A 131,776-nucleotide genomic window follows, 5' to 3' on the forward strand; every position below is an offset into this window, starting at 1 on the left:
CAGCTGTTGGCTTGTCATATCGCAGTACAAAAGAGAGTGTATGCTCTATTTAAATTGATTCTTTTAGGTGAATAATAGAAACAATTAATACAAGCACGCGGACAAACAAAGCAAACAGCTGGGGTTTGAGTAGAACCTGCGCACTCACACCTTTAGATATCAATATTAAATCTTACATCCATCGAGTGAAGAGAGGCTTTTGCTAATGCTGCTCTCCAGATGATATTAATGGCTGTTTATTCATTGCAGTTACCTGTTACTACTCGCTGCAACCTGTCGTAATTACATGTAATATTTGTTGCTGGATGACTCACCTACATCATTTCTCATAATCTACTGCACAGTTTTAGGCTGTACTAGTCTGTTTGGCAAGCAAAACAAAGATGGTTTTAATTAAATGATTGCATTGATGCAAGTTTTCTATGCCAGCTTAACTGTTTCATTATTATTTTATTGCAAAATCTGCGCTTATTAGCACCTCTAATGTAATGGTGTTATAAAATTAGTTTTTATACAGTTCATACTTGCATCTAATTTTAGTTTTTATTGTAAATTTATAATAACCAGTACATGATTGAGTAACTTGAAAAAATTATAACTGGAGGGTCTAGATTTAATGAATTGCTTGAGGTGATCCACAAGATCGTAAAAGCGATGACAGATGGTGTGACCATCAAAAAGATCTTTCCTTTATGATAACTTAGGTTGCAATGATAATTAAATATGGCAGCACTCATTTCGCCAAAAAATTGTTTGGTTTTTTTAAAGTAGCTACAAAGGGTTAGTGTTACTTTTTGCATAGTTGATTGGTGTTATGTCGTGGGGCACCTACCACTTAGCCTAGTTGCTGCTAGATGAAAAAATTCTGTTTGCAGGAAATTTGGCAACTTTCCAGATAAATGTGGTCAGTACCAACACACTGGGTTCTCTGACATTACCCGCTGTCCTGTCTTCCATCATACTGCAACTAAATGGATGTGACGTCCCTGCAACTGTCACATCGATCAAGTCAAAACTCAGTCTATATTGTCAATTCCATCAGGCACCAGTTCCTCCTGACCATGTGGTGTTTGAAGCCCTTAATGATATGCTGACGGAAAAAAAACTGTCTCTCACAGGTAAGTAGGAGTCTGATAAGTATAAGCCTGATGATCGCTCACTGACCCACTTTGCAGCATCCTTCATTACATTGAAATATGTGAAGCTACAAAAAATTGATCCTGCTAAAGGCAGTTATTTTACAATGTTTTTTCTATAATAGATATTTTGACAAATCAACACGACAGCACTCAACGATCTCAACTGCCCTGGGAATAGTCAGTTTGTATTCAAGAGCAGATGTAACTTCTATCATAGCCAATCACATCTGTTTTACATAGTAAAGTTGGTTTGTATGTATATGACTAAATTAAAATTTAGATGGAAAAACACTTAGCTCAATAACTTCAAGCATAAATAACCTCAAAAAAATGTAAATCAATGGCGATGAACAGCAGTTGATTTGTTTGGAAATGTACTTTTGACACTACATTGCAATCCACTGTAATTTACCAGATTTAGCAATTTACCAGATTTAGCAATCTTCTTTCACTATATGAGAGCCGTCTGCAACTACTTGTAAAGAATAGCAGCTGCACCATTTCCTACTATGTTGAAAGCGTGGAACCGCTGTGATTGGATCAGCGTAATAATTATGTAATTCTATGCAGCTCTCGGCAAAATATCCCATTCTACAACTTCAACTCAGTTGCAGCAAACCTGGTTACAAAGGATTCGTCTTCGCCATAAACATGTAGAGTTTTCACAAGCTGATGTGAGACAGTCTTTATAAGACAGAGTCTCAGCTGACAGATCTTCGGTCTGGCCACTTTTAGATTTAAACCAAGCACACAAATGACATTTGCATGACTCGCTTTAATTATATTTGTCTCATATTATAAAGGTTAGGTATTGCTGGGTGGATAGCCTTTGTCTTAACATGTTTCTTATTACAACAAAAAGTGGCTCTTCGGTGGTTTGACCATTCCAATGAGCGCAGACAACCAGAGGACTTCAAAATTTTGTTTTCCATTCTACACACCAAATCTGGCTTGCCTACTCTTTCAAAGTTTATATACTAGTGGTGAGCATGGAAGAAAAAAACACTGAACAGAAGAATTCTTACAATAATAAACCATGAAGAAATATAGTTTACTTTGGGTTGTTTAACAGGAGGATTATTAAAAGTTATATAAAAAGAATGTGTTTGGTGATAACACTGTTTTAATGCTCTCAATTAAAAAACCAATCGTCATGAACTAACACCATCTTTATGAGTCAAAGGTTTTAGTTTACATATGAGATAAAATTTTGTAAAAAAATATAATGAAGTTTAAATTTTGTTTGAACTTTGCAGTTTAAATGTAGATATCTGTTTTTCAGCGGTGTTCAAAACTGTTTTTTTGAAAAATTCAGTTATTAAAACTGGAAATTTTAACTGACACCAAATGTGGAAGTCAAAGAGCTGCTTGTATATTTGAAGGACGCCATTTTATGATACATTCCCACAAAACAATATGATACAACTTACGTTTTCAAAATTCAGTTTTGTTTTGACTGAGGGAATATTTAGATGCAAAAACTTATATAAACACATATATATTAGATGGTTTGATAATTAACATAATAATAATCTGATAATAATCGCATTCACCTACTGTTATATTCTCTCATAGTTTCAAATATTTTTTCGATAACCTTCAATATTTTATATGGGATAGAAAAACAATTAAAGCAATCATAGGCTTTATACCTGCTGTTGCAAGGGCTTCATTCGCCGACAGAGTTTTGCTATCCTCATCATCAGAACTTTCATTATTAGCTTCTTCACAGCTGTTTATCTCTAACTCCGGAAACAAGTATTGCATGTGGCGAGTAAATTAACAGCTCTGTCATGTATTTTATGTTCAGGAAGAACTTATGCTTTATATGATTTCTTACTTATTTGATACTTTATATGAGGGCCAAAGATTAGGATAAATAGGAACGTGTGACCTAGATTTCTTGTCAGTTTTAAGTTCATGGATTCAAGATTAATCGATTCAATTTATCAATTGGTGAAAATTCAGTCTTTTAAACCATTTCCTCTCCGATTAGCCATGCAATTTCAGGAAATCCTAGCGTGTGACTTTTTGGCATTGCCTTGATGTTAAAAATGAAAACTGAAAAATTGTTAAACACTCCGTGGTATCACGTAGAGTTATAACATTTCCGGCTCAAACCATGGTTTCCTAGAGGTGATATATCTACAGAAAAGTCAATACAGTCTGTTTGCTATAATTTAACCAGACATCAGTGTAAAGTTTTTTAGATACAAATATGTTCCAAGCCAACCGATATTTTCTGAACCAATACAACATCTCATCAACTATCCACAGCAGCCATCTTTCATAAAGATGACTGCTGTGAAAAAGAAGATGGTACAAGCGCGTGTCACTATCTCCTGATTCTATTATGCGCTCTTTCAAACGCGTTGAATAGTGACTAGGTAAACAACGCTGTAACCCGGTGTCACGGACAAAGGGAGCGAATGATGAAGTTTGTTAAATTCAAATGAATGAATACTGACATTTGCTTAAACTTCAATTGCGTTAGATTACTTTTCTAGCATCCTTTTGTCACCTCGTAACACTGTCAACTCTCTTATTTAACATCTGTTGCATCTGTTTGTTTTTTGTCTAGTTTTCATAATATTGAATAACAAGTCAAAAAAATGGATCTCTATAGTTTCAAAACAACAATGAAGATTATTGATCTTTAGGCGCTGCTGAAAAATTTTTAAAAGCTTTTAACTCCCAGCTGACAAAATTTAAAATTTTCTCAGCAAGTTTTAGCGCTGAACTATTTCGGTCACCTAGTCTATTGACTTCTTGAAACCATTCACTAGCCGGACAAGCGTGATTGATTGGTTTGCTCTCTGTACACACAAAGATGTCGCATCTGCTATCTTAGCGAAGTTGAACAATAGTTTCTGACGTTTCTAGATGTTTGTATCATACCGATGATTATCGAATTATTGTTGACTGTTACATTGCTATCACTTGCGACTATTTGTGTTGACAGACAGCGGTTACCTGCTGACAAGAGATGGACACCTCCAAAGGATGACCAACAAATTTAATGAATATGAAAAAGGAGATAACCCTGTAGCTCTTAGTTTGAAGCAACCCAAGCGACGCAATGTAAAAACCAAGCAATCTCCACGAAAGTAGGTTTTGTGCACTTAATATACATGCAGTAAGCTATTAATGAGGTAGATAACTCCAATGATTTAAAATATAATATTCATGCATTAGCTAAGTTAGAGTACTCTAAGATACTGTTTTTTTAAACGCTTTGAAATTTTTAGTAAACTTTTGATATCGAAGATGCTGTACTGCGCGCTTTTACACAAAAGATAGTTTTTTGTGTATCTCACGCTCTACGTCTCAGCTCTAGAATAGGTACACATAGAGAGTCTGAAGAACTTGGTATGATTTGCATCACAATAGTTGTTTGTAAATTAGCACTATAACTAGTACTATTAATAGCATTTATTTGTATACGTAATTTTTAAGGTAGTAGCCAGACATATCACATGATGTCATGTACAGGTACTTGGATGTTATTTCTTCAAATTTAAACCGCACACATTTCTGTGACATTGGTTGTATCACATTCTTCTATTTAATGAATTTTCAGGTTAGATTGTTAATTTTGGCCTTTTTATCCATTTTAGACTGCAACCCCTTATTAGTCAGAAAAAGAGTTCCGTTCAATCTTATAGACAGCCTTTGGAACTCCAGCTAGCAGCAGCAAGTCTGATGGCAGCAAGGAAAGGAAAAGCCAAAAGTATGTTGAATGGCCAGTAGTGTAAAGTTTGAAACGTGTGAAAAAGGCAAAATTAACAACAATCTTAGCATTTTTGAGCTATTTTAAAAAACTATGTTGATAAAGTTTTCCTATAGTAACTAGCTTAAATTTTTTTTTTTGTATTATGTAATATTTTATTCATTGGTTTGCCTAATTTTATAAAATATTGTAAAACTGATGAAAGATTAAATCTAAATATAAGAAAAACTTTGATTTCAAACGATTTGATTCGTTGCAGGTCGAACAAATACTCTAAAGAAGTTGTTTGGGAAACGTCCCAAACCTCTCGCTCCAGCAATTAAAAGATCAACAGGCTATACTGAAAGCAGTTCAGGTTGCAGCTCTATGGGTTCTCCAACACATTCCAATGATGAGGCAACTCCAATGTCCCAGTTAGATAGATCCTCCACCGCTCTCAGTTTAGAACAGACAATCGTACCAGAGTTAGGTAAGTTGCCAAATTATTGTAAAAAAAACATTTTATTAGCCAATTACCTTATTTGTTAAAAGTTGATTTCAAAATATAAGTTGTTCCGATAGCCTTGACTAAGACAAACTTTGCTCTGAGCATGTTTTTGTAGTGTAGATCTAGATTGGTACTACAACTAAAGAATAAAAAACTGATGTACTTTATTTCTGAAGTGTCAAATTTTACAATCGAGCAACTGCAGGACTCTGTCTTTTTATTGTTTTTTTTTTCTTTCCAGATTACACATCTTCAAGTGATGAAGAGAATTACCAAGTTGAACGTGTCATACACAAGTTGCCTCGTCGCTCAATAAAAGCTCAGCGTTATGTAGCAACAACAAATTTGCTACAAAAACCAGAACGAGCGCCAATGGTCAGCTCCTTGGATACGGAGTCGTCTTTCCTACAAGCCTATGCTAATGATGAGCCTGTTCGACCAGAGCATGAGCAAAACCTCCAAAGACACAGCACAGCGCTTCCTCTTGTGCAGCAATATACTTCTGCCTTGCTGCCCAATATTAGTGCTATCACTTTGTCTGAGCAGCCTATAGTCATAGACTCAACACTGACGCTTACTGATAGTTCAGGGAAATCATCTGGGTCCAACTTTCAGAGCCCTGAGGCCATTCGATGTGTGGAAGGACAAAGTCAATCTATTCCTAGCCATAGCACACCAGTAACAAAATCAAATATCGAAGATTGTTCTTTAAAATCAAACATTTTAAAAAAGGAGCTGACAACTCCACTCCAAGCGTCCAGCAACTGTGTGTTAGATACCTATGCTATTTCTGCGTGTAGCAGCGAGAAGTTTTGTGACTGTGAAAGTGTATTGCGATGCGGCCGATCCTCAGTAGTGTCATCAATAGTCAGCAAACACGTGACAGCAGAAAAGAAGAATTTGAAATATTTGGGTAGTTTGTAGCGCTTGTCTAGCAACTTTACTTATTTTTAGTTTATATTATTTATGCATTGCTTTTAAATTTTACAGCAATTATAAGTTCTATTTTTTGTTAAAGTCACAAGCAATGTATGCTATAATTTATTTAGAGTATATGTTTCTAAGGACAGATGTCTGTCAGAATTGTTAAGTCTATGTAACTCACTATTTGCCAAATAATATATATATATTTCCAACTTGCTAGCAAATATGATTATATGGATATTTATTTCAGTGCAACTTTGAATGAGCTTGATATTTCTTGAATTCTGAATGTTAGCCTCGCTACAGAAATAATTTTTTTAGAATGAAACTTGCAAGGTGCTGTGCTAAACATTGGCTGATTAGGCACTATTTAGCAAGAATTCCATAGAGTTGTTGTTCCACAGCGTATGAGAATTACCAGGTACTCTTGTAAAGCAAACAGATTTTGTCTGCTCAAACTTGAAATAGTTTTGAAGTTGCTATTATCACAAAGCAACATTTGAGACGGGGCTCTAAGCAAAAATTATAAAAAACCGGAAAGCTAAAAAAGCTGTACTTGGTAATGACTAATTTGATTTTTTTATCCAACTACTGACAATAAACCATTTAAACCGCAAACTTCTAAAAAAATTTTAGAATTGAGTGCACGTTATCTAAACAAAATAAAAACTATTTTACATGTATAATAAATGTAACTAGCCTACATTTTTAACCAATACTTTGAAAACGTGTCTAGAGGTCGTACAAAAACAAGAGTGAATTCTCTTTGAGAAACTCTGATTATACAATTCGGTATTGTTGCGAAATTATTCCTTTCATCCAATTGAATTAAAAACTTAATTTTAGAAAATTACAACAAATATGTTTTGCTTTGTAAAGTGTAAAAAATATTGTATCAGGGTGAAAGTGATGACAAAAAGAAGCATCGTATTTTTGAATTTCAGAAAGCCTGTTTAATGTGTTACATGTTTGTATTTGGTTACATTAACTTACAAATTTAGATTTATCCTCTATCTGCATTGATTTTGTTTTTAACTCGCAAAACTTTCTGTGATAACTCAGAAACTTCTAGGATTCTATTTTATGTTCCACAATGTTTGCAATTAATTTAATAGACAGCTTTGGAGCGATAAATGTTTGAGCGATATACGTTTGAGCGATACCCGTTTGAGTGATACATGTTTGAACGATACATATTTGAGCGATACATGTTTGAGCGATAAATTTTTGAGCGGTACGTGTTTGAGCGATACATTTTTGAGTGATATATTTTTGAGCGATACATCTTTGAGCGATACATATTTGAGCGATACAAGTTTGAGCGATACATGTTTGAGCAATACATGTTTGAGCGACACATGTTTGAGCGATACATTTTTGAGCGATACATTTTTTAGCAATATATTTTTGAGTGATACATGTTTGAGAGATACGTGTTTTATCGATACAAGTTTGAGCGATACATGTTTGAGCGATACATGTTTGAGCGATACATGTTTGAGCGATACATTTTTGAGTGATATATTTTTGAGTGATACATGTTTGAGAGATACGTGTTTGAGCGATACATGTTTGAGCAATACATGTTTGAGCAATACATGTTTGAGCGATATCTTTTTGAGCGATACATCTTTGAGCGATACATGTTTGAGTGATACATGTTTGAGCGGTACATGTTTGAGCGATACATATTTGAGCGATACAAGTTTGAGCAATACATATTTGAGCGATACGTGTTTGAGCAATACATGTTTGAGCGATACATTTTTGAGTGATATATTTTTGAGCGATACATGTTTGAGCGATACATATTTGAATGGTACAAGTTTGAGCAATACATGTTTGAGCGACACATGTTTGAGCGATACATTTTTGAGCGATAAAATTTTGAATGATACATGTTTGAGTGTAGTATGTATCGCATAGCATAATCATACATTTTGGTTGTCAAGATTTAAAATATTATGCTACTAAAACAAATTAGTAATAAAAACTTTTTATATTGCTGCACCTTTAACAAATTATTTGGGTAGGATCAAAAAACCTAGTATGCTAAGCAAGCATTTAGCAAAATATAAACATAAGCAAAACTTACTGAAAGATCTTGGAAAAACTAAATCTCTATCAGATGTTGATATTGAAACAATTCATCAACAATCTTAGAATTGGAAAAGGGGAGAAATTAAACTAGCCATACTAATGATAATTAAATGTTGTAGATCGGTGCCGTACCTCAATACAAATATTTTATGTACTGTATTTTGTGTGCTTAATAAACCAAATCTTGCAAAAACTTTAGAAATTTTTTTACAGCAAGTTGACACTTTACAACATAGTTTAACCCAAAAGAATGTATCTATGCTTTAGTGAATTATAATGAAATTCTTTATTTCTACCTGTAAATTTACTATTTATATATAAGCAAAATGCTAATGCGTATCCATATAGCGATTTATACTTTTATAGCAATTTTACTGTCATTCGGACTTTATTTACATTATAATCATTTTACTTCCCAGATTATTATGGAAAGGTTCAATTTGTGTTGCAGGAGAAAAGTACAAATTCAAACAAGCCCTGAGGAAGCACCAGTGGGTTGATATAAAACTATCTTTTCTTAAACACTTTGAACTACCTAAAATATAATGTATGACTCAAATAAACACAGCGCTATTACGTCACAGGCCTCATCAACTCTCTATTATACCGTACCATTATTGGCCACTTTTTATTATTGACACAAAAGGGGGCAGGCGATTATATTTGAGCTAGTACCTGTCAAATATAGCAAATAAAAAGCAGATATACACTGTTTGTAAAATGTTTAAATTGTGAAAAAGTTAAATACATCAAAACAGTCTATAAGTTTTTGACTCCACAAGCAATTAATATTTTTTGACATATTAATATCAGATTAGTTTTGTATGCAGCATACTGATAAGAAATTCAACCTCTTGTGGTACTTTATTTGGTGATCCAATGGTTTTGATTTGATTGGTTGATTACTATCATAATGCGTATACAAAGACACTAAGTTTCATGTCCAATGCTCATAAACACAATCATATTATCTACTTATTTGCGTAATGACGCATGCACTACTTAAAAAGAGTTGTCTTCTCACTTTACGTTTCTTTTTAAAGGCTCTCAGGCTTTTCCGACTCAAAAAGGTGGTCACCGTGGACGAACAAACTTGGTTTTAATGATTCCATTGTTCTATTTTTACAGTCTTAAACTACAGATACTACTCAATTCGCCGAGAGACAGTTCAGCGTAATTACTAATAAATGCACAATATTGCCACATTAACCATTTGAAAACAGATTTCACACGACTGCGTGATTTTTATTTTGTGAATAAGCAGGAATGCTAGTAGTGATCAACACTGATGGGATTTCACGACTTTTTTTATAAATAGGATGTCTCGGGTCAAAGTACATTGTTAAGAAGAAACTCAGTATGACTTATGCTAGACAAAGCGTTAAGAGTTATGGCAATTGTTTGTTCTATGCTCACAACTCTGAGTTACAGTGTAGATAGCAGTGGTTGGTTGTTATACGTGAATGCATGTTGTTGCGTTCCGACAGGCTTGTCCGGTAATGGCCCCCTAGAGACTAGCTGAACTCTGGCGTCACCAGTGTGGAGATCTCAGCGATGTCTGAATGTGAAGATGAAACGGCAGTGCTAATAGTTAATTCAGATGGTGAGAAGTTTAACCTTAGCAACATCTTTAAATAAAAATCACAAAATCTTTCACCAGCAAGCGCATATTTGTCTTTTTTTAATTCAGTCATAAAAATGTTCCTAATGTAGGTAATTGACTGGGTTGTCAATTTTTTAGTTTTTAAGATTCTTTAGAATTTTTGGTTTGAATTATTCCAACTCCATGATCACTCCAACTCCATGATACCAACACCATCGTTGCGTAAACTGAATTTAAACTTGCTAAGCATGGGGAAGATACAATAACACTACCGCTATAAGTTTAATTTAAACTAGCTAATATTAAGTTGCTAAAAGGTTAGAATGCAGCTTAGTTTATATATAAATTCACGATTTAAAGACTGACTAGAAATCTAGGCTCTATTTTTTATCTTTTGAAGTCTATGAATTATTCATAAACATAAAATACATGATAGAGCTGTTAGTTTACTTGCCACATGCAATACTTGTTTCAAGGGTTAGAGGTAAACAGCTGTGAAGAAGCTAATAATGAAAGTTCTGATGATGAAGATAGGAAAACTCTGTCAGCGGATGAAGCCCTTGAAACCGCAGGTATGAAGCCTATGACTGCTTTAATTGGTTTTCTATCCAATGCATAATATTAAGGATTATGCGAAAAATTCTTCAAACCAGGAAATAGAATTACAGCAGATGAATATGGTCATATAATTTTTGTTTTTAGTTTATCTGACATATATTGATGAATCCATGCAACCTTAACCTAATAAATCTAACCATATCTTTGGTTTCAGTGCCTAAACGCTTAGCAACAGATAGACTAAATTTTAAAAATAATTTTTATTATATGTTTTTCTCTCAGCTTTGAGACATAGGTGTTTTGACACTCAGTGGAACATTGTGTCTGGAACTATACTGTGAACTGTCCTTGGCCTCATTTAAACTGGTCTTGGACAGTCGGTCTAACAACAATTAGTCCTCTAAGCTAATCCGTCTAAAATCAACTCGTCTAATGCTACAATTGGTCCAATGACACGATCGGTCTAAAACCAAACGTATGATTGGTCTAATTACAGTTAGGCACAGTTTGTGTCAAAATGGAGTATCCTTTGTTCTTAGGACACAGAACAAAGTGGAAGCATGGCATCTATATTTGGAGATACTAATAGGCTCTGCACATGTTGGAATTTTTTAGCCAGTTACCAAACTACAAAAGGAACAACAAAAATTTTGAAGAGCAAATTGAATACATTATCACAGGAGAATCTAACGCTAAGCTCAAGAAAACAATATTGAACGTGAAGAGAGTTTGAATGTTTTTAGCGAGAAGAACAATAACGGTGTTTAGTTTCTATGAGCACACAATCTAAAACTTTGAGCTAGCTGTATGATTATAATGTAGTATATTTTGTTACATTTTTGTCTCCTTTTTGCATGTTCAAAGTTTTTTGTGCAAAAATTCTCCTGAATTTACATTTAATCCAATAAACTTTCCGCCATTTTAACTTATATATATATACTTAAGAAAAGTCTCTGACTTGAGCTTTCATATTTTTATTCTTGTCTATACAGAAATTTTAGACTAATCGTCATTAGATCAAATGGTATGTTGGGCGAAGTGGTTTTAGACTAAATGTCTCTGGATGAATTGGTTTATGAGCCCAATTGGATTTGGACCAATCGGTATTAGACCAGTCGTCATTTGACCAATAGTATCGAGTCTATTTAAACAGCATAGTTTGTCTATTAGATCAGCTGGTTACGTTTAAACGCTTTCATTAAAAAGTTTTTGTTGACTTTTACCGACACCTCCACTTTTACAATAGCTTGGCACTTGTTGCTTTTGTATCACGCGCTGTACTCTGCTTGTTTCACTTTCTATGGCAGTGCTAGCAGTGATTAATACTTGAAGTATTTGGGAGGTTTCACTTTCAGATAAGCCGCACTTATGTTACCTCACTCATCTGTTGAGAACTTCAGGTTGTTGTGTGTTTATAAATATACATGAGTATCTTTGATTTGTGTTAATCATTCTCTGGACACTTGTCCCACACTTTGCGTATAAATATTTGTTTCACCACAGGCTTTGGAAAGTTTCACTTTCTCATGGTGTTTGTTATGGGCTGGGCTAATTCTGCTGATGCCATAGAGATGCTGTCTATATCATTCGTGCTACCTTATGCTTCTTGTGAGCTGAACGCTACAGACTTGGAGCTTGGATTCCTTACTGCGGTTGGATTCGGAGGTTAGTTTTTGTTATATTACTTACCAGCAATTATCTCTTTCAGACTTTGGATTCTGAGGGAATGCATAATTACGACATTTGTTCTGAGATTTGTATGTGTTTGAACAACCGCTTGCGTGAGTATGCAAGGTCATTTTCCTCAAGTAAGTTCATCTTCAGGCGTTATCTACAGTATGTTGACCGACCGCCTATTAGATTGACCGTTTCATCTGATAGCCTGGCTTTAATCTTTCCCAAGATATCAAGAACGACTTCATTCATTTATTGTTTGTCTTTAGGCAGTTGTTATAGGAGTTAATACCACTTGTTACCGGAGTTATATTTTGAGTTATATATAGAGTTATATACATGTATATTGACATCAATGCAAATCCTATATGATTCAATTATAATTATTGGATCATAATTGTTATTTTATATAACTATGTATTATAACTATTATATAACCATATATATAACTATTATTATAAAGTTATCTACTACTGAATGCCAGGCGTTGCGCTGGTACTAAAATAATTACTCAATGAGTCTGAGTAACTTGGCTAGTAAAGCTAGTAACTAACTATAATAAAAACTGCGTTCTACATCTGAAGCTAGTTCGTGACGTTATGTGTAACGATCTATAATGCAATCATGAACTTGAAACGTGCTAGTATTTTTGCAAGCTATACATAAGTATGTGCCATATGATGCCATAGTTTGGCAAGGACAACATAGTGTACTAGATCAGCTCGCTGATCCGCAGACCTGGAGGTTCAGAGTTGAAATCCAACAAAGCGGATTTTTTGTTTCTAAAACTTACCGCTATAGCTGGTCAGACGACTGTGAAACACTGAGATTTATATGTATACTAGCTGGGCTTCTCGGCGTTGCCTGGGTATTAAAAATAACCTTATAAACAATTAGAAGTAATGAAAGTAGCCTACCACTTGCTATTAGCCTGGTACATCGCCAATGGAAAGTTTGAGTAAGCTTACTAATGTGAGCTGTTCATCTTCGCGACGTTAGGCAATCACCCTGCGTAGTACGCAAAGCCGTTGGGTATTCGCTCTCATATAGCGACATATATCGGCTAGCAAACATACCAATCTCTGTGGCCGAATTGGTACAGTGTCGGACTGGTGAATGGGAGGGCCCGAGATGAAATCTTCTGTACGGATTCTTTGTTCCAAGATTTCAATAATAGCTATAGCTGGACATACCGAAAACAGACGACAAACTTTGAGAAATATATATATATAGATTAAAGTCATATATGATTCAATATATTATTGAAATGTCAATTATATATTGTCATCTCAACAAACATTCTTTTTTGAAGTTAAATGTTAGTTTAAAAACAAACTTCTTAGTTCTTTAAAAATTATATTCTATAGATTCTATTATATTCTATAGTGTATTTATAAAAAATATATATATTTATTGTTAAATTTGCCCAGAGTGCCCAGAGCCTATCATCCTATAGTTAATATGACCAGTTTTTAGGTCAAGTATGAGAAATTATATCTTGTTATTCTTCCAGGCTGTAACCGTTTACACATAATATTATATTTCAGAATACTTTATAACGCGCAATGGGAAGTGTTAGACACAAAACCAGATCATGTAATTGCAGTAATATTTAGCCAAGCCATCAACCAGACAGCTTTTTTAACCAGCCGATGTTGAGCCTATAAAGAGGTTTTTTCAGAAGGTCATAGCTTGTTGTACTGTCTAATTATTATTGAGATATCCACTCATCCTTGTTCATTATCAGTCTGTTGGCTGGTCTCATGCCTCTCACTTATCGCTTAAATATTCCTTCATTATTCTTCCTATATTTAATGTTAAAATGATAACAGCGTATTGCTTTAGAAACCGCATCAATGCCCTTTGACACATCCATAAACCTGCTCAAGCGTGCTAAATGTGTTTACTAGTTCATCTTTTCTCACATCTCATTCACTCAGTTCCTGATCGAGGAACTGATCTCATAGGTCATTGCATTTGTGGTTACAGAGTACAGGCACGTGATTTTACTTGATGTATTACTAAAAAGAAAAATTGTACATTCTGGATCTAATATTTGGAATCTTTACTACTTATTCTCTCACACATCAAAATATCTGTCCGCTGCAAACAACAATTTTTTGCTTTTACGGACACAATGATTATTAGTTTGCGGAAGTGCGGGTGAGGGTGTTCATCTGGACACATTCACCATTGTTTAATATGCCTCTTAAGCCATAACCGTCACGTATAACTTTTATCGTATGTTCTAGGTAAATCAGACACGCTGATTCCGATTTTGTACTCAAAATAAAGATTGGTCCACTAACTTTCGGAGTAATGAAGGCTTTTTTATAGCGTTTTAATATCGGTCTCGAAAACAACACGATCGACACAACAAGCTCCGCCCATAAATATGTGATGTAGCCTAGCTTTTTAGGAATGGAAGTTAGGGTTGTTTAGTATGATTTAGAATGATAGAGATGGGTGTCTTCAAACCAATTATTATCTAAATTCAGCCTTCAAAATAATCTCAAGTCTTTTCTGAAAGGTAGATAAGCTATTTAACATCGCATATTTAAAAATGAGCTCAAAAAAGCATGATAGCATTGCTAGCTTGTGATAAAATCACGCTCTTTTGTGGTCATTTTTCTCGGCGTTCAGCCTATTAAAAATCCTGTAACAATCAACGAGCAATTTTAAATAGTTTATCTACCTTTCATAAAAGACTGAGATTATTTTGAAGGCTGAATTATTTCGATAATTTAATGGGTTTTAAGACACCCCTCTCTATCATTCTAAATCAGAGTAAACATCTTTAACTTCCGCTCCCCAAAAGCTAGGCTGTGTCACATATTTATGGGCAGAGCTTGTTGTGCCGATTGTGTTGTTTTCGAGATGGATATTGAAACATTTTAAAAAAGCCTCTATGACTTTGAAGGTTAGTGGACCAATCTTTATTTTGGGTACAAAATCGGAATCCGCGTGTTTGGTTTACCTAAAAAAATGATGAAAGTTGTACGTGGCAGTTTAATATGCCTTTGAATCTACATCACCTAAAAATAGGAGTTGTTCACTTCTATACAGATCAAGCCTTATGCATCTATGAAATTTTTCATATTTCCCTAAATTGTATTATGTGTTATAGTTACAAAAATTGATATTCTTAGTAATATGTTTGGTTAAAGAGAATAGCAATGTCTAGAAGCTAAAGTAGGCCTTTCATGTTCTCACATTGTGAGCGCTAGCACCCTCATAGTGTAGTGTGCTGCAAATGATTGTCAGGTGTACCGATAAGGCACAGAGATTAACGGTGTGCACAATTATTCGTAAGTGTTAGAAGGTGATAGATTTGGACAGGTCTTAGGGTGTTAGTCTACGAAGGTGAATGTCACGAGTTCAAATCCCATAAGGCGCAATATTTTTCTTTATCTCCAACTGTGGCTTTAGACTGACGGACAGACACAGCTCTTATTTTATTCTATATATATAAATTTTATATAATATATATATAAATTATATATATTTATATATAATCAAGTGTTGATCTGTCGTCGTTGGTATGTCTAGTTGATAGCGATTGGTTGAAATATGCACGCTTAGGGTTCAGTGCGCCGTGAGAGATCACGGTGTGTAATAATTGTATGCACAACTATTCCGAAGTGTGGGAAGGTAGCTGCATGGTTTAGTGATAGTGCTCGTGCCTTCATATCCCTGTATCTGAATGTACGAAATCGATTTCTGTGATGTGCAATATTTTTTAATGCCCCTAGCTGGCCCTAAGCAAACACGGCTCTTATTATAGGAAAGTTTAAAATATTAGCCTAAGTTACTAGCTTAAGTTACTCAAATTCATTCGGTAAAGGAACTTAGCCAATGGCAACTACATTACCAGCCAATGTTTATACGCTCTTTGGGATCTTGAATGAGTGTGTAGCATAAGATCTGAGAAATTTTTTTCAACGATCTGTTTTAGCTATGTCTCGAACTTTGAATATTTGAATTGTGCAATGGCCAGATACACACAGAAATAAACAAATACTTTCATTCAAAAATTAGTTTGAAATGTCGATTAAAAAATGTGGATTAACAATAAATTTTATGTGCAAAAACTTTTTTATTGCCCGATGTTGCACGGACATTTCCGCTAGTTGTAGTAAAGATTACTTCGCATAGGCTGTGCCGTTCTAACTGCTTGGCTTATGTAATACCAGTTTATGATTGGCTTACGGTTACCAGAATACACAAGTCATCAGTTCTGGCTCAATGTATTGTTCACTACAGCTTGGTCAGCACATTCAGGTGTGGTGTCCCAGATGTTATCATTCATAGGTGTGGCTGTGGGAACATAGTCACAAGTATAAGAAATAACAGAGATAGATTATTCACCAATAAGAGTAGATTATACACAGATTTTATGTGTGGACGGAGCGCTGTCCTCCAGCAAGCTGTTTTGTTTGCATTTTAGCTCGAGTTCCTTTCAGAGAGCAGGTTGTTATAAGAATGTATCAGCCCTTTCTATTACGAGTCAAAGTTTATTACTTGGATGGTTATTAGCTGAATCTGTTTTATATCACAGGTATGATGATTGGTTCTTATTTTTGGGGAGGAATCTCGGATATAAAAGGGAGAATTAAAACTGCGATGATTTGTCAGGCCACTAATGCATTATTTATAATTGGCAGTGGATTGAGCCAAAGCCTGTGGTTCCTTATACTTATGAGACTCATAAGTGGGTTTGGGTAAGTGTTTACACCCGATATTGGTCAATGGTTGGCAAACTCCACATTTATTTGAATAAGATTTGAAAAGCATTCGTTTTTTGTTATTTATTCAAAGAGAGGTATAAATTCTTGAAAAGTTTCTTGTTCTGTTCATTTTGTCTTGAGGTAGATGTTAAGGTGGTTGTCCTTACTGATATATAACATTCAGGGCTGTATAAATGCAATCTCACTTCCTAAGTTGTTTAGCATCGACTTTTTTTGTCATTTTTAAATTCTAGGATAAAGGATTTAGAGTGATTAGGTAATTGCACTTTGATTGAGTTTGAAATTGCTCTTCGATTAAATGAGAAATTGCATTTTGATTTAATGAGATTATGAGCCTTTTTACCTCTCCTTCAAGTCACATTATGCAAAGATGTCCTTACAAGTTCCATCCTATTTTTATTCTACATGTAGAAGTACACGTAGCTTTATTGTACTTAGCTCAGACTGTTTGCCTGGTTATTGTAAGAGAGACACTTCTCAATACTTATCACCTAAGATTAATTACGTTAAAGACAAACTTTAGTAGAGAGTATGAATGATGCACGATGCCAAAGACAAATTTATGAGTTGTTGTAAGCTGCCTGATATTAGCAGATGTTACTTTTGAACTTGAAGTGATTGTTCTAATGAGCAGTACTACAGGAAGTGAACAACCCTCAACAAGAAATGGTGGTACTGTAAAGGCCCTAGTAGCCCTCAACAAGAAATAGTGGTACTGTAAAAGCCCTACTAGCCCTCAACAAGAAATAGTGGTACTGTAAAGGCCCTAGTAGCCCTCAACAAGAAATAGTGGTACTGTAAAGGCCCTAGTAGCCCTCAACAAGAAATAGTTGTACTGTAAAGGCCCTAGTAGCCCTCAACAAGAAATAATGGTACTGTAAAGGCCCTAGTAGCCCTCAACAAGAAATAACGGTACTGTAAAGGCCCTAGCAGCCCTCAACAAGAAATAGTGGTACTGTAAAGGCCCTAGTAGCCCTCAACAAGAAATAGTGGTACTGTAAAGGCCCTAGTAGCCCTCAACAAGAAATGGTGGTACTGTAAAGGCCCTAGTAGTCCTCAACAAGAAATGGTGACACTGAAAAGGGCTTGAGGAAAACTAGCAGTTAGCTCACCAGTTCCTTTTTATCACTTGTCGAGGCTCGTTTGAAAACTATATGAATGATGGTCAATGAAAGCAAAAGTAACTCGCAAACTGTATCTAGTCGTTGTGTGCCAAAATTATTTTTATCTTACTGAGTTGTCCAGGGCGACAAATTGCAAGCCCAAATTAGAGGTGTTTTTGGGTACATAGCAAATAAGAGGACAATCAAAATGATGATCAAAGTCATGTAGTTTACGATATGGTTTATGGTTTTATCATAAAACTTATGGTTTATAATAAAACATGAAAACAAAAGGCATCACAACTTATCCAGCCCTAACGCAGCCGTGCAGTATTAACAAAGAACGAAGACAGCAAAAAATTAATTTCGCTCATCTTACAAATGGATGTTGGACAAATCATATGCAAAATATTTGCATTCTTATACTTTAGTTAATGCTAAATCCATTATATATTTTTGTTATTGAAATTTATTGCCATATTTACTACTTTTTATATTTTTAAGTTGACTGAGATAAATGAAGTTGTGCGAACCGAGTCGATCAACCGGTTAGCATGGCTCAGGAAAGACTAAATATTGTGGCATGGAAAAACCAATCATCTGTGACCATTCTCGGAAATAACCAATCATCTGTGACCATTCTTGGAAATAACCGATCATCTATGACCAATTTCGGAAATAACCAATCATTTGTGACCAATCTGACTTTCAAATAATGAAAATAATTCCCTAAAAAATACAAGTCACAACTTCCATCTTAGTATTTCCTAAACCATTGACATTACAAGTTCTTTTTACCTTGCTAAGATGCCAGACTAGTTGCAAGTTGACTTAAGGCATGTGCAACTACGGATAGTATGTCTGTGCCAAAGTGCAAATGTAATGCTAGAAGTCCGAATTTCCCTGCTATACAGCGATTAGTAGCAACACAGAGAAACATTCACAAACTTGGAGTGGCTTAAATCCTCGCTGGTTCAAAGTAGTTTACAAACTCAGAATGGAAAAAGACGGACCTAAATTCTGTCACACGTCGTCTCGATGAGACTGGCTACTCATCTGGCTACCTACTGATTCACACCCTTACACACAATTACACACTTTAGTTTAGTGTTGCCTTTGAAGCGATGATAATGAAAATTTTGTTTAGCGAAAGATTAATACATGTACTGTATTTGCATTTTTTTTAGGGTGGGTGGTACAAGTCCCCTTATATTTGTGTATACAATTGAAACTCTACCTGCTAAGAATCGAGGAAGGATGTCGGGACTACTCTCTTGCAGCTTTATGGTTGGACAGGTACTAGTTGCAGGTAATCATGTCAATTGATACTAGATAAACAATTTATCACCTACGATGAGCAACCAAAAGTCATATGAAGAGTTATACTTCTGAGCTTACGGTTGTTGATGCTTTAACGTCTGTTGAATATTAGATGGTTGTACAAAGAGGCAAGTCTAAAATAGGTTTACAAAAGGAGCTAACGGATATCGTCTGCTGGTACTGCTATACTTAAGGAAGTGCTATGCCATTTTTTTATATTTTATTGTGTATATGTTAGTCTTAACACATTGACTTTGGAGCTGAGATAATTCGGGTATTGTTTTTTTACCTGATCCAGTGCCCGAGTAAACTACGGGCACTGTAGTTTCGTTTTGTTTTTCGTACTTTCGGTTTGCATAGTATTGCGAAGTTTTGCTTGCTTTGCGCGTAATATATTTTTGGTATAATTCCAGTTTCAAGTCGATCAGACTATTAATTTTTGAGATATCGCTGAAATACTGTGTGCACTTCTAGCTGATCAAGAAATAAAAAATGGCTGCTGACAGAAAATTAGTTTCAAATGACACACTGATTGAAATATTTTGGTAACGAAGGATAAAAAATAGACAAAGCTACAAAGCTCCTTAGCAACAATAGTTTTACACTAAAACAACATGTTTTTTTTCTTCTATTCATAGTGAATATACACACTCTATTAGACATGGTGTATTGCAACTATTATGCTTCCTCAGTTACCTCTAAAATATCGCTTCTTTTAGAGAGTCGAGCAACCTTTACTCCATTTGATTTCGGTTCTTTTTTTTCATTGAGCTTTACGCACTCAGAGCTTCAAAATACTGTTCAGTTTAAAAAAAATCGTGTTTTTAAGGTCTTTCGGAGTCGATAGAATGTTGTTATTATGGTCTGGGATGAAGGGAGTTGCTTGTGTATACAAGGTTGGCCTTCACAAAATGTTAGATGAATAACCGTCTTTGCATTTGCTACCTCAATGATCTTATGCTCATCGATATCTTCCAGATTGCAAAATTGGTAATTTTCTATAATACTATTTATTATATTTGGTTTTTGCTTCTTTTCGAGTTCTGCAAGCTTGGACCTTCATAATGATATACAGATCAGAAGGTATTGAGCTATTCTAAGTACTTTCACAACCGATAGAAAGTTGTTAATATCAGGGACTAGGAATATGAGGATCAGGAGACCTTTATCGACATACAAGACGAAGATTGAAAGTGCTAAATTAAGAGCTGTAAATATTCTAGTTACACTTTAAAATTGTTGTGTCTATTTGGATGGTCACTTATTCTAATCCATTGATTTTTAACCTGGATTTTTTTTATTTATTTTCATCAACAATAGTAATTAAACAAAAGGAAAAAAAGCTGGAAGAATGATGAAGCCCATAATACCCATTAGCATAGCTATTCGTGGCATCGAGCTTCTTTCTCGTCATCCCGTAATCAAGATCAGTTGTTATGAGTAGGTTTTATTCACTTGTTCAAAGATGTAATTTAAGTTTTTTCTTGAAACTGGCCACCGTCTCGGTTTTTATAGTATTAGGAGTTGGTTCCAAAAAGGGCCTGTTGGTAATCCAACAGTTTTTTGATGTTGGTTCGATCAAACCATAGAGGTTCGATGAGGCAGCCGGGGTTCGACTGGGGTCAAAACTTTTAAGTGGTGTCACCGAGGCAACAGCAGAAGTCACACTGATTTGCAAGGTCATGTCTTTATGAAAATATATGCAATTTGTTGTGAGTTCATGCATTGTATTAGTTTTGTTCTTTGAACACGGTGTTGTCAATGCACAGTTCATTTTGTGCACCAGTAAAACATACGTATACCTGTCTTGACTTTGAAAAAAATCACATTTTATTTTTCAATAAGGAAGTGTTCGGCGAAAGTACATATGAAAATTGTGAGGTTCGGTACGTCCAGCAAAGTTGAGAACCACAGATCTAATCGTAGGCAAACCCTTTTGAAAGATCCACTCGGCCACTCTAAAATTAACCTCTATAGATCTCTTGCCAATAATACACCCAGTAGATTACCGGTTTGTTTCACTTATATTTCTATACACATTTAACATACTTCAACTTTGTCATATCATATAACACCACCTGTTTTAATCGTGGTAAGACATATATATTAATTTTTAACAGGAATGGCTTGGCTAATAATCCCCATGAACTGGAGTTGGACCCCGTCTCCTGGCTTTACTCTCAACAGCTGGAGAATTTTTCTCTTCATTTCGGCATTTCCTGCCTTTACATCGTTTCTTCTCTTTATGATGTTCCCTGAAAGTCCTCGATATCTCATAGGGGTGAGTTCAGCTGCTTTATTCTTGAGTAGAGGAGTCATTTTTTAAGATTAACAACTCTGAAAGTATATAAGGAAACGCCTATCGGCTGTTGGAGGTATTCAGCAAAGTGAAGGGAAGGAGGCTGTTCTGTTGTGTGGCAGCTCACCTATGATTTATGAGAGGCGACACTGGCCAATGCTTTATTGCCACACATTGTTAATTATTGCTATTGAACATTCTACATGTCATATGGTATTTGTTTTATCATGGTCATATATGTACAATATTGTATATTGTATTGGATATCTTAAAGGTTGACTTGCAACAAAATTCACATTACAGTTATTTGGTATCAAAAGATTCACCATGTTTTACTCTGTTGTGTTGTAGGTGCAAAATATGTGGGAATGTGATTACAAGCTCTTAAAAGCTAAAAAACGAACAGTTAATCGCAGCCACACGAGACCGCCGTAATATGGATTGTCTTTCCAAAATGGCTCAAGTGTGGCGTAGTTGTAGATAGCTTCTGTTTACACTTTCTTGCAACCTCATTCTTGGAAAACTTTCACAAATATACTTCACACTTTCAATAAAACCATTTCTATTGTTCTTACGCGTCTGTTTTGTTGTCATTGTAATGCTGTCACTTTTAGCACTGGCATCTTATAACTTACCGTAAAAATTTGTTTAATTTTTTAACCATAGCTCGAAGGAGTACATACCATTGTCTGATAATCATGATGAGCCTATTGGTCACCTGTGATAATCGAAAAGTGCTGCAGAAATTATTTGCGAAGTATTGGGTCACATGATCAGATTATGACTTGACGATTAGATCAAGCCGAAACAAAACTTTAAAGTAGCGAGCATCTATAATTGATACGGGGTCTTCGGTAAAACCCGAAGTGTTTGTCATAAACTAGTGCTACGATAAGTTTTTATTGAGCTTTTTATTGGCTTTTCAATTCACGTAAGAACATCCCGTGACAAGGCAATAATCAAATGTAATGACTACGTCAGAGAAATAAACAGATTCCAATCTACGGCGGCTTTTAGTTTTTGAGCTTTTAAGAGCTTGTAATCACATTTCCACATATTTGGCACCTACAACGCAACAGAGTAAGACATTGTGAATCTTTTGATACCAAATAACTGTAATGTAAATTTTGTTGCAAGTCAACCTTTAAGATGTTGGGTGTGGTCATATTCAGCATTGGATATTGTTATTGAGCATTCATGTTGGAAGTTAGATTTAGCATTGCACTCCTGTGGTACTCCTGTGAATACAGTGATTCTTTGTTGCTTTATTCTGCTGTTTTCAAGCAACCAGCGATACCGGTTCAAACAAATAAAATATGAGTTATTTAGCCTGTGAACCTCAGAGATTTAAAAGTGGACTCAAAAACTTTTGCTTATTATTTTTCAAAGGCTACATGAATGAAGGCCTTTCCCAAGCATTGACCTTGCCACACGGTTATTCTTAAGTATTTTCCTTTAGGTAAAGCAACAAGCTGAAAGAGTCATTTTACCTTTAGGTCACATTTGTCGTACTAAAACTGGCTCCCAACTTATCAATAAACTAGGATGAATACAGGAGTGTAACAGAATTGAAGCTTGACAGCTTGTCCTTCTGTGGTCAGCAGTGGGGCTTATGAACTGTGATAAGTGTGAGATCACTACGTTTATGTAGGATAGGATATGGATAATTACACAATCATTTTATCGAACTGCCGTCTATCTTGTTTATTAGAGGCTTTTTGTCTTAAACAGACTATTGTTTGGTGTTTTTATAACATCAATATTTAACACAAAAACTGCATTTATATTATTTTTTCAATGAGAATGATCCCTTTTCCATTATGGTCTATTTTCCAAAAATGACCCCTTAAACTATAGTCTAAGGAGTTGTTTTGGACTCTGTTTATTATGCTTAACAGAGCTTACATCCTGTAGATTACAGTGATATGCTGCATGGTACTATGTATGCTCACAACAGCGCACACCCTGTAGATTACAGTGGTATGCTGCATGGTACTATGTATGCTCACAACAGCGCACACCCTGTAGATTACAGTGATATGCTGCATGGTACTATGTATGCTCACAACAGCGCACACCCTGTAGATTACAGTGATATGCTGCATGGTACTATGTATGCTCACAACAGCGCACACCCTGTAGATTACAGTGATATGCTGCATAGTACTATGTATGCTCACAACAGCGCACATCCTGTAGATTACAGTGATATGCTGCATAGTGCTATGTATGCTCACAACAGCGCACATCCTGTAGATTACAGTGATATGCTGCATAGTACTATGTATGCTCACAACAGCTCACACCCTGTAGATTACAGTGATATGCTGCATAGTACTATGTATGCTCACAACAGCTCACACCCTGTAGATTATAGTGATATGCTGCATAGTACTATGTATGCTCACAACAGCGCCTTAAAAGCACAGTCAACAACTCTTATCTAAGATTGCTTAGGGCTAGACATGTTAGAGCAAGATGATTGGTCAAATCGCAGTGCTTTTCTTTGTTGTTGTTGTTTAATGAATCAACAATAATTCAGCAGAAAGATGTAAACCTTTTTCATCATCTTTTAATCTTTGTCATCCCTTCAAGGTCCATGTGTGATGCTTTCTTAAGAAAGGAGTACTGATACTAGTCAACCATCTTAGATTAACTCTCATGTAGAGTTAAAACTGCATATAATCTTAATAAATCCCACTTTTTTATTGCGTGAGTTTGTCTGTCTGTCCGCCTAAACGCTATGCTTGTCCTCATATTTGGCCAATTTTATCCAAACTTCATATGCATATGCTCCGTGCCTTCTGCTAGGTCGCGAGAATATTTGGTTTCAAATGTTCAGCTGGTTCCCGAGAATCCACCGCTTAAACACCCATCTGTGGGTGATCTTATTGAAAATGGAAGAAATCATGTGCATTGCTATGCTTACAACTAGATAATTCTGTAATTCAAAGTAATTTGTTAAAGTTATCAATCTAACTTTGACAAGCTTGAGCGAACTCTCACCTACAAAGTAGACAGCCTTGGAAAGATTTTCTTAACACATTAAAGCTCATATCTATTTATAGTTCACTATAAATCTAATTAATGTGTTATTAAGATAGTTCAAAGTTGTGACAGTATAGGTTGTACATAATAGTAGCTCTATCACTGGTGCACTGATGTGAAATCTGTCAAATTCAATCATGCGAACAGCCAATATAAAAGGCATGCTTATTTTTCAAGAGAATACGATACTTCGAAAGTTAATTTTGTTGGTGTGTAAATAAAAAAAAGTGCATCAAAAAATAATCAGTTAGTGCTAGTAGATCATATATATGGTCTTGCAACTGACTTTCCTTAACTAGATTAATTCGTCAAGTTTTACGGTTAATTTTGGTTTAACATCTTCGAATGTTCAATGTAAGTTTACACAAACCAAAAGAAACTTAATGGTACCTTACCCTACTGTGTCACTTGTGCAGCAGTAGCATCCTCCTACTAGGTAATGTGTACACTGAGATTACAAGTTGGCAAGTTTTCTCTATTCCAAACTAAACAAAGTGATATATCCTTCATGAAGATTTATCAAACCATTATTGATTATTGATTATTGACCCCTAACCTGATAGCAAGCCATAGAAGTTAGCATGGCCAGTGATGATACGGTAGCTAACTACTGTATCATGCTTTATGCTGTAAGTAGTAGCTCGACTCACTAGTTAAAATGGTAACAAGGAAAGCCTGCTTTCCACTCTTTTTTATTAAATCAGATTTTATATACAAATCTCGAACAGTTTGTACCTTATAATAGAGGGTGTTGAATATGTTTAGATCGATAACTATGGCTTAACTTAGCTAAAGCATGAATAAGCTATAAACCTGTTAGTTAAGCATGTTAGTTCACGGGATTGGAAGAGACAAGAGGTTCTGATACCGCTGGCTGTCTCTTGTTGCAGAGAAATAGGATGACAGAGGCAAAAAAGGCTATCAGATATATTTACAGATGGAATGGAAATAAAGAAATCTATGATGTAAGTCAATTTATTGTGTAGTTTAATAAGTGTATTTGTCACACCCTGTTGGTAATAGATTGATGGAACCCCTCTGTTCTGTGTTTCAGGATAGCTATACTATAAAACGACCTGCGGAAGTTGCCAAGTCAAAAGGATGTTGTGGTACTCTGAAGCAGGTACTGTTGCATATATACTTGTTAATCTAACATTATTGGTTAACCATTCTCTCTGATTACTCATGACATGATGAAGAATAGATCTATCATATAGATTCTTACAGGAGTGGGCTACATTCTGAGATTATTTTATAAGAAATGTCTCTTGCCATCTAAAAGAATGCTTCAAAGAATCTTGAAGGAATAATAATAATCTTTGTACTGAGATATTGAAAGGAGGCCTTTATGGCATCTTAAAGATATTGGAAATGAATTGTAGAAAGCCTATCTACGAGTCAGCATTACAGTTCTGTTTCAGAACTGTTCCTTAGCTTCTATGGGAAGCTCTATATATTAACCATTAGAGTCATTAAAGTATCTATGAGTTATTAATTTACACTAACTCTATTAATTTGTCAGTATTTAGTTTCATTGACTCAACGAGACTGTTCAATTACTTCTCAGTAACCAAGATGCTTGGTTACTAACCAAGATGCTTGGTTAGACACCACGTAGAAGTTGTGAAGTTGTCTTACTTCGCATTTTTTTAAGAACATTTAGACAACTGTAAATAATGATTGCTGAGTGGAAAATCAATTGTTAATTGCTAGAGTCCAGGGGTCGGCAATCCGTGGCTTCGGAGCCGCATGTGGCTCTTTCATCTCCCGCTTCGGCTCTCTGACTTTTGATTTTTTCCTTTTTCACCATATGCTAAGTAATTCATAAAAATATGAAAGTTTTATATCACTAGATTTTGTAATATAATTTTAAAAATTGTAATTATGGTGATAAATCAAACATTGTCGCTTGTTATGCGTCATTATTTATGTTATATTATTATTTGTACACCTTATCACATGATCGTCACGTGGCTTAAACTTTAACATAAAAGTGCAGAAAATGTTCTACCAGATTTGGGTGGATGACCAGATCGCTACGAAATACCTTCTGATATTATGTCAACGAACTGGGTTAAACAATTATAAATCTAGTAAGGCTGGCCAGCCACTTAGGTCCGCAATATCGTCAACAACACTACTGACAAACAACAACACTAATACATGTAGTACACTTTATAACAATTTATGCGCCAATAAAACCTCCAAAATCATTTTATTGTTTTTTACAAAAGTGTAATTTTGTTTTTTCAGCAGTTAAATCATTATACTTGCCGCACCATTTCGTTTTATGGTGTAAATATGGTATAAAAGCATTAAAAGCTGAACAAAAATGTTACATGTAGTATTTTTTTTAAATTTAAGATATCACAGGGGGTTTGTGGCTCCCACTGCGTTCTTTCCTGCGGAAAATGGGTCCAAATGGCTCTTCGAGTGGAAAAGGTTGCCGACCCTTGTTAACTAGACTGATGTTGTGGTGTGCTATAAGAGTTGTTACTGTGAATAGGTGTTACCATGTAAGAGTAAGCATAAGGTTATTAAGAAGATATGACAAACATTACTGAAATAGTTGTTGTAGCTTAGGTTCAATTCTCACAGTTATTCTTTTTACTTTGTACACATTTTATCTTCATTTCACCTGAGTTCTGAGGAAGTCCATTAAGAGTTACCCTCTCTTGTTCACATATCTATCTGTATTTATAGATCGCCAAAAACTCATGGAAACTAGTGGCTATCGAGGATGTTAGACCGCGATTTATATACAGCAGCGCCATCACGTTCTGTTTATCCTTCAGGTACATACGCCCTTTTATATTGTTTGTCTTCTGCCCTCCATCAAGTTGGTAATAAGTTATTTCTCAGTCTCTGGTCCAACCATTATAGTACCAAACATCTAGGTCAATTGTGCCTGATAGATTTTGTTTAAGCACAGAACACACTCCATTTATAAAGTGTTGACAATTCCAGCTACTATGGGTTGACCATGTGGTTCCCAACCCTGATCACACGCATGCAGGCCAGCAATGCCTCTTCCGTCTGTGATGATATTCTCCCTGCTGTCAACAAGACCAACTGTCCCATCGGAGACCAGCATGTTGTCTACACAGACACTTTTCTCCAGGCTGTTTCCAGTTTTCCTGGCAACTTGTTCTACCTCGTTTTCATTGATGTGATTGGACGGAGGATGATAACAGGTTATATATTAACATTCTGATTTTTAATGTAATTTATATTCATTTTAGTTGGATACAGACTTGATGTTCAACTTACAATGCATAAAATAGATGTTAGGATGACATAGTCACAATGGCTTGATTGCTGAAGAGGCCTAGTTGGTTGATAGCAGGAATCCCAATTTGTAGGTCACTTGTTATACTTTGGTAACAAGTATTTAGTCATTTTTTAATTCACATTTGATGGACTTTTTTGCATTCAAGACACAAATTACAGAATTTTGCTACAAGGCATGTAAAACTTCCCTCTGCTACTATCATAAATAGCAACCAAATTTTCTGTCCATTGAGTTGCACAACTGGTCATGACTGTGCAATAGGTAGAGCCAAACTGTTGTGCTTCCCATTCCTGTAGTTTAGATTGAACACATACAGTGTATGACCTGAACTAACAAGTGAAAATCTATATGGTCATTTCTGTACAAATTGTTATTTTCAACCATTAAAAATGAAATGCTCCGAGTTTAGCTTCCATAATCATTCAAAATCGTAATTTTATAGCTGTTTGGTTTACATATTTGAAATGATGACAAAATGAGGAACTAATTTAATATATAATTTATGACTGTTAATTAAATTCACAATGAGTAACAATGTTGTAAACAAAAATCTTAGTTTTCAAACAAAGGCCGTCCAGTTTATTTCGCTCACCGCTGTTACTTATTGTGATGTACAAAAATATAACATAATTTTTGCTAAACACTTTATCTACTATAATATATAAATTCTAACACAACAAATCAAATGGAATCCATCTTTTAGGCTTATTTTTAAAATGAGGTCCCTTTGCATGAGGCACAGGTACTGACTGTGGTCATCACATGTTCACATTTTTTAAAGCTGTAGGTAACATATATGCTGAGATTAAACTGCTTTGTCATTACCATCTTTACTGATTCCTGTGTACCATAAATCCTACCTTTAATTTTATCTGCACAGTAATTTCATGTTATGTTGTTGTATGAATAATAATACAATATGTGGTTTATTCACTCTCATAGTATGTATTGCACTGTTGCCTTCCAGACCTAGTTTATATAACCATTAGCTATGGCTATTTAATAAATAGCTAAACAAAAGCATAACTTGTATTAAAATATTTAGCTATATTAGAATAGATAGCACAAAGTTAACTTGATTTAAGCTTTATGATGGCAATCTAACATTTCACTTGCTCGCTTATCTTTCTTGACATTCTGGATGTTACTAATCTTGAATTGGTGCATTATAAGTGACAATTTCTGCAAATTAAATTGGTTTCAGTTTATAGCCAATAGAGTCTTTAAATTATCGCAGTCTTGCGCTTTGGATAAACTTCTGACTTTTCTCAGATGCACAACTTTTCTGTGCATCTACATGCCATAGCCAAGCAACAACTGACAATCTATCTCAACAGCTTTGGATGCAGACATGATTTTGCTAGCAGCTCGCGAGTTGTATTGTGATGTTGTTAAACACTGTGATTTTTATTAATAAAATGTATTTGATCTAGCAAGAGCTGACCTGCACAAACGTTGCTTTTTTTCGTCGATTCAGACTTTTGCCGATATTGGTAGAATTATATAGTACAGAGGTGCCCAGAGTTTTTTTTTTGTGATGGCCGAATATAGATCGATAAGCAAAAACCCGGACCACACACAAGTGGTAGCATATTGACACATGATTGCTGTGTGTATTTCTTACTCACCTATAATGTGAGAACATTACTGGTAGTGGGAGCAGTGGAATGTCAGGAGAAAGTTTGGTGATTGAGACACCAAGGAATTCACAGAGATGGCTATCATCAGTCAGCTATCAGTCTTTTTGGATCTCAGTCTGTTTTTGTTCTGATTTAACAGAGTAAGTGATTGTTGACATCTGAGCCGAACAGGCTCATCATTCGTTTTAAGTGGCGTCTCATCAGAGGAAACTTGGCATTATCGAAACTCTGATAGAAGTCAGGTCACATTGTATTTCAATCAGCTTTAACTGCAGAGTGTCCTCCACTACTTCTTCCATCAAGAAGGGGGTCGAGAACAGCTTGATTTGTTTTTCATTTTCAGACTTTTCAATTTCAAACGATTTCAGACAATTTCGATTTCAGACAGCGCAGGGAAGTGCACAGCATTAAAACTTTGTAGATGTTTCTCAGACAGGCGGAGCTTTTCACAGAAGGCTTTTTTTCATGTGCGCATGCAGGTGTGACACTAGATTTTCTTTGCCTTTTAGGTTCTTGTTCAGTGTATTCAGATGATAAGTGAGATCAACTAAAATGTCAAGTCTGCCAGCCAAACAGGGTCACTCGGGTCATGAAGTGGTCGGCCCCTCTCTTTCAGAAACTTGTTGATTTCAGATCTCAGCAAATAAAACCGCTGCAGCAAAGAGCCATGGCTGAGCCAGCGCACATCAGAGTGGTGGAGTACATCCCTGTATTCAGCACCCATGTCAGATTGAATCATGTTGACAGTTTTTATAACAGTGCTCATCACGTCGGCCAGCTAGACAGTTTTGGCACACAGTGCTTTTTTTGGAGTATACAGTGCATCCTAATAGCCTCACCTCTACTCTCTTTTACCTTGGCTCACGCCATGGATGTGCAGTGCATCCTAATAGTCTCACCTCTGCTCTCTTTTACCTTGGCTCACACCATGGATGCCATTAATTTTCACTCACCCATCATGGCTGGAGCTCCATCAGTCGTTACTTCACAGGGCTTGTCCCATTTAAGCTTTATTTTTTCAACTCCCTCTGACACAGCTTCAAAAATATTTCCGCCTGTTGTTGTGCCTTTTAGGCTCACATCAAGCGGCTCCTCCGTACAGCAACATTTATCATTGAATCCTCGCATAGGGAGTATGTCATGGAAAATGGATGGTTTTTGAGTCATAGACAGTATGTCATAGACAGTTAATGGTCTCTTGGTTCATAGAGAGTTTGTCATGGACAGTCGATAGTCTCTTGGGTCATAGAGAGTTTGTCATGGACAGTTAACGGGCTTTTGGGTCAAAGAGAGTATGTCATGGAAGTTGATAGTCTATTGTATCATAGAGAGTATGTCATGAACGGTGTATAGTCTCTTGGGTCATTGAGAGTATGTCATAGACAGTTGATAGTCTATTGGATCATAGAAAGTATGTCATGGACAGTTAATGATCTCTTCGGTCAGAGAGCGTATGTAATGAACAGTTGATGTTTTCTTGGGTCAAAGAGAGTATGAGAGAAGGCAGTCAGTATTGACATGGCACCATTTAGTAGGTATATCACACACAAAAGTATATTTAGTACAGTTTGGTATCTAGTTTATTTGATACATTTAACATAGGTAGCAAGCTTTTTCAAGGTTTTACCTAGGAGCTGAGATAAGATAAGTATTTTACTGTATTGCCTGGTAAATGCTGATCTATGTATTGTATTTACCTCTCTGCATTCTTTTTGTAGGGGTCAGCATGATACTTACTGCTCTCGCTGTCTTCTTTATCTGGTTCATCCACTCCTACACAGGCAGCATTGCCATGTCCTGTGTGTTCTCAGCTATCACAGTTGTATCATGGAATGCCATGTCACTTTTATCAACAGAGATATTCCCAACAGAACTACGGTAACAATAACTTTCAGATGTGATTGGCTGGGTTTGTTTGGCATTTGGCAGATAAAAGCTAAGCAACTGTATTGTTGTGATAGGCCAAAGTAGCAAATTTTGTTGGTTACATACTGGCTACGCCTATTTCCCATTTTCTGACCTTCAGGCAACTTCATGGCTACTCGCAGCGCTGCGTCGCTTGAGCTTTTGTGGGACATTCATTACACATTGACTGGAGATAATCTGCAGCGTACATAAGCAGAGGTGGATGACCCATCACAAGCTAAATGTGTAATGTTATCAAGGAAAAATAGCGAAAACAACTTATTACTGAAACACTGCAAGTTTCCTTCTCAAAATTGATCAAAGTTAGGTTATGTATCTGACAGTTTGTAAAGAAAATGATCGATATTAATTAGCCATGCATTAAGGGAGCTAATTGAAGGTCCTTATATGACGGATGGGTAGCCATAGCGACATTAGTTGAGAGTCTTGCTCAAGTTAGGAGGGGGGAGGCAATAGCATACAATGCAAAATTATAGGTATATATATAAATCTCAGTTTTTCTGTCTGCCGCTCCTCCAGCTGTAGCGATAAAGTTTTACCAATAAAAAATCACCTTCGAACTGGATTAGAACTCATGACATTCAAATCGCAAGTCTGGTAACAAGCGTGCATAACCGCAAGGCTAAGCTGTTTTTATGACACCTATTGCTCTTATCATATACTGTATATCCTTTTCGCCTTTGTACACGCTATATGTGTACTTTTTATTATGAATTAATACAGTGTGCCCTTGGTTACGATGCCCCTGTTAAGATTTTTTCGCCTCATATGGAACACGATGTTTTTCTTCCTCCCTATGTGAGGGCAAATTTTTTTTTACTTTTTTCTGTCATACAATATCGTACTCTCGAAATTAAAATTTGGCAGTCGGTGTACTGATTACAATGAAATAACGAAAGTGCCGAAATGCTATTCGCCGAGTTCCATCCCGCAATGCCTGAAAGAAATATATGATGCTAGCTATCTCAGTTCAGTGTTGAAAGTGATAGTAAAAACAAATTTGAAAATAAATAAGTGATAAAATTTTAGCCTATGACAAAGTTGAAGGTTATGCATATAGAAGTACAGAAGTACGCATATAAAGTTTTGATGATTTTTACCAGGGGGTATTTGCATTAGGTAATTACTATGGGTTTCTATAATAACCTATATGACATTTTCGAAAATTTGAAGTTTGAAAATATTTAAACTTGTTTTATTTTTTCTTTTAATTTATTTGAACTGCACAAAACACTTTTCTCATGATATGAGGTTTAAAGTTAAAATGGTAAATGTTGTTATATGTTAAATAAAAATATATTTTCTGTGCAGACTATTTTATTACTCGGGCAACGCTGGGCATTCAGCTAGCATGATAAATATTTGATCAGCAAGTTTGTAGATGTTCTGTCGTGAAAAGTATTCTCAAGAAATATAATATATTTATTAAGCACCCATTTCATCCTATCCTGTGATTGACAATGAGGGCCAACTAAATATTAAGATTGCTATCAATACTCTATCGGCCATCAATTTATTCTCATATTTTCACATTTATACATATGCTCAAAATCATGTTGAATTCGGTCAATTTTGCTGACGAATATGAACCTAATTGTAATTGAACTTCATGCTCAGATGCAAATGCTCAGATACTGCTAAGTAGCAATGAAATCAGGCTAAAAAAGTACGTCAGCTCATATTTAATAATATTCTTGCGTAGAACATTCTTAGCTATCTATTGATATGCATTTTGCCATAATTCATGTAATAAATACTTAACAAACTATGACTTAATAACAAATAACATGTTTATCTCAATTGGCCCGTCTTTATGATCACCACTGTAGACAACTGGACTGACCAAAACTCACATGTAAAGGTTTCACTGTATTAATTAATGCTTGAGTTTTATATTTTTTTTATTTGTAAAAAAAGATTACCGTTAGCTAATGAATAGATCTAGGTCTATGATTCAATGATCTTACAAATTCAATAGCCTGTGTTCTTGCTACATGTTCAGGTATTTCATTGCTTAGAAGGATGAGCCAACAGGACACCGGCAACTCACCTTAATAAGGGGGAGTTGCTTGTTTTCTTAAATAAGCTAGTCAAGCGTTATGTCTTACTCACATTCCTTTTCAGATCTACAGCAAAGGGTGTGCAATCTGCAATGTTCAACAGAGTGGCTGCCATCCTAGCAAATGTAATATTTGGATTTCTCGTATCAACACACTGCGAGGTGCCGATCCTACTGATATCCTGTCTTCTAGCATTAGGAGGAATACTGACTTATAAACTGCCTGACACCACAAATATTTCGATTGATTAGCATGCAATCGACTGATGTCACTGCTCAACCGTTTGTTTTATTCTCAGTATTCTAGTCTCTTTTTAGTATATTTTGATGTCATTTTTGCCATTTATCATTTAAATGCTATGACAATTTAACTCTCCTTCTATATGCTATTTTACTCCTTAAAACTGATTGACTATTGCATCATTATTATAAAAGTGAAACAATGCTGAAAGGCCTTTATAGGCGTTATAGGTTTATTGGACATTGTTACTCGGGATTTAACAAAGAAGGTCTTTATGTACATTATTTTTAGTCTTGATATTTCTAATTATATTTTGTTGAGCTTTTTTAATGATATTCCGTATTTTTAAAAATAAAAAGGCATTTTCTCAATTTTGAAAAATTCTTGGCATTTTCTAATACAATCTATTAAAATACATTCATGTTCTTTAAAATATGTTTCCCAGCTTGAAATAATAACATACCCTACTGCTTGTACAACATGTAAAAATGTTACAGCCAGAAATGTTGTCTATATAAAATCTGCTGTTGCCTTCCTGTTGCGCTGACCTGAATTAAGCTTCAAACTATTGAAATGTCAATTGAAATGTAATTAATTATGTTAATGTTGGTGTGTAATCGTGTTTTGAGGTATTATGTAGCCTAATGATGTCTAAGGCAATGGTGAAACAAGTCAAGGTAAGTGATGCTTTTGCCATGGTATTAAAGCTATCAGATTAACAGCTTGATTGGCTTCTCGGTGCTATGACATATAAGCTATACGGCAACTCACGGATCGGCTTATTCTAGAGTGTCGTATCAAGGTATGTATCTGTACGTTATTTAACAAATGTGACTGTTCAGTTGAACAGAGTAAATTCTGCAATTATCCACGGTATAGAGCGGACACAGTTTTAAGAGTTGTCGGCTACTTTTTAAACGGTTTAGCTGTTATCTTCTCATCATCACGTACGGCCATAGCTGTTCCACTTTCGAACTTTGTGAAAACAAAAGAGGTGGCCCTCTAGGTTCAGGCGATTCGGCGGTAATCTCCAGGATATTTAGTATTTCAAGAGTTTAGAAGAAACATAGATATGTTATTATTTGTTTGTCAACTTTTTTGCTAATTTTATGCTTTACAGATATGTAACAACTTATGCTTTCAAACAGGTAAGTGTAAAGATACTGATTATTCAAGTATTCTGTTAACAATTTAATGCATTATTTACCTGCGTAATTCCTATTCAACTTAACTGTTAAATTTCAAATAATGTTCAACTTTGATTCTGGGGTCTAAGTTATCAACCATTTGTGTTAGGCACTCGTTCTTCGAACGAAAACTATGCATTAGAATATAGCGCGTTTCCTAACAGACGAATAACTAAAACTGCCGAGAGCATTTATTACACGTGTAGACGGCGCATTATCAACGAAAAACATTTTATTACACCGAAGTGAACTTTAGTCTTATTAGCATAGGGTAGACCTTTGAGCATTCATTGTTGTATTGTGTTTGGCTGCTTTTAAAAGCTGATAGACCAATTTTCTTGAATGAATAGTTACAATCAAAATAATTTGATTAAATTTTATTAGCATCTAGCTAATAATTCTGGCGTAGTAATCGGTCAGCTTTTAAAAAGAGTTCAGTTGCTACCAGATAAAAATAACTCATATAATATTTTTGTGTTATTATTGTATAGTTATGGATAATGAGAAAAGGCCTAATGCATTTTAAAAATTAGAATACATTTACAGTTTCCATTTTATTTGATAATATGCCTGCAAATAGAGGCTTTTTGTTATTTTGTTATCAGCAAAATAAAAGATTACTAACTAAAAATTAGACTCACTTTAATGTCACTTTCGACTCACTTTAATGACTCACTCATTGAAATCGTAGTCTTTCATGAGCATTTTACCTTGGTGTTAGAGGTACCTACACTTTACGTTTACTACTGTTTTTATGTATAGAACTTAAAGCTTTTGTGTTCAAAATTACCTAAAGGTTTATCTGGAAGTTACCTAAAAACGTATCGTAAGTCTTTAAGCTAAGCATATCTTACAGTATAAATTTATAAATTATAGTTTACAAAACTGCATGCTCAGACATCTACCAACCGTTCGAGAGGCCAAATATGCCTTGGAATGCTTCTCTGCTGCAAAAAGGTTTCATCTTCATAACTGATACATTATTTTATATTATGACAGGCCTGCGCAACAATGGCTAAAAACTAACTGCCATAGTCATAAGCTACATATCTAACGGTCTTGGTCATGAGCGGAAGTGATGATGAAACTGCTGTACTAGTAGTTAATCCTGATGGTGAGAAGTTAATCTTTTATAATGAATGTATGCATTTACTGAATGTCCCCTAAATGTACGGGAATTATAACGAGCGAGCACATGTTTTTAATCAGTTTTTTAATTTTTTTCTCTAATATAATTGCCAACACATGTAATTTTTGTATTTGTACACAACTAGTTGTTTTTGAACAATTGATTTGGAATATATAATAGCTACTATCTTATCAACAAAGCCACTGCAAGTTGAATGAACTAATGTGAATTTAATCTGGTGACTGAATTTTCTTGGTGATAAAGTCGATTCATATCATACAGTTCTCCAGTATGGAAATTGTAGGAATTTTTCATGCTCGGTTTTACAGAGTTAGTTATAAACAGTTGTGAACAAGCTGATGTTGAAAGCTCTGATGAGGAAGGTAGCAAAGCATTGACAGTGGAAGAAGCTCTGGCGACAGCAGGTATGGAACTTTTGTCCGCTTCACTTCATTCTTTTAATTGAATTAAAATAAAAAGGTCTGCAACTATTTTAAACCACAATGTACCATGAGGGTAGATGGCTCTAGCTATGCAAACTTTATGTCGAAACTCTCAGGATTATGCTCTGGTGAATCCTAGGTTTTGGTGTCTTAAAATTCGCTCAGTTATTAAAAGGCTGAATGCTGCAAGTACTAGCAAAGCGCAAAGATAATATTTTTATTTTCTGCATTTTTTGAAATAGAGATATTCATATTGCTGTTAACCTATGTATTCATTGCATTTTGATAATGCAACATTGATAATTGCACCTTCGTATGATTTTTTAATGGTTGAAAATGAGTGAAACTAGGAAATTTAACTCCATGAATTGAATTATTCAAAGAACAGGTTTTTCATAGAATATTTGACAAATGAAAATGGTGACCTTGTTACCATAAGGACCTATTAGCTTGCTACATTAAAATTTTCATTCATTTTCATCCATTTCTATTTGAAAGCAAGACGGTAGAAACTGATTGCTATGATATTTGTATATACAAGGACCTCAAAAATATTAGTATGTATTAGTTTCTAAACCTAGTTGGTTACCTTTGCTCATTGTTGGTTGCATGGAAGTCAGCTTGCAGTTAAGTTTTGAAGGAATAATAATTTGTATGAAGAATGTCTTCAAATCTCAGAGGAGTGTTGTATGTATGTAGGAATATAAGATGGACTTATCTTATCAGCAATTGTAGACAACCAGGATACTCTGCTTGACAACATAAACCTAAAGCTTTCGTATCGAATCATATCATTGGTGGGATGTAACTGTGAATTTCGTTGATGCATTGACTTTTGTATTGGATTGCTTGTATATCATACGCTGTACTGATTGCTAAGTGTTAACATTTATTAATGCTTACAGGGTTTGGGAAGTTTCACTTTTTACTAGTGTTTGTGATGGGCTGGGCCAACTCTTCTGATGCAGTAGAGATGCTATCCATATCTTTCGTGCTGCCATATGCTTCTTGTGAGCTTAATGCGACAGACTTAGAGCTTGGACTCCTTACTGCTGTTGGGTTCGGAGGTTTGTGTTCGAAAAACTATTTGCCAGCAAATATTGTTTCATAAATGTTTAGGAGAACAAGTATTCTGTTTAAATATTGCAGGTCTAAATGTAACATTAGGTAGCACTTTGCTTAGAACTCTAAATATATTTTAATCGAGCAGTTTTTGAAGTAGGCAAGGTTGTTATGTCACCTGAGTATCAATGATGTCGCCCCATAACTCACTGTTACTGGATTCCTTTCCATTATTCCCAAAATATCCAAAACACCTTTATCGCTTTTATGTATGTAATCGATCAAGAGTTAATATTGTATCAACAATAATACAGGCATTGCTATATTTTGCACCAATTATTTCTATTTAGGATTTAAATCCAAATGTACAGACCTATTTCTCATTCTGATAAACTGTATTATAAAGATGTAATATATATATATGTATATATATATATATATATATATATATATATATATATATATATATATATATATATATATATATATATATATATACACATATATATATATATATACATCAGTGTATATATATATATATATATATATATATATATATATATATATATATATATATATATATATATACACACTGATGAAGAAGAAGGTTGCAGTTCACTAGAAGAGAGTGCTCAATATTAAAATAGAGCATTTATACAAACTATATTAAGAACTGAAAACTTTTAAAACATTTTACAACTTAAAGTTTCATGGTTGCTACCATTCATCAGGTAAAATTAAAATGAACTGAAGCTCATATGACTGTACGTAAAAACACATCGAGTAGCTTAACGATAAAGGCCAGCTACATATACGGTAATACAACAATTTAATTGGTTCATGTCACAGCATTGCAAATTAAGTGCTTATTTGAATGTCTGCACTTTGACACAAGCTCGTTTCTTGAGTTTAAGCTTGCAAGCTCAGGTTTGTATAGAATGAAGTATTTCTCCCAAATACACAAATTACAGCGTTTACTGGTCTTATTGTAACTACTCGCTTTTTTTAATACTCTCCACTTGATGTTGTACTGGATGGACCGATCTTTAAGCTGCCATATATACATGTAATTACTAAGTTCTGTTGAAGTTCGTTTTGATGGATTGTTGAAGCTGCTACGATGGTTGTAATATCTTTTCTTGAATGAGCCCTCTGTCAAGCCAACATATGTCTGTTTGGTAGCATTAGATTCGTTGGTCATAACTGTAGCCTGATAGATGACGGAACTGGACAAACATGCATTTGGCAGTGGACATGTACTTTTATCTCGACAGTTGCATGTTGCTGTTGGCTTTTCGTTTGATAGCTGCGCTTTGTTGTTATTTGTAATAATCTGTCCAATATTCTTCATGCAGCTATAGCTAAGTTTTAAATTGTTTCTATTAAATATCGAATAAAGTTTGTGATCTTTGGGAAATTCTTCACTCAGAGCTCTGAAGAAAAGCTTTCCTATATTGGTGGCAACATTTTTAGAGAAAGGGGGGTTATACCAAAGTATATTTCTCCTGCGTTTGTTTCTGGTGTTATGCGATGTTGTATTCTCACTAAATGTCAGTTTATGATGGTATCCACTTCTATTAAGGGCTTCTTGGTGCTCTTTTGTATTTTGTCTAAATATATGTTGATTTGATGATATTGCATGGTATTTTTGATGATATTGCATGATATTGCATATATAATCACATGGTTCAATGCTATTCCTAATAAGAAAGAGTGTAGATTTCTATCTTTTGATGTTGTTGAGTTCTACCCCTCCATATCTATTGACCTTCTATCTCTAGCTTTAGACTTTGCTACCAACTACGAGACTATAACATCTGATGAGCGCAGTATAATCTTGCACACCAAAAAGACCCTGCTATATAGTGATCATGAAGCATGGGGGAAATTAGGACATGCAGACTCCTTCGATAACAATAACAACTTCATAATCTAGAAACCACAGTAATGCAATTGACTAACCCATAAGCCTACTCAAACATGCTAAATGTTTTTACCAGTTAATATTTGCTCTCATCTCTTTCGCGTAGTATCTGATTGCGGTATTTGATCACACAGTCGTTAATTATACTGTTGGATCAATGCCAAGTTCAAGGTTAATAATAAATTGAACGATCTAGTTCCTCAAGAATTATATTGCTTTGATCAGGAATTAGATAATCATGCTTTATAGGCTCAGAAGATCAAAGTCGACAGCAAAGTTTATGCAACACTGTTTCATACCCTGCCCTCATTCAGGGTCTGCTTAGCTTATAATGTGAAAATGACTCATTTAGCCAATCTCTAGAAGATATCTTATCTCTTATATACGTACTTGATACGTTGATCCCTTATATGAGTACTTAGTATGTTGATCTCTTATATAAGTACTTAGTATGTTGATCCCTTATATAAGTACTTGATATGTTGATCCCTTATATAAGTACTTAGTATGTTGATCCCTTATATAAGTACTTAGTATGTTGATCCCTTATATGAGTACTTAGTATGTTGATCCCTTATATAAGTACTTAGTATGTTGATCCCTTATATAAGTACTTAGTATGTTGATCTCTTGTAAAAGTACTTAGTATGTTGATCCCTTATATAGTACTTATTATGTTGATCTCTTATATAAGTACTTAGTATGTTGATCCCTTACATAAGTACTTAATATGTTGATCCCTTATATGAGTACTTAGTATGTTGATCCCTTATATAAGTACTTAGTATGTTGATCCCTTATATAACCAGTAATAGTTTGCTACTGTCTCTAAACTAACCAAATATACCTGACAACGTAAGGGTTTCTCTCATAAGGGCTAATTGCTAAAGGTTATTTATTGAACGAGTTATGGTACAGAGATGATGTTTAGCTGAATCTGGCTTGTTTTATAGGAATGACGTTTGGTTCATACTTTTGGGGAGGAATTGCGGACATTAAAGGGAGAATCAAAACATTAATGATTTGTCAGGCGATTAATTCGCTCTTTATTATTGGCAGTGGTCTAAGCCAAAGCCTGTGGTTCCTTATACTTATGAGACTCATAAGTGGGTTTGGGTAAGTAGTCTTTTCATATTTGACCAATAATTAGCAAATCCCATACCTATATACTCCAGTTAAAAAGACTAAGAATGCATTTGTGATCACCAGGAAACTACAAGAAAAGTGGGTTATAATGGTTACTAATTAGTGTCAGCTTGCTAGGCAGCAACTAACTCATGCATGAAGCTAAAAACTGTGTAGATATTTACACTTTGTTTCCTTTGGAATTAGGCAACATATTATTTTATATTATATATACCATACTTTTTGGACTATTAGCCGCTACCTTTTTCTGATGATTTGAGCCATGCGGCTTATATAAGAGTGCGACTATTCTGTGGCTTTTTCTTTCACCACTAGGGCGCATTAACCAGAATCTCTGGTTAGTACGCCTCTAGCGGTGAAAGAAAAAACGAAACAATGCCTAACGGTACTGTTCCATTAGACACTAGGTTAAAAAGCGTCGGTTAATACGAAACAGTGCCGTTTGGCACTGTTCCGTTTTAAACAGGAAAGTTGCTGCCGTGTTAAAAAGCACCGTCCTGAATTATGTGGCCTATACAAAGGTGCAGCTTATGTATTGTTTTATTATCGTTTGTTGGAAAATAAAGCGGATGCAGCTTATATAGGGGTTTGGGTTTTATAGTCCGAAAAGTACGGTATGTTACTTGGTATTTGGAGATTTCATTGACAAAAGGTTTTAATTTTCTATTCTCATCACGTCATGCTAGAAGCAGTTAACTGTCACACTGACCATCATTTGAGTATAGGATGTTTCATTTTCTTGCTGGAGATACAGGGTTCACTTCGGTATATTTGTTCAGGTATTGTAAAAGAGAAAACTTTTAATATCGGTCACTCCTGACAAGTAATCTTAAAGATCAACTGCTCAAGTTACATGCGCTTCATAGCAACTAAATGCTGCGGCAGAAAGCATATGAGATGAGGTAAATGTGCCATGTTGCTTACCAGGTACAAATTCACAACTACTTGCAATCTGATCTACCGTATATACTCAATTATAGGACGCACTTTTTTCACCTGAAAATCAGCCTACATTTCACCTGCGTCTTATAATCGCAACATACCACGAGGGGGCCATGTGTTTCTATGAAGCAGCACCGATTATCAGGCCACTGCTATACCGTATACCATGTATACGAGAGGCGAATGGACACTCGGTAGACGGAAGACAATCGGGGCGATTTTACCTGTTTTTAACTCCACTTACTGCTCGCAAAATGTCATCAGTCAACAAACGTAAGCGATCAGCATACGACGCATCTTTCAAACTTAATGAAAAGCAATCTTTCAAAATAAACATTTGTCACTTTATTATGTATACACTTACTTGTAAAAATTGCAATGAATTTCATATTTCTATGTCTGAGTGAGGTGATAAATACGGTAAATGGAATTATGTTTTTATTTCACATTTTCGTAGCTTTTTATTATTGAGTCAAACGGACGCCTTTATAAGGAAGATTAAGAATGATTGCTCACTTCCAAGATATAGTCACGTGACTGACAAGAAAATAACAACCAGATTCGTTTTCAAAAGATTTATTCATGACAAACAAAAACAACACAAAAAAACAGCGCATGTGAAAATATTTATTGATTCAAATTACAAAATTGATTGCCGGCAGACTTCAGTTGAATTCACTCCAGCGTTAAAACTTACCTGTCAGTCAGTCAACTGAGCCCTAAAAGTGAGAAAACAATCGATTGATCGTGTGAAAATTTCACTTGTGAAGAGATAAATTGAAGTGCGTCCTATACTTGAATTATCCTTTATTCTCAATAATTGGCTGAAATTTATGCTGCGTCTTATACTAAGGTGCGTCCTATAATTGAGTATATACGGTACATTAAAATGCTATATCCGCCACCATCTTTGAACTAAATTTTCCTTTGGATTTAATTGTGTGTTTAGAATGTGTGTAATTAAAAGTTCAAATTTGCTTCAATTGTTTTTAGGGTGGGAGGTACGATTCCCCTCATATTCGTGTATACAGTTGAAACTTTACCCGCGAAGAATCGAGGACGGATGACAGGACTTCTTTCCTGCACATTTATGGTTGGCCAGGTGCTGGTTGCAGGTAAGTTTGATAATTACTATTAAGTTAGCAATTAAACCACTTGATAAGCATCAAGAATACTCCTGATCTATACTTATATGTCCGGAGTAGACGTTAATGGACCCTGATATTTGGTGAGTTTAATGAACCTTGGTTGTATTGTTGGTTATTGCCTTATGCAACAAGCACCTAGTATGTACTGGTGATCCTCTTTAACTAGCGGTGCATCGGGCAGTTTCCTCGAAACTACCTTCAACGGTTTATTGAAGGATTCATGGTTAAGATCCCTTGCCAATAATACTTGTTGAGTACAGGCACATTTTACTCATATTTCTGGGCACATCTCGTACTATTATGTTTAGTATATGGCTTTTATATTTAATAAAAGCTACATGCACTACACTGCGATAGCTCGCTTATGCATTATAACTTATAGCTTTATAGCTTACATGTGCGAAACAGTTTCCTCTTGTTTGTTTTTATTCTCTCTGCTCAGCCATTCTACAGGTAAGCGAAAATATGATTCTATCACAGTAACCAAATTATTTATACACTTCAACTTTGTCATATACATGTAATATAAAGCCACTTGTTAGTATTGTGGATTCGTCTTAATACTTGTATTAATGTTTAACAGGGATGGCCTGGTTAATAATCCCCATGGACTGGAGTTGGAACCCTTCTCCTGGCTTCACTCTCAACGGCTGGAGAATTTTTCTTTTCGTGTCAGCCATTCCTGCCTTCACATCTCTCCTTCTTTTTATAATCTTTCCTGAGAGTCCTCGATATCTTATAGGGGTGGGTTCTGTTGGATTATTTCTACATACATGCAGTATAAATTTGTCTGAAATTTTTTGCTCAAAATTGACACACTGAAGATCTTACCAGCAAAAGTTGGATGTGGATCGTGAGTGCAATTCATAGAACGAATGAAAGTGCGCGGGGGAGAGAGAGGGAGGGAGGGGGAGAGAGAGGGAGGGAGGGAGGGAGAGAGAGAGGGAGAGAGGGGGAGAGAGAGAGAGAGGGCCTACCACTGCTATCCAGTTTTGCTTTATCGTGCTCAGGGTGTTCATTTGAAATCAGTTTTTGGTATAAAGTTTATAGCACTAGCACTTGAAGGGGCTAGCTTGCAAATTTACTCCTTTGCGTTGAATTTTTAATGATTTTCAAAAAACATCTCTAAAAATACTGAACCAGACCCTGATAGGAGTTATTTTACTATTGTCTTTCAAGATTACTAATAAACTTTTGAATAGCGACTTGAGCAGTAAAATTGAATAGACAGACCTTCCCCTTCGTGGAAAAAATTTCTTGCTGAGATACTTTTCCTGATCACACAACATATCTGTTCAACACTTGCCATATGCCTGAATTTATTATCCTTTTTTGATTAGTTGCGTGTAGACAACTTCTGATCATGGCGTCAACTGTCCTCAGTTTATCCCACTTACCACAAATAGTTATTACTGCGGTGAATGTAGGCAGTGATGATTTGGTTAGTAACAACTAGCTTGCTAGGATATGCAGTAAATAGTAGCACTACTTTCCAGTTACCGTAGTAACAAGAGAAAGCCTGCTTTCAGTTGCATCAAATTGATCAGATTTTGCGTTCGAATCAGAAACACTTTGTACTTAGTAATACAGTTTGTTATATTTGATTAGATGTGTAAGTATGGCTTAACTTAGCTAAAGCATGAATAAGCTATAAACCTGTTAGTTAAGCATGTTAGTTCACGGGGTTGGAAGAGAAAAGAGGTTCTGATACCGTCAGTTGTCTTTTGTTGCAGAGAAATAGGATGACCGAGGCAAAAAAGGCTATCAGATATATTTACAGATGGAATGGAAATAAAGAAATCTATGATGTAAGTCAATTTATTATGTAGTTTAGTAATTGTATTTGTCACACGCTGTTGGTAATGGATTGATGAAACCCCTCTGTTCTGTGTTTCAGGATAGTTATACTATAAAACGACCTGCGGAAGTTGCCAAGTCAAAAGGATGTTGTGGCACTCTGAAGCAGGTGCTGTTGCATATATACTTGTTAATCTAACATTATTGGCTAACCATTCTCTCTGATTACTCATGACATGATGAAGAGTAGATCTATCATATAGATTCTTACTGGAGTAGGCTACATTCTGAGATTATTTTATAGGAAATACTTTCGAAAATATAAAAAATAATTGTTATGCTGAGATTTTGAGATGAAGCTTTTACAGCATCATAAAGATATTAGAAGCAAATGGTTGAAAGCTTATCTATGTGCCGACGTTACAGTTTTGATTAGCTGTTCTATAGCTTTAATGGGATGCTCTGTGTATTAAACATTAGAGTTTTTAAAGCATCTATGAATTCTTAATTTAAACTAACGCTATTAATCTGCATGTGACTGCCTGAAGAATGAGTCTATGTATGAATACCTAGAATAACTCGTAGTCAAGCGCTGTGCTGCCAAGGTCAGCTCAGTGCTCAATTACATCTTAGTAACCAAGATGACTTTATGCATGGTTAGACACCGCATAAAAGTTGTCTTCACACCTTCTGAAGAACATCTAGACAACTGTAAATGATGATTGCTGAGTGGAAGATCAATTGTTAATTACTAGACTGATGAAGAGGTGTGCTATAAGAGTTGTTACTGTGAATAGGTGTTACCATGTCAGAGTGAGTATAAGGTTATTAAGAAGATATGACAAACAATAGTAAAATAGGTGCTAAGGCTGAGGTTCCGGTACTCAGAGTTGCTCCTTTTACTTTGTACCCATTAAATCTTCATATTACCCGAGTTCTGAGGAAGTTCATTAGGAGTTACTCTCTCTTGTTGTTTACATATCTATCTGTATTTATAGATCGCCAAAAACTCGTGGAATCTAGTGGCTCTTGAGAAAGTCAGACCGCGGTTTCTATACAGTAGCAGCATTATGTTCTGTTTATCGTTCAGGTATGTACTTCCTTTTATAGTGATTGTCCTTCATGCGCTATCTTGGTGGTGATTCGTCATTTCTCAAAGTCGACTGTCATAGCAACAAACATGTTTGTCATGTCTGATCTACCTGCTAAGTATCATATGTACAATGCATACTCCATTTATAAAGTGTTGTCAATTACAGCTATTATGGGCTGACCATGTGGTTCCCAACCCTGATCACACGCATGCAGGCCAGTAATGCCTCTTCCGTCTGTGATGATATTCTCCCAGCTGTCAACAAGACCAACTGTGTCATCGGAGACCAGAATGTTGTCTACACAGATACATTTCTCCAAGCTGTTTCCAGCTTCCCGGGCAACTTGCTCTACCTCGCTCTTGTCGATGTGATTGGGCGGAGAGTTCTAACAGGTTATATATTTAAATTCTCAACACCAAATAAACATAAAATACTAATTAAATCAATAGACTAATTAAATCAATAGACTTATTAAATCATTAGACTTATTAAATCAATAGACTTATTAAATCAATTGACTAATTAAATCAATAGACTTATTTTCAGATGGAAATTGAGCAAGATGGTTGGCATAGCAGAGTTAATAGAGACTCATTATCTCTCATTGCTATGAATTCATTAGTTGAAGTCAAAGCGTTCACATTTTTGGTACTTTTTAACCAGCTATCTACCACATACACAGGGCCTGTTTAGAACAGAACACACAACAAAGCAAGTCTGATGTGCATTGTTATAATTACGTGTAGTCCAGTCATTGGCTTGTGGTGTTTTTTTAAGTTTGCTGTCACACACCGGCTGTGGTAGCTCACAATGTATCCAATAATTGAATATTTTTTGTCTAAGACAGGGTGATAAGCATTGGTAGTTATGCCGACTTGAAGAGGTGTGACCAGGCTCACACCTAAATTGATAGGTTTACTTGATCACCTTAAAAAGTTTCCGGTGTCGGACAGTTGACAGTTTTGTGGATCATAGATGGTATGTAGTGGATGACTGAAAGTTTCTCAGGTGTGACAGTAGGTAATGAGAAATAGATACTGCTGTGGCAGCGTGTGATTTAGAAGTTCATATGTATCAAGAATATTTTGATGTCATTTGGTCTTTATATAGGCAGTAGTATTTTTCAAATGGAAACGAGGTACATATCCATGGTTATTAGGTTCTGCCCTGAACAGCGAATTGTCTATGACAGCTAGCAGATACTGACTAATTCTCCCTCATTTGTAGGAGTCAGCATGATACTCACCGCTGTCGCTGTCTTTTTCATCTGGTTGATCCAATCATATACCGGCAGCATCATCATGTCATGTGTTTTCTCAGCTATCACAGCTATATCCCGAAATGCAATGGCTCTTTTATCAACAGAGATATTCCCTACAGATTTACGGTAACATTAATTATAATGATTTAATTGCATCTATTTGAAATTCACCAGATAATAGTAGAGCAACTGTCTTGTAGGCAATAGGCTAAAATATAGCCTAATAAATTTAATGTAAATGATTCACTGTTTTATTTAGAATAAGCTAAACTTAGCAGCTTCTCGCCTATGATATGTTAAAATGAGCAGTCGTCTTGGCTTCGATTGACTAACATGAAAACCATTTATCTCATTTGTGATTGGCTGAAAATAACAGCCAATATATTTGCAAAAGCCAAATGAGAAGCTGCCCTGTTTGGATTGGCTAATTAAGTGCTATGTATTTTTATTGTCTGCCTCTTTTTTACCATTTTCTGACCTCCAGGTGACATTCATTGTTATTGGTTATGCTCCTTTGTTTGAGTCTATGTGGAATAACTATTACTGTTACCTAAAGAAAGTCTGCAGTATACATGAAACAATCGGATACCAATCTATAGTTATATTGTTATATTGTCATTTAGCAATGAAAGAGAAAACAACTTCTCAATACTGGAATGTAGCATAAGTTTCTCTCTGTAAAAGCCTATTAATAGATGAATTAATTGGAGCTCCATGATCAAGATAGTGTAGTCCATAGAAGAATCGGTAGAGCATGGATCTTCTACTAATCACCACTAAATCCGGACTGGCTAAATCTGTAGCGTTGATTTATGTTCATCATAAATCATCGCTACAGATTTACCCAGTAATTTGTACCAGTTGTCACCAGTAATGCTTAACATAAATGTCTGACTTGCTTACCTTTTCAGATCTACTGCAAGAGGTGTGCAATCAGCGATGTTTAGCAGAGTGGCTGCCATCCTGGCAACTATAATATTTGGAGTTCTCGTATCAACACACTGCGAGGTGCCGATCATACTGATCTCCTGTCTGCTAGCATTGGGAGGAATACTGACTTATAAACTACCTGAAACCACAAATATTCCTGTAGATTAGGTTTACAGGCAACTAGTCATACTGCTCAAATGTTTACTTCATTTTTTAATATTTTCGAGTCATTTTTACAATTAATTTTGGTGCCATTGTTACTGTTTCTCACTGGTGTGCCAGTTGACAAAATTTCCTGTTTTATTTTACTTCCCAAAAGGAATTGGTAACTGTGTACATTATCATCATTCTGTGACTGATACACATGTTCTTAGCCTTTTAGGTTTATAGGTTGTCATTTATTGAGCTTCAACAAAAAAGAATTCAATTTATTACCTATTAGTTTTGATACATATTTTATTATATCTATTACATATATTTCATAATTATACACTTTTAATAATGTTCGTTCATAAGAAATAAAATGAGTTGTTATATTTTTCACTGCAATATTTTGAAATTTTAGATTGTTCAATACATTCTATAAAAATGAAAACACATCCCTTTTTCAAGTAAGTTGCTACTGTGATATGTACACAAAAATATTCTTCCCTACAATGTGTATGTAGGATGCAATCAACTTGTTCGTGGCAATGATGTTGGCTAGCATTATTTCTAAGCTAAATTGCTCTCATCGCTAAATAAACTTACTATATGTATAATAGCATTCACATCAGTTGGACAATGTCACTGGCTTCGATGCGGAACCATATCTACTACCTTTCATTCAAGCACGATAGGAACAGACTCGCTTGGGAGTGGTCATTTCGTCTGTTGAACCCGTGCTATCTACTTACGTAACTGAAAACTGCGCAATCGGAGCTATTCCTTTTGCGCGTTTTCTACAATTTCTGGCGTTAGTATCAGAGTGTAGGTCGTAGCTCTATTAACACCGCACTGTATTAACTCTAGCGTTCTTGATGTTGCTTTAAAATTTGCAGACTAACTTAAAACATGGTGCTTCAGTTTCTCTTAATACTATATTGCTAATACGTTTTAACAGCCATAATCAACGCATTTTGGAAAGTAAGTATGCTACGTTTCGTTAAAATATACCGATAGTTTTTATTATTATTATTATTATACGTGTTTGCTTAGTTTTTAAACTCGACCTAATAAGCTCATTTGTTTCTTTGCTCAACAGTTCAAAAATCAAAAATACCACTGATGCGTATTGATCTTAGCTTGGGGTATAAACTCTATGTTATTTAGTGACATGCATAAATGCAAGTATTAAGTTGCATATACGCGTGGGTCTGGAAAAAAGACCTAAATGCTGGGAATTCGTGAAATGCCGTGCTTAAAGATCATATAAGCTTACCATCATATCAAATTTTTTGAATTGGCTACATAAGTTGTTTTTGTTAAGCTCGTAAAACAATTTTACTCGATCAATTTTAAAGGTTGACTTGCAACAAAATTCACATTACAGTTATTTGGTATCAAAAGATTCGCCATGTTTTACTCTGTTGTGTGGTAGGTGCCAAACACGTGGAAATGTGATTAAAAGCTCTTAAAAGCTCAAAAACAAAAAGCCGCCGTAGGTTGGAATCTCTTGATTTCGATGACGTATCCGCGCTGTATGGTTATTGTCTTGTCACGTGATGTTCTCGCGTGAATTGAAAGGCCAATAAAAAGCTCAATATCAAACTTATCGTAGCAATAGTTTATGATAATCACTTCGGGTTTTACCTAAGACCCCGTATTAAATATAGATGCTCGCTACTTTACAGTTTCGGCTTGGCCATTCCGTTCGACTATTCATGTCCGAGTTGCGATCATAAAACATGTCAAATTCTGAAGAGTTAAGACCCTGGCGTTTCGAGCCTGACGCTCTATCTGAAGAAGATCCTCAACAGAATCAAACCTCCCAGCAAGTAAGCACCGCCACTAGCCAGCTCTTATGTGCCAAGCTAGCTAGTAGTAATAGTTTTAGCTTGAGAGTGATAGAACGAATATTATTATATATGATTTTAATGATGATAATTATCGCTTCAATATTGCGAAAAAATAATTACAGATTTTTCTCGAATGACAACATTAACAATTTTAATATTTAAATCTATTGCTGCACTGATATACTGTTGGATAACATCGACCTGATGTATTAGCTATGGTTGCATAGACATCTGTTCATTTCTTTAGAAGCTAATACCACCGGCTACAGAGTGGTGTGCCTGCGAGCGTTGTCAAGACATGCCATCTCTTCCTGAATGTTTGTGCTGCCATTATGCCGAGTTTGCGCATTGTCTCCTTGACCGAGGAGAGCATGAATGCCTGCGTATGCATCCTGGTGTAAACGAATTTGTGGCGTCTGCACCCCTTGAGTTGAGGTGGAATAATTACCTGCGATATCATAGTGAGTTGGATATTCATTTAATGCCAACAACACCAAGGCTATGCTAATGTGTCAAGCATTATCTACAATTCTTGTGTTACACATTTAATGCATCAGTTGAACACACATATTCTGAACTCGTGGAACACAAGGAGAACTGGTATATTTGGCTTGTACACTTACTACAGTAGAGAGTGTATTAGTTTTATGATTTTATTATATAAAGATCGAGATTATTTTGATGATCAGCAATTATTGTTTTTCAATAGTTGTTTTGGTAGATAATCTATTCCCATTTGGAGAGCCATCGCCAAATGCTCGGAAAAGGTTGTGTGCATACCGCAATCTTGTGTTTTGGTTTATGCCGCAAATCTTGTTTGCGAGTCTGCAAACTCTTCTTCATCATCCGTTGGTGGGAAAAGAGCCCGAATCTTAGACACCAAGCATGCAGGTAGAGGCCGTCGCTCACGGCGACAAATTTGCGGCATAAGCCAAAACAAGCTTGCAGTACGCACACAACCTTTGTAACAACATCCGTTGTAATGGACCGCACTCTCAGGCCGTGGGAAATTAGATCGGACTGGCATCGCTTGAAGCCTTTCAGCTCCATGGTGTTAGAGCTGATGGTCTCTGTTGACTGCAAAGTAAAGAAAGTTACGACCAACAATTAGTTTCACATTATTTGAATGAACTATTTAGCTAGATGAGCAACTTCATGTTTATGTATTGATAACTACTAAAAAATTTGGGTTTTTGTCAGGCTGTGAAGTAAAAACTGTCAAAGTTTTACCTTGACAAGACGGCTGCTGACTATTAAACCGCAGCTCTTATCCATCATAGTGTAGGCTCTGTATAGTGCGCAATGCCCCGGACTATCGCATCTACCGTCACCTGCCAAATCAAGCTCCCAATCGATTGCTGCCATCAATCCTTCGTTATGCAGGGTGTACTGCTCAGCAATACACTGTAAAATATTGTAAAACTTCATTATACAAGATTAATTTGTATCATTATCATTAGTCTAAGAATGTAGAATCCTCTTCCCCCTTTTTGTGCTATATTATGATGAAGAATCAGAATTTTGAATTATAATATATTTTGCTTGAAGGATGACATATTTTCATTTAAAAAAAAATTGTTTCTAAATGTTATTCAATTAGTGTGCCAAGCTTTTACTCACATTTTCCAAGTTTATGAGTAAATATTAACACTCATACCATGTAAGTATTCTCTTTGTTGGTAGAGGCAAACGCTGTGGCTTGGTATTGCGATGTTCAGGAGCGACAGAAAACGGAGGTTCTGCGTAAGGCATCCGCCAGAAAAGAGTGATGCAGCTGCCAGCAGGGGATTGATGGCGTGAGCTCTGTTCACTCTGGCAGTTGTTTCCCAAGTGTACGATCGGTGACAGGAGGCACATGTAACCTTGAACTCTACCCATCCGCCTTCTCGCACCATCGTGAATGAGCAGGGGAGAGCGTAGGTGTGACAGTGAAATAGTCGCTGGAGTGCTGTCACACTTACTATTATTTTCTCCTCTTTGAAGGAGGATTCGGTTCTGAAATCACAACACAATAGTTGACTTGCAATAAGATTTGTACAACATCATTTCCTGTTATTATATCATATTTGCTTGATCAGAAGAAAAATAAATATATAGCCATGCAATCATGACACAGATTTTACAAAACCCTATCAGAATCCATGATATTGTAAAGATAAAATGTGAGTAATAACTCTATGGATATTTTTTATATTTTGTCAAGTTTGGTTTAGTTCAGCTCTATCTTACATGTAATTGGAGAGCGTTTGACGCTGGCCGACATAGCGCTCAAACTTCCCAGTCTTCAGTGATTGGCACAAACTCTTCATCTAATACTAATAATAATCAACTAATAATATTAATATGCTATTAACGATGATACCAGAAAATGACAATAACTATTTTATATAACATATCTATAAGTGAGTGGGGTTAAGAAATTTGGCGAAATTAATCGTGAAACAACATTATTTTATCAATTATATATTAATATATTACGTTTTACAGATAGATATGCAGTATGAATTAGTTTTGTTATTATAATAAGAATAATACACGTAATTAAAAAGATAAAATACTAATAATATAATATTACAATTAAATGACATTAATATTGTTATATTAAATATAGATTAATACAGTACTATTAGGAGAATACTAGATAATAACCCGAGTTACAACTACTAATACAAGTAGTTCATAAAATAAATTACTCACGTGCTTTGGTGATATGTGGAGTATGCAAACAGGCTAGAAAACATGTCGTCTTTGAACTGGCGAAAACAAAGGTAAGAGTAAGCAGGCGAATAAATAAAGTTTGTCACATCCAGCTTCACCCAGTTGCTCCACGCCCGGTGAAGGTCTGGTCTTTTCTCAGCTCTTGGCCAAAAAAAGGTGCTTCTCAGCTTGGCAGCTGCACAAACACTATATGGCGCGTTAGACATTATGACGAATTGAAATAAACAAGTTTAATATGAGAAAGCGTGTTTGCTATTTGCGATAGATCAAACTTGAACTGAAACTAACATTATCTGATCATGTGACTTACACTTCCCGCTATATGGCGCGAAAAATTTCTACAGCATTTTTCAACCATCATAGCGGACCAAAAGGCTCATCATTTTTATCAGAGAATGATATGCAATCGTTCAAGCTAAGCTTAAAAAATTAAACATATTTTTATGCTATGTTTTGAGATATCAGTGCTCAAAGTTGCAGCATTACGATGCCGATAAAATAGACGCGTAGGAGCAATAGACATGGTTTTTATCGCAAGCGTGAAGTATATTTGTGAAAATAGTTCGACGAATAAGGATGCATGAAAGTGTAAACATAAACTATCTCGCACACATTTTAGCCGTTTTAGCACACATACGTCACATTTTAGCCGTTTTGGAAAACGAATCCAAACTAGGGCGGTCTCGTGTGGCTGCGATTTTCTGTTCGTTTTTTAGCTTTTACGAGCTTTTAATCACATTCCCACATATTTGGCACTTACAACACAATAGAGTAAGACATGGCGAATCTTTTGATACCAAATACCTGTAATGTGAATTTTGTTGCAAGTCAACCTTTAAAGTACGCGTACTAGGTTAATATGACGTATGCGTATGAGCATTGATGTAGGCTAAGGTATATGAAGACACAGGGTTTGAAACGGTAGATGACTGGCAATTCGAAAGATATAGTGAAGTGCAAGACAATAAAAACAGCTGCTAGAAAAACTGCTCATCAAACACTGCAATACATCAAGAAGCAAATGTAGAAGTCTTCGGCAATTGCTATGCTGTTGAAAATATCGTGCATGGGAGTTGTGGACCATCACAGCTGATGCAATGTGAATATATGGGACATCTGTTGGATCGGGAGTTGTCTGACCATTATAATGAAAAACATCCATGAAAAACACCATAACATTTTAACTCAATCATGATTATTATTCATTAGCTTAACTATGTACAGCGATTACTAATGGATATTCACTGAAGCAAACAACTTTACAGAGTAACAGGCACAAACAGAGACATATCACCAATATTACAGGAGCTAGCCAGATTTACAACTTGTTGAAGCATTGTAGCAGTCAACATAGACCAGATCAGCAACCAGGAATCAGTGAGACAAATATTTACGACACTTTATTTAGTATATATCTTATATAGCTTATAAGATAGTTTTATTATAACAAATGTTGTATTGTATAACAGTAGAAAAATAAAACATAATTATTCGGTAACTGCGATATTGCATTTGACGAAAAAAATTGATGAAATGGCTGTGAAAAGAATGACATAAAATAAGATTTTTTTTTCTTGCTTCATGTAAGTTAGCTAACTAATAACATCGTAGGATGAAGATTACTGCAAAATTAATTTCACAATGTTACTACTAATATATAAAACTATTTAGTTTTTGAGTTATGGCCAGTTTTGTACAGTTCGTTACCAGACTTAGAATATATTTCATGTATCGTCTTGATATTCCAACATCAGTGAAGCACTTTAGCTCACCGCAGGGATCCTAAAATCGATATCACACAAAGAATGATACAAGAACCACAAAGTAAAACACAACCAACCAATGACAGTTGGCAATGACTCAAGGACAAGTATAAAAGAGGGGCAAAATTAATGAGAAAACAGCGAGCTAGGGGTGAGCAGTAAATGTAGAATATAACAGCTCATTAACAAATCATGATGTAGAGCAAGAGATGTTATGAATTGATGTTAACTCTTCTAGTTGAGCGCTATTTGCTCTCGGAGTTTTTTAATAAAGAGAGGCAACTTCAAATTTTCTGGTTTTGCTAGTAGCAACTAGTCAGGGAGTACGGTGCAACTAATGCCCCTGTGCTGGTACAACTAACAAACAGTACATGACTGCTGGTGCAACTAGGTTGGCTTGTGCAATCAGCTAATATCTAAACAAACTGCTGGTACATGAAGATGCTGGTTGCTACACAATCATATAGGCTAATGTTTATGTTTATAAACTGCTGATACAGTCTTATTTTGCTGTTACACAACTATACAAGATTACTCAACTCTTTCGCTACCATAAGCCGATATATCGGCTTTCGTGGTAATTCAAGCACAGACCGTAAGCCGATATATCGACTTTTCAATATGGTTTCACTTTTCTTTTAATTACAAAGCCTATGCAATAGTTAGACCAATCAAATTTCGTCTCCAGTAAAAAAACCTCATTGCCAATCACTTGCTAACAATAGACATTTTTTGGCTAAATATTTTCAACAATTCGCGGCGATAAAGGTACCAACTGTAAAACGATATATCGGCTTATAAATACGGTTTCACTTTTCTTTTATGCGTCAATGTCAAATAGTTGGTTTTACCGAATATTCAATTGACATTGTAAAAATTTATTTTGTAGCGAAAGAGTTAATGGTAGTGGTAACCTTTATTGTTGTTTTACTTTTATTAATAAAGTTGAGCTAATAAAGGTTTGAGTTGTAGCTGTTGAAATAAAGTTAGCGTAATGTCATTTTGTTTGCTTTCAATCAGAGGTACACGCCTATAAGCCTAACCCCTTAATCGCTCTAGAATCGGTTTATATGTGGGAATATCCGGTGCAAATAATTAATGAAGAATTTATCGGTAAAAACAGATTTGTTGTGACCTCAACTCAAAGACATGAGTAAAAGTGTTAACTTGACAATGTTTAGACTTGAAAAAAGAGTGCTACAAATATATCTAGAATAACTAGAAATCGTTTAAAATGATTTAACTCACGTATTTCTTATTATTTTCTCATTTATTTCTCTTTTTATACCAAAATTTTTTTAATTTCACTTGCCAAATAGTGACATTATCACGGTTTTCAGGCATTTTTTGAGAAAAATTGTGAAGGTTTAGACAGATTTATTGAAAATATAAGTGTTGTTTCAAAAAATTTATATGTAGACTTAATTGTGAGTTTAGGTTTGATTGACTGATATTATCCACTCAGTTCAAGCAAGACTCAGTTCACTGAACTCTTTTATTAAAGCTGAAACTGGCATACAGGATCATAAAGTATTAAGTCTTACACGTAACTTTGTGTGCTCAAATAAATCTCTACACCATTGTATGGTCATCTACGTTTGTCTATAGAATTGTTAGGAAACCTGAATGGAAGTAATGCATTGCCTAAATAAAATATTTTACATTAAGACGCTCTCTAACATCAGTAAAGATTTTAGTTTTTATTTACCAAATATGCTTTTTCAATTTCAACTACCTCTTGTGACAGTTGCATAAGATGAATGCCAGCTAAGAAGTTATCTAAGAAAGTCACTCGCCGTCATGTGTAACATACCAAACTTCTTTGTGAAATTCTTAGAAAATTATAAACATGTATATTGAAGCTTTAGAACATAGTCTGTCTCTAATGGTTGGAGGTCTTTAGATAAATCAGAAGTTGTTCAAGGGTGGCATTATACTACGTCGGTGTTCCAACGCAGTGGGACAGCCAATACACTGATACACTCTTGCGTTTATCGCACAACCAATAATAATAATAACCAATAATAAACTTGCACCAGCAGTGTTTCTAAGAAAGCAATAATGATACGTGAGACCGCTTTGGAGTTTTCTCATCAGTAACTGGTGCAGGTTCTACAATATGTTTGCCAGCAGGTGTAGAGGGTATGTAATAAACAGTACATAATTTAGTTGGTTTGAAAATAGAATTAGTAAACTTAAAGGCTGTTTTCAATGTCTATTGTTATCATGGTATTGCTATACTGACACAAAATACTATTCTTCTAGAATTTTAATGCTTTATAAGTTGGTTATATTCTTTATAAAAGCTCTGGAAGAAAGACGAGTTGAATTATCTGCTTTTCTTTTGTTACTCTTGAGAGTAGTTTGGAGTATACAAAAAGGAATGAAGTCTTTTTTTAACCACCTTTGGCTCGGAAAAAACTAAAGATAAATTTGTGTTTTATTCAGGTAAAGGAATTTGTTAGTGCATCAGTTGAAAACCCACTGGTATATCTTTACGCTACCATAAAATATATTGGATTCTAGACTTTGAAGAACAGCTGCCGATACAGTTCTAATAGTGCTTGAAATGCTGCCAGTCACCAGTTGTTTCTTCAGCTGTCACTAGTGAAGTATTTAAATCATTTTGAGTCATCAATACAGCTGACGGAATAGCTAGCTATCATGAGCTCTACGGATGATGAGACTATCTGTCTTTTTGATAAAGGTAAATGTTAGTACCTTGTTTATATCTAATTTAAAATACACAAAAATTCAATTATTTTTCTCGTTGCAAATGTGTGCGCGCGTGTGGTTCACATTCTGGAATATTTTAACTTGTGAATTGTTATTGTCTTGTTAAAATATTTATGTTGATAGGTAACTTTTTAAAACTAAAAGCATTGCTGTTGCTAAGCGTTTAGTTAACAAATTCTTTCTCTGAGGCAAGAAAAGACAAGGACAAATAATTTCTATCTGTCTTTATGATTGCGGTCTGCATACCGACCATAGAACCTACTTGCCTTAGCCGATGTTATTTACGTTTCTTCCCAATTGGAGTTATCTGCTTCATTACCCAATTAATGAAGCAATATAATACTTCAAAGGTCTGTTGTTTGCTAGATGATCAGAACAGTCTGGATGATGAAGATAAGAAGATGCTAAGCGCTGATGAAGCTCTGGCAACTGCGGGTAAGTAGTTTCATCTTACTCAAAATCTGTGAAGTGCTCAGCTGTAGGTCTTTTATAAAGATATGAGTGTCTCCTAAGTGTTGCCTGATGTCCTTTAGTTTGCACTGAGGCACTGTGTCTGTAATAGGGATTAAAGACACCTTAGCCTTGGTCCTTGGTGATATGTTGACTTAGAATAGCTTGGCACTTGTTTCTTTTGTATCATGTGCTGTACTCTACTTATTTTCCTTTTTATGGAACTGCTAGCAGTGACTAACACCTACATGATTTGAGAGGTTTCACTTTCAGATAAGGCGCCCTTACCGTAAAACCCCTATTTGAACACCATTGCGCTCTATTTTTTCAACCCCTTCCCTATAATAGTGGCACTTCATTCGAGTTGACGTTCAAATAGAGGGTGGCGAATTATTTTTTAAATAGCTTGTTAGAATTTTGGGAAGATAAATCTAACCATTTTATGGACACAGCGAATGCTGCCTATATTTTGCACTCTTCTTCAGGCAGAGTGACATTAACCCTTTGGGATGCCAGAAAGCTGCTAACTTACCTCCAATTTGCTGTAGATCTCTAAATAAATATGCATCAGGAAGCTGAGAAATGTCTCTACCATTTGATATCTATTGTCTGCAGTTAACCTATGATGATCTTATAAGCTTGCGTTTCAATTTGTTGAAGCCTTGAATTTTTTATTTTATTCCAAATTTGAAAGCATATTTTTATTTCATAATACAGTTTGCAGCCAAAAATGGTAATTTATGTGCAATAGAAGAGGCGTTATGAGATTCATTGAAAGCCGAGTTTAGATAACGGAAATTATGCTATTAAATAATATGTTATAAATCTACAGATTTGTAATTTATTTGATAATACTCTATCAAATGCTACAAATATATATTAAAAAACAAGTGAAATAAGCAAAAGATTATTTATAATGCGTACAAAAACAAAAATTAATGTTTTTAAACCAAAAATAATTTCATCGTTTGCTCAGCCAGTAGCATTCTGATTGTTGCTTTTGTTTGGACCCATCTGTTCAATACCTTCCGCAGCGTCTTCTGACCTCACCTCTTCTTGTATACCGCTGAACTAGTCGATATTTGTGTCTAAACAATTTTTTAGCAGAGCAACACTTGTGCGTTGCCACTTAGAATACACTTTTCGCGCAAATAAAGATAAAATTTTAGCCGCATGCAAGCTTACACATGCATGCTAAGCAGAAACTTTAGCTCCGAAATTGTAGTACAGATTTCACCATAATTGCTAAACTGGTTTTCATAAACGTTGAAATATCAAGACTGCATTAAACAAGAAACTACTATTAGCCTGGTACAGTTATTAATTACTATGGTACCGCTTTCAAAGTTTCAACCGTAAAGCTTTGGCGTTAAAAAACGGATTTCGATTCGAACGGCAACAACGAAAGAATTAATTGTTATTGATTCAACTTAGTCATTATTACTACCACTTTGCCACTAGTACTACTAGGATTAATAGTACCACAATGATCACTTGCTAAATTAATAGTTTGTATAAATCAAATAATGTCAAAGTGGCCGTTAAATAGAGGTGGCGCTTAATTTAGGGGCGACTGTATTTTTCCATCCTTCTACTATAGTGGTGCTCTATTAGAGGTGGCATTCAAATAAAGGTTTTACAGTATGTTACCTCATTCATCTGAGCGGAACATCAGGTTGCTGCATGTTCATAAATAAATATAAGGATTAATTTGTGTTAAAGGTTTTCTGGACACATATCCCACCCACTGTGTCTAAGTATTTGTTTCACCACAGGCTTTGGAAAGTTTCACTTTCTAATGGTGTTTGTTATGGGCTGGGCCAATTCTGCTGATGCAGTAGAGATGCTCTCCATATCATTCGTGCTACCTTATGCTTCTTGTGAGCTGAATGCAACCGACTTGGAGCTTGGATTCCTTACTGCTGTCGGGTTCGGAGGTAAGAATTCTGCATATGTAAACATAGTTCAGGGTAGATTCTATGCTACAGGATGTGGCCGTTACCCACTTTATTCCAGATTACAAATCTTAAAAACTCATTAAGGGGTAAACTTTTGCTATTGCTATGTAAGCCTGCTCCTACAAGGCAAACACATGCCAAAGTATGTCTTATTACAATGATGATGATTGGTCAATTCTATTTATATGAGGTGAGATCCAATAGTTCCAGGAATAGAGCTATAACTCAAAGCGCGTTGCTTCAACTTCCTTATTTAGTTTGACCCTTCCAATGTATTCTCCGAAGGTATCGATACACTTGTCACACCTCTTCTGCTCGTGATGTCATACAGTGCTGAAAGCTATTGTCGTCAATGCTGTTTACCTCTCTTGCTGTTGCATGTTGAATCGATTTTACACTATCAAATTTAGTCCCGTTCGTAGTGAGTTTCAACTTAAAAAATAACCAGAAGTGAAGATTTGGTAGATATATATGATGAAACATCGCAACCATGTAGTATTTAGCGCAATACTACTTCACAGAAAACAGCATGTGCAAAGGTGGGCGGTGGCACAAACTGTGCTGAGGCTCTTCTCACATTCAAATTGATCATCCAAACCCATTGAACAGTCACAAAACCACATCCAATTTCTCCAGATATCTTTTTCTTAGTAAGACAATGATTTGCCCTGGCTAGTGACCTTATACTGTCTATTGATGAACAAGTTCTTGCTGATTCTGGTCTGCCAGACCTCGTGTCATCTTCAGCGTTGTCTTTACGTTCACGAAAACATTTGTGCCACTCCAGGACTGGTATTTTCTTTAGAACACTCTCTCCAAAAGTAATGTTTAATATTTCAAGCCCCCAGTTTTCCCTAATTTTACATAAAATTTAATACAAATAAGCTGTTCCAATAAATTAGACATTTTCATAAATTTATTAAAAAAATAGCCAGAAGCAACCGACTGACCTTGATGCAACGTTGGCTCACGCGGTAACCCATTGTCGTCGCAACCTGAAACTTTGTCACAATGCTCACGAAATGTTTGCTGGCGATCGCTGCAACGGGTTTTCCTATTTTGCAGATATGTGTGTGCACATAACTGTATTCGGGGAACTTTTGGATCAGACCTTGTATGTGGCAGTGACGAGGCTTCTTATTGGCTAAACTTTCTTGTAACCTTTGATAATCCTTATTTGTTAAATCTGTAAGGCTTGTACCGGGGAAATGGCCCAGTCTATGTTATTCACAAGGTTTTTGGTTTGTTGAAACGATGTATATTACAGGGATGCTGATTGGTGCGTATGTCTGGGGTGCAATCGCAGATATAAAAGGAAGAATTAGAACCTTAATCTTGTGCGCCGCTACTAATGCTCTCTTTATTATCGGCAGCTCTCTAAGTCAAAGCCTGTGGTTCTTGATACTAATGAGACTCATAAGTGGGTTCGGGTGAGTGGTTGTACCCTCTATTTCATCATTTCAAACGTAGTTGGAACTTCATTGTTTGCAAAGTCTGCTTCCTCTGTAAAAACTAAACAGGCATAAGAAGGAGATCTTCTGTCAATATTCCAATAACATTTCCAGTTGTTGACAAGAAACTCACTTTGATCTCTTCTCTAAATCCACCTGCTGTGGTGGTCTTCTCACTTTAATACACCCGCTAAATGGGCTGTTTCTGTTATGTTACTAGGTGAATGCCCACGTTGCACGGGTAGTAAATAATCATCCAATAAATTTAAGTAACTTACCTCGTAAGCTAGTAGTCTAAATCTTTACTAAAACAATAGCGGTGTTTGAAACCAGCTTAATAATCGTTACGCGTAATGATGAACTGTGCTAGTTAATAACATCAAGCACTTCAAGCGCTTAACTGATGTAGTGAATATCTTCACTATTATTGATCACCATGCTCATTTGAAGTCGTAGTCTAATATGTAAGCTCGCCGCCTCCAGAACTGGAGGTTCCAAGATCAAACCCTTTTTGAAGCCGATTTTTCATTCCTAAAACATCATCGCTATAACTGGACAGACAGACCAGAAAACAAGAGACAAACGTTAAAATATATAATATATATATAATAATTATTATATTATATATAATATATATATATATATATTATAATAATAATTATTATAATATATATACACACATATACATGTATATATATATACATATATGCATGTATATATATATATACACATATATACATGTATATATATATATACATATATAGATTGGAGTTAATTTTTCGCTATTTTACGATTTTAATTTCTGGTAAATTAACTGCTAATAATAAAATCAGCTCTTGAATCATGAAATTTTCAGTCGTTGTCTGTGTACGAGTCAACAACTCAGATGCCACGATGTAGCACAGAGAATAATTAGCTGCACAATTATTCAGAGATACCCAAAGGTGGTCGATTGATGCAGGTGTTAGAGTGTCAGTCTACCAATCTGAATGTCACGAGTTGGAGTCTCGTTGAAAGCAATCGTTTATTCTTACTCCTAACCCTCGCCTCGGACAAAAACGCCTCTCATATAATAAATAAATGTTTTTGTTTTAATTTATTTTATACGCATACAATATTTTTCTTTATAGCACACACTTTGCTGTGTACTAAATAGTGAATAAAATTAATTGAAATTGAAGGTATGCTCTGCCCTTTACGTAATATAACCGTAATCATGAACTCTAAACCAAGCATAAGTGATAAGAAAAAGAGGAAATAGTTGGCAATACAAACCAATACTACTGCAGTTACTGTACAATCATAAAATTAAAAAGGGAAATTTAGTTTGTTTTTGGTTTTGAAGGGCCAACGTAGTGAGCTTGAGAAGATGTTGGAATGGATTAAGCTATTCACATGTATTATATTGTATATATAATATATATATTATATTTAATATATATATATTATATATATATTATATTGTATTATATATTATATTGCTCGCATAACTTAAAATCCCTAACATATAAATGTTCTTGGGACGGATTATTTACGTTGTAGGCACATCTACTGTACTTACTTCCTTTGGAAAGGTAGCTCAAATGTATTATTTAAATTTACCTCCCTCAGTTCAGCCAGGCAAGTTGACAGTTGGCTTGCCTTTTGTTTGTCAGCGCTGTCATCACTGACAAGTCGTACTGCAAGACTAAGATGCAAACTGAGCTACTGTCAACTTGGCTGCAGCAAGGATAGACAACTTCACTATTTATGGGCGCATACATTCAGCGTCCGTCTTCATGTCACATAGCCTACTTTCTAGCTATTAAAGAAGTTGCACATTTCATCAACAGCCCTCTTCCTGCAGCAGCCTATTAAAGTTGTTTTTAAGGCTATTGCAGCCATCACACCTTGGATAACTCTAGCCATAAACCAAATGCAATGTCTATCAAACTTATTTTAAATAGCCTCGCGAGTAGAGAATGCACACAACTTTTTCTGATAGGAAGACTCACAAAAGTAGCATATATTAGAAAAACCAGCATGAATGACATGTTGTTCTGGACTGGTTATCTCACGTGCAGCATTATTCATAAAAGAGAAAAGTGCAGAAGGAATCATGCTTTAGAAGTACTCTAATAAACTGTATTTTGCAGATTATCAGACTTCTCTATTGTATGGTATGACTATTATTGTGTCTTACGTAGAAGCACCAATAACAGGGAGGGTGAAAGATGCACATGTGCTTCTTTATGTTACCTGTAACATTCACGGTGTTACCGCTTACATACATGTAATAAAGGAATGGCAGGCAAAAAACAGCTCAAGTGTTTAAAGGCAGTCATTATGAACCCTATTACAAGCTTCTCAAAGAGTTCTGAGACTGAGGTTTCTTCTTTTTACACTCAGTCAGCCACTTTTTAATTGCTGACCAAACAAAGAATAATCTTAACACGAACTAATATTTCAATTGTTCATATTGGCTTTTGCCTAGGAAATTTGTTAAAGGTTGACTTGCAACAAAATTCACATTACAGTTATTTGGTATCAAAAGATTCACCATGTCTTACTCTGTTGTGTTGTAAGTGCAATATATGTGGAAATGTGATTACAAGCTCTTAAAAGCTAAAAAACGAAAAGCCGCCGTAGATTGGAATTCGTTTATTTCTCTGACATAGCCATGACAGTTTGGTTATTGTCTTGTCACGTGATGTTCTCACGTGAATTGAAAGGCCAATAAAAAGCTCAATATAAACTTATCGTAGCACTAGTTTATGACAAACACTTCGGGTTTTACCGAAGACCCCGTATCAAATATAGATGCTCGCTACTTTACAGTTTTGTTTCTGCTTGAACTAATCGTCAAGTTGTAATCTGATCATGTGACCCAATACTTCGAAAATAATTTTTGCAGCACTTTTCGATTATCACAAGTGACCAACATGCTCGTCATGATTATCAGACAATGATATGTACTCCTTCGAGGTAAGGTTAAAAAATTAAATGAATTTTTACAGTAAGTTATAAGATATCAGTGCTAAAAGTGACAGCATTACAATGACGATAAAACAGACACGTAAGAACAATAGACATGGTTTTATTGAATGCGTGAAGTATATTTGTGAAAATATTTTGACGAATAAGGTTACATGAAAGTGTAAACAGAAACCATCTACCACAACTACGTCCCATTTGAGCCGTTTTGGAAAGAGAATCCAAACTACGGCGGTCTCGTGTGGCTGCCATTAACTGTTCCTTTTTGAGCTTTTAAGAGCTTGTGATCACATTCACATATATTTTGCACCTACAACACAACAGAGTAAGACATTGTGAATCTTTTGATAACAAATAACTGTATTGTGAATTTTGTTGCAAGTCAACGTTTAAACTAAAAGTATACCAATTGTAGGAGTTGCCCACTCCTTGTAAAAAACAGTCTACTATTGATAACTTCAATAAAGCGGGGGAGGTTGTCATCACTTATAAATTCTATTGTTCGGCTAATGAGAGTGATTTTGGAATGAAAGGTAAGCAATAATATAACCAAGAAATGTAATCTAAAATGTGTAATATTTTGTGAAACCATCCTTGCTTGCTCCCCAGCACAACTAATGCCTGTGTGTTACTATCAGGGTTGGAGGTACAAGCTCCCTCGTATTTGTCTACACAGTGGAGACGCTGCCAACCACAAATAGAGGGCGCATGACAGCGCTTCTTTCTTGTACATTCATGGTAGGACAAATCTTAGTCGCAGGTGAGTACCAGTTATACTTTTAATGATTTGCACTGGGAGATCCAGAACAACATACTGGTAGTTGAACCTGTTGAAATGTTCCACACATTTTACTGTCAGCTATGTACCCAGAACATGTGGTTACATTTTAGCCGCAATTAACATATGATTACATTTGATCCACAATTAACATAAGATTACATTTGATCCACAATTGACATTTGATTACATTTGATCCACAATTAACATGTGATTACATTTGATCCACAATTAACATTTGATTACATTTGAGCCACAATTAACATTTGATTACATTTGAGCCACAATAAACATGTAATTACATTTGATGCACAATTAACATTTGATTACATTTGATCCACAATAAACATGTAATTACATTTGAGCCACAATTAACATGTGGTTACATTTGATCCACAATAAACATGTAATTACATTTGATCCACAATAAACATGTAATTACATTTGAGCCACAATAAACATGTAATTACATTTGAGCCACAATAAACATGTGATTACATTTGATCCACAATAAACATGTAATTACATTTGAGCCACAATAAACATGTAATTACATTTGAGCCACAATTAACATGTGATTACATTTGCACGAATCATGAGTATTGTTTTTGGATTCAAACTGCGTGAATTCAGACCTTGTGAAAATTAACATGGATACTAATGTTGATCTGGACTCATGTGTCGCAGTATAGTAATACCTTTGTATGATAATCCTTATCGCTAGTGCAGCTGTTGTCAACTTGTGCAACTTATTGTCAACTTGTAATGAGTTCAAAAGAACATTTGGTAGCCAGTCAGCTTGTGGTCTTAGATTTATATTTGGAAAAGTTCCAGAATAATAAGCTTGCGTGAAAACAAGTCTAAGAATTTGCTAATCTTTGCGCAGACCTAAACATTTTCTCAGTTGAAAGTTGTTATGGGTTAGTGTGGCTGAGCTTTGACCTACTTGATTATGTAGCAGCTTTTTAGTTTTGGGACTTTCTGGTTGACTCTGATTAGCTTCTTCAATTCTGATTGGATCAATTAGTTCGCCTACATGGTACACCTTGATGGACTCACTCTGTCCTTCTGGTTTCCTAAAGTAGTGAAATGTAAGATTTTTGTTGGCAATTAAAAGCTCAACTCATCAACATCTATCAAACTATAGATAATACACTCCTAACACTACTAACACTACTAACAATCTATATCTGACAGAAGTGCTCTGTACTATATGCTCCTTTATCATAATATTGATATTTGGTTACTCATTTCTTTCATATATACTGTACAGTGTAGCTTTCATATATACTGTATACTGTAGCTTTCATATATACTGCATAGTGTAGCTTTCTTATATACTGTATAGCGTAGCTTTCATATATACTGTATAGTGTAGCTTTCATATATACTGTATAGTCTAGCTTTCATATATACTGTATAGTCTAGCTTTCATATATACTGTATAGTATAGCTTTCATATATACTGTATAGTGTAGCTTTCATGTATACTGTATAGTGTAGCTTTCATATATACTGTATAGTGTAGCTTTCATATATACTGTATAGTGTAGCTTTTATATATACTGTATAGTGTAGCTTTCATATATACTGTATAGTGTAGCTTTCATATATACTGTATAGTGTAGCTTTCATATATACTGTATAGTATAGCTTTCATATATACTGTATAGTGTAGCTTTCATGTATACTGTATAGTGTAGCTTTCATATATACTGTATAGTGTAGCTTTCATATATACTGTATAGTGTAGCTTTCATATATACTGTATAATGTAGCTTTCATATATACTGTATAGTGTAGCTTTCATATATACAGTATATTGTAGCTTTCATATATACTGTACAGTGTAGCTTTCATATATACTGTATAGTGTAGCTTTCATGTATACTGTATAGTGTAGCTTTCATATATACTGTATAGTGTAGCTTTCATATATACTGTATAGTGTAGCTTTCATATATACTGTATTGTATAGCTTTCATATATAATGTATAGTATAGCTTTCATATATACTTTATTTTGTAGCTTTCTCACAATCTGTTTGTCACATTCTGACATAAAAGTTATTAAAGCATATGATTGCATTTACATTTGACAGACAACCAATGTAATGTATTCACACTGTTAATGTTGTATTCACACTGTATATTCTGTATTCACAATGTTTATGCTGTATTCACACGGTTTATGTTGTATTTACACTGTTTATGTTGTATTTATACTGTTTGTGCTGTATTCACACTGTCTACGCTGTATTCACACTGTTTATGTTGTATTCACATTATTAATGCTGTATTCACACTGTTTATGTTGTATTCACACTATTTGTGCTAAATTATTTATTTATTACAGGAATGGCATGGCTGATAATACCTGAGGATTTGAGTTGGTCGTCTTCTCCTGATTTCACTTTCAACAGCTGGAGAATTTTTCTTTTGACATCAGCAATTCCTGCCTTCACCTCGTTTCTTTTTTTCATGTTTTTCCCTGAGAGTCCCCGATTCCTCATAAGGGTGAGTCGTTACTTACCACTTTATCAATCAATCAATCGAAGTTGTTTTTTCAATTATGGCTCGTTACACTATCATTTATCAATTTTTGGGGCTAAATGTTAATCAACAATACTTGACTTTTAAACAATATTGTATATTAACCTTTACACTTTGTTGATAAGTTATCAATATTATTAGAGTTTTGCTCTCCTGTTATTCATTGTTGCAAGAATATCTCTTCCAGTTTATTGATAAACTGACCGATAATTTTCTTAAGTTGTTCCATTCTTATTTTGTTTTATTAGTAAATTTTATTCCAAAAATTTAGGACTGTATAATAGCTTTGATTTCTCTGTTTTTTCATTCTCTGCAAACTAATATTTGATCAAAATATGAAGAAATCAAGGAGCTAAGGCCTGATAATTTAAAAGGTTTTATGAACAGGGCTGTACTTGAAGCATCTGGCTAGAGATACCTTATCTAACACCCTAAGGTGGTTATCATTTTTTTCAAAATCTGCTTGATGACATGTGAATAACTAAAATAGTTACTATAAATATAGGAAAAGGTCATACAATATAGTATTAATCTTTACACAATAATGAATAGTATTTTGTATGGTAAAACTTCACTGTCCTTCAAGTAACGTTGATGTTTGTTTAACCAGAGGAACAGGATGAGCGAAGCTAAAAGATCTATCAGATACATCTATAAATGTAATGGACATGAACAGCCTTATGATGTAAGTGCTGCATATGTATTAGATTTAGATGTTCATGCGTGACTACTTATTGGGATAGTAACTACCTTTTGCTGATATTGTAGGATAGCTATGCAATAGAAAGGCCACCAGATGTCTCAGACTCTACAGGATGTCTTCAAACATTGGGACAGGTAGAGTGTCATACGAACTTACATGGTATTTTTCTGTGTGATCACATCTTCTGAAATCATTACATCTTTCATGAAAAACCTTGGTGGTACCAAATGATTCTCAGTTTCCTGTTAAATTGTTTATAGAAATTTCATATCATTTGTTAAAGAAACGGGACCTTTACTTACGGAAGACTTTACATATGAAATGTTCATGTTACAAAATGTTTTTTGGTAGAAAAATTTGCCTTGACTTCCAAAAGGTTTTCTAGATACAAAATGCTTTTCGTATTCTGGCGTTTCGTATTCGTTTGTTTTGTGTTTTGGCACATTTATTTGTTGCGTATCGTAGCCCGTTTGCTTATTACATATCTTGGCACATTTGTTTGTTGCATGTGTTGGCCCGTTTGTTTGCTTCGCATTTTGGCACATTTGTTTATTGCGTATTGTTGAGATGTATGGCAACATCTAGTTGGCACGATGTAAAACGCATCTCACCCAGTTTTACCTGTTAGTGAATGTCAGTAAATATCAAGTACCGCATTTAATATTTGATCGTTGTATAATTTTGAGTTGTCCTATGTCACAAAGGGTGGACAACTTTAGTTTTTAGCTATTAAGTTTCTGCGTTTTTTTGTATGAGGGTATAGTTTTTTTCAGTTTTATGGCAATGTAAATAAACTTGAGCAAACTCTGAGCAAAACCAACAATACAACATTCACCTCCTCGGACCGCCGTTTACCCACTATCCGCTGCCTTCGCTTGGCCTTGTCTAGATGGTCAACACTAAGGTTAAACAAACATACCGCTTTTAGCTTTTGTTTTGTTCTTTTTCTGTTTTTCATTTCTTGTGTAATTTTTCTTTTTATGATGAAGTGATATAATAATAAAATTTTAACCATTGCATAAATATGTGTAACATATTTATGCAATGGTTAAAACCTTTAACAAAAAATGTTAAAATTATGTCATCATGAAATCTAAAATGTTGCGTTGCGTAAATATGTGTATCATATTTATGCGACGCAACTGTTTTTTTGCCGAAGAACTATATTTTTTGCTTATGATAAAAATATCATATTCGAGTTCTGTGGTGGCTTAAGACGGACTAAGATGGATTAGAGCATTTATATGGTAAAACCTGTTTCTACTTACCAAATCTTTTACTTACTAAATGGCTTCTGGAATGAATTACTTTCGTAAGTAGCAGTCTCACTGTAATCATGCCGCACAAGGATTTCAAGTGGAAGCAAAACTTCCATTTTAATACCTTCACATTTTTCTTTCTGCCTTATGAGTTATATGAGATTATATATCATCTGTTTACGGTATTATATCCAAGATGATTCACAGAAAGACTGCAGTAAGAACAAAGCTGGTAATTAATAAACTCAACGCTGTGCTGTACTGCCAACAATTGTGTTGGCTGTTGTAACATCTCAGTACACTGAGATGTCTACTAGGCTACGGTTACACACCAAGATGTGAAACTATTGTACTTTCAAACTGGTACATTTAAAACTGTCAGGGCATGCACGATGCTAACATTCCTTGTTGGTTGAATGTTGTAGATTGCTGAGAACACGATGAGCTTAGTCAAGCGTGACGATATCAGACCTCTATTTCTCTACAGCAGCGCTGTCACTTTCTGCTTGTCCTTCAGGTAATTTTGCCTCTTCAACTTGGAATGTTGTCGGACTCCCTTGGCGTACCCTAGAGGAGAAGGCATGAAATGTTGACAGATATCATCATCGAATAGGGTCTTCGATACGCGTATGTTTAGTCTCACATGTATCCAGAGAGTTGGAGTTATCTTCTATTTGCAGTTTTCAACAATATGTGACAGCCAGTAATTACTCATCGAGCAAATCCAATAAAACATTTTAGCTTACTCGAAACACGCTGGTTATAGGACACGTTTGGTTATCATATCCTAAGCACAAGAGTTAAAGTCATCATATCCTAAGCACATAAAGTTGAAGTTATCTTATCCTAAGCACATAAAGTTGAAGTTATCATATCCTAAGCACATAAAGTTGAAGTTATCATATCCTAAGCACATAAAGTTGGAGCTATCATATCCTAAGCACATAAAGTTGGAGTTATCATATCCTAAGCACATAAAGTTGGAGTTATTATATCCTAAGCACATAAAGTTGAAGTTATCTTATCCTAAGCACATAAAGTTGAAGTTATCATATCCTAAGCACATAAAGTTGAAGTTATCATATCCTAAGCACATAAGGTTGAAGTTATCATATCCTCAGCACATAAAGTTGAAGTTATCATATCCTAAGCACATAAAGTTGGAGCTATCATATCCTAAGCACATAAAGTTGAAGTTATCTTATCCTAAGCACATAAAGTTGAAGTTATCATATCCTAAGCACATAAAGTTGAAGTTATCATATCCTAAGCACATAAGGTTGAAGTTATCATATCCTAAGCACATAAAGTTGAAGTTATCATATCCTAAGCACATAAAGTTGGAGTTATCATATCCTAAGAACATAAAAATCTTTAATACAATATAAGCTGCGTCCATCTGCCCCAAGCCATGGTTAAAGGTTAGTAAGAGATTGCATCATATGGGATTCGAACTAATGGCTTCCAGCATGGTAGACTGACACCCTAACAACTGCACCAATCAACCCCCTTTGGCATTCCAGATTGCATATACATCACATATAGTCATTACACCTGATGTTCTCAAACGGCTCACTAGACTTCTAGGGTACTAGTTTGCCCCGCAAACTCTACCCAACTTGGTTATCATGTGTCACCTAGCATCCTAATCGAGGCAAAGACCATCACGTTCAAATCATGTTGTACAAGATCCGCAATTGGAATCCAAACGATTCATGTATGCCCAATCCGTCAGCACCCTAGCAACCATCTTTGTCCGCTCTGTACTTCATGGTAGTTATTATTCATTGAACTTAAAGATGTAGTTGCGTCAAATTTAAGTTGATCTTAAAAGAAAGAAATTTTTTTTCTCTATCAGTTGATATGTTGTTTGTTGTGTTACGCGATCGCATTGCCAAGATATTTGAAGATTAAAACCGAAAAAATCTGATCGCCGTAAAACCGCTCAGGCCACCAAAACGTGCCCAGACTTGCCCAAAATGATGTCACGCGTTTGGCAACCTGTCTCTATCTCTCGTATTCACATCGGGTATTTGCGATAAAAGTCTAGTCTTACGCGGCTCTATTGGCATATATCTTATTTCGTATTTGCTCATGTTGGCTAGAATAAAATTTTGAATCCTGCTACAGATGCATTATTATGAATGTTTCAAAGGCCTCAAATAACGAAAATTGAAAATTTGTTCTACTCACTTTCTCCAAATGTTGTGTAAACATTTGGGTACCGACTACCAATTCTACCGGTCTACGGTAATTCTGTCAAGTCACTTATGTAGAACGCGGTCTTTGTATCAGCACAGTTCTGCAGCTACCCATACAAACGATATACAGCCTCCCATAAGCCCCGCCCACATTATGTCGCCTATTACCTATTGCCTACGTACTAGTTTCTTACTAGTACCATTCTTACCGAATACTAAATAAGTGAAATAAGCAAGCCATTTCTTTGAAAAGAATATAGACAGGGATAGAGTTTTAAGGATGAGAAGTCTGCTGCAAACTGGATTTGAACTCACATTCTCCAGTTCTGCGGACACCCATATACCATATCCGATTCACTACAATATTCTGCAAATCATGTTTTGCATTATCTTCAACAATATTATTTTATTATATAATTTTTACAAGCAAAAATATTTTCATCTGAGCATAAAGCTTTTATTAAAAATATTCATCAAGTCGTGGCCACTCACATAGTATTAGCTGATACAATAAAACAAATTCATCTACTGCAACAAACTCAAACAAAACATCATCCAGCACGCATTCAAGTCTCGCTTTCTCCTTTATGGCAGTTTCCACACTGACAAAGCTTCTTCGGCTGGTGGGACGACATAAACATTCTGTAATCAGTAAAACAAGTAAATGTAAACAAAGTAGATGCAATAAATATGTCATTCATAGATATGTCATTCTAAAGCGTATCTATTGACAGCTTCCAAATCGGGAGTTAAATAGATCGCGAGTGTAATTTTAAAAACGAATAAACATTTAATAAAGGCACAAGTACGCCAAGCCAACGATTCGAAGCTTTGGTTCTGGAAATTAAAGATTTGCAATGATCAATCGATTTTACCCACTTCCTACGAGTGAAAATAATTTGTAATCATGACTCTAATTTACCAAAGAAAATTCGAAAAAAATATTATAGCTAGGTAAAACGGCAGATAAGCTATGAAACGATGATTGGAGATAACAAAGAATTATCATTTTATTAATTAGTATATGTATTTATGACTATAAAAAATATTACATTTACTAAAGTATAGAAGACTCTAAGTTAATTTACCTCCATTCTGTCTTCTTCTGCAGCAAAACGCTGCTGACGCCTGTCAGCTTTGGCCATAGGCTGTCTACTCTAATCTTTTACTAAAAGTTGCTCAGATAACTCTGAGTAGCGGTCGCTCGAACTTGAAGCCATTTTAAAACCATGTATAACTTAGTAATTGTTGAAACGCGTTGAGAATGAATTCTCTAATTAGGAGAATCTTCGAGATCACAGACAACGCGTTTTACGAGTGATAACATTTATTACGGCCTATATAAAAATTTCGCACGCATGATTGGCTAACGAATCGACCTCATATTTATTGCTCGTGGTTTCGTTTCAGATACCTTGCTTGTGACGTCACGAAATAGGCACCCGCTGGAACGTGAGCTTTTTAAAAGAGGGCCTCATTCAAACGCATATATCTCTGGACAGGGTTGGTCTACAAAGACAAAAATGGCATCAAATTGTAGCTGATGTTTTAGCCTTTTATGGGTCCTAATTTCATTTTTGACGCAACTACATCTTTAATGCTACAGTATACAGGTTTCTTTTTGTAAAGCTAAATTGTATTTTTGCATTTTGTCATTTGTGATTTTATATCTTGAATAGTTAAGCCATAGTAAAATGTAGCCTACTAGTGAGTTGTTGAAAATAATGGTGTTTTGATATGCCAGTGTTCAGTGGTTTCGTTTAGGTTCTGTGAGATTTTTATCTCACCAGGTAATCTTCATATGTTTTACTGGTTGATTTCTGCTATACTAGTACCCTGTCAGTCTAGTGTGCTGTGTGAGGTTGTCAGGTGTGCGATTAGAGCAAATCTTGGAGTGTCGGGCAAGTGAGCTTTATATTATCAGTTCGAGTCATGTACAAAGGAATCTTTTCAGGAATCGTCGGACCTTGGCGTAATAAGGTCTTTGTCTAGATTTGAGGTATTTTGTTACGTCTGGTCTAGGCGTTGTTAGTCTAATGTTGTTAATCATTTTATTGTCTTTTATTATAAGTGAGAAAACTTTGATGATGATTTTTCTCACTTATAAAAAAATATGCTAATTAGCATAGTTTACATATACATATTTAGCATATTTACTTAGCAATTACCTCAAATGGAGTTTGGGGTTTGTGTATCTGTGTGATGACTAAAAATCTCATAACCATTTGAGTGTGTTTTTAAAAAATTGCAGTAAAAACCTAAGGATTTCAAATCGCTTAGCAATTACCTCAAATCTGAGTGTATTACATTACGCTTAGATTCAAGGTCTTTCTGTGTATGATGCACTGTATAGAAAAGGCTAGCACCCTGACAGTCTGGCGCACCGTGAGAGATCATTAGGTGTAATAGCTATACATACAATTATTCCAAAATGTGGCAAGGCGGTCCATTGGAGTCAATGAAAGCAATCTTTTTCCCTAACTTCTAAGCGTGGCTTTTAACGGACAGACGGACAGGGCTTGTATTATAGTAAAGATATTGGAACTAATTTATGCTCTAAACCTCTGCGCATCCTGTATAGTAGATGGGAAGTATTTCACAAGGCTGATCATCGCAGCTGACATATTGCCCCCTGAATCATGCGCTATAAATAGTAGCCTGTCTTGACAAACTGTTGTTTTTGCGGAGTTGTTCCCCGTCGAGCGGCGAGCAACACAACAGCTTGTCACAAGACGTACTGCACCTGATGCATCAGCTGCACTGAAAGGGAGTTGTTCTCTTCCGTCTATGCTGCTTGGCTGCGATGTTATGGCGGTCGCTCCACTGGTAATCATAACGGAATTCGCGCAAAAAATTATGTAGAAAAAAAAAGATTAAAACGTTTAAACAAAGACCAGTTTCTGTTGTAAGCGTTAGTAGAAGTTGAGAATAAAACAAATTGAAAATAAAATCCATAAGAACAAATAAAACCAACTGATACAAAAATAGAAATAAAACTGACTGATCGCACAAATAACGACATGTTTAGTTTAGTCGCTGTTGTTGCCTAAGTTCTCAAGTTCTACTAAAGTTTACCGCAGTGACTGGTCGCTGGTTAAACGTTGTAATCTTATTTTTTCTACATAAATTTTTTGCGCGAAATTCCGTTATGATTACCAATGGAGCGACCGACATAATATCGCAACCAAGCCGCATAGACGGAAGAGAACAACTCCCTATAAGTGCAGCTGATGCATCAGGTGCATTACGTCTTGTGACAAGCTGTTGTGTTGCTCGCCCGCTCGGCGGGGGAACAACTCCGCAAAAACAACAGTTTGTCAAGACAGGCTATATAAATAGCTGTTGCAGATGAAACACTCACTTGCTTTGTAAATCTGCTTCTTGAGCATTGTTGCCAACCTTGGACACCTTTACTCGTGACACAATATGTGAAGATGCATGCTTTGTCTGGAACTAGCCAAAGCAACGTGGTCTGTTCTTTTTTAGCTAGAGTGATTGACATGTATTCCGATAAGCACACTATACCTTGGAGCTGTTTTATAGTGACTGCCTTCATGGGCTGGCCACTAGTATCAAAGATAATCACTATACCTTGGAGCTGTTTTATAGTGACTGCCTTCATGGGCTGGCCACTTGTATCAAAGATAATCACTATACCTTGGAGCTGTTTTATAGTGACTGCTTTCATGGGCTGGCCACTCGTATCAAAGATAATCATAATTTAAGTTTTTGCTTGTTAGAGGTTAGGAAATTAGGAAAGTAGGAAATTTACTTGCAGCACTTTGTATTCCATTTATTTGAATCCTAGAGTATTTGTGGCCACACATTTTTGGTGACAGGACTGTCTAATATTTCTAAACGTTCTCACTATGGCCAACTAAACTTCTATGCTTTACGATCACAGTATTCTCGTAAACCGTCACTAATAGAGTAACTTCGTGTGTCATTTCAGCATCTCCTTGATCTAGGTCGGGTTATTTATAGACCAGGCTTTATGTATTAACTGCTTCCTTAGTAATGGGGCTATCCATATTTACATTGGCTTGTGTGGAAGCAATCATGTAGATACATTTTAATGTTCATCTGTATTCACTGCAGTGTAATTAAATAAGTGAGGAGACATGCCACACTATGCCTCAAATTAGTGTCTAAGAAAATCTGTTCCTAAAGGCTATAAAGCACAAATAACAAACTAGGAAAATCTGTTCCTAAAGGCTATAAAGCACAAATAACAAACTAGGAAAATCTGTTCCTAAAGGCTATAAAGCACAAATAACAAACTAGGAAAATCTGTTCCTAAAGGCTATAAAGCACAAATAACAAACTAGGAAAATCTGTTCCTAAAGGCTATAAAGCACAAATAACAAACTTTAACTTACAAGTACAGGTGAACCTCAACTTGCAATCACCTCAACATAAGAATTTTCTAGAATAAATCATATACTTTAGCCTTTATATTACTCTAAACCTGTGGTATTGTTTGAATTATTTAATGTAGTGTTTATTAATGAGATAATAGGTTTGTTGAACGAGTTATAGTATATGTAAAGCTTACTTCAGAGTTTGATAGTCTTAACGTACCAAGCTGACTTTGGAATGAATTCACCGGGAATGTTGAGGTTTAACTGTAGTGTGATATTGCGGAGATTTAATGTCAAAAAGCTCCGAGTTATTAGCGTAACACTAATGCTTTCAATTGGGAGTCGTCTCCTACACCAGTTTAGTAACTGAGTACGTATGACGAAAATAGCATGAATTTTTCATCATGTACATACAGGGTAGGAGTATTTCCAAATGTAGTAAAGTAGTCTTTCATTTCAACCTTTGAACATTGCCACAACTTGATCTCAAACTAAAGTTCTCAAGATAAGATAACTCTCACATTAAATTGTACATATTAGAACTACATGTATGTTGCTAGACTTTATAAACTCACAGTTAACCAAGTGGTTGGTAAATGTCATGCCATAACCTTTCAAACAGTTGTTATTTTACAGCTACTATGGACTAACCATGTGGTTCCCAACTCTCCTTACCCGTATGGAGGCGAGCAATTCCACCTCTCTCTGTAATGACTTTACACCACAAGTCAACCAGACCAATTGTGCCATAGGAGATCAAAATGTTGTCTATTTTGACACATTTCTTCAGGCCATTTCCAGTCTTCCAGGCAACTTGATCTACCTTGCTCTTGTTGATGTGCTTGGACGGAAGATATTTACAGGCATGAGATTAATATAGTTATATCTTTCATAGCTCATAGGTTCTCATCATGAGACCCTGGCAAGTATGATGATGTAGTATTGAATACCTGCTATCTCGCTGTGTGATCGCTATATGTATTGAATATTGTCTGCTATAATATAGTTTGTTTATTAGTATGAATTAAACTGCTTCACTCTTCTTAACTAACTAGCCACTGCTCTATTTTTCTTCCTCTGACTGCCCATACAGGTGCCAGCATGATACTGACAGCTTTTGCAGTATTCTTCATCCTAGTCATCGATTCCTACACCGGCAGCATCGTTATGTCTTGCGTGTTTGCAGCGATCACGGTTGTGTCATGGAATGCCTTGGCACTTCTGTCCACAGAGATATTTCCTACAGAACTGAGGTTTGTGCTTAATCTTTTTGTTTTGCACATTGAAAAGGTTTCTCCCATTATTCTGAATATGATGTAGATTTGCAATTGCAGTCATACCTCGACATACGGGTGCCTCAACATAGGAGAAAATCGAGATACGAGCAGAATTTCGAACAAATTACTATCTTGAGATACGAGAAACCTTTGAGATATGAGCCGGTTCTCGAAGCCATTAAATAGCCAAGTATGCGCGAGGCCATTGTCGAGAACAGGATCGATTGGTCTTTCTCGTCGCATCAGTTGTAAAAAAGTTTTAATAAGGTCGGCTAAAAGTTGGTGAAAACGAAGGGAAAAAACGTCAAGCCGAAAACTAAAGTGGAGACTACTAAAGACAAAATTAAAGTGGAGTTGAGTAAAAGATTGAAACTTAGCTTTAAGCTTGTATTTGGTGAGCTAAATTCATTCAAGTTAAATTTGAAGTTTGTTATGTTACGTAGTGTGAAGTCTCTCTCCCACCACTATTAGCCGCAATGTATGTCTCGAAGGTAAGAACTCCATACCTACTGTATATAATTATGTTACATTTTATTGCAAATCATAACCACTAAATAAACAATTATTTAGCGAGTTTGTGAGCGTAGATACTGAATTACAACAAATTTAAACACATTTTTCCACCGTAATATCTTGTTAGGTGGTTTTTCATAGTATACGAATGGATTAATATGTATTTGGTTGTTTTGTATAGGAAATATTGCATTGACATACAAGCGCATTGATCTCAGTCCCAGAACAGATTAAGCTCGTACGTCGTATTTATGACTAAAGTCGGAATTGTCTTTTTTGCATCAAAAATCAATCATTAGTTTTATGTTGTGAAGCTAGGTTATAATAAATGTGTGTATCATAAATAATATAGCAAAAGATAAACCGATAACAAAATGCTATGGCAGCTTTTGAGTATGTTTCATGTAGCACTTTTCATACAGTAAACAAAATGTGTTGTCGACTCAAAGCAAGCGATGGCAAATCTTAAATTCGACTGAAATTCTAAATTTTACTGGCAAATTGATGTAATAACGGTGGCATCCCCTGATTTTGTCACTCTATATTCTAGTCGAATCATTTTTTCGTATACTGTGTATTCCTTAGTTGCAGCCCAGCAGCACAAATTTGCCTGTCATATTGTGCAGAAAATCCAATTTGTATTCTGATAGGTCAACAGCCCAAGGTTTACAGTCGGCCTTATTCAACAGAGTTGGTGCCATACTAGCGACTGTGATATTCGGAGCACTTGTGACATCACACTGTGAAGTTCCTATTATAATAATAGCGAGTCTCCTCGTTATAGGAGGTTTACTAACGTATAAATTACCAAATACCACTAACGTTCCCATTCAGTAGAATTGCTTGAGTCGCTCAAATCTATGTATTTTCCTATTTGATATTTTTGAAAACAGGCAATATTTGTCTATGCATCCTTTATAATGCATTTACTATCTACTCCTACTCTTTTTGTGCAAAAGAAACTTTTTCACAAACGTAGTGAATTTTCATGTTTTGTATAACCGTATATTGCTATTAGTATCTCACTAAACAATTTATGATTTTATAGGAATAGTATAATATTAATCTGATTTCCTCCTTATTTTACTGTTAAACTAACTAAATTTAAGAATTGTGAAAACATTGTTTTGAAATGAGCAAAAATGTTTATTCATAAAAATATACATCATTTTTTCTAAATTGGATTAATGAACTGTAAGGATATAAGAGTATTTCTTTTCCTGATTTGTCAGTATAAATGTTCAAATATAAGAAATAAAAAAATATCGTAAGATATGTTCTGAGCAAGAGTTGAGCTTAGTTGGCAAAGGTAGGCAAGATTACGAGCTAATACCATCAAATACTGAATTGGAGAGTAAAACGAGATGGTTAAGAAACTCCTCGAGATCAAGGCTGGAGGTGGGATATATAGACCTGCAATACGGTTTGAGGGCATCAGGGAGTAGCGGGGGAAACCTAGCGGAAATCCCATCTAAGCTATCAACTCCCACTCGCAGTATAGGATGCACATTGCTAATGTCAAGGAATTTGATAGCCAGAAGAAACTCATACATAGAGTTATCATGAAGGGCGTACTGTTCATCGGGCATAAAAAGAAGGACTTTATGGGCGCCTCTAATAGACTTGGAGATCATATAATTTTGCCATTCTCCAGGAAGAATGTCATAACGGGATTTGATTACAATGCCTAAATCGCTTCGCCGCGCTTTATCCCAAATAGCGAATGCCATCGCTGATTGCTCTTCACAGTTTGTACAGAAACTCATGTAAAATATATTGGCGACAGTCGGATCGCGCTGTACAGACTTTGTAAACTTTGCCATGGCCCAAATTCGGATCCGCCACTGATAGCGATACCAGATACCAAAGGCTAGAACTATCACAGCTACAAGAAAAACTCCGATAGAAATTATGAGAGGAATGGCATAGGGCGGCATTGCCATTTCACTGCAATCGGCACTAACGCAATCTGCAGGGGAAGCGTATGCGCTACCGTCGTCGCACAGTTGATCGAACAATACAAAGGTTGAGGCAGCTAACCATTTTAAATATTCTAAATTTGCATCATCACAACCACAATTGCAACTTATCGTGTTTTTGGATAGATGAAGTTGAAATAAAGGTCGTTTTTTAGCATGTGCGGATAATTTCTGACGCATATCTGGTGCAATGGTGTAGATGTCATTATCAGACAGATCGAGATAGAGCAAGTTAGCAGGCAGGGTAATGTTGATATTTTTTATTCTATTTCCGAGTAATGATAGATTTTGCAATGCTGGAAAGCTTTTAGATATATTTCCTATAAAAGTGCGATTTGGAAAGATTTTATCTTCATGCGCATAGTTATTTAGGCTGAGATCGATAAGGTTGGCATGGAATACAGAACTCCAAGAAAAGATTTCACTGCCACCATCCAAGTTAAGGCTTATCATACCTGGAAAAACGATCAAAATAAAAGAGAGATTTAATTGCACGGCTTTTTGAGCTACTACATGCTTCACACTTCCTAAACCTTTTATGTTGGAGAAACGAGGAGGTTGATAGTCCCCATATGAAATATCTACCAAGGTTAGGTTGTTTGATTCAAATTTATCGGCAAAATCCAGTGGAAAGTGCTCGTTCTTTTGCGCATAAAGGGTCTTTAAACGAGGAGGAATACAAATATGGCATGGCTTGATTTCGGAAAAAGCTGCAGGTAGATCATGATAATCTCTGGCAAGAAACCATGGATGATGGCGGAGGTCTGGGTGGGGACAACTAGCGACGGTTTGACTTTGGATTGACGAAACATCGAGGTACTCAAGGTAACTCAGTCTAGTCGTCGACATATTCAATAACTTTGCTGTCCAAGTAACTACATTACCACTAATATGTGCGACATCAAGTCTGGTGAGAACAGGAAATGCTGTTCCATCAATTTGGGGTAAAAATGAAGTGCCTACATGTCCCTGGTAAGATGAAAAAGATGCTGCAGTAAGATTGAAATTGAGTGAATGCCCGCTGCTGCAGTATGCTAGGTTCCTGAACTTGCTAGGATCCTGGTCTAGTATGAGTACACGCAGAGAGGGTGGTAGGGCGCATTTCACATTCTCCCATGCTGAAAAAGAGGATCAAAATTCTAAAATGTTAAATACAAACTGACCAAATGCTACATTAATGCTGTCTGGTTCAACAAATAGATAATTTTAGCGTTTTCTAGAAGGATACCTCAAACTTGGTGAGACACTCGCACACTCTACTTGCCTGGTGTTAGAGTTCTACAGCCCTGACCCACTTCTTCATTATGGTATGACTAGCTCACACTCACAAACCATGCAAATTGAAAAATTTTAGAGCGATGTGAATACAGAAACTGACTACACACAAACCAATAAGCAAAGCATAACCGATTGACAATCAGAACAGCAAACTCGGCACACAAGCTTTCCTTTGACAGCCAGTTAACTAAAGTTTACAGCTTTCTGCGACTATGTGAGCAAAGATGTATAGATGAAGCTACTCTCTGAAGCATGTAAAACCATATCAGGGCTTGACAGGCTTTGGAAAGCCAGGTAATGCATCTATCATGATACAACATTCAAACGATCAACAGACTCATCAGCCATTGGACTGTCATAAGATGGGCTGTAATCATGGTACAACAGACAATGTACAACAGTGTACTACCGACCATCAACTAATGTATAGTATACCAACTATCAGGGTACAACAAGCTATTGATGAATGTTTATCAGACAACGCTCATGGTGCAACAGAATACTGATTACAGTGAGCAGGTTAGTGACGGTGCAACAGGTTATTGATCAGGTTATCCAACTACTAACTGTCAATTTTAGTATACCAAAATCTGTAGCCTCCTTCATGTGGTAAAGGAAGCTAGTCATGATGAAAGCCAGATAATGGAAACTTGTGTGCGGAGTACCAAGTATTTGCTATCATTGGAGTGTGACCACTAGCTGACCAGTGATTACGTATCCGTACTCTTCCTGAAGCAAAGTTTTAAACTCACAGCATTAAAGTGGCTACTCATATAAAGGTGCGCGCACACTAAAGCGATTATCACGCGAAATTGAAGCGATGCGACAAAGCGTCAGCCGCAGCGGCAAGATTGTGGCGTTTTCAGAGCGTTCGAACATGTTTGATTTTGGGCGCGACCTCTTGCACGCTATTGGCTGTTCCATGGTCATACACCGCGAAAACTACAAGCGTGGTCGTTTCAAATATTAGTGTATACTTATTAATAATAATACTTACTTATACTTAAATAATACTTAATAATTAACTTAATTATTAATAATAGTAGCGTAATAAGTTATGGAGGAACAACTTATTGCGCTAGTAAGAGAGAGGCCATGCCTCTATAATTTAAAAAACAAAAATTATAAAAACGAAGAAATTAAAAGGAATAACTGGCGAGAAATCGCAAAAGAGTTGAAGCTAGCTGGTAAGTAAATACTTCGTAAATAAACTGCTTCTTTTTTCCTGCATCGATTGAATACTCTACTGCCACTGCTATTACTGGTCTTGATATATACCAATGTGCAATCTAGAGCCTATTGTCTTACACTAATCTTTTTGCCTAGATGGAGATGATGCAAAGAAAAAATTCAAAAATTTAAGGGATAGTTATGTCAGAAAACGCAGCAAGCATAAGCAACCCTCAGGAGCTGGGGCTGACAATACCACTGCAAGATGGGTGTGGTGGGACTACTTGACATGGTTAGAGCCATACTTGGCAAGGCAAAGGTACTAATTTACTAAAAACCAAAGTATTAGTTTACCTAATATCAATTAAAATTTCCTAACTTATTGACAAGATATAGATATGCAATGAATCATGTTATATAATTTCAGATCAGAAAGCTCATTAGAAGCTATAGATACTATTAATCCAGGCCCATCTGCAACACCGGAAGTCTTTGATGCAGAAAGCATAGGGTATGTAGAGCCTCCATCTACTCCCTCAACATCAATGAGCCACATCGGCGATGCTGATTCATGTCTCAGCACATTACCACCAAAAAAAAAGCAAAGAAAGAGAGTTGAAGAAAAGTTTGAGGCTGAATTTTTTGATAGGTAAGTAAGCCTATTATGCAGTAGGACACATGTGTACTTGCAGCATATTTATAAAATATTACCCTGTATAGTTACACCGTGAAGCGTCTACATGCCGCTCTGTGAAATTACAGGTGGGACCAGTTACAAGCTCAACGAGTCGCAGAAGTCGACGATGACTGCAGTCGTTTTGGAAAGGAGGTAGCGGAGCAGTGTAGAGCCATCAAAGATGATTTTGAAAGGCAACTTATGATGAGAGACATTAGAGAAATAATGTTCAAAGCTCGATTTGGCTCACGCATAACAAGCTTACGTGAGACACCACATAACACAACAACGCCAGAATAAGCCAGTTCATGCTCTGTGCTCAAAATCTTTTAAATAATTCAATAATGCAGATTTCATGTAATTGTATTGTTAAGTTGTATCCAAGAATACATGACAAGTGTGGGCGTGTCCATTAATTATAATTTGACATTTAAAGTTATTTGATGCCACTAAACATGCACATTTGCTCCCATTATAAAATTCTTTGAATTAATTGATGCAGTACTTTCTTGGCTTTCAGATAATATAAAATTTACTGTTTGCAAAATGATGAGCAGTAAACTTTATAGTATCTGGAAGCTAAGAAAGTACTGCAACAATTAATTCAAAGAATTTTATAATGGGAGCAAATGTGCATGTTTAGTGGCATCAAATAACTTTAAATGTCAAATTATTATTAATGGACACGCCCACACTTGTCATGTATACTTGGATACAACTTAACAATACAAGTACATAATCTATTTTTAAATAAGCGTATACATATATAATATAAATTCTAAATTTCTCATAACGAATTAAAATTGCTAGTTACATATTTTTTGTATGCAAAATATACCGTGACCTCATGGTGTAAATACTTAATAGTATACCAATCAAAATTAAATTTTAATTAGTTCGACGAATGTAGCGTTCTTGCCATTCTAATGCTCCTGCAGTACTAAAGTAATTTGTAAAATGTTCTCTAGTTGTAGTAGCAGATAATGTAGGGTTTCTAGCTGTAGCAGGTGCAACATCACCAAGAATGCCATATCCTTCAGCTCTCCATGTTCCATCAACGATTGTTCCGGCAACATTGTCAATGACATCGCAGGCACCTGGGGGGGTGTAACTCGAACAGCATTCTGTGCGCATATAATTGTGCAGGACACAGCATGCCAAAACTACAATTTGTGCATGTTCTGCTGTCATTGGTAAAGTACGACGGAGACAACGCCACCTAGACACCATAATCCCAAAGGTATTTTCAATGGTTCTCCGAGCTCTTGAGAGTCTGTAATTGTAAATGCGCTTCCCAAATGTGTCTAATGAACGTCCAGGATAAGGTCTCATCAGCCAGTTCTTCAATGGAAATGCTTCATCACCAACAAGAACAAACGGCATGTTGGGATTTTCTGTACCTAGAATTTAATCAATCAGTCAAAGAACTGAAGACTTTCATTAGCAATATAGAATATAATATGGTGGATGTGACAACAGCAAGATGTACATCATTGCGTACTGCATGTTTCAACTGACACATAAATTAATATTGATAATGGTGGTGTTAGTAGCAGCATAACATTTCATGTATTTCATAGATTTTAAGCTCTTTCACTGTAACTAGTTATACATCTGGAATGATGAACACTAATACTTTTTTCTAGGATAAGTAAATAGATGATTAATTAACCTGTTAGTGGACAATCGTTCGGAACATTCAGGTTACCAGCAGCCATTGCATGTTTTAATGAGCAATTGTCGAAGGTCCCACCATCAGACCACCGACCAGAGGTACCAACATCCACATATGTGAAACGGTATGACGCATCACACATGGCCATAAGGACAATACTGCAAACAAATAACCAGCAATAACATTAATTAAAAAAATTTAGACAATTATAGTGCATATTTTGTAACATTGCACATTGATTGTCAACAATGATTAGTTCATGTAATATGTTTTATCATTAAATACCTGAAATTTTTCTTGTAGTTGAAATATTCAGAACCGGAATTTGCCGGAGCCTGGATTGCACAGTGTTTTCCGTCCACAGCACCTATGCAATTTGGAAAATTCCAATTCTTCTCAAATCTAAATGAATAGTTACAGAGAATAATAATAGATGTTGACTGAGAGTAGTATTCATGTAACAATGTTGCGTGAACAAGAGCATGATATTAAGTATTTACAACATTATTATTTATTATTATTATTTGGTAAAATATCAAATAATAATTATTAAAAATAAGAATACAATAACAAATAAAATTGTTTTTTACTAAGCAAACAAATAAACTCAAGTTTAAATATAATAATTATAATCACCCTTTAGCTATATGAAACCACTCTTCTTCAGTACTTGGCGTTTTGAGGTATAAATCTTTCATAGCAACCCATATGGCTTGAGATGTATCATATATAATACCGCGAACTGTCGACTGTCCCATTCTGAATAGATTTGCCAGAGTTTTGAACGAGTCCCCAGTTGCCAAAAAAGTCAGCGTCACACACAATCGTTGATCTGATGAAATGGCTTTTCTAAACTTAGTGTCTTGTTTATCGATGTGTGGCCTTATTATTCCTAAAATATGATCAAATGACTCTACAGAAACTCTCATACATTCTTTATGCTTTTCGGGGTATTTTTCACGAAATTCTTTCATTAATAAAGCCCAAGCACCCTCAGTAGATCTTCTCAATAACGTTGGATGCACCCAAAATCGTCTTCTTTTCGCTTTTGCTTTCCTTTTCATATAAACGTAGCCAAACGCGATAGTAGCTAACTCTTCCATATTTGCAGTTTTCGGGATTTACCAAAAAGTTGGCACGCAGCAAAACCAGGTCTCATCTGTGATTCGTTATTCATCTGCGATAGGTCATAGGTCATAAATTCGCTCTGACGATATCGCAACAAGTGTGCTTTGAAGTGACGTTCGTTTGACGCCTCGGCCGCTGCAGCTTCGCCTTAGTCGCTGCTAGTGTGCGCGCACCTTAAACCTTATCAAATCAATTCAAATGTCAGACCATGTTGAGAGACAACGTATGAAGAACATATGAAAGCACTATTTTCCCACTAGATGGGAACACTGATTTCAGATGTATCTCATGCTTTACTGTGATTGCTTAATTACATGAATAACCATTTTATTAAATTTAATAATTTAACAATTAGGTAACAGCTGTCATCTTACACCTTTTAATGGAAAATGTAAAAAAAGAAAAAACAGCTTATCATGCCAAAGATGCAGAGAGTTATTGAAATCATTTAGTAAAAGCTAGCCCTAGCATTTTGTTATAGTGAGAAAGCAGGAAACAATCGATTGTCTATTAATCCAGTGCATTAACATGTATGGAATCAGTGGAAGAACTGGGTAGACAACGTGAATTAGTGTCATGACGGATAATCACCATTGTAAAGGATCTGCTGCATAAAATCATTTCTCCACCTCTTTCGATAGTAAGGTAAACATACTATAAACAATATAGGTACTGATATATCGACATTGGTCTCAAAATTGACATCTCACAGAAGGCAGATGTCAGAGAGTATGTCAGTAGTGAGCTGAACGGTTTCAAGGACAAGAAGTGCTTTTGGTCACTCCTCAGTATTGTTTGAGTAAATAAACAGACTAGGTAAAGGACCTGAAGTGAACATGATCTATAGCGTTATCTCCCTTATCTCCCGACAAATCCCAAGTTTTACTGTTTCACTCTGAAGTACTGTACTTGTATACACCTTCACAGACTAAGTTAGTTTATTTGATTAAAATACATGATGTTATAGAAATGTAATCAATTTTCAGACATGGAGTTATCCAATGAGTGAGGGGAAATTTTAGCATTTCACCCATTCTTCTAGACTAATAACATAGCATAGATCGGATGGATCACTGTTATCCACTACCCAATCCAGCAGATACTCAAAGCTTTTCCCATGCCCCTTCATTCTACAATGAAATACCTCTACTAGCAAGTCTTCTACTGTAACCATTGCTTCTTCATCACCACTACGCTGCTTGGGTAATTGTCTCATCAGGGGTGGGACAACTCCCATGTAGTAGAAGCATCCTAAGGTACAGCAGCGCTATTATCAGACTACAGCCTTAAATCGCTCAACAATTGAGATTCATAGATTTTGCGAAGGAGACTGCTAGTTTTTGTCAGCTAAATTTCCCCTTGATATCCTCATCTTCAGTGTCTCTCCTTTCTTTCTTTTTGAACCTTCTTACGGCCACCTGCTCCGATAGTTGGCTGCATCAGGTAAAGGTAGATCTGCTCAGCAACTTACCGATGTCGGCGCATGAAACATCCAGATACACAACATTCCGTAGGAGGTCAGTGACACCAGTGATGTATAGCAATGACCTTGTACTAGTACATCCCCTGAGTGACACTCTAGCGAGATGGCTATCAGCTAATTGGAATAGGTTGCTCTGTTCGCTTAACCTGCAGGTTTTCCCCCCTGTGAAAATCAACAAATTGCGTGAATACAAATAAAAGCACAACCAACCGTCATATTTGGCAAGTTGGAGACAATGTAAAGTAGAACTACCTGTAGTGCTAATCAGTGTAAATGGTTTACATGAAATTTGATAAGCATGTAGCATCTAGCTTATGAAAGGACTCAAAACTAGCCGGTTATATCGCTGGGTTATACAAACATTGACTAACAGAATGCCCGGCGTTGCATGAGTAATAGAATAGTTACCTAACGAAGTTGAGTAACTTACCTGGAAAGCTAGATCTTTACTAACATTTTTACTAAAAGAATACCCACGTTTTGGACCAGCTTAGCAATCGTTACGCGTAACAGTCCACAGTGTTAATTATTAATCCCAAGAAGAGCTTCAAGCGTGAGTATTTTAACCAATGTAATGACTATTTTCCCAATGACTCCATTGTATTCCGTGTACTTTAATAGTAAAGTTCGCCACATCTTAATCTGGAGGTTCTGCTATCAAATCCAGTGTCGTGCGAATTTATCAGTGCTAGATTTAAAATGCTATAACTGGACACAGGGTTTAACAAAGTCAAAAAGACAAACACTCAGATTTTTATATATATAGATTGTGACTTGACAGCAATCTACTGCTATGGTATAGGTTTTACAACCTTTTAGGCTGCTTCACACTATATCCCTGTATGTCAGCTTTTTTCTCTCAACGATTATTCATCGACTATGTGCACCATTAATCGATGGCATCGTCGAGACAACTCCGATACATCGGAAAAGATTGTAACTGTCAAACGTTTTCGATAAAATCCATCCAATGACAATAGCATTCACAGCTGTCAGCAATGTGCATCACTTCGGCAATGGAGGTTGACCGTAGCGGATTGCTTGATCTACCGGTATATTGTCTTTATGACAGTTGTTGCAAGAATAGTATTTCATCGTAATGCGATACAAAGTAGAAAGAGAAAAGCTTTGCTGCTGAATGTTCATTGATGTAAATGCAGACGGGTCTGTGATAGTGTGAACATTTGTATCTCAGCCGATCACCGAAGTATTGTGTGATTAACACCGACATACTGCAATATAGTGTGAACCAGCCTTTTTTAATGACCTGACTATAGTCATTAACTAGCTGGTTACAAAGGTACCACTAATCAGCTCCGCAATATCAAACTGAAAACTATCTACTAACTCAGTTTAAAAACTATTAAAAATTCTTTCATTTATGTAATAGTTGCATCTTTTAGTGCTGTTGGAGTATTATCTGCTTTTTAGTAGTTCCCCTCTATGTTCTATTTTTTGTAAGTCTTATTTATTGAGTTTCCAAACACATTTGCTGAGTTCTATCTGATGTTTACGCTAGCCATGTTGAAAAAAGGTTTGCGTTTATTGCATCATGTTTTAAATTCTGTTTTAGGTTTTTATTTACGTGTAGTTTTTGATTCTTCAACTATTGACTGGTATGCGATGATTGTCTTAAACAGTGGTTGTTTAACCAAGTTCTGTTTTTCCGGCAGTTGCAAGATGTTTTAGTGGTACTATTGATACATACATGTAGATCGTCCAGGAGTGACTCAGCTTGTAGGGTTACATGAAGTGTGTCATAGAAAAAATATTTGAAGCGTCTTAAAAATGTTTATGTTCGTTTAGCCCTTAAACAATATTCTTTTAAATTATTCAAGGGCCAGCTCGATAAATAAGCTAACAGCTGAACCATCTCCACCAGTGGGTCATCAATAAAAGAAAATGGTGCAGATCACTGTATTTCAGTTTGTAAAAGAGCTTTTTGTGATCAATGTACAGTTGAAGATCCCTTCTTCCAATGTGCTATTCTTCTTCTCCATAAATGCAACAGACTTGAAGTTATTGAACACGAACAACATTTGGACATAAATTTCACTGCCAAGCTCAGCGCAAAATGTGAGATAAATTTCACTGATAGGTTAACACACAATGATTAAGACTTCAATCAATAAGACATGATTTATGCTTGCATGATGTCTAACCAACTGTAAAGATAGCGATACTTCCAGACAATTCAACAAATTTATTTGCATCAGAAGCCAGTCCAAATGGTGATGACCTGCGTCTTATCTTATTTATGAAAGGAATGATTTTCATTTCTGATTGCAAGGACAACTTGTCATTAATGCGGCGCCTCGTGTAAGATTTTACTAGATTTTTCCTGATCACCTTACAACTGGTGCTAAGGAAGCGCCGGAACTGTCCATGTAATAATGGTATTGGATTGTGGTTTGGGTCTATTGTCCGTTCATCATGAATGTCTATATTGATTTCCGAGTTGGCAAGCTGAATATCAGACTTAAACCATAACTGCCACGAACAACTTTTATCGTATTTACTAGGTAAATCAGACACGCTGATTCCGATTTTGTAATCAAAATAAAGATTAGGCCACTAACTTTCAGAGTAATGAAGGCTTTTTTACAGCGTTTTAATATCGGTCTCGAAAACAACACGATCGGCATAACAGGCTCCGCCCATAAATACTTGACGTAACCTAGCTTTTTAGGAACAGAAGTTACGTAGGGATGTTTAGACCGATTTAGAATAATAGAGATGGGTGTTTTAAAATCCATTAATATCTAAATTCAGCCTTAAAAATAATATCAGTCTTTTCTGAAAGGTAGATAAGCTATTTAGCATTGCATATTTAAAAAGTGCGATAACAACGTTAGCTCGTGATAAAACTGCACTTTTTGAGCTAATTTTTCTCGGCGTCCAGCCCATTTAAACGTCATGTAACAAGCTGCGAGCAATTTTAAATAGTTTATATCCCTTTCATAAAAAACTGAAACTATTTTACAGGCTGGATTTAGATAATAATGGGTTTTAAGACACCCATCTCTATTATTCTAAATCGGACTAAACATTCCTAACTTCCGTTTCTGAAAAAGCTAGGTTTCGTCACATATTTATGGGCGGAGCTTGTAATGCCGATTGTGTTGTTTTCGAAACGGATATTGAAACGCTTTAAAAAAGCCTAAATGACTTTGAAGGTTAGTGGACTAATCTTTATTTTGAGTACAAAATCGGAATCAGTGTGTCTGATTTACCTAGTAAATACGATAAAAGGTGTTCGTGACAGTTATGGTTTAATGTGTGAGTTCTCTCAATGGGTAGTCAATAGTATGGCGGGTTTTGACAATTTCTAAGAATCTTTCACCTTGTATCGATTGTGAAATTACAAGATGGATTAAGGATATAGTAGGGGTGATCGTAGCGTGTTATGTGTCGCTTTGTCTATCCATTGTTTTTTTTTACCTCATTACCCTGTTTGCACATGCGCTCGTCCACGAAAAAGCCGCCATCTTTGTAGAAAACGATCGTCATTCTCTTGATTAATAGTATTTTTCCGTGTTGTTTTGATACTAAAATAAAAAGTTTGCAAACAAAAGCATTATTTGCAATAATTAATTGCAGAAGCTTCATGCTTTTAACGATAAAAGCTGTCCATACAGATGGCAGGCAACGGTAGAATGAGGTCACGAAAAAACGAAGGATTGCGTCTGTTGCATGCATATGGTAGTTTAGATTGAAGTTATGTCAACTTTGAAGTTTGTTGAGATAGTTCAGTATCAATGCAAAAAACTTTTTGTAAATAAAATGGCAAAAAGCCGTTGGCTAACATTTTTAGACATGTTTTCAAATGTTTGATGGTTGGCTGACACTTTATTTATATATGTACTTCTATATATCTATATGTATTTAAATGTTTTGGATATAGTTTTGAATAAATCTAATGTTATGTCAAAGAGGTTCGCTGTTTTCAGATTAGCTTCATCGATAGTTTTTATATAATACTTTATGAAAGATTCACCGGTCCTTCTTTTGGTCATATTGCGAAGGTTTTCTTTGCATGTGGGTAACCCATCATTTGTATAAAAACCTACTTCTGTTGTAAGTTTGTATAAGAGAAATGCATCAACAAAGACTCTAGGCCGTGTCCAGACAAAACTTTCCACTATTGTGTCAAGGTTTGTACTGTGGTTTTTCTATGGTCTGTGTATCAGAAGCGTTCTTTTAGCCTATAAATAAACTATGTATAAAGAAATCCAGGTTTAAACTTTCTGGTTTTGGCAGATGCTACCAGACAGAATTTACAACTTAGTAGATTGTTTGGCTATTCTGTCATTATTTACGAGTGAGCCATAAGCTTACATATTCACCAGCTTTGGAATTAGTAGCTCAATACAGAACTTCCACCCACCGAGGTTAAGAATGGTGAGACGACTAAGATTTCCCAGGTGCATGACATTAGATCCGGTCACATGTAACTCAGTCAGGTTCTTTGACAGGCTTGTTACACTCTCACTGTCCAGTGTGAAGTTCTCTCTGCAGAAATATGTCAGCGCATCACAATATGGCATTATATACATATATATGACATAATATACATATACATCTAGATAAGCGATGATTACAAAGGATGAAGAAAAGTAAAACGACCAATGTAGATTATCTCATTCCTGATTATCTCTTCATTATCTCATTCACACGTACTCTTCAGTTCACAATCAGAGGTGAATTTACAGATTACAATATGGTAAAACGAGGAGAGGTAGCAGTTAGGAATGCGTTAGGGAGAAAATTACTAATACTAAGAAAGTTCAATTAAATGTGTGAGTGAGAGCCAAGCTTATTTCCTGTTTCACAGAATATTCCCATGTTTCCTTTAATATTACACGGCTTAATACAACATTACAAACGTCTATGTTTGTAATGTATGTAAAACATTGCCACATGTGACTCAATATAGCATTGTTCCATACCAAATAATTAATTCGATATAACCTTGAAATGTTCCATATAACATCACCTTGTTTTATAGATCATTCTAAGGTTTATCTCTAGCATGTAAACGTATTATATGATACTAATTAGGTGATTCGTCGGTTTTCTTAAATGTTCATACCCGCCAAAATTTGACTACCGAAATGGAGAACATCATAACTGGATGGGTATAATACAAACATGTTAAAATGTTGAAAATAATGCACAGTCAAACCTCAACTTACAATCGCCTCTTCATGCAAAATCTGAGCAAATTTCAACATGAGAAACTAATATTGGAATGAACTAAATTTTAATATATATAATAATATAGCATAGATTTTCCCACTAATGTATTTCAAAGTTAGTGGATGAACATTAATGTGAACAAATGGCTAAAGGAGACAGCGCCAGCAACCATACCTGAATGATCTTTGCGACACTAAAAAATTGTGAAAAACCATAATCTGCTTTAAAAGAATCAAATCAAATACTGCCAGAAAAACTAACGATAGCAAAAGGAAACAGCTTAAAGCAACATTTTTGAAAAATAACTAATAATAAAATTTTAGAAAGCTTAATTGCTGTAACATTACGCAATAGAAAACAAATGTCATAGAGCAAATGGTGATAAAAAGTTTTAATAAGTTTTCAAGGTTATATGACTGCTAGCAAATAAGAAAGTATATATATATATAATATGTTTGTATTATGTCATGGCTAATCAAAATAAAATTTACGTAGTACATCATAATTTCAAACTTGTGTTCTAGTTTGGCTATCATAATTAAGTGAGAGATATACACCGTCCAGGCAAAATAATTACTGTAGATACAGCGATGTTTAAATAAAAACTTTTTCTTTCTCATGAATTGTTAAGCTAGTCTGCTGCTCTTACTACAGTATTCTATGGCGGCAATAGGGACAAACCAATTCAGCAACTATAATGTTTTTAGAAAGCTTCTACCCACTGATCATGAGAGTTAGAGATGAATGTAACTAAACACTATAATGAACTGTTATAACATAACTAACTAGTTGCAAGTGAGTTAGATGAGCTCTAGGATGACGGCACCAACCTGCCATCACATCTGAGGTTCTCATCTGGTGTACGAGACCGAGTTACTAAGGTGAGTGATAGACTTTGTAACTGATTCAGACCAGCGAATACTCCGCGTTCAAAGGTTGAGGAAAGGTAGCAGACCATATTGAAGGTCAAATCAAGGACTCTGAGACTTTTGAAGTGATCACCAGTGAAGTCATCTCTTGCCAGCTGACTGAAAATTGATAACGATGAGAAATGAGACAGCGATACAATATATCTAGATGAAGGAGTTGTCATTCAATTGAGAGCAACGAACCTCAAAGCATTAACTTTTCCAGAACTAATTTTATGAGTACTTAAAGTAGTTTCTGATTTTATCAGAAAGTAATATTAATACTTTCGATAAAATCTCACATCAAATTGTAAGATTTGATCAAAAAGTAATAAGATTTTAACATAATTTGAGGAATTGTTTGGTGTCTTATGTGACTGATTGCAGGGATTTTTCAAGATTAAAATCGGCAAAGCTTGATGGCGACTCAAACACTCAGAAGAAAAATAATTCTCTAAAAATGACATCATTAGTTGCAGTTCCCGTTTCTCCTTCTCCTTATGATATAGGCTGTTGTGGACAAGTTGCAGAGTTACCCGTCTCTATTGACTTTTTGTTGTACTTGCTCATTAACGTTGAATAAAACTTCAAATATAGCCTTAGATACATCGCTATAGATGTTTCAAATGATTTAAAGATAGGTTAGTTAGAAATTGTCCCATTGTTTCCCTCTAAATTTTGGGTAAACATATAAGTACTCGATGTCGATGAGACCTTATAAACAATATGACTGATTACTAACTTCATTTTTAGAGAAGTATGGGCACGTCTTTTTCTTCTGCCGTGGTCAAGTTTTGCCAATTTCAATCTCGCAAAATCCTGGCAGTCAGATCACCAAAAACAACAACAAAAATCTCAAACGAAAAAAATCTATACTTCTGGATAAAATCTTTTAAAATTGAACATGAGTGATCCTTTAAACTAATCATTTGTTTTTCCAAATTGAAGAAATAAATGTACTGGAAAGAGAGTAGTAAGCGATCAGTACTATGAGAGTACTTTAGTAGTACTATTAAAGTACTGCAGCAGTACTTTAATAGTACTATTAAAGTACTGCAGCAGTACTTTAATAGTACTATTAAAGTACTGATGCGTCACTGTCATACTACTATTAAAGTACTGCAGCAGTACTTTAATAGTACTATTAAAGTACTGCAGCAGTATTTTAATAGTACTATTAAACTACTGCAGCAGTACTTTAATAGTAGTATGACAGTGACGCATCAGGAATTGAAATGTCGACGCTACGGTAAGTCCAAACCCTTGTGATGCTATGAAAAGTATATATTACATCACCTGATGCTATTATCCGTGAGGTTTAACCTCTCTAACATGGGAAGCATTCCATTTATATTCTTAGTAAAGCCTTTCAATGTTGAGATATGACAGCTGCTCAGATCAATGTACAGCCTGCCTGCCTCACAGTATCCTCGACTCTTAGAATATTTGCAGTCGCAACCATCAGCGAAAATGCAAAATGTCGTGTTCCATTGCTGCCTGACTGTTGTTTCATCACATTCGGCCTGAAACTCATCTTGGATATAACAGACACTATGGCACAGACACTATGGCACAGACACTATGGCACAGACACTATGGCACAGACACTATGGCACAGACACTATGGCACAACTTGAGGCTTGGAATGACTGCTATACTAACTGTATCTCATTCAACTACCTATTCCAGTTTCTTGATGCGATATAGGTGTATTGAAAATGTTAGAAACTGATGCCGAGTAAATCGGTAAACCAGTGTCTACTTGTCTTCTACGGCACCAGTTAACAATGCTAAAAAATTCAGCTAACCACAATCCATCGTTTTTTTTGACATCATCAAGTCGTTTGCACATGCGCTCGTTCACGAAAAAGCCGCCATATTTGTAGAAAACGATCGTTTTTCTTTTATTTACTAGTACTTTTAGGTGTTGTTTTGATACTATAATAAAAAAATTGCAAACAATTTTTCAAACAAGCATCATTTTCAAAATATCATTGCAAAAGCTTCATGTTTTTAAAGATAAAATTGTCTATAAAGATGGCCGACAACGATAAAATGACGTCCCGAAAAAATGAAGGATACTAACTGAATGCCCGGCGTGCACAGATAATAAAATAATTACCCAATAAATTTGAGTATCTTAGGCTAGTAAATTGCGCTAGTCTTAATCCTTACTATAATAAGAGCCGAGAAGCGAGCTTGATGATACATCGTTGATGTAACATCAAGCGGACCAATAGTATTTTCGCAAGCTCTGCATAAATATGTGCACAATTTTTCCATAGCATGGGAAGGACAATGTATTGTAGAGGTTTCGCACGCCTGTCTGCAGACCTGGACGTTCCGAGTTCAAATCAAGTGTGAAACGGATTTTTCGTTGATAGATTTTAATTGCTATAAATGGACACACGAATGACAGACAAACACATAAAGATTGACTGATTCATTTGAAAGTTGAACAATAACCTTCATGCTGACTCAACAATAACAGTGAATAACAATAACAGTGAATACCGTAACAATGTTTCAGTATAGTTTTGTGGTTGTCGCTGATATACAGTGATAAGCAAAGACTGAGACACGACATTAGTCAGTTTTAATTTGCCCTTAATATGGCTTAACATCTCTAATTTGAGTAATGTAAGAGTTAATCCTCATATCTTGTACATCAGAAGAATAATTAAAATGTGACACATCTACTCATGCATGTTGTTTCAAATTTCCCCAATAGGTTTTAAAGCAGATTACATGAATTTAATGGGATGTCACTGTAAAACTTTCCTTGCTTATCAGAAACAATCTTTAAATAAGAATTCTAAAGGCGCTACAACTTTTAAAGACTCTTAATTAGCGGGTAGAGGTTCAATGGCTTCCATTGTTGCACTTCATACCGTTATACGTTTAAAAATCTTTGTATAAACTGCTGCAGCATCTTCACTAAAGTCATAGGCCTACTTTTAAATATGCAATACATCTCCAAAATATGGAGTTTTCAGTTTTGAAATTATGCAATGAGAAAAGCCTATATGTATTAATGGTTTCTCGAAAGTTCAAGATTCCAAAATCAACTATCTACAACATAATCAATAGATGGATAGGTGGATATCAACTGATCATCAGGACAATGCGCTATATAAGCTAGACCAGAATGATCAACAAGATCATTGTTTTAAATTAATAATGAAAAAAACTTTGGACGTAAAAGGACAAAGACGTCTTTACGAACTATAGACAGAAAGGAATTTTAGACGTTAAGAAATTCCTCTAAAGCAATGTAAACAGTACAAAGAATTAAGGAACTTTGCAGAAGTTCCTACCCACAGCAAACTGTCAGTATAATAATGGTGAGTGGATTGTCCAGGACATTCCACAGGATATTCCTGTCATTGCTCAGAGGCAATCGAAACCTAAATCTATCACCTCAATCCTTAGAACTACATGTAAATCCTATAGGAAACTAGTGCATGAGGCTTATTAAAAGTCTTAGGAAAGAAGGAAGAGCAGTTAGTAATTTAGAGCTGTGGTAAGAAGGGTTAGAAGAGCTTATTCAGCTGTTTGAGAACATGCCCAGACGCTGCCAGATGCCCAGACGCTGTCAAATGCCCAAATGCTGCCAGATGCCCAGACACTGCCAGATGCCCAGACGCTGCCAGATGCCCAGACGCTGCCAGATGCCCAGACGCTGATAGATGCCCAGACGCTGCCAGATGCCCATACGCTGCCAGATGCCCAGACGCTGCCAGAAAAGGGCATCGACCAAATTCTAAACACCATTGTACAATTCAACAATCTTTTTCAGGGCCATGAAAACAGTTTTGTTGGGTTGTTCTTAAAAATGGGTTGTTCTTACGGCGCTGTATCAATTACGTTATAGAAGTACACTGATCACAAAAGTGTTGTTCACTTTTAATCTTTACAGGCGAATATCGTATGTAAAACATTTCTTAAACCAAATTTACATAAAACAACTAAATTTTCTATGTCATGATGATTTAGAAATATATTTTTCTATAAGCAAAAAAGAAAATGGCAAATTAATTTTGCTTTGGATATAAAACTTTTATTTCAGTCCACCAGTCTGCAGCTTTTTGCTAAACCCTCTAGTTTAAAAGTGTCCAGAACTAGCCAGTTTGAAGCTCCATTAAGAGCCAGTAATGCTTGACCAACAACGATACTCGAACTGATAAGCTTTCTAATACATTGAAGAAAGTACCTGAGTGTTAGAAGAGTGAATCAGGAACACTGTCATGAAACTGGAAAATAGAGTTGAAAGCATTCTCGTTGCTAAGCAATTATCATAGCTGTGAGATCATAGGTAGATTATCAGTGTGTGAATGAAACAAGGCATTGCAGAGCGCATAAGGAAATTGTTGCAATATGTCCATATCAATCTGAAAGTTAAAACAAAACTTAGATAAATTGTTGTATAAATTAGACATCCATAATACAGAAGTATAATCATGTATAGGAATAATCAAATATAAAGTATATTTTAAATAGTACAATCTGATATAGTGTACTACTGGTGGTCATCGAGAAAATCAGCAATATAGAAATCGATCAAGAAACTGATAGCTTGTGGATATCAGTGCAACTACACATATATACAAGAGCTCACCTTGATAATTACCATATTCTACACTAAAGTTTAATTGTTATTGATGAGAATATTCTAAGTAAATCCAAATGCAAGGATATTTACAACCTTAAAAATTATGCTTTTACCAGTTTTTATTGACAACTGTAATTTCAGGAATGTTTGATATATAACAGTAGTTAGCACTTTAACACAGGGTGATTACAGGTAACAGTAGTTAGCACTTTAACACAGGGTGATTACAGGTTATGTCTGAACCCATAAAAAGTTATGATCCTCTTATTCTTTTCAACACAATTTGAAAATTCTAGACACATCTCCGACTTTGTTAAAAAAAATTGTTAAAAAGACATAATCGAATGCGTTGCATTACCTGGTCTAAAGTAACAGAGGCTATGAAACGAGCTATCAAGATTATTAACTACAATACTGATGTTTCCGTCTTTTTTTTCATTTTCGACAGTGCCAAACCACTCTGTAATGACAATCACAAAGTTCCAGCAGTTCGCACAGTAATAAAAAGATAACTTCAGCACGAAGGAATGGATAAAAATATTTTATGCTAAAGATTAAGATGTTGGCTAAGGACAGTTTGAAAGCAAGTTTAAAATTCCGGGTATCATAACAGAACTTAACTGACCGAGTGACGCAAAACAGCACCATTAAGTAGGCAAAGAAGATACACACCTCTGATGGATATGAGCTTCAAAGCCACATATATTGCTTTTAAACAAGCAATGTTATTTCTTCAGATTTTGAAAGCCACAAAGTTTTATCTGAACTATGTCAAGAATATCTTTGTTATTTGTGCAACTTTGAGCATAGATTTGACAAAGCTTTCAATGATTAGCTGGTTGAAATATGTGTGTTTAATTGGCTTATCAGAGAAACACAACTTAAAACTTGCGAACAAGCGTATTTTGGATAGCTGGTGTAACTACTGTTTTTTACCAAGCTGATACTTGATGGTTTCTGATTTGAGAATTTTTATAATATTTGTACAGTTACTAAACTTAATTGGAAGCTCAAAATAATTATTCCAGAACTTTTTCTACCCACAGTAGAATCGTCATTGAGTATATTGAATGCCCCAAAGATACGTGAAAGTGAGACCTTAGCTTAGTGTAAATGTCCAAGATGGGCTGCACATTCACAGAGAAACATGACTCTCATCTTTGCTTTCTTTTTAAAGGTTGACTTGCAACAAAATTCACATTACAGTTATTTGGTATCAAAAGATTCACCATGTTTTACTCTGTTGTGTTGTAGGTGCAAAATATGTGGAAATGTGATTACAAGCTCCTAAAAGCTAAAAAACGAACAGTTAATCGCAGCCACACGAGACCGCCGTAGTTTGGATTCTCTTTCCAAAACGGCTCAAATGTGATGTAGTTGTAGGAGATGGCTTCTGTTTACACTTTCTTGCAACCTCATTCGTCGAAATATTTTCACAAATATACTTCACGCATTCAATAAAACCATGTCTATTGCTCTTACGCGTCTGTTTTATCGTCATTGTAATGCTGTCACTTTTAGCACTGATATTCTATAACCTACCGTAAAAACTCGTTTAATTTTTTAAACTTAGCTCGAAGGAGGACATATTATTGTCTGATAAACATGACGAGCCTGTTGGTCACCTGTGATAATCGAAAAATGCTGCAGAAATTAATCACGAAGTATAGGTCACATGATCAGATTACGACTAGACGATTAGACCATGCCGAAACAAAACTGTAAAGTAGCGAGTATTTATATTTGATACGGGGTCTCCGGTAAAACCCGAAGTGTTTGTCATAAACTAGTGCTACGAGAAGTTTTATATTGAGCCTTTTATTGGCCTTTCAATTCATGTGAGAACATCCCATGACAAGACAATAACCAACTGTAATGACTACGTCAGAGAAATAAACTGATTCCAATCTACAGCGGCGTTTCGTTTTTTAGCTTTTAAGAGCTTGTAATCACATTTCCACATATTTGGCACCTACAACACAACAGAGTAAGACATGGTGAATCTTTTGATACCAAATAACTGTAATGTGGATTTTGTTGCAAGTCAACTTCGAATGATAACTTGCCTCTTATTACTGCAGTCCACACCACTATTTGACAGCAAATAATAACTGTGGTATATTTATTGGAAGCTTGTGCTGAGGTTAATTCCATAGCAATAACTATAACACGGTCCAGAATGAGCAGTTATGAGCAATAGACTGACAATCAGGCTATGTATAGCGGGTTGTCAGACCTTGGGCTATGCTGGCTAGTGGCATTAAGCCAGTTGTAATATTTGTCAACCTTTACTTATTAGAGTCAGCAGCTAATAACTAAGTACTTGTAACGCGTGGACAAAAACCGCTTCAGTGAGTGCTGACAGTACTACGCTGACTAACTTTCTGAGACTTCGTAGAGAAAAATAGTATGCAGACCAATCAAAGCACCTTCGTATTTTTTACAATCACTAGTGAACATGTTGGTGTCCCGCGCTGCTTTCTAACATACTAAGGAAAAAGTGGCCTTTTTAGATTTTGGTTAAAATTGTAACATGTTACTGTTAATCTATCATAACTGAGGATGTTGAGAATTTTTGTCACACCAGTTGACTATTAGTTTTTGCTAGCACAGAGTTTGTACTTTTCACAGATTGGACAGTATGAGGTTTTAAATCTTCCAATTTCTTGGGAAACATTTTCAATTGATATCATCAGGAAATTTCTGTGGTTTATCTAGCATTTACTGGCTTCCCGAATATTCTCCTGTCTTTGGTCTTGAGATGCTTTCAGTTGTTATAGTTAGTTTTAGTAGTTAATTTATAGTATTAAATACTTGGGAGTTGTCACACCGCTTGCTCATTCACCAAGTTGCTTTTTGAGGAAGTGTTGTATAGGCGTCTATCACATTCTATTGCATTTGCGTCTTACTGGCCTAACGCTAATTCAATTTCTCCTTAGCCAACATATATGATCATGCCAGCAGGCAAATCCACACTTGTCTTGACAGGTTGCGTACATCCAAGTGACCAACCTGCCAGTGCCCTCTCTCTACTAAAGTGGTGCTACTGGTTCTTGCATACTTTTGTTTTGCAAGGTTTTGTAATAATTGGAACCATATATTAATCACTAGCTAACATTTTTTTTTTTTTAAACTAATAATAGTTATTGCCTTAAAATGTATTAGTGAAGGAGTCAATTATTGGTGCTAACGAGTGCTAATGTTAATAATACGTATTATACAGGTTTTTGTGGCCAGAACATTTTTGTCGCTACTCCCACATCCCTTTTATTAATTTGTGTCATTAAAAATGTGCACAACCTTATATAACAATATCTGATATAACACTAAGTTGCCTTTTAATCAATATCAAGCATGGCTAGTCGCTAGATCAGTGTCTATATTGTTTTCCATGCGTCATCTTTGACGCTCATTCATACTCCTCCATGGGTATTCTCATTGGGCCCATTCAGAAGATGTCCACAGAGAGGCAGTGAGTTATTGGTAATCACTGAGCTCCATGGCTGCTCGATCCTGCCTATCTCTCTGGTTACCTGGTTTATTGGGTCATCATAATAGAGGTGTTGTATAGAAGTATTAGCAACACCAGTTAGCATAATGAAGAAACAAACGACTAAACACTGGAGACATATGCAGTATTACTATGAACACGACACCTAATATATTAGAGGACCAGCAATAAAGACAGTCATCATATACTCTATATATATACTATATATTACATATACATGTACATATACTTTTACATACTATATATATATAACTCTTATACAGGCAGCTTAAACATTTCCTGTGGAAGTAGCCCATGAGGAAAGAGACATCAATTGACATGCCAGAAAACCATTAAAAGATATCAGACCCGTACTAAACACGACCAAGACAATTGGAGTTAGTCATCATTTCCAATCATTATACTCTCATGATGTACTAATACAAGTTCACTCAATTGCCAACCCTATGCAACATAAAGAACAGAACCTGAGCCCCTAAACACCTTCTCACAGGCTAACAGAAACGTCTATAAAAGAGAACAGCTCCAACGACTCAGCACCGGTCGATCTATCCCTCTTTCTTCTCAAGGACCTGCTGAGGCTCCCTCTGCTTGCTGAGACACATTCATCTGCCTCTGGAACCTCCCTCTTTCTCCCCTCTACCTCTGGAGCCTCTATCTTTTTCCTACTTATAGAGCCTCATTCTCCATCCTCAACTGATCCTCTTCTACTTCACTATCTCAACTACCGAGCCTCTATATATAAGGACTGCCACGACTCTCGTTTGACAGCCAAAACTCGCAGACGTATAAACCGAGTAAGCAAACATGGACGACCGTTCGAGTAAGGGTGTAACTTTTATTAGCTATTTTAACTTTTTGCGATCAATATTATTGCCTAGAATTTTGTTAGTTGTGTATTTTAATTGTTGGACATATAAAATAGAATAAAGAAGTAGGCCTACATTTTACTGGTAAATATCAGTAAATTGCTTAACACCTTCACTTGTATCTGAACCAGTAATAATCAAATTAGTTCCCACATGACAAAGCAAAAGTACACAAACTGAACAAAATCAAAATAGAATAAAATGAAAAAGCAAATTCAACGCTGATGTTGTGTGTGATTTCGGATTAAAGAACAATAAATATTGCTCATATATATTAGTTATGCATAACATAATTGCTCCTTGTCCAGCCCTGACAGAGGAACAAATATGTCCCATGATACAAAAAGTGAGACGTTTAAATTTAAAACTATACTATTTTTATTTAAGCAGCAAAATGATTTTCAGAAGAGCGTAAAAAGTATGTAACACAGTTTCCTGCGTTGCTGTTAGCCCTAAATAATCGGCATCTCTACTTGGCCCAAACATAAGAAATTAAAGTTTGTAACACGGCTTCGGCTTCTCAATCATAATTTATAGGCGATTACGCAATTACAGACACAGAAATTTATTACTACATTCTTCTATGAACCGAAAGATAATAATACATGTATCTTACCAACAGGGTTTTAAGTTGTTAATCAATTCTAGCGCATTACAAACTGTTTAGTACGATGCATCAGCGGAACGGAAAAGGTTCAATTGGAAAATCTATAGCAAAGCCCATCAAATTATCACGTTGTTGTTAAGTTTATATCACATCACCTATTTTGTAAACCTCATCATCGATGGCTCCGTGGCGCAATGGATAGCGCGTCGGACTTCTAATGGTTAGATGTGATTCGGAGGTTGTGGGTTCGAGTCCCACCGGAGTCGATACTTTTGCATTTGATTCCGTGGCCAATCATATTAAAATCACCATAACTTTATTAAAATTTGAAATATTTCTAAAACTTACATTAGGTAAAAGTAGTACATATACTCTATGTAAGTTGAGTATGATGAGCACTAGCTGTATGCATCTGGTACTAACATGATTATTACTATTTTGTTGACATTTAGTTTTGCTGAAATGAACATGTAGCTTGACAGGGGAATTTTATGTAAACATCATTGCTACCACTATATTTACTCAAACAGTTTTAGGTATTTATTTTGGTTAACAAAGCATTTTTATTGGTTATCATAGATGAACCAAGCTAGCTGTTTTATTATAGATCAGGGCTGGGCAAAGTGCTGCTCTAGAGCTGCATGCAGCTCTGCAAATTTTTTTGCGGCTCTTTCAACTTTGTGAAAATTCAAAATTTTTTTGACGTATATAAAAATATCCGTATAATGTACTGTACAAAACTACATGCATTGTGACATAATAGGCTTATCTAAAAGTGTGCTATTACTGCATTATATATATATATAGCCTACACATGCATCATGAGTCATAATTCATGACATCATGTACATGTAGCTTTTCTGATGTAATAACGTCCGTTGCTGACCTAATGAGGACAAAAATAGAATGCTCCAGAAAGGTTCATCAGGAAGTCATTTTATCATGATTTCATAATGCTGGCTTATATAAGATGCTGGGCCTTAGTTGAACATGTCATTTGCAATTGAGCCAATTAATGCAGTGGGGGTAGCAATGGCATTTTCAACAAAACAAACCATTCCCAGAGTTACAATGGAAGCCTCACAAAGTAAACGAAATAGAAACGAATCTACAAGAGAATTCCAAGATGAGTGGACCCTGAAATATGCATTCATTTTTAGGCATGGCAAACCGCAATGTTTTTTGTGCCAGGAAACGATCTTCGCTAACAAGAAGACAAACATCAAACGACATCATGCGACGAAGCACAGAGAGTTTACTGCAACATTTCCACTGGGATCTTTAGCTAAACATCAAAAGCCAGATAAACTTCAAAAATCACTAACTTCTTCAGAAAATATGCTAGTTTCTTTCACAGCTACTGATAAACACGCTACAGAAGCTTCTCTATGAGTCTCAAAGATTCTAGCAAAAGCAATACATCCCTATTCTCATGCTGAGATTGTAAAAGAATGCATGATTGAGGCTATGGAAACACTTTTTCCAGATAAGCGTGATGTGATTGGTAAAGTCAAGGCAATACCACTTTCTAGGAAAACTGCCACTGGTAGAATTGAAAGCATTAATGATCATCTCAGAATGACTTTGCTAACCCATATAGACCAGGCGAATTACTTTTCAATCGCCATTGATGTTCTACTGATATAATGGATGTAACTCAATCAGCAGTCTTTGTAAGTTATGTAGGCTACTGTGTGTACACTAACAACTGGTAATCATTTTTACCATGCATTTGCAAGCTGAAGTCATACAAGTGCATTTAAAAAGACAGTAAAGAGAGAACACAACTCCAAGTAGAAAATGCTGCACTCATTTTATATTTGTTTCAAAGTGACTAACCCACACATTTATACTGCATATTTTATGAAGCATCAGTATGTTTCTTTATAAAGTATAGTATTATGCTTTAGTCATATACCCTGTGTTGCAGATTCTTTGATGGTGAAGAAATGAAAGAGGAGCTTCTTACTTTGGTTGGATTAGAAGGAGAAACCACCGGTCAGGCTACCTATGATGTCCTCGGTAAAAGACTTGATAAGATGAAGATACCTCTCCACAAATGCATATCTGTAACAACAGATGGCGCACCAGCCATGGTTGGAAGAGATCAAGGGCTCCTAGCTAGATTGAAGAAGGATATGCCATCAATGCTAGCATTCCATTGCATCATCCACCAAACTGTTTTATGCGTAAAACTAAATGATCACTTTCAAAAACTAATGTGTAAGACTATGAAGATGATCAACTTTCTCAGAAGTCAATCAGCTCTCAGACACAGAAACTTAAAGAAGTTTCACAAAGAAAACGATGCCACTGGTGAAGATTTACTAACTTACAATAACATTACTGTACATGTAGATGGCTAAGTAAGGGAAATACTCTGTGGAGGTTTGTCGAGTATTCGTCAGGAGCTAACCTCATTTTTAAATACATGCACAAGCCTGAATGCAAGACAGTTTCAAGAGATGATGAGCTCTTTTAAAGATATGAATGACCTTGCCTTCCTTGTTGACATCTGTGGCCATTTGAATGATTTGAACCTCAAGCTTCAAGGGAAGAACAAGACTATCATTAATACACTACCAGCTGTTCAAGCCTTCTCCCATAAGTTGGAGTTGTTCGTGGTGGATGTGCAAAGTGATATGCTTCACTTTCCTACTCTAAAAGCGTTTTTAGATGACGATGAAGAAATGGCGTCTTGTACAGCTGAGTACACTCACTTTATAGAAAAGCTGCAACAAGAGTTTAGCAATCAATTTAGTCAGTTTCAATCTTTGAAACATATCATACAACTCATAAAAGCACCTCAGAAGGCAAAGCCTAATGGAGAGTGAGTTACTCAGTTGCCATTGAAAAGTGTTAATGTCTCATCTCTGCAACTGGAGTTGTGTCACCTCAAAGGTACAGATATAGATGAAATTGAGGAGGGGTTCTACTTGAAAACTTCAACAAAGGCTGAATATCCACAGCTTGCTCAACTAGGAACATGGTTGTACACTGTGTTTGCTGCCACATATATATATGTGAATCAGCATTTTCATACATGATTAATATCAAGAGCAAGTTGAGATCCACTTTGACCCAAGATCACTTGTGTCAACTCTTAAGAATAACTTGCTGCAGTAGAGAGCCAGACTACCAAGGGATAATGAGCAGCCATAAACAATTCCATGTATCTCAGTAAACTTTAAGTTATACAAAGCTCTTTAGGCTCACTTCAACATTATTCAATGTTATTGCAAAACTATTTTATTAAACAAATTTAATTACAATACCACAACCAAACTTGTATTATCAGTATGAAATGTTATAATGTAGCTCTTCATGAAATGTTATACTGTTATACAAAGCTCTTTAGGCTCACTTCAACATTATTCAATGCTATTGTAAATGTATTTTAATAAATAAATTTTACTACAACCACTACCAAACTTGTATTATCAGTATGAAATGTTTTACTGATACACATATTATGCGGCTCCCAAAAATCTTGCAACTTTGAAATTTGGCTCTTTGAGTAAAAACTTTGCCCACCCCTGTTATAGATGGTTGTTTTATCAGATAACGACTGGCTGTCAACTAATAAATTTCGCATATTGCCTGCCTAATTCTTTGCGAATACACGAATTAATGGCACTAGCTATGTAAGTAAACTCTGCAATTTACCCGCTACATCACATTTTAACTCTGAAATTTGAGCTAGCTTAATGTTTTTTGATTATCAAACATTTACTTGAATTAAGATATCTTGGATAGTGATGGCCTAGCGCTGCTACCTCATCAAAAAATTTCCTGAACATTTAAGTGTCAGTATGTATGTATATATGTAAGGTTGCATAACAATGATTGTATGCTGCTTGAATTGAATTCCATTTTTATTATTAATTTATTGTTACAAACCACTCAGAATATGCTAGTCCCATCCTCTAACATAAGCACTAGAGAAACGATCTTCAATAGCAGTGACCAGTCAATACAGTGAATGACACTCAGAGCTCGCTTCACGCTCAGGAACTAGCATTGTTCCTCCTCATCGTGGTTTGGGTTAGGACACAACATGATGTTGAGATCCTTGCGATACATACTATAGAAATGATCCCTAAGAGTATGATCTTACCTCAACATTGAATGGATCAAATAATAATTATTAAAATTAACCAGTTTATTCCAGTGCTAAAATTGGTATCAGCACAACTGTGATGTTATAATGTTGTATTAGCAAAACACACAATTGAAACATACTTAAAAAAATAATAACTAAGTAGTTGAATATCATTACTTTAAAATTAATAAGGCAAACACCCAGTAAATAAAAAGCAAGGGAGACAAATCATTATTAAGTTATATACAATCTTGCATTTTCCTCTAAAATATATGATTGAACTGTGAGTTTGATAGAGCTTGCAAATATACTTAAGTCTGAAAGATAGTTTTAAGAACATCATTGGCTGAACATATTTTATGCAAGTCAATGGTGAAAAGCGTTAAAATGTATTTTACTAAAAGGCTCAACTACCATAACTAATTATTGAAATAAATTTTTGAGCAGCGTAATAGATGTAAATAGTTTTAAGCCAAAGTAAAACTATTTTAATGAGTCTTTGATTAATCTGTCGTTATACTTGATAAAGATAATAATATTTTATAGTTTTAAAAAGGCAATACTTTAAAATTTTTTGGTCGAGAATTCATGCCTAAAAGCAAGTGTAATAGATCTTAATTGTTTATTCATAAACCGATAACAATCAAGCAGTGTTAATATTTGTATGCTGAGACTATCATATGATAGCAATGAGCCTGTAGCCTGTAGCCAATAGCCTGTAGCCAACAAGTTGAATACGATGGTGTACGCTTGTTAATTCAACTTGTCATAGTATCAAGGGCTAGGGAAAGTCTAGGTATTCTATGGCTAATTCTAGAGAACAATTGCAACAGTGTTTAAAATAGTTAAACGGTGAAAATGTTATGGGGAAAAACTATTTTGAAAGATGTATTTATTTGGAACATGTTCTCTTCATAGAATGTTTCTCTATTTATGATAGAGTATTGTTCAGACTAGCCTTAATAATTGAATATTTAGCATAACTATTTCCAAAAGATAGGATTTGTTTTTTAAAGTTCAGGTCAGAGTTAAAAAAGATAGCAAACTTCTCCCTTGATTAGAAGACATTTCTTACGTATTAAAGTGCAATGGCTGTGCTGAACTACCAGCGACAACATACACTGTGTACTGTGTACTGTACACTGTGTGCTGTGTGCTGTACACTGTGTGCTGTGTACAGTGTACTGTGTACTGTACACTGTGTGCTGTGTACTATACACTGTGTGCTGTGTACTGTACACTGTGTGCTGTGTACTGTACACTGTGTGCTGTGTACTGTACACTGTGTGCTGTGTACTGTACACTGTGTGCTGTGTACTGTACACTGTATGCTGTGTACTGTACACTGTGTGCTGTGTACTGTACACTGTGTGTTGTGTACTGTACACTGTGTACTGTACACTGTGCACTGTGTACTGTACACTATGTACTGTACACTGTGTACTGTACACTGTGTGCTGTGTGCTGTGTACTATACACTGTGTGCTGTGTACTGTACACCGTGCTGTGTACTGTACACTGTGTGCTGTGTACTGTACACTGTGTACTGTACACTGTGCACTGTGTACTGTACACTATGTACTGTGTACTGGCTCAATAAACTCTTGAGACGCTATTAGAGTTAAACATTTAAGAGTATTTAAAAGCCGTTGAAATACCAAATCTTCTGCGAATGAGTTTTTCTTTGTGTAAGTCAATTTCAATGTATGATTATACCCTGAATTAATTCAAAAAGAATTAGCACTATTCAATTTAATATAGAAATATCATTCACAAGAAATTATAATTGCATAAACAAGATTTCTATACCACAGTAAAGCAGACAACTCCTTCAAAGACAAATGAATTAATTAAGTGGCCTTTTGTAAAAGTAGCATTATAGAACGTTAAATTCATTCAAAAATATCAGCTCATGGAATATTAGAGAGTGTTGATTAACTACTCAGAGATACCATTAAGCTCTATGTTGTTTTACGGCATGCTATCATCGCTCAGTGCTATGGTTCCATTTATCCCTACATTGATATCTTCTTATATAAGTACCTTGTTATGAATATCCTATATCTAATATTTGTTGTTCAAAACCTAGTGGAATAAGATTTATGGATCTGATATAGATGCTAGGATTTACACTTTTTCATCATCAACCAAAACTGGTTTTACTCTAAGTGCCTTGTGGTAATTTTAAAAGATTGAAATGTTATTTTTAAATGTATTCAACATTCTTGTGAGATGATTGTTGCCCCGACACAATACTTAACCAGATGATGAAATGTTAATCAATCACAAGAAAGCATTGCAACCATGGGCACAGATCAGCGGTCCTAATTTGTGTGCAAGTGGCAATAGGAAATATATTATAGTCATATATTCAAAATGTGAAGTGAGGCTACATGTAGGTTATATGGTTTTATCTGATTATCTGGAGCAAGATGCTCTGGTTTTATTTCTCTATGAATTTCCGAGGTTTTGTTTTGATTAACACGGCGATGTCTAGGATTTCATTTTCACAACGGTGGGTGTTTACGAGACTGGTTCGCAAAAACCAGAGTGAGTTTTGAAACTGAATATTTTGATGACCTGCCCAAGGGCACAGAGCATGTGCATATAAAGTTAGAAAAAAATCGGCCAAAAAATATGGAAAAGCAGTGTTTACAGAGACTAACAGACAAACACATGAAAAAGTTAGATTTATTAATATCTGTTGCGTTTATTAAACATATTATCTCAAAAGCAGTTAAATGCAGAAAACATAGATACTTACTTACATATTTTAGGAAATAAACTTGTGATTAACTACCTTTATTGCAAGCAACTGTAATGAACCTCTACTGATGCGCCAGTCTATCTCATTTTCTTAAATAAATGATTATTTAAACAGTTGGTAGGTGAAATGGATTCTTTCTTTAAATTTAAGAAAAGCTTCCAAAACGTGGCATAAGTCAATAAGTGGTGTAGAATCTAACTTACCTCTGGCAGTCTATTGCAGATATAAACAGTATTCCACTGTTGTTACATGTGTCTCTCAGGAGAGAGGCAGGTTGGGGTAATTTTCATAGAGCGAGTAAACCCAAATACATAAAAAATGGAATTGTTACAAACCATTGCTGATAAATTTAGAAGGCTAGTTTACTAATGATCGAGTCCCACTTTTGTAGCCACAATAAGAAAGATTTGTTATAGTCACTAAAATGCATGTATAAACTTAATGACCATGACATAGAGTTACTCTATTTGTAATTGTAGGCTCCTTGACTTGTTACTCCTTGACTGGCGAACTCGAACTCGTAAGATTTCGACAATCTGTGTCAGAGTGGACATAGATTATTGAGACATTGAGTAGACGTTGACATAAAGTAACTCTATGTCACTAATATAGAGTTACCCTATGTCAAGGTCTACTCAATCTCTCAATAATCTATGTCTACTCTGACACAGATTGTCGAAATCTTACGAGTAAGTTCGCACCATACAAGATAAGTAGCCAATCCAAGGAACCTCTTGTTGACTTCCCTTCAGGTGCCTTGAGAAATCGCTAAAATTTATTGTTAACACAGAATAATGTTAGCTGATGAATAGCATCCTGTCATTGAAAAGGCCTCTTGTTCTCTGACTTTGAAAGAAAGAAAAAAGAGACAAATGAGCGAAGCAAAAGTCAGTGTCCCAAATAGTTCAACTTCAGACCATATCAGCGCTGTTATTCATTTGAAAAAGGCTTTGACATTTCTCAAATATCATTCACAATTCTATTTTCAAGCATTTGTTATAACTTAGAGAGATACTACAGCCACCATCATGCTCTGACTGTCTAGGACTTCGCAACACTTGCTTTACTTCCACAAAAACCTCACTTGAACTTAGTCGGCGTGATTTCCCTGAATTCCATAATCTTTGTAATGGCCATCAACTGAATTTTGAACAGCTCTTTCCTAAAACACTATTTCCCTTCTTGGTACAACCTTATAAATTGCATCAGTTTGCTAGTGACAACCTGTTAATACATGCCATTGTTTATGAAATATTCTATAGAGTCTGTACATAGATTATGCAACATATTTTGTTATTGTTTTTAAATACCGCATTAATACTTTTGCTACCAAAATAATTATTACAAACCAGTGTTCTAGGCACGCGCTTGACAAACCTTTCCCTGAATTTAAATTAATGATTTTGTTTGGATCTTATGCAAATTTACCTCAATGAATCAATGTGGTTTGGGAGATGAACGAGTATTAGGCCTAAATCTAATAACAACCAACTCTAACACCTGTGTGTAGTGCTTCATGTCAACACCATCAACTTTGATCATAGCATAAAAAACTATCTTTTATGATGAATTATTTTTCCCATGATGTCTCATGTTCTACTGCATATTTAGCCATGGCTTGTTAATGCAACTAATAGGAATACTTTGAAATTGGACTGAATTTGTGTGCAGTTCAGAGAGAGCATCAATGGCCTAGTGGTCTAAAATGCCTTACTTGGAAACTAAAGGTTGGGCTTTAACTCTCAGAAAAGGCTATTGATGACAGAAATGACTTCCAACTATAAATTGCTCTCTACAATTGGGCATATCTCCAGTCGTTAATTTTCCTCGCCACTGGACTCAGAGCTGTCTAGCCAAGATCACAGAGCCATTATGTTTATAACGATGCTTTTACAAACATGTACAGCTTCTGCTTGCAATACGCTAAGCAGACATCATACTAGATCTTAGAGGGATTGCTCACATGAATGTATCTAAGTTTGGTTCCACTAGAATCAAAGCTAATTTCTGCTCTTTTAAAGCATGATAAATGTCCCTCACTCCTGTGCTAAATTTGTTTATACTGTGAAGGCTTTTTTAAAACTAACTATATAGCTGTGTTCTAGGAACTGTTTAGAATTAAGTGTGGAAGTAATGGGGTTAAAGGTTAGGATATGGACATCCATACTGCTACTACATGAAGAAATAGAAAATTGGTCGCTGAATTGTATGGAACTTTTATACAGCATGATTGTTACTGAAAGATCTATATATAATGTATATAAAACCAGTAAAACAGACTATAACTGTAAATAAAATGCTTCATTACTAATAGTTTCATGCTTGCTGAGAGCAATCTTTCAATAAAATTTTTGTACCAGTTTTGGTTACTTTATAGACAGCTAGAACTATTAAACCTGCTAAAACCTTGCAGCTGAATGATTATGGTCATTAAAGGCTTCATAGAAACATCAGGCTTTAAAGTTTGACTGTAAGAATTTGCTAGCGTGGCTACATGCGCTGATAAGTTCATTACATTTGTTCAATGAAACAGGTTTAACCTGTATATGATAATCATGTTTTAGAGTCATCAGTGAGCGGTTATTTTCCAGTTGATAGAATAATTGGTGTTGGAATCATTTAATCGTAATATGTATTTGCTAAGTTCAGTGGCCGTTCTTTTGTTTCGCTGTGTGAATGACGCTTTGTGAATGACGCTTTGTGATTGTAATAGAGCGTTTTAAATGCAGTTTCTGTAAGGCCAATTTAGTTTGGCTCACTATCCTGAGATGTACAGTGGCTTGATAAATTATGGCAGGCTGCAAACATTACTGTCAAATTTTAAAGCCTGATGTTTTTATGAAGCCTCAAAGATTTGGCAGGCTAACAGGCATTCAGGGTGTCAGCAGAAGTGAGTAGGAACCTACTGGTGCTGTGTTATTGCAATTAAGCAGAAATATGTGGCAAGCAGTAGAGAATGTTTTGCGTAAAATGTCTTAAGCACAAGCTACTGTAGGTAGACCATCATTGAAAAGGAGGCCCCAGCAATTACCCGGGTTTGTGAAAATTTAATTATTACTTAGTTGGCTGAAGGTTTGAAATGAGTCAAGATCGTTAACCTCTGATTTTGATCTTGTGTGAAAAGCACCTCTCCTGATTGCCAGCAAGAGCGCATTTTAAGTTAGGGTTAATGTGGTATGACTACACCATTTTAAGTTAGGGTTAATATGGTATGACTACACCATTTTAAGTTAGGGTTAATGTGGTATGACTACACCATTTTAAGTTAGGGTTAATGTGGTATGACTACACCATTTTAAGTTAGGGTTAATGTGGTATGACTACACCATTTCTCCTCAATCTAGTAAGAACACGCGTTTGGCTGACTTTCTGATCTGCCATTATGGCAATCTTTCCTCAACTCCATTGAATTGCAGTTTTTGAATTTTCTGCAATAAAAATTCATTCCATTTTTACTTTAGTGTTAATGGCCTTCTTGTTCTGCAAGTTTCGGACAGTCCCTCGCACTGCCAAACCGTAAACATATGTTCTGCAAACTCTGGTTCAAAAACTGAGCCAATGTTGAACCATAGCATCATCATAATGATGGCATAAAGGGAGCCATTGAAAAGCTTCGCTCATTCTCAATTTGGTTCGACTGGTCATAGCTGAAGCTTGTATCTCATATCATAAGCAAATAAAATATTCACATTAGTTCTCTACCGTCATAAAGTAGTAAATGACTGATAAGTTTGTCATCATCAGGATTTGCATAAGCTAGGTCAAGGTCAAATGACATACGCGTAATCGGAGTCATGTAACAATAAAGCGTGAAATAGACATAGCAACATTAATATCTGAGGTTCGATTTAGACTCGTATGACTGTTTATTACAAGCTTTCGAAGCTTTGCTTTGATTACCATTTGAGAATTAGTTTTTTTACTTGGTTCTAGTTATACCTGTACTGTTTATTACCATGGTAACAGAAGTGGCAGATTGACTCTGGCTTGCTAGGGCTGATGCTCCTAGAGTTGTGTTCTTTCGGAAGTGTACCTGGCAAGCTTAATGTCACTAAAGGCTGGTTGAAACTATATCACTGTATGTCAGGGTTGTCCTCTTGGCGATTATTTATTGACTATGTGTACTGTAAACAGATAACATCGTCAAGGCAGCGCAGATGTCGGGAAAGACCGCATCTGCCAAACTGTCCCGATGCTTTGCCAAGCATCTATGACATTCTATGTGGCTATGGTGATTGGCTGGGGCGGATTGCTTGATCTACATTTTCTTTCATGGCCATTGCTGCGGGACTAGTATTTATTCACTTTCACGACAACATTCTATAATGTGAACGCCATGCTCCAGACAATTCACAGATGTAAAATAGGAAGGGTTTGAGATATTTGGGTTTCTTTATTACAGATGATCACCGAAGTATTGTGGGATTAACTCCGGTATACGGTGATATAGTGTTAGCCAGCCTTAAGAATTATAGTTAATCTCATAGAGATAATCTCATAGGGATGATCTGATAAGGTCTGTTTTGTTGATTGACAATTTAAGCACAACTTAATAAAATTACTGTCTGACACGCATTAGTTGTCAGAGATGCCCACAAACACTTTAAAAATGCGTATTATACACTCTTACACTTCAGGCTTCAGCTAGTCTTTATAGCCACTTTATAATTCGTACTTAAGAGGCTTGAGTTTCATGTAGCTCAGATAATCATGATAACTACGTTAACTTAAACAGGATTTACCATTACTAAGAAATGCTGTTGCTGAGCAAGCATGATAATTTTAATGATTCGAGTCAATCTCCTACAGACTGTTGTCATGACAACTATTTGACACACTGGATGTAGCTAGGCTTTTGCCACCCACCATAATTAGATCCAACGTAGGATGTTTCTGAAATAAATTTTGGCAACATGCTAAAACTATGCATAAAAGATCAGGTTGTCTGACTGCGGAGAAGTGTTGCTATATTTCATCACTACAACAATTTTTACTTGAAGGTGAAGCCTAACTTGGCCATGACAAATGGTAATTTGTAAGATAGGCATCTTGTGCAGAGAGAGGATTAGTCAATAGAATCATCATAATGCCATGTCTTCTGATAAGAAAATTAACTTACTAAGTATTACATCACTAGACCACCTACAGCTAAGTATTACATCACTAGACCACCTACAGTTTATGGATTGCAAAAGGGAGAATGCTCACAGGTTGTTGAGTTTAGGTTTGTCAGTCAAGATTTTCTTAATTAAAGGTTGACTTGCAACAAAATTCACATTACAGTTATTTGATATCAAAAGATTCACCATGTCTTACTCTGTTGTGTTGGAGGTGCAAAATATGTAGGAATGTGATTACAAGTTATTAAAAGCTCAAAAACGAACAGTTAATCGCAGCCACACGAGACCGCCATAGTTTGGATTCTCTTTCCAAAACGGCTCAAATGTGACGCAGTTGTGAGAAATGATTTCTGTTTACACTTTCATGCAACTTTATTCGTCGAAATATTTCACAAATATACTTCATGCATTCAATAAAACCATGTCTATTGTTCTTACGCGTCAATTTTATCGTCATTGTAATGCTGTCACTTTTAGCAGTGATATCTTACAATGTACCGTAAAAACTCCTTTAATTTTTTAACCTTAGCTCGAAGGAGTACATATCATTGTTTGATAATCATGACGAGCCCGTTGGTCACCTGTGATAATCGAAAATTGCTGCAGAAATTGTTTGCGAAGTATTGGTTCACATGATCAGATTACGACTTGACGATTAGTTCAACCCGAAACAAAACTGTGAAGTAGCGTGCATCTACATGTATATTTGATACGGGGTCTTTGGTAAAACCTGAAGTGTTTGTCATAAACTAGTGCTACGATAAGTTTTATATTGAGCTTTTTTATGGCCTTTCAATTCACAAATAAACAGATACCAATCTACGGCGGCTTTTCGTTTTTGAGCTTTTAAGAGCTTTTAATCACCTTTCCACATATTTTGCACCTACAACACAACAGAGTAAGGCATGATGAATCTTTTGATAGCAAATAACTGTAATGTGAATCTTGTTGCAAGTCAACCTTTAAAGTAACATTAAAAAATGGGCCTCGTTAAACTTGGCGTAAACTGCAAAATCCTTAAACCTCGATGCTAGCTCTTCAAAGAGAAGGGTTCTTGGAGTTGCATTCACTTTAATGACTGCTTGTTACTATTCAAGATAACATTGCACAACATTGTAGCAAATTTTATCAAAAAGTATCAATATTTTTCCATCATTTGTGATTGTTTTTGATGTTTGAGATGACCTGACTGCAAGGTTGTTTCAGAGTTAAAATAGACTAAGCTTTATTGTAGTTAAAAGGCTCAGATCAAGCAAAAGTGTGATTATGACATCTTCAGTTGCAGAGACTGACAGAATAGAGACACGGAACGCTGCAACTTGAATACAATAGCCGATATCAACTACAGCAATGATAACAACTAGTGATGTCATTTTTGCACGTACTTTTCTTCTGAGCGGTTTAATCGTGATCGAGTTTTGTCAAATTTAATCTTGAAACATCCTGGCAGTCAGATCACCTCCAACATCAAAAACAATCGCAAAGAATAGAAAAACACCGATAATTTCTGATACAATGTACTAAAATTTTGTGCAAGTTCATTGTTGGTGACGACTTCCTTAGTTGCTATAGCCAGAAGAGAAAACTAGTCTTTTCAGAGTGACACAAAAAAGATTCAGAATTTATGCTCCTATTTAATGACTGTAGCGTCAACGGTTATGTTCCATTAATTAGAAGATACCTACTTGACCGGTACACATAACCGTTGGTTTGCTAGTTGGTTGTCTTGGCAAAAAGGAGTTTAAACGAAAACATGATTGATGTTTGACAGTAAATATGAGTGATCTAGCTGATTCATTTGACCAGAAGTTCTACGATTCTAACAAAGATTAGTTCAAAGAATAACATTTTGAAAACGAAGAGAACTACATTCATTTATGAAACAAAACATATTTTAAAAGACTACACTAACTTGAATAAAAGTGAGTTCAGACACTGAATAGAGAATCAAATAAGGAAAAATGATTCCATCTCAATAAGATTAAAGTTGTACAACAAGTTACGTGTACATGTGTCAGCAGTTGTGCGAGGAATGGTCAAGGCTGCCGGACTCCGGCAGTGGTTACTACTGTAAATGAAGTGCCCTTTAGATCTACACCTGGCCTGACTTGTTCTTAGCTTTACGTACATTTCAAACTTACTATAACCTACTAAAACAGAACTCTAAACGCATCAGTGTCCAAGGATACTAAATGATCTGAATTGTGTTATTTTTAATGTTTGTTTTATTAGTTTCATCATATTTTCATTGAAATACACAAGTGACAGAGATAAACTTAGAGCCCCATAATCATATAACGTTTAGCAAAGTTCACTGAAAATAGGTTATACCTATCAAACTCCCCAAGCACTTACACGCCACGCGCACTCTCGCAGGAAATGGGCACTAGAAACTGTTTAACTTCTGGTCTGGGTGTTATTTCATATTTTGAAGATAATAGCACTATCCGTCCAACATCTTTTGATGCTCGAAAAGTTAGAATAATATACGTTGTAAGGTATTTTTCTACTGTTTTGTTGTGTTTACAAAAGTAAATAATATTTTGAGGTAGGAATATAAAAGACTTTTACCAGAAATACCAATAAACACCAGCAAGTCTAAGTTCTAAGTCATTAACGATAGGCTTGCATGGTGTGTTAGGACTTTGATGGCAGCTAGTTAGCAGGTACTTTTGTCAAATGCTACCGTAATAAATTACAACTACAAATGCATATATTAATTCTTGCAAAACAGGTTAGGAAATAGTGACCACATCTGGGACTTCTGTACTTGCTAAAGTCAGATTAATGGGTCAGGGATTAGAGTTCAATGAAATACAAAAAGATGGTCGACGCCTACGTCGATAAAAACATTTTCAGCAAAAACTCCTACAAATGGCATCACTTCTTGTAATCCGCTCGTTAGCCTGGTCAATTAATCACCTGCAATAGTCATCGTGTTTGCTACATTGGTATTTACTTGCAGTTGTTTCCCACAAGCCTAGGTACAGACAAAGACAAGCGACTCTTAATTTATTTCTAAAGCTAAAATAAAGTATCAAAAATTGAAAGTTATTGTTTACTTTTACAATATTTGCTTACCTTTTGTTTGTTTTTGTCGATTGATAAGATTTGCTGCCAAAAATGGATGACTCTATATTAAAATGGAAGTCGTTGTCACAAGTAGGTCTTTTCCTAAATGGCCAACACCCTACGCCTAGTGGCAGCTTTAGAGTCTCATAGCAGAACTTGTTCATGAAGGTGACATTGTCTTGTCTATGAAGACAAGTTCATGTCTTCTTCATTTTCCGTTAAGGTGACATGAACTTGTCTACGAAGAGGTCATGGCCATGAATAATGGCCATGACCTCTTCATAAAAATACAATAAGTCTATGCTTCCAGCGGCCAGAATCATGATTCACATAGTAGTTTGTCATAAACATTTTCTAGTCAAAAAAGTCATAAGTCATGTTATACCTACTATGGACAAGAGTTGAAAAACAATAAAAATGCGGGAAAAACACTAAAAATTTTCTAATTTCACAGAAACTGAGTTTCATGAAGTTGAGCTAAAAGCATTGATACCTATGTAAATATTAAATGATAATCTATATTAATAAACTTCACTTTGTCATTGTGTGTCTGTCTGTTCGTCTACGTAGGTGCTATGTGTTTTTACATTTTATGACCGATTTCATTCAAACTTTGAAATACATACGCTCTGTGTCTCCGGCCAGGCTACTAAAATATTTTGTTTTAAAGCTTTGTCCAGTTTCTGAGAAACAGTGTCTTAAACACCCACTCACAGGTTATCTGATTAAAAATGAAATATATCACATTTCTTACCGCTAGTATCTCATAAAGTAATCAACATTACAGAGTGACAAGGAGCCACGTCTGGGTCAGTATTTCAGACGTTTTAACATTTAGTGCACATATTTCATTTTAATTTCTCATTTTTTCCTGCATATTTGTTTTTAAGAGCACTCTCTCTCCCTCCCTCCCTCCCTTTCTCTCTCTCTCTCTCTCTCTCTCTCTCTTTTCTCTCTTTTCTCTCTCTCTCTCCCTCCCTCCCTCCCTCCCTCCCTCCCTCTCTCTCTCTCTCTCTCTCTCTCCCTCTCTCTCTCCCTCTCTCCCTCTCTCTCTCTCTCCCTCCCTCCCTCTCTCCCTCTCTCCCTCTCTCCCTCTCTCCCTCTCTCCCTCTCTCCCTCTCTCCCTCTCTCCCTCTCTCCCTCTCTCCCTCTCTCCCTCTCTCCCTCTCTCCCTCTCTCCCTCTCTCCCTCTCTCCCTCTCTCCCTCTCTCCCTCTCTCCCTCTCTCCCTCTCTCCCTCTCTCCCTCTCTCCCTCTCTCCCTCTCTCCCTCTCTCCCTCTCTCCCTCTCTCCCTCTCTCCCTCTCTCCCTCTCTCCCTCTCTCCCTCTCTCCCTCTCTCCCTCTCTCCCTCTCTCCCTCTCTCCCTCTCTCCCTCTCTCCCTCTCTCCCTCTCTCCCTCTCTCCCTCTCTCCCTCTCTCCCTCTCTCCCTCTCTCCCTCTCTCTCTCTCTCTCTCTCTCTCTCTCTCGACATAGTCTTGAAGAGCCAATAGAATTCTAGTGAAGTTATCTTGCCATGGCAGAAACTTAAGTAAAGTATCAGTGGACAAAGGAAGACAAGTATAAACAGATTACAAAGGTAAGTCGGTCTGAAGTTGTGATGTGGAAAACGTATCTAGTAATGCATAATAAATTTTGTAGAAATATAAGATAAAGCGGAGACTAGCATATAAGATAGCATCACAAAATGGAGAGTATGACTAATTCGGCGCATTGAAGTGCTAACTATTCTTTTAAAATCAAAGCTTGTATTTTTCATGAGAATTACATAATAAGTAATATAATGACGCTCAAGTGTATTTCAATTTCCTTTAAATGCTAATTAAAATGGTTTGGTTTGGAAGTTAAACAGATTATCAAATGGTTAATTTTGTCATTAGAAAGAAGAGGTTTAGAAATAGAATTAGCTTTGGTCTGTTTTACTTGAAGTAATCCAAACTCAAACACGATTTGAAGTTCGTCGGTTTATGTGTTTACAATTTTACTAGGTATCGGTACAGTTTAGTGCTTTTTAGTGTTCAAAACTTCTTTTGCTTCATTGGTTCATACGGAATTACATTAGCCACAGCAGATATATTCAGAAGTTCTGTGTTACTCTCATTTGCGGGGTCATCTCTATCTTAATTTTTTATCAATTAATTATTAACTACAGTAGTACCTCATGGCTTTGTTGTTTAGCTATTAATTATTAACTACAGTAGTCCCTCATGGTTTGGTTGTTCAGCTTCTGCAGCTTCAAGACTCGTGGAGTAAAAAATTTTCATTGAAAATCTTTTTAAAATTGAAAATGAATAAAAATGAATGATAGAAAAATAAAAACACATAAAATATCTCTCTCTCACACTCTGGCCTAAGGAGTAACTTCTGAAAATCATTGTGATAGCATGCAGTTGCCAAGGACCGCCATTCTTTATACATTTTGTAAAGTCAAAAAAGGAAAGTGCTTGTAGCACCCTTCGTCATGTCTTTTATTAAGTGCCCTTGGCTTTCAAAATTGTCAAAATTACTTTCCAGTTTGCAGCTTTTTACATAATGGGAGATTATTACGATATCAAGGTAGTTCAAACAGACAAACCTTACATCATTAACACAAACACAGCATTTTTCAGATGCTAAAACATTTCTTTGTTACCTTGATTTAATCGGAAGAGTTTTAACGAATAAATCTGTTTTATTTTAGGTTGTTCTAGTTATTTGTGATATCTTGAACAGTTTTAATAACATATAACATTTCAGGACATCAAATTTTGAAAAGCAGTTGTGGGATACCAAGAAAAACAGTATTATACAAACAATCAGTTACATTTTCAACAAATCACTTAAATCCCAAAAACGGTTATTTGCTAACTCTGTAAGGTTTATTTCTAATATAATTATTTATGAGTGTTTGTTGTAAAAAAGTTGACAGTTTACAAAATATAATTTATATATTAGTTATGTAAGTACTTGATGATATTAATTAAAACTGTTCAACTGTTTAACATCAACTTCCCATACTATTTCCTTGCATTGTATATATTTGACCCCTCTTAGCTCCGTAGAAAAGCAAGCTTAAAACTCAACCACCATTGAGTGCACCGGGTAAGTGCTAATGTCTTTTATCTTTGTCATGCACAAGAGAGTGCTTCACACTCAAAAATCATCCGGAACAGCAGAACAACAATGCAAAAAGTGATATGATCAGATTAGGGAGATTACTTTAAATGGTATTGGCGCCAAAACCAGCATGTTAATGTCGCTATGGAAAGATTTGATGCTGCCATTGTTTCAATACAGCTCCGTTATCACTGAATTTTTCCATAGGTATACAAAGCTGGCCAAAACAGACTGTAGGCCAATATGTAACTCAGTCACGTACTAGCCAATACAATTATTTGAAATGAGACTGGTTGAAAGCAGTGCTGACATGTTATTCATTCTTGGTTATTGTAAATTGTTACCCGTTAGCGCTTACCAACAGATACTTCATACACTTTTCTATATCTATATATAAAATGTTTTCGTTTGTTGGTTTGGTTTTTTGTTACCGAAACTAATTTCTAATTAAATAAATTGTCTGCAATTTTGCATGTGGTTTTTTATGCTCCCAGGTTTTACGGGGTCAACACTTTTTTCACACACAATTTGGGATCAATGCCCCAAGAAGGCATTAAGTCTGAAAAAAGATATTTTGGTGAAAGAGAGAAATAGGTTAAATACAATTTTGTAATGAGATGACAAAATATCAGCCAAGTTAGGTCTTGAACCCATTACTCTCCATTTATTAAAGTGTTGCTGTAACCAACTGATCTAATCAACTACCTTCCAAAGCCTCAGAATAATTGTGCCAATAAAGATAAAGACTGCTCATTTATGGTACTAAAGTACTAGGTATAGAAATAGAGCATATGTTTATATAAACTATAAAATATAGGAATAAGAAAGTACTAGAAAAAATGAATAAAAATCAGAAATTGAAGTTGTATTGTTCACTCGAACAAGGTCGGGCTTGTCCACTTGTCTTTTTGAAGTGCAACTTGTATTTCGGTTGTCGTTCTATGACTGTATAAGCACCTTAAATCAAAATTAACCACTCGACCTTGACCTTACCCTAGAGCTTACAATCTCCTACTTTCAAGTTTTTGGTACGATTCTTCAAAGCTCTTACATTGTAAATTTATGATCTCATTAAAAGTTCCGGCAAACTTACCAAAAATTTTAATGGGATTGAAACATTAACAAGTTTGTTGATTCTGAAGAGATGCTTTGATGTTGGTAGTTTTTATCAAGTTATTAAATCAGAATCATGACATAAAGTATGTCATAAAACCGTAATCACTCATCGAATTGTATATATATCTTCACAATTATATTTTTATATAAAAGTGCAATGAAATGAATTTTCTAGTCTCTGTGCTACTAGATAAGAACTCGCTCTTTTTTTACTACGGCTCAACTGTTTACTTAAAATAGCCTTAGAAAAATATACAATAAACATTAAGCAGAACTGAAGACTACTGAATATCTATGCATATACTTTAGAGATACGGTTTATTTGTGGTATGAGCATGGTAAAGATACATTATATATATGTATATTATATATATATATAAAATATGCATGGACTATATGTAGGCATACGATGTATGTGCTGTCTGTACATACATATCACCTATACTTAAACTATCAGAAAGGGTCACCACAAACTTTTCTTATTTTACCTCTTGTCTGACAAAACACTCCATGAAGTCCTTATCTGTGAGCTAGTATTCTAAAGCAAAAATCGGAAGGCTCTATGGGAAACTTGAATTCTAGATTTACATCTTAACTACATTTGAATATAAAATTCTGCTAAAAATCAGCAAATCTCAATTGAAAAAAGATGAAAAACCCCAGTAAAAACAAATGAAGATAAAGCATATGGTCTTGAGTAAAATTAGCTGATAGTCTGATATAATCTTTTTCTCATCAAGTTTGCAACTAAATAGCTTGGGAATCTGGGCGTTGTTTGATGCTGAGACATTAAACAACATCATTCTTAACTCTTAGTCATCCTAAATATAGGAAGCAGAATTTACAAGTTTCTGAGAGACATGAACCTTTTTTGATCTGACATTAGCACGTTAACAATCTAGCGGTCTCTTCTAATGTGAAATAGATCATCTTTTGACACAAACTTAGCAATTTAACTTTAAAGCCACATGTACCTTAAAATGTGTTATGTTAAAGTAATGTTAAGGTATGTTAAGATAAGCAGCAAAATACAAGTCAAACATCAATATTACTCAGCCATCATATCAATACACTCGAGCTTTAAAACAACACTTCGTGTTCTCTCAACAAAAGCTTAAACACAGATGCTTATACAAAAAAGCTTAAGCTTTCTGAGAAATGCAAATCTTCCTTACGGTTAGGTAACACATTTTTAAATCCTGTCTGACAGAAGGTTTTGTTTGACATCATAAGTAAGTTAAACTGCTCTTTTGCCATTGTGTTTTTGTGTGAAGTGCCATAACAAGTATCATATTTCAAAATTATTGTAAGTAAAAGTAATTTGCTTGCTTTAACCAGAGGCCTGGTAAAAGTATACAACTCTAGTACATGGGAAATAACTAATTGTTGTTTAGTTTTAAAACCAGAATTCGGCAATTAGCATTGACATGAGTTCATTAAGTTAACCAATCCTTTAGCAGTAAACAGTAATTCTAGTTCAATTGGTGATAGAGATATCCAAGCCGCTTACTTCATAATCATGATGAATTTCTATAGATTAAACACTCATTTTCTCATGTCAACATTGGGCTGTGTGCAAGGATGAGCCATAACCAACTGCACATAATATATTGTCTCGGCAACTAAAATCAGGTATTTAAACTGGATATTATATATTATGTGGTTTTTTTCACCAAAAAGATAGCTATGCTTATTCTACCTATTTACATTACATTGTATAGTTACTAGCGTCTAAACTATACCAGGTCAACTTATAGTGTAGGCTATCTCACACTTTTTCGAATAGTTTTAAAAGAATGCGTGCCCAGTTGGAGAACATAAAAACAAAGACTTATTTATCTTCATGACCTAAATATAAATGTGGTTAAGTGGCCATCATTAGAGTATATATATTTTCACTTTGTGATCAGTTGTAGCGAACTACTTACTTTGACTCCAAAAGCTGGAGGTTGAGTGTTTACTAACCTTTTTGTCTAGTTGCTGTTCAAATAATTTAAATTCAAAACCATGGCATCAAAAAAGAAACGCTGTAAAATCTAAACATAGCTTAGTCAAAGCTGTTCATCGATCAAATTGTAGTGAGTTCTAAAGTTCTCCATTCTCAGTTTCTTTGTTAAAAACAGTTGAAGCTAGGCAAAGATCTACCAACACTAAGTCATTTTTAAAAATATTTCTGAATAATGACCTAAATTGTAGATTTGTAAGGTGAGTTCGTTTGGATGAAGTCTGTAAGGATATAATCACCAAAAAGTGCAGCTTCACTTTTCTTAGCTTCACGACAACATGAATTACAGTTGATTGCGCTTCTAGAACTTTCTGGAATGAGGCATTAGCTGACAATTACTAGCCTCAAATGCTTCTTCAGCAGTGAGTCAATGCAGTAAATAGATATTGGTTTACAATAGCTATTTGGCAGCAGCTCACATGACATCTTACTTGCTATGCGAATCAGATGTATCCCCTTTGTGCAATCAAAAATGTAAATATCTACAAATATTTACAGCAAAAAATGAACTTCACTGATTAGAAATAGTTTGTTTGTAACAGGTCTATATCGGAAAAGGAAGATAATCGGCAAGATTCAAAACATCAAAACATACATGTATTTAGATTTTCAAGCGTTTTAGTTGGATGTTGATGTATTAGGTATAATCAGAAGCCTGTTACATCCTACAATTTAGTATTTAGGTCTATTATTTGTATTGCTTAAAAGGCTCTGTGTGTACCCTCTACCGATGAAGATGATTTTCTAGATTGTCCAAAGTACAAAAAGGCACACAGGTGCTTTTTGCTTGAAAACCTGATTAAGTACTTTGAAATTGTTATCTTCTTTCGGCAAAGTTGAAATCAAAACTGTTTTTAGCTTAACACTTTATAGCTAGGAGTCACAACCAACACACTGACACTTGATCTACTGAGCTGCTCAAGTGGCTAGCTAGTGATCATGGCTAGCTGGCGACCATAGCTATTAGCTACCAGAATATACATAATGACTCAACTAACTGCTGGAAGTGTTTCCATAGCAACTGATGCTATCTGCAACAAGGCAAGGTCATTTGCTAGACTTTCTCAGAGTGATTCAAAACTCTTAGACAACTTAAATGAGGATTCAATTATCTACAAACTTATCGGTCTTAAGCCTGCTTAATCTAGACTATAAAATTTCAGTTTTCAACAAAGCAGGCAAGTCCTACAAAAAATTTACCGATCAAGTTTTATTGAACTGTACAAACATAATATTGTGCAAGGTTGATGAATAAATACATTTTAGTCTCCAATAAGTTCACCTCTTATAAGAATGGTTAATTTGCGTGCAAAGAATAAAAGAGCAAACTTGTTAAGCAAGTCAAAAAGGAGGCACCTGTGACAGAGCGCCATAAATGCCACTTTTGAATTATTCAACGAGACTGAAGGGTGCCAACATTAATGATAGCTTCGCCTTCTGCTGAAATCTATGCATGAATGATTTTAGCTCCACCCACACATGATAGTCATATAAAAAGGTGTGTCTATTTGATAATCAGGAATATTTGCAGGACTAGGGAGAATAGTTTGGATTTGTTTCAGCTGTTAGAAGACCAATAAGTGTAATGCTTTATACAAGTTTGTAAGTAATCCTATTTTGTATGGTCTTGGTTTTTGCCATGTTGTATCATGACACATTTTTGCATAGCCTTCTAATTCGTGGGCTGAGCGCAAAATTGTTGTAACTTCTTTTATGTTCTATATGAAGTTACAACAATTTTGTGCTCAGCCAACGAAGTCATAATGATATATTTATCTTATAAAAATTTTTTTCTGTTAGAAAATCTATAATTGGAATTCAAAAGGATTTTAAAAATTTTTTATTATAACTTTGGGATGCATATCATATAAAAAATAAGTTTCATTACGTCGCATAACAATACAAAAAACTAGAAAATAATAATTTACCGCATTTGGTTTTTTCATTTGCCTTATGCCTGTTCAAATAACATTTGACACACTTCAATACCATAAATTGCTGACTTTATCTCCAAACTTTATATAGGGGTCCAAGCTTAATAAACAATAACTAGACCTCAATGTGGGATTTTTCAAGGCTAAAATGTAAATTACTCTAATTTAGGTAATATCTCTCAAACTGTTGGTAGGTTTTAAGAGAACAACCATAGCTTACATCATCAATATGGCTAGTAAGTATGCGGTGTTTTAAAAGATATTAAATAGTCATAATGATATTAAGAAAAAACAAATTACACACAGTAACAAGCATTTAAGAATTTTCACAATTTGTAATGAAATTTTCAATGATTTGTGACAATTTCTTTTTTGTGCAACAAGATTATTATGTTTGACCAGTGTGAGCAGGTAGTTAGAAGGTAGTTAGATAGTCCCAACTTTGTCTTGTTGGCTGTTGAACTTTTATATATTTATGTGTTTTAGGTTGTTCTTCTTTGGATGCCTGGCAACAGCTTCGAGTCAATTTGATGCCAACATATTTCGCAGTAAGTTTCCAGCCGGCCTTTATTACCCTATGTTTCTGCATTATCTTTTATGTAACATGCTATCTAAATATGAAGAATTACAATACGATAGGTTGCTTAAATAACACGCATTGTTCAACTCTCTAAATAAACATTGAGGGGCGAAAGTTTATCAATTGTGGGACTGATGAGTTTGTTTCCGCTTCAAAATAGATTCATGAAATTATTTTCTACTGGATTCTTGATATAGAAAATAGATAGAAATGCAAAATCTTCTGACACATCACAATTTTTAATACATAAGAACTGGGTGAAACAAATACAACGACCAAGCAAAGCTAGCTATTTGCTTCTATTTGGAAATGCAATAAAAACAGAGGGCATTACAGAAAGGTCTGATAATATCTGCAACTTGGATAACAATCAAAACGATCGTTACTATACAACTGCTAGTAAAAGTTGTCCTTACTATACAACTGCTAGTAAGAGTTGTCCTTACTATATAATTACTACTAACAGTTGTCCTTATTATATAACTACTAGTAGGAGTTGTCCTTACTATATAACTACTAGTAAAAGTTGTCCTTACTATATTACTACTAGTAAGAGTTGTCCTTACTATATAATTACTACTAACAGTTGTCCTTATTATATAACTACTAGTAGGAGTTGTCCTTACTATATAACTACTAGTAAAAGTTGTCCTTACTATATTACTACTAGTAAGAGTTGTCCTTACTATATAACTACTAGTAAGAGTTGTCTTTACTATATAACTACTAGTAAGAGTTGTCCTTACTATATAACTACTAGTAAGAGTTGTCCTTACTATATAACTACTAGTGAAAGTTGTCTTTACTATATAACTAATAGTAAGCGTGTTCTTATTACAGCGAGAATTTTCTTTACTATTTCTTCAATTTTACATAGCAAAAAATTGGTGTTACTCCGTGGTCTTATTTTATTTGTGTCCAAACTTGACAGGAAGTTTTTGAGAATTGTAAAAAGAGAGAAAAGACACAATATTTGGTGCTTGTTTAAAATCTCTCCCAACCATCTCTCACAATCATCTCTCACAACCATCTCTCACAACTACCTTGCCCAACCATCTCTCACAATCATCTCTCACAACCATTTCTCCCAACCATCTTTCATAACCATCTCTCACAACCATCTCTCACAAGCATCTCTCACAACCATCTCTCACAACCATCTCTCACAACCATCTCTCACAATCATCTCTCACAACCATCTCTCACAATCATCTCTCACAACCATCTCTCACAACCATCTCTCACAACCATCTCTCACAACCATCTCTCACAATCATCTCTCACAACCATCTCTCACAACCACCTCTCACAACTACCTCTCACAAGCATCTCTCACAACCATCTCTCACAACCATCTCTCACAATCATCTCTCACAACCATCTCTCACAACCATCTCTCACAACTACCTCTCACAAGCATCTCTCACAACCATCTCTCACAACCATCTCTCACAACTACCTCTCACAAGCATCTCTCACAACCATACTTGCATTAAATAGTCATAAGCAGAAATGCTGGTGCTGATAGCAGGTAAATCAAAGTCATGCTGAGGTAACTTGCTGAACATTTGAGTGGAACAAATTGCTTCAACCTTGGATAAGCATATTGAAAATACTTACTAAAAGTTTAGTTAGCATGACATAGTTTACTAGTTTCTTTTAGATTTATGCAGAAGGCAGACTTTGAATGTAAATTCATGTGCAGAAGTGCTACAGTAAAACAGTGCACAGAAGTACAGCAAAACTGTTTTTAAAGATGAACATGCACAAAATTTTAGTAGATTTTATCAGAAAGTATCAGTATTTTTCTATCATTTACGATTGTTTTTGATGTTTGAAGTGATCTGACTGCCAGGATGTTTCAAAACTAAAATTGACAAAACCTGATCATGGTTAAAACACTTGGAAAAAAATATGTGCAGAAATAACATCACTAGCTGTTATCATTGCTGTAGTTGATATCAGCTATTGCGTTCAAATTGCAGCATTATGCGTATCTATTCTGCGAGTCTCCTTGCAACTATAAATGTCATAAGAGCACTTTTGGTAGGTTTGAGCGTTTTAACCGCAATCAAATTTTGTAAATTTGTTTCTTGAAACATCCTGGCAATCAAATCACCTCAAACATAAAAAACAATCGCAAATGATAAAAAAATACTGATACTTTCTGATAAACTCTACTAGAATTTTGCGCAAGTTAATCTTGAAGCTTTAAACCAGATACTTGAAATTATATTAATGTTATCTGCTAGATAAAATTAATGTCAGCTTTAAACCTCAGATCTGATTTTACATGTTACTAACATAGCCTGTTGTTCATGTAGATGCTGATGCCCAATTAGGCCGGGATGCCAATGAGAACAACTTTCGTGGTCAGTTTGGTGAGCCACCTCCTCAAGTGATAAGAGACCAAGGTGAACGGTAAGTAAATATTATGGAAATACAAGAAATGCGTGAATGTCATGTCATAGACTTATTATGGAACTTTATAAGAGCAAACAACATATTTTGGTAGCAAGTCAAGCAAGAATTAATAGTGGTTTCAGACTAGCTTATGATTAACTTGAGTGTCTACAACGTCGGCTCATAATACGGTAGCTTCATGATACGGAGTTGATAAATTGGTTAACTAGTAAGATTTAAATTTTTTTGAGTCAAAACTTTGACAATGTTGATAAACTTTGCAAAAATTGTTTCATTTCTGAAGCATCAATGATTTAAATGTTTGCATTTTATTGTATTATGGTGAAGCCTGAACAGTTTTTGATGTAGTTTTAGAATAAACTTGCAGCAAGCGTGGCATTGCCCAGGGCCTTTTAGTTTCAATCTGGTAGTCTGCAGGCGGGTGTTTGAGAGACTGCTTTAAGAAACCACAAGTTTAGTTTAAAACCAATTCTTATTAGCAAATTAGAGGGAGGCACGGAGCATATGCATGTAAAGTTTGGATGAGATCAGCTGAAAAAAGCGAAAACGCACGTTTACAGGCTAACAGACAGGCAGTGACAAAATGGGATTTATTAATTTAGAATATATTATTCTTTTGATTTTTTATTTCATATAAAGCTCATGATTAGAACTTAAAGCCTTTGATTGGTTGGCTGCTTAAAAGGTGATTTATTAGCCTCAGGTAATTGTGATTAAACTTCATGATGCTTATACTTTTGTTACTTGAAAGAATAGACTAAGTTAACACAGAAGGTTTGGGGGTATGAGACACCTTAAAATAAAACCAAAAAGCAATTATTAGGTAATCTGTCTAGTACTCAACTATTTTGAGCTATTTTTAGTTTGCTGATACTTACCAACGTTGTAGCTTGCTTCTTCGAGTTACTCTCCTTTCATTTTAATTTCAGCGTTGCTTACGTTGCTGGAATATTTTGGTGGATAAAAATTGATGAATAGAAAAATTTAAAGCTAAGTTATCATTGCTACAGCTATAAAGAACCATTGTAGGTTTTTCTAAATATGATTGAATGCCGAGTAGCAGTTTATGAAATTATATGGAGTAACTTTCCTGCACAAAGAACAGACTAAAATAAACCAATAAAGGAATCATTAATTGGGAATAACCTCAACATCATGAGCCCTTATTACTAATAGATTATATTGAAAATCTGACAGAATGTCTAATGATTTTGTTTAAAGTCATTACGGTCTGTTTGTGATGACTAAAATCAAAAATTCTGTTTAATCGCTTCAAGCCTCGCCTCGTATATACGAGCCGGGTCCCTGATGTCATATTAATAGCTTTCCATCAACTATGAAAGTACTTAGAATAGCTCAATACTTTTAGAACTAAATATCATTTTGAAACTCTAAATTTGTAGAATGCAATAGAAAACAGAAATTAAATAGAGTAAATAATTCTTCACACATTTAGTGAAAACCAAAGAAACACATGGTTGCAGTAGACCAAGTCTGACAGAAGAGGTATATTTGTTATGAATAAGAAAAACCAACTAGTTTTAGTGTAAAGCTCTTGTTTCTCAAAAGAAGCTTTCTAACTTTTTGTATTCCAAGCTTTGATTGTCAAGAATTTAAATCCGAATGTCATGAGTAACCAATATTCAGACAGCAGCCAGTTTTATTTTGCTGTCAGTTAGAAATGCTGTCAGTATTTCAGCAAATGTCACGAGCTAGTAGGACAGTTGACTAAAAACCTTAAAATTATACTGAGCAGATGCTAAGCACAAAAAGACAAAAAATATAACTTATATGAAATTATGTAATTCTACTTCACTTTACTTTTATGACCAAAATCTTCACTCTGTGTGTTATGAATTCATGACACACAGAGTGAAGATTTTGGATCGAAGGCTACTGGTCTGTCAGCAGCCATTGTTCATCGTTCTGTCGGGTTGAAATGTCCTCAGTGTCTTAACGACCTTTCAAAAACTACTAGCCCAATCGACGAAACTTTGAAGTTATTATGAAAGCATCAAACACAAAGCGATAATAGTTTTGGAATTCTATTTCAACCAGAAGTGGAAACAACAAACTAAAACTGCTCAGTTGAGCTTTTTAGGGCATAAGATCAAATGAAAAAACAATTCCTCAAATTATCTCAGCTTTTAAAAAGACGGGTTATTTAGTTTGAAGCTCCTTTTCTCTTTCCCTACTTAAAGACACTACCTACGGATATTTATTTTGTGTATAATGTTGTCGCGGGTAACTATGACCAATGATGATGCCTAATTGTCCGTTTTCAATATTAAAACAATAAATAAATTTGGTTTCCAATTATTGGTTTAGTAACACATTATCATAGTAATACAATAGTATTTTTATAAACTAAGCTTATATTAGTCAACTGAACAATGCCAATAATTATAAAGGTTTTTTATGAACTAATAGAACTAATTTGAACTAATAGACTATGCCTAAATATTGTTTACTAACTGTTTACTATTGTTTACTAATATCCGTATAATTAAACAAATATTCTGTTACAATAAACACAAAAAATAGGTAGCAATGCTAATCCCATAATCTAAACGTTTCAAAAAACAACCTTAAATTCTGCAGATTTGACACTGATTTGAGTCAACGATCCATTTATTCTGTATTAACTGAGAGCAGCAAAGCTGCCAGCGAAATTCAGTGAAATTTATTCCAGTGAGCCTCATTGAAATTATTAAAAACTGAAACTCACCATACTCTTTATGCATGATCGATTTGATGTAGCTATTAAAGTAAAACATCCTTTAGTTCACCATAAAGTATGGTAGGAAATCTCTAGGCTCGTTA

General features: G+C 35.4%; 6 protein-coding genes, 2 long non-coding RNA genes and 2 other non-coding genes across 10 annotated transcripts; 7 read left to right on the forward strand and 3 right to left on the reverse strand.

The window, feature by feature from the left end:
• The first annotated feature begins 9,455 nt into the window (after nt 1–9,455).
• LOC137399526 (synaptic vesicle glycoprotein 2C-like) lies at nt 9,456–34,316 on the forward strand. The gene is made up of 13 exons (XM_068085679.1): nt 9,456–9,553; nt 9,868–9,983; nt 10,460–10,555; nt 12,045–12,206; nt 16,774–16,936; nt 19,254–19,375; nt 21,507–21,667; nt 25,624–25,698; nt 25,788–25,856; nt 27,437–27,528; nt 27,701–27,927; nt 31,384–31,543; nt 33,716–34,316. Exons 2-13 carry the CDS (start codon nt 9,935–9,937, stop codon nt 33,900–33,902), a joined length of 1,563 nt encoding a protein of 520 aa, XP_067941780.1. The 5' UTR covers nt 9,456–9,553; nt 9,868–9,934; the 3' UTR covers nt 33,903–34,316.
• A 580-nt stretch (nt 34,317–34,896) lies between these two features.
• Nucleotides 34,897–48,497, forward strand: LOC137399431 (synaptic vesicle glycoprotein 2C-like). The gene is made up of 13 exons (XM_068085534.1): nt 34,897–35,039; nt 36,078–36,192; nt 36,537–36,632; nt 37,556–37,717; nt 40,590–40,752; nt 42,718–42,839; nt 43,456–43,616; nt 44,606–44,680; nt 44,770–44,838; nt 45,668–45,759; nt 45,929–46,155; nt 46,991–47,150; nt 47,936–48,497. The coding sequence occupies exons 2-13, from the start codon at nt 36,144–36,146 to the stop codon at nt 48,120–48,122; spliced, it is 1,563 nt and encodes a 520-aa protein (XP_067941635.1). The 5' UTR covers nt 34,897–35,039; nt 36,078–36,143; the 3' UTR covers nt 48,123–48,497.
• A 407-nt stretch (nt 48,498–48,904) lies between these two features.
• On the forward strand, nt 48,905–78,784 carry LOC137399297 (synaptic vesicle glycoprotein 2C-like). The gene is made up of 13 exons (XM_068085345.1): nt 48,905–49,079; nt 56,959–57,139; nt 57,535–57,603; nt 59,394–59,555; nt 60,844–61,006; nt 64,639–64,760; nt 67,134–67,294; nt 67,941–68,015; nt 68,099–68,167; nt 69,718–69,809; nt 76,491–76,717; nt 76,948–77,107; nt 78,295–78,784. Exons 2-13 carry the CDS (start codon nt 57,097–57,099, stop codon nt 78,479–78,481), a joined length of 1,530 nt encoding a protein of 509 aa, XP_067941446.1. The 5' UTR covers nt 48,905–49,079; nt 56,959–57,096; the 3' UTR covers nt 78,482–78,784.
• On the forward strand, nt 49,825–52,660 carry LOC137400134 (uncharacterized). Its single transcript, XM_068086452.1, has 3 exons — nt 49,825–49,930; nt 50,199–50,412; nt 51,635–52,660. Exons 1-3 carry the CDS (start codon nt 49,841–49,843, stop codon nt 51,718–51,720), a joined length of 390 nt encoding a protein of 129 aa, XP_067942553.1. The 5' UTR covers nt 49,825–49,840; the 3' UTR covers nt 51,721–52,660.
• On the reverse strand, nt 50,455–51,749 carry LOC137400135 (uncharacterized). Its single transcript, XR_010979222.1, has 3 exons — nt 51,609–51,749; nt 51,182–51,355; nt 50,455–51,028 (listed from the first exon to the last, which is right to left on the reverse strand). It is a non-coding gene; the product is annotated as an uncharacterized lncRNA (long non-coding RNA).
• A 28-nt stretch (nt 78,785–78,812) lies between the features above and the next one.
• On the reverse strand, nt 78,813–102,801 carry LOC137399296 (uncharacterized). Its single transcript, XM_068085344.1, has 7 exons — nt 102,749–102,801; nt 97,354–97,531; nt 94,437–94,663; nt 93,063–93,260; nt 91,421–91,545; nt 87,022–87,195; nt 78,813–80,741 (listed from the first exon to the last, which is right to left on the reverse strand). Exons 2-7 carry the CDS (start codon nt 97,414–97,416, stop codon nt 78,964–78,966), a joined length of 2,565 nt encoding a protein of 854 aa, XP_067941445.1. The 5' UTR covers nt 97,417–97,531; nt 102,749–102,801; the 3' UTR covers nt 78,813–78,963.
• A 118-nt stretch (nt 102,802–102,919) lies between these two features.
• Nucleotides 102,920–103,005, forward strand: Trnar-ucu (transfer RNA arginine (anticodon UCU)). Its single transcript is given in 2 exon segments — nt 102,920–102,956; nt 102,970–103,005. It is a non-coding gene; the product is annotated as a tRNA-Arg (tRNA).
• Nucleotides 103,006–105,225: 2,220 nt separating this feature from the next.
• LOC137400503 (general transcription factor II-I repeat domain-containing protein 2-like) lies at nt 105,226–110,172 on the forward strand. The gene is made up of 2 exons (XM_068086830.1): nt 105,226–105,569; nt 110,088–110,172. Exons 1-2 carry the CDS (start codon nt 105,226–105,228, stop codon nt 110,170–110,172), a joined length of 429 nt encoding a protein of 142 aa, XP_067942931.1.
• LOC137401264 (small nucleolar RNA U3) lies at nt 106,638–106,854 on the reverse strand. Its single transcript, XR_010979311.1, has one exon. It is a non-coding gene; the product is annotated as a small nucleolar RNA U3 (small nucleolar RNA).
• A 15,369-nt stretch (nt 110,173–125,541) lies between the features above and the next one.
• Nucleotides 125,542–128,951, forward strand: LOC137399391 (uncharacterized). Its single transcript, XR_010979154.1, has 3 exons — nt 125,542–125,617; nt 126,436–126,497; nt 128,854–128,951. It is a non-coding gene; the product is annotated as an uncharacterized lncRNA (long non-coding RNA).
• The last annotated feature ends 2,825 nt before the right edge of the window (nt 128,952–131,776 follow it).

This window comes from Watersipora subatra, chromosome 7 (genome assembly GCF_963576615.1).
Source record: "Watersipora subatra chromosome 7, tzWatSuba1.1, whole genome shotgun sequence".
Lineage (NCBI taxonomy): Eukaryota > Metazoa > Bryozoa > Gymnolaemata > Cheilostomatida > Watersiporidae > Watersipora > Watersipora subatra.

Excerpts from the sequence above, each read along its gene's own strand:
- LOC137399526 (XM_068085679.1), top strand. The coding sequence starts at position 9,935 with ATGTCTGAATGTGAAGATGAAACGGCAGTGCTAATAGTTAATTCAGAT. Across the intron at positions 9,984-10,459 it reads GCTAATAGTTAATTCAGATG|GGTTAGAGGTAAACAGCTGT; the intron begins GTGAGAAGTTTA and ends ACTTGTTTCAAG. Across the intron at positions 31,544-33,715 it reads ATATTCCCAACAGAACTACG|ATCTACAGCAAAGGGTGTGC; the intron begins GTAACAATAACT and ends ATTCCTTTTCAG.
- LOC137399431 (XM_068085534.1), top strand. The coding sequence starts at position 36,144 with ATGAGCGGAAGTGATGATGAAACTGCTGTACTAGTAGTTAATCCTGAT. Across the intron at positions 44,681-44,769 it reads GAAATAAAGAAATCTATGAT|GATAGTTATACTATAAAACG; the intron begins GTAAGTCAATTT and ends TCTGTGTTTCAG. Across the intron at positions 44,839-45,667 it reads GTTGTGGCACTCTGAAGCAG|ATCGCCAAAAACTCGTGGAA; the intron begins GTGCTGTTGCAT and ends CTGTATTTATAG.
- LOC137400134 (XM_068086452.1), top strand. The coding sequence starts at position 49,841 with ATGTCAAATTCTGAAGAGTTAAGACCCTGGCGTTTCGAGCCTGACGCT. Across the intron at positions 49,931-50,198 it reads AGAATCAAACCTCCCAGCAA|AAGCTAATACCACCGGCTAC; the intron begins GTAAGCACCGCC and ends TCATTTCTTTAG. Across the intron at positions 50,413-51,634 it reads TAATTACCTGCGATATCATA|AGGCAAACGCTGTGGCTTGG; the intron begins GTGAGTTGGATA and ends CTTTGTTGGTAG.
- LOC137399297 (XM_068085345.1), top strand. The coding sequence starts at position 57,097 with ATGAGCTCTACGGATGATGAGACTATCTGTCTTTTTGATAAAG. Across the intron at positions 59,556-60,843 it reads TACTGCTGTCGGGTTCGGAG|GGATGCTGATTGGTGCGTAT; the intron begins GTAAGAATTCTG and ends TGTATATTACAG. Across the intron at positions 61,007-64,638 it reads AGACTCATAAGTGGGTTCGG|GGTTGGAGGTACAAGCTCCC; the intron begins GTGAGTGGTTGT and ends TGTTACTATCAG.
- LOC137399296 (XM_068085344.1), bottom strand. The coding sequence starts at position 97,416 with ATGCTTTCAACTCTATTTTCCAGTTTCATGACAGTGTTCCTGATTCAC. Across the intron at positions 93,261-94,436 it reads CTCACGGATAATAGCATCAG|TCAGCTGGCAAGAGATGACT; the intron begins GTGATGTAATAT and ends ATCAATTTTCAG. Across the intron at positions 87,196-91,420 it reads TCTCACCATTCTTAACCTCG|GGGGGAAAACCTGCAGGTTA; the intron begins GTGGGTGGAAGT and ends TGATTTTCACAG.
- LOC137400503 (XM_068086830.1), top strand. The coding sequence starts at position 105,226 with ATGAATGACCTTGCCTTCCTTGTTGACATCTGTGGCCATTTGAATGAT. Across the intron at positions 105,570-110,087 it reads AAGGCAAAGCCTAATGGAGA|GCTCCTTGACTTGTTACTCC; the intron begins GTGAGTTACTCA and ends TTGTAATTGTAG.